This window comes from Ascidiella aspersa, chromosome 4 (assembly GCF_963924565.1).
Source record: "Ascidiella aspersa chromosome 4, kaAscAspe10.2, whole genome shotgun sequence".
In the NCBI taxonomy this organism is placed as follows: domain Eukaryota; kingdom Metazoa; phylum Chordata; class Ascidiacea; order Phlebobranchia; family Ascidiidae; genus Ascidiella; species Ascidiella aspersa.
Window position 1 is genome coordinate 27,971,683 of NC_139450.1, and position 144,179 is coordinate 28,115,861.

General features: G+C 36.3%; 6 protein-coding genes across 6 annotated transcripts; 2 read left to right on the plus strand and 4 right to left on the minus strand.

The window, feature by feature from the left end:
• Positions 1–4,523: 4,523 nt before the first annotated feature.
• Positions 4,524–34,901, minus strand: LOC146157296 (prominin-1-A-like). The gene is made up of 23 exons (XM_083387627.1): positions 34,734–34,901; positions 34,473–34,584; positions 34,161–34,234; positions 33,633–33,665; positions 32,404–32,612; positions 29,905–30,089; positions 29,174–29,263; positions 28,654–28,856; positions 26,133–26,271; positions 25,114–25,270; positions 22,841–22,987; positions 22,118–22,244; positions 16,552–16,646; positions 15,439–15,582; positions 14,184–14,271; positions 13,632–13,718; positions 12,875–13,015; positions 12,033–12,182; positions 9,630–9,719; positions 8,960–9,078; positions 7,795–7,842; positions 6,986–7,021; positions 4,524–5,911 (listed from the first exon to the last, which is right to left on the minus strand). The coding sequence occupies exons 1-23, from the start codon at positions 34,818–34,820 to the stop codon at positions 5,905–5,907; spliced, it is 2,568 nt and encodes an 855-aa protein (XP_083243753.1). The 5' UTR covers positions 34,821–34,901; the 3' UTR covers positions 4,524–5,904.
• Positions 34,902–45,040: 10,139 nt separating this feature from the next.
• On the plus strand, positions 45,041–63,048 carry LOC146157297 (prominin-1-A-like). The gene is made up of 22 exons (XM_083386800.1): positions 45,041–45,233; positions 46,775–46,895; positions 47,396–47,463; positions 50,759–50,967; positions 52,021–52,205; positions 52,601–52,690; positions 53,029–53,228; positions 53,592–53,736; positions 54,584–54,734; positions 54,976–55,128; positions 55,752–55,878; positions 56,038–56,105; positions 56,377–56,517; positions 56,861–56,933; positions 57,928–57,999; positions 58,597–58,713; positions 59,184–59,333; positions 60,309–60,398; positions 61,222–61,322; positions 61,978–62,010; positions 62,177–62,218; positions 62,642–63,048. Exons 1-22 carry the CDS (start codon positions 45,129–45,131, stop codon positions 62,676–62,678), a joined length of 2,478 nt encoding a protein of 825 aa, XP_083242926.1. The 5' UTR covers positions 45,041–45,128; the 3' UTR covers positions 62,679–63,048.
• A 3,062-nt stretch (positions 63,049–66,110) lies between these two features.
• LOC146157298 (uncharacterized) lies at positions 66,111–70,309 on the plus strand. Its single transcript, XM_083387760.1, has 3 exons — positions 66,111–67,214; positions 68,674–68,994; positions 69,577–70,309. The coding sequence occupies exons 1-3, from the start codon at positions 66,124–66,126 to the stop codon at positions 69,899–69,901; spliced, it is 1,737 nt and encodes a 578-aa protein (XP_083243886.1). The 5' UTR covers positions 66,111–66,123; the 3' UTR covers positions 69,902–70,309.
• A 1,149-nt stretch (positions 70,310–71,458) lies between these two features.
• On the minus strand, positions 71,459–84,163 carry LOC146157299 (acyl-CoA synthetase short-chain family member 3, mitochondrial-like). Its single transcript, XM_083386721.1, has 15 exons — positions 84,023–84,163; positions 83,587–83,720; positions 83,130–83,274; positions 82,513–82,596; positions 82,108–82,217; positions 81,585–81,714; positions 79,720–79,941; positions 78,651–78,746; positions 78,002–78,153; positions 77,230–77,429; positions 76,117–76,262; positions 75,211–75,333; positions 74,464–74,563; positions 74,050–74,231; positions 71,459–73,231 (listed from the first exon to the last, which is right to left on the minus strand). The coding sequence occupies exons 1-15, from the start codon at positions 84,125–84,127 to the stop codon at positions 73,160–73,162; spliced, it is 2,001 nt and encodes a 666-aa protein (XP_083242847.1). The 5' UTR covers positions 84,128–84,163; the 3' UTR covers positions 71,459–73,159.
• A 1,575-nt stretch (positions 84,164–85,738) lies between these two features.
• Positions 85,739–103,063, minus strand: LOC146157300 (uncharacterized). Its single transcript, XM_083388162.1, has 20 exons — positions 102,976–103,063; positions 101,541–101,695; positions 101,319–101,435; positions 100,254–100,448; positions 99,707–99,806; positions 98,998–99,098; positions 97,490–97,651; positions 97,006–97,155; positions 96,245–96,361; positions 94,871–94,924; positions 94,353–94,386; positions 93,302–93,432; positions 92,042–92,195; positions 91,217–91,277; positions 90,534–90,752; positions 89,625–89,788; positions 88,863–88,969; positions 86,826–86,904; positions 86,337–86,414; positions 85,739–85,821 (listed from the first exon to the last, which is right to left on the minus strand). The coding sequence occupies exons 1-20, from the start codon at positions 103,019–103,021 to the stop codon at positions 85,739–85,741; spliced, it is 2,307 nt and encodes a 768-aa protein (XP_083244288.1). The 5' UTR covers positions 103,022–103,063.
• A 1,269-nt stretch (positions 103,064–104,332) lies between these two features.
• On the minus strand, positions 104,333–113,113 carry LOC146157301 (leukocyte elastase inhibitor-like). Its single transcript, XM_083388163.1, has 9 exons — positions 113,039–113,113; positions 112,622–112,816; positions 109,384–109,580; positions 107,782–108,016; positions 107,117–107,320; positions 106,518–106,618; positions 105,401–105,563; positions 105,024–105,144; positions 104,333–104,526 (listed from the first exon to the last, which is right to left on the minus strand). The coding sequence occupies exons 1-9, from the start codon at positions 113,111–113,113 to the stop codon at positions 104,333–104,335; spliced, it is 1,485 nt and encodes a 494-aa protein (XP_083244289.1).
• Between the last annotated feature and the right edge of the window lie 31,066 nt (positions 113,114–144,179).

Sequence of the window (144,179 nt, forward strand, 5' to 3'; positions counted from 1 at the left end):
ATACTCGTGCCACCCACATCACACTGACTGCGAAATACGTCGCCCAATTGGAAATCGAAACCGGGCCGTCGTCGGTGCAGCCAGTTCTAGAATCTTCGGTTGCACGAACGTACGCGTAATAAGACTGAATCGAGAAGATATTGAGAAGGTACAGCAACAGCATCATCCATTTGAAAAGTTTTAACAGCGGGCTGATGTCCTGTATAATGGATATGTTTACATACAGGCAATGGAGCCTCGGCCAAAAAAGCAAATAATAACACGAATAGAAACATACCTAACAAATAATGCCAAAAATGGTGGCAGTCCTGCAGTAAGCGCGTAGTCCAATGCCATATCCAACGTTGAGAACAATTTGGTCAGAAACCAAACCAAAAAGGCCGAAAACAAGCTCAGAAAGGCTGACGAAGTAAATCGGCCTGTGGGTGACCTTCATCTCATCCGAAGAGTTCCCAGCCTTTTTCCATTTCCGCTGCGTATCCCGTAAACCACGAAGCTGCCGACGAGCCAAATTAGGCCGAGAATTTCAATAACGTTTAAGACCATCGCTGCTGTGATCAATTTTAGCGGATCCGGTCGAGAAAAATTACCGGATTCATTCCCTTTCAACATTTCAGGGAGTTTCCAAGTTTGAGAAATGAAATGCCGAACAAGCGTTATCGCATATAGTTATGATTTAACAAATAAGTTATTAAAGTTGCTAGTTTGCACCTATGCTAGAAGGTAAAGGGTAAAACAGTTATTGGTAAAATAGGACACAACAATAAGACCTATCCAAGAAATAATCTATAACAGACTAACAATAATCTATAATACCATAGTACTAAAACCAACGACTTATTAAAGCCGAATACACATCAGTAATATCCACGTCAGAATAAGATCTAAATCGTCTTAGTAAGACCTAAACCTGTCGGAATACGTCCTAAATTCATCGGAATAGGGCCTATGTGGTTAAAATGACACCAGATACTGCGTAGTTTGAAATTATGGCCAAATCGGGTCCGTCGATCTGGCATCAGTCTTTTTGGTGTCAACGTTTGGATGCCCTAGTTTGACCAGCTCCATCAGGGCGCCCAAATTTGGCACCGTTTTTTTCCCCCTGTTTGGGATTATTGGGGGTTCGAAATTGGGTTAGGGTTAAAATTACTAGGGAAGTTAGAGATGTACTTAGGAACTGGGTTAGGTAAAATGTTGGATAAGCCTGATTCTAATCATTTAGGTCTTATTCCGACGGATTTAGCCTAGGACTTAATCTAATAGCCTACGGTATTACGACTAGCAGTACGATATCGGTTTTTCCGAACTATGTTTTATTTCGAAGTTGATGTTGTTCTTATAGCTGTAGTCCGACAGAAGACTACGTTTTTTGTGCAAAATGATTAATTTTAGATGAAAGTAAACAAGTAGCTTCACTACGCATTTGTCGACCTAAATCGTATTTCAAAGTGTTTTATATTATCTATACAAAATTTATATTTTGTTTGCATTACCTGCCTTGTTTCAACTCGAAAACTTTTACCAAAACTGATTCTGTTGTTACCGGTTTAAGATGAAATATTTCCTTAAACATGTGTTTATTATACTTTATACTGCTGACCACTAAACCAACAGTATATACAAACCGCCAAAGCTTATACAGCCTACACTGTTAAAAATATTGGGTACTTCATTGAAAAAGTTGCTGTGATGCGAGTCCACAAAATGCAACGCTTACATATTAAGGTAGATAATAACAGGTGACTCTGCTGGGATTGTCTTTTCCTTCTTTAACCCAGTGTTTCTGAACCTTTTTTACTTGGTGGCTCACCTAGAGACCTTTTGAAACGAGGCGGCGCACTTTGCGAGCGAAGCGAGCGCGAAATTTTTGAGGTGTACCCAGTGGTGGGATTCAGCCGGTTCGCACCGGTTCTATAGAACCGTCTCACGAAATTTTATGAGATTAGCGAACCGGTTAGCATTATTGGTTACTGTAAATGGATTTTTGCATCTTATCTGAGACTGATACACCGATTTTTGATATCCATGTAGTTTACGTGTTTTTTTTTCAAAATGTGCAATTCTCAAGTTCGCACGAGTGTTAAATTTTTATAATTGTAATAATTTTCATTAACAGTTTGTCTGGAAATTGCATTGTTGCGTCATAAGTACAAGTCATGAGACGACTGCTGCTTTCTAGTGTGGCTGTTCGCAGTGAGCCAGTGATAGGATTCAGCCGGTTCAAACTTTTCGCTGTAACCAGGGGTCGCATCCTGCTATTGCAACTACTTTAATTATTTGCCGAAAAATATAACTTTTTGTAACAGAACCGGCTGAAAAATGTGACTTTTGTGATAGAACCGGCTGACAAAAATTTTGAATCCCACCACTGAGTGTACCTCTATTTCTCTTAAATTGCTTGCAATTTTTTATTATATAGGCTTTATAGTTGCATATCTTAAAACAGACTCTAGCCTTAGGACCAAAATAAGAACAACATCAACTTCGGAATAAAAGACAGGAATAAGGCGTACATACGAATAAAACCTAATAGTCGTACTAATGACGAAATCGGAATCAGGCCTAAATGGCCAAAATAAGGCCTATATTACTTTTTATCTAACCCAAAACACCATCCATAACTATCACTAACTCCCCGAATATTTTCAACCCTAACCCAATTCCTAGCACCACCAACTATCCGCCCATAACCCCAAACGGGGGCAAAACATCTGGGGGGAAACAGCGGCGCCCAAATGCCGACAGCAAACGGCCAATTCCAAACCGGTGTCCCCCAATCATTCCATACACTTTCCCTACTATCTTGGGCGTAGTTTTGTCTATTTAAGTCTTACTCCGATTAATTTTGGGCTTAATTTGACATGTTTACGTCTTATCTAGACTATATTAGATCTTTTTCTGTCGTGGTAATTACTGCGAATTTGGGTTATTATGTTGGTGGTCTTAGTACTGTGATATTAGGCTATAGATTATCTGATTTCGATGTTGCTTTGTAGGTCTTATTGTGTTTTTTTACTTAAAAGTACTGCGGAATCAATGAGCTAATCTTAAAACAAAAGTAAAAATAGATTTCTTATATATTAAACTACTTTTTCCATTTGAACGGTCTTTAATATCCAGTGTACGTCGAACTACAACTACAACCCTCACTACAGACATTATACTCTAAACATTTTTCGGTTTTTATTTATTTCCTACTGCACAGTAAACTAACAGAGCGAGCAGCAATTAAATGTGCAGCGTTATAAAAGAGGGAAGAACTATTCTATAAAGAAAAGTCGAAAAAGAACAAAACGAAGAGACGAACGAAATTCGTACCGGTCAGCAAATCGCTATACGAGCTGGGAGGTTGCTTGACTGGTCTGACAAAAAACTTATTTTGAAATTTACAGCAGTTTTAAACGTTACATTTATAACACTCAAGATCACTTGTGGATACAGTTAGCGAGCACATTCGAAAGGATATCTTTGGGTCGTATAATAAGTTTAAACATTAAATAAGTCAAAACCTCTGCAAACATATCTGGCTTAAACTCAGTGTTTTTTGGTAAAAATCGAACCGTTCAAAATGGCATTAAGACACACAACAAAAATCTTGCCATTAAATACACTTGGAAGCGATTGGTGTCAATTGGATTCAAACCGATTTGCAAATTATCAAACAAAAAAAGCGACGAAGTACAATGTGTTTTTACAATATAGCATAAACGCCTATTAGACGCCAAAACGCGCCAAGTTCACAATGGGGAACTTATATATAAATATATATTTTTTCAACAAGGACAAAAAGTCCAAAAAAATACGGTACGCGATTTACTTGCTTTGTTTTAATTCGTGAAGAGAAAAAACGTTTCGTTGTCCTTGTGGATTGGAACTATTGCACACTGACGACACGCGGCTTCAAGGTTTCACAAAAATCGATCAAACACGTCACCCAAATGACGTCATCATTATATGGTTTATTCCGCAAGTGTTCATGATTCGTATGTTCTACCCTACACACACAATATTGCTTTTCAATCTTGTAAGTTTCAGCGGTCGATCTACTATACAAAATATTATGTATAAAAACGTAAAGCTGTTATAAGCGATTCGCCTGAAACAAACAAAAAAGACTCGATATTCGGTACGTGAGACTAACATATAAAACTAAATCAGAGACGGTATAGCTTCGCAGTAGTAGACCATTTGGCGAAGGGCGATACCCTCTATATTTACTGGTGAATAATATTGCAGCATATAGCAACTGTAGAAAAAGACGAATCTTGAAAGGCAACAGAGATCCTGTCTTAAAAAACAAACAAAACAAAAAAACCGCGAAATCCACAAAAGTAGTTTGAAGAGTAATTTCTTTGGCGCTGTAGGGCAGTAGAAGGGTGGCATCCGCAGATTTCAGTAGTATTGTGACGGGTGTATTTTCGCCGATCTAAAAACGGAAATGTCGCATTCAGAAAAATCACAGTCTTAAATTGTCAGGCTTTAAATAACCAATTAGAGAGGGAAAACGCTTAATGATATATCAGTTTTTTTATTTTTACATTTTTAATTAAGTACCCAACGGAATCCTGTACCAATTGCGAGAACTTAAGGATATAACTTATATACACTTTGGTCGCAAAAATTGGATGACAAAATCAAGCAATCAGCCAAACAAGCGTGACATTGTTTTGATAAAATTCAACATTTTCAAAATAATAAGAATCAAGTTAAAAATACTGCTACATGATAAATCGAATGGTTACGAAAATCTCAAGCAAATGAACGGCGTGTTAGAGTGGTGCACGAATTAAACAAGCTCACGAAGCAACGTGTTTTGTTATCAGGAAATTCGTTATTGCGACAAACGTGAAAATGCATGCTGGTAAAAGTAGCGGGGTTAGCGAACCTGAACGCAAAACGCTTGGCACTGACGTGGGACTGTTTCAATATTTCAAATAAACAATAAATATATTCCGTTTAAATCAATTATTACAGTATTAAATGGGGTTAGGGACAAACTTTGAAACCCTTTCCGAATGAAGCAGTAAAAAGTAACTTTAACCAATGCTCGTTCATTGTTTTTTTTTCTTTTCATTTAAGAAATAGACCACATTTACTTGATGGAGCGGCCGTTAATCCTCCCCAACCCAAAGTGACAGTCGCATTAATATGGTCCCATTGGCACTCATTTTAAAATTCGCAAAATAATTTTAACGCAAGGTTCACCAAACTTTTAGTGAAGGGCCTGATCACTGAAAGCCCGACGATAAATAAAGTCATGTGCTAACTTTAACAACTTGATTATTATGGCCAATCGAAGGAAATATAAACTATAAATATATTGTTGCTATCAGACAATGTATCAAAGGTAAAATTGCAATCTCCTGTAGAAATTTCCAAGCGTAACCAGAAATCTATTTGCGTTTCCAATAATAAAAACCTATGGCTCTCAAAGAATTTTACCTGGCTGTTGGTTCCGAAAAACAACTCATATTTTTAGCATTAGGATATTAAAAAAAACTAGCTAAGAATTACTTTAACATACAAATCGGTACTTTAACAAACTACAACTAAAAACAAGGTGTCAAATAGTTAAATATTATCAATAAAATGTAAAGAATATGCTGCGGTTATATAATTCATCGGAGAATGTATTTAAAAGTGTAGCCCTGAGTGGCCTGTGGACTTCAGTTTGAGAGCCACTGGTCCTGCACGAAATATTTATCATAAAAATACAAAGCTATCTAATCACACAGAAAACGGCCACGGCTGTTCGCCGAATCTTACCTTTTGGGTGGCTTAAGGCTAGCAAGCAGCATGCAAGCAAAAAAACAAAGGTTAGTTTGTTAGAATGAAAACTAAGGTTATTTTGCAGCCTGTAACCTGTTGCTCGACGTTCCACCGTCGCGACCATTTTGTCACAATCTAGAGTCTTAGCAAATACACAACAATTGTTTACTTTACGTTATGCAGCACATTTTCACATGGTTAAGTTACTAAAGGCGGGGATGCATTGCTTAAAGCCAAGATAATAGAGTAAAGTTTAAACAAAATTTACAGTGAGCATTACAGTTTCCTATATAAACAGTTTGCTAAATATTTCGTGTACAGAATTTGAAATACATTTGATAGTCATTCTGAACCAAATTAATACAAAAAATAGGTAATATACATATATATAGCAAATTAAGACACTCAATTACAGCCATTCATCGATTTGACTATCACAAATTAATTTAAATCCCCTAAAAATAACCAAAATGGTGATGGCTACTTTTCAGAGACAATTGAAAAACATAAAATTGGAATTATAAAATGTTTTGTAATTGCGCTTTGGGCACGTCTACGATAAATGGCCCATGATTGCGGCCTCTGTAAAGATTTGTTAACCATGGCAAATTTGAATTAAGGCCATGGCGCCGGCGCACCTCCATGCCACATTTAGCAAGCAAAACGGCGTGTGATGAACTGTTCTTTTCCTTGTGAATTCACCTTACGCCAGAATTAACATTGCGCTTACGTAGAAGAGTAAGTTTCGAGCGAAAGACCGCTCGTTAAGGAGTTAAACATCTGTGCATACATGCCGGAGAAAGTCGTATAAGGTGTAAAGAGTGGCATATGGAAGTGATTTTTTGTGGGGTATTGCTTTGGTAACCACTGAGGAAATTCACATGGCCTTAAAGGTAAAATTAAATAAAAAATCCAAATTGTAGCGAAAAAATAGAATTTCATATTTCACCAAAAAAATAAATGAATGAACATATTTTGCTTCTTTTTCGCTATATTTACAAATATTTTTAAACGAACCTCTGAAAAGTTGGGCAAAAAAGCTTATCGGTCACTTGAAAAACCTTTAAAAATTCACTCCATATGTACAAGTGTTGGGCATGCAAAGTAAGAGAGAGAGAGAGAGAGAGGGGGAAGAAAAAACAAGAAAAAAGAGAAAGGGTAACAAACGCGCGTCATTGGACGGCACACGGTCACGTGACAAACACATTAATCTCACCGGAACTTAGAAGATGCGGACGTCGGTATTCCGTTACTGCGTTGCATGGAAAAAAATTATATAAAAAAATAGTAGAAAAAACTGTGACGACCGGTTCTCTCTCACGAGGACAACTTAAAACTCGATGGATAAAAAGATATACGTGTATATGATTAATTTGATATGAACAAAATACGCATGCTGATAAGTTTTGGTATGACAGTTGCCCTATCAAGCCATTTCCTTCTCACAAAAGTATCTAGAACTAATAATAAGTTTTTTTAATCTTTATAAAATGTATTTGTCTGACAATAGCGAAATTGTCCAAAAAAAACTAGAGACTATAGCAGAACGCAATACATTTTTTTTAACTTTGAACGGAAGTAACTCAACTTGAGTTTTTTTTTTCATTTGTATTAAGATTTTACGCTACCGAACTGACTACAAAGAAAAAAGCTACCACCAAAGCAATCTGTAGCGTTAAACGCCGTTCTACAGAGTTGGAAAAAATAAAACTTTTAAGGATTCATGCGTATTATAAGATTTGAGATTTTGTGACGAACTTTTCCAAATAAATACGAAAACATTAACTTAACTTATTTGTAAAATGGCGGTCGGCCGTTGTTTTTACTCACAAATAAAAGTAACATTACGAGATTCCTATTGAAAATAAAAGTAATTTGTTTTCACCTTAATTAGACCAACCTAAAACTGGAAAGAAAACGTTTCACAGGCGTAGAGGTTTCACGAAGACCTCAAAAACATAATCGTCTAAAAATCGCGCTTATTTCGACCGATTTTTTCGCGAAATCGTTTTTTTTTCTACTCACTTGTTACTGCGGTTGAACGTGTCCATCTCCATATTGTTCCAGTGTTCGCTGCGGCAAACAACGACCGGTTAGTGACATGCCGACAAGCAGGGGCGGGGTTATCGGTGCAAAGTGCAGAGTGTTTAACCCAACATGTGTAGGGGGTGTAATTGAACGTTTGAAATAAAAAAAAATTAAAATTTTTTGAATTTTTTTTTAAATGTTGGCAACCGAAAAGTGTGAAGTGTGGATTGCTTTAAAAAAATTTAGAGCCTTATTTGCAAGTTCTGTAATAACTAGGTTTAAGGATGGCTTTCGACTTGTTAAAAGCTCAAAATAATTCCTAGAAAAAATAGAGGGGGGAGGGGGGTCTTGTAAAAAATATATAATATATATTAAAAAAATATATATTTTTTTCATATTACATGAATGTTGTTGCATATTTACTTTAATGATGCAAACACTGTTGTAGATATTTTAAGCACCGCTTTTTTTTTTAAATAATTGAATATCTATAGCGGGAAAAGCAAAATGTAAACTTATACTAAACCAGATACTATAGCCTTTTAAAAAAGCAAGGAAACTACAAAAAAAGACGACGTTAAGGCGACAAAATCATATTTTAAAGGTGAAAGCGGTCGAAAAAATCAGAAATAAGGCTGAATGACTTGATCGGTTTTAAGGAAATGGAAACAAGCATGCATTGTATTGTATATAGAGATACAAGGTATAATAAAGGCAATCAAGTAACTTGCAAAAGCTTTAAATAAGTTAACTTTTTTTCATTTGTGTTCCTTTAATATAAGATAAACAAATAGGCTAATTGCACCACGTATACCTAAAATACAAAAAGCTTAACATGTAAGATTATGTATAGACTGTTGCTAACAGGCATAATAATATTAACAATTAAAAACAGCTCCATACACAGTTAAAATTACCATAGGAGCTGTTTTTTTTACTATGGAAATAATGGGAATTTAAAATTATAATACGATTTCCCTGTTTAAGTCGTTCTTACGAATTCCCCCGAAAAAACTTGATTAACCATAAACCTTAACCTAGAAATCTCTAATCAAAATCCAAAGGCGAAGTAGGTACGGCATGGCTGAAAACAGCTAAATATAGTGTCGCTAGATACTCAATACAGTATAATCTCTCGATAAAAATGATCATAGCGGCCTACTTGTAGTCATCGTCATCGTGTTCTCGCAACCTCCGATAGAACTTGGCCAGTTTCATTCCCACGATGGCGCCCGGAATCAGGAAAAAGCAGATCCACCCCAGCGAGAACCAAAGGGCGTTCTGCGTGCAAAAGAAATGGTGACTTTTAAAAGAAACACCTAAATTTCATATAGGCCCAGATATTTTAGTAACTGAAACGTGTATTCACTTTTTTGTCAAATTTTAGTCGGGATCCCTGGAATTGTTAGATTGCGTCTAAAGACCCCACAAACCAAATCTGAGCACGTTTGGTTAAGTATTGACCGTGCTACGTCAATTTGAAAATTCAGATTTCGGCTAAAATTTTCGAAAAAATAAATTATCCTCCCACTGAAAATTTTTTTTCTTCTTTTTTTGCATTGCTTTGCAATTGAATAGCTATAAATAAACCTGTTTTGCAGTAAAAAAGTGAGTAGTCATGCTACAAATGTCACATTTCAACAACATTTGTTAGGCTGTTTTGTACGAAAAAAAGCTTTTTAGCACGTTTTTTTGAACTTTAGATAAGTAATTGATATAATTGTGTGAAGAAATGCACTATTTTACTGATTTGATGTCATGTGTGCTGCATCTACTTTATTTTAAAATTTTAAGCCATTTTCGATGTTTTCAAGCGCTTCACGAAAACTTACCAAGACGTCCATTAGGTAGTCGCACATGAGGGAAACCACCTGAGTGTAGATAAGGTAGACGGGTCGACAAATAGCAAAGTGGTTGACGATCTGAAAAAAAAAACACGGGATAAAATGACTTCAAGCAAACCATATTACCGCGAGTAAATATTGTAGGGTGATTTGGACAGCCTTTAAAAGTATTGCGGGGATTTTTTTTATTTTGTTCAAGTGAAAGTTAAAAGTTCGAGCTAAATTTTTTAGACTGTAATGCTAAAAAATTGAAAATACGTTTAAGCTGGTGGATTGACAAACTAATACGGTACAAAACGGTAAAGTGCTAATAATTATGTTATACTGTACCCGAAAACGAGTATATCAGCTATTGAAGTCTTTCTGAAAAGATTTCTGAAAATTTTCTTTTTTTTTTTTCTTAGGATAAAAATTAATCGGTTGAGTTATTTTCTCCGACCAGAGTATCATTAGTGAATAAATTGGGATGATTATTTACATTTTACTACCTGATTTGAAGTTGTTAAAGTGCCTTTAATGTTGGACCTTAAGACATAAAATATCAACACAAGAAAGTGCTTCACTCTCAAACATCTTACATTAAATGCGCAAGGCAACCCGTAACCACGAGGCATGTAAATTGCCTGGCGAGCCAGAACCGGCCCGGCGGCCGCAGTTTGTCTAGGTCTGCCGTAAATGAAAAAGAAAGTAAATTTGTCAAACAGACGGAACCAAACACTCGAAACCGTTCCCTCGCCTTGGCTTTGCGACAGCGCTACCCATCTGTGTTTTATAGATTTGAGTGAGTTATTTCCAAACAAGCAAACACGGGGTCTGTTTTAGCGTCGGCACTTCGCGGCCCTTCATATTTTTTACGACACGTTAATAGTTAACCAGCATATTCGGGCGGAAAACAGCATTGGCCTGGCATATTGACGTGTGTACAAACCAATATATCACGGAAGAAAAGGCACAACAACTACATTTATTTTTTCAAAAAGTTTGTTTTCTTTGACATGAATTTCGTATAAGTGAATTGACCCTTAAAATTTTTGTTTTAAAAAGCACTGACCAGTGTTCCAGTGCTTTGACACGTCTTTAGTCGAAGTCAATTTTTTTCTTTGACATGAATTTAGTATAAGTCAATTGACCACTGCTATATTTTTTCAGAAGCACTGACCAGTGTTCCAATTCTTTGACATGTAATAAGTCGAAGTCATTTTTTGATAGGAATTCAGTTAATTTAGACTCAGGCCAAGTCGTTTCACACATATCTAGAAAGTCAAGTCTGTGAGTTGCCTTTATCACTGACGTTGGTCACGCTATAGCAACACACTTGTAACACTACAGGCTCTTTCTAGGTAAGTCACGCACGAGAAGAGACTAGCCTGATATCAGTTATTTACGTGGTTAAAAAGTGTAAGTTTGTCCTAACAGGCTAAAACAAAAAAACAAAGAAAGTATGACTGATTGACTGTCATTGTTTTTACAGAACGTATTTAGTATAACTGGTACTTTATCGGCACTGGCCTTACCTGACAAATAAAATATTTTTTCTATGAAAGTGGCTAGTGGTTAGTGGCTAGTGTCTACTGCGCGCGAAAACCGCAATACCGTAAAGGCATATATAACATTTTAACTTTTTACCGTTAATGGGCAACGGTTTTTAACGTTAATGGGCAACGGTTTATTCCAGCGTAGAAAAAAATATTCAAAGCTCGTTTAAATCCATTTTAGCAGACATTTTGCAACTGTGTCACTGTTTCTTAACAGAATGATGCGTACCTGGCCCACAAACCAGTAATTTAAGTGCTAAAAATAAAAAAATCACCAATGAGGCCAAATGTCACCACGCCAGCCCAGGAAAACGTTTGTACCACTAAAATCTATTTATTTTCCAGAAGTAATACCATATTTTTGCGACTGATAATACTGAACTTACCTGGTCTACAAGCCAGTAAATTAGGTTCTAAAACATTTAAAAAAATTTACCAATGAGGCTACATGTTACCACGCCAGCCAAGAAAACAGTTTGTGCCATTAAACTATTTTTTTTTTCAGCAATAATACCATATTTGTGCCACTAATAGAACTGGACATACGTTGCCCACAGACCAGAATTTAAGTCCTTAAAATAAAAATGAAATAACCAATGAGGCCAAATATCACCACACTAGCCCAGAAAACCGTTTGAGCCAGTAAAATCTATTTGTTTTAGCAGTAATGCAATATGTGTGTCACTAATAGAACTGGACTTACCCGGCGCACAATCCAGTAATTTTACAGCTAAAAAAATTAAAAAAATTCACCTATGAGGCCAAATGTCACCACGATTAAAATCAAGTTAACTATCAAAATTAATTGGTTTTAGCAGTAATGCCTTATTTGTGCCACTAATAGAACTGGACTTACCTGGTCCACGAGCCAATCTACGTAGCCGAGCACGTCATTGCTGATGTTGGTCGCGTAGGCAGAGAGCGCGCGCGATACCACTGCGGTTCCGTTGACCTTGAAGTAGTCGTCAAGGGCGATTATCTCCGTTTCTGTCTTGTCGATCGTGTCCTGCCAAGCGGAACGAGCCGTTAAAACGCGATTTCTATGGTGAAATAGCTGGGGAATCGTTTTGGAAAAGTGAGATTGTGAAACCGCAACCAACAAATCTATACCTTGCGGTAAATGCTTGAGAATAGTTCAAAACTATTCTTTGTTATCGACATACCGTAAAATGTACAAGATTATTTTTTATAGATACCTTCAAAACCCTGAAAACTTCTAATAATTTAAAAAAAAATTATAAAAATTATATCGTACTGGGAAAAAGACAATTCTTCAAACGCTAATCGTCTTTTTAATAAGATCAAAATATCGACAAAACTGCATATTCATATTTTATAAGTTCGAAAAAACAACGGTATGTGGATATTCAATATGTAGGTATGTAATTTTCTCATAACGTAATTTCTTCACGTTTTGTAACATTTGCGCTTTAAGTCTAGACACGATTTCTTGTCGGGTTTTCGACTTTTATAACTCTTTACATCTCATTTCGATGATTTATTGCAACCTTCAAAGCAGAAAGCATTGGTATCTCGCCGGTTGCAAACTCATTAAAAAAAATTTCTTCCCAAAAAATTAAAGTCCTTTCCTAAATAAATGGAATGGCCATTTCGTTTCGTAAAATCGAATAAAAATTATTTGAGAAAAAGTAAGTGTAATGCCGTCTCGTTTGGTCACCACGAAACGCAGGTTCTTACGTTGAGGCTGTTCGAGGTTTTCTCAAGGGCAGTAATGCTGTTCTGCATCGTAACTAAGTCGTCCTCCAGGGGCTCCACTTGCTCGGTTTGAATTAGCATCAAGTCGTACGAAGACTTGCGGAGATCATTGGCCATTGTAGTCTTAAAATAAAAGAAAACCGTCAGGCGTCATGTAGTTCTGACCTTACTAAGTCGAGTAACTCTTAGAATGGTTTAGAAAGTTGGGATTTGGAACTTCAAGATGAAATATGTGAAAGCTAAAGGACTGTATTTTTGTTTAGGCTGAATTGTTTTTGAACTGTGTGATCCACAGCTTGGACAAACACAAGAAAACAAACAAACACAAGAAAACAAAATTAGCTTTATTCGATGGAAAAATGCTGCGAGGTTTCGTATAATCATGCTCAAAGCTATTGTTACCTGTATATATGTTTTCACTTTTAACGTGCTAACATCTTAGATCTTAAAATTAGACATAAGTTAGTCAACGGAACGTTATTCAACCTTTACATCATCGCAAGATGTTTCTATTTTTGTAAAATAGTTTTAAACTTTTTTTCTTTTTACAAACTTTGGTTAATCGAGGCCAAAAATCTCTTTGTTAACAACAGCAGCGGTTAAAACAAACGCGGAGGTAAAATACACTTTAAGGCTTGTTTCTTATCTGGACAAAATATAGGATGTTTGCATTTGATATCCGCAGTTAAAACCTTGGTTACTACAATCTGGCGTATGGTCTCAAACAAGTAAAACTTACTGCATTAACACCTTCTAACTGTTTAGCAGTTGCGTTGAGTTCTTCAGCATACGCGGTCAGATTGACAGCTACGATTCCGGAATTAATCTGTTAAAAAAGTCAGAAATTGCTTGATTAACAGACACGATCAAGCTCAAATTAGTAATTTAAAAACTATGAGCTATAAGATCAAAGATACAAGTATTTGCCCCTTGTTTTATCAACAACGTTAAACCTCCTATTGTTTTTAAATATGTATAGCTGATTTAACTGGTAGGATGAACGGACAACAAGAGAAACAACATAAGCGTTCCAAATGCAATGGTAAATGCACCTTTTTAGATAATATTAAATTTTTAAGAAGTCGTGGTCGGAGAATACGCTAGATTTATTCAATGTAATTATCTATTTGAATCGAATATGGTGGCCAGACATTAGGACGGGCGTTTTTCTCCACATATTTAAATGTTCAACACTCAACGTACACATTTTGACTTATAGCACTATAGTTCCAGCTTAAGTCAGGGTAAACAATAAAGAAATAATAATAATAAATCATTGTAAAGCACTTACAGTTTCGTTAAAAGCAGTAAAATTGATTTGACCCAGTCCGGCCGATCTCAAGGATTGGAATATGCCTTTCACATCGTCCGTGTAAATGCTGAAAACGAACAAATAACCGCATAAACGTGAGGATAAATTATAAAAAAACATAATGGACACTTTAAGGTAGCCTTGCATACTACTGACCATCGTGAATTTTGAACTGTGGCTATCGAGTGTAACAAGCCCACAAACATTTGCTTTGAATTTGTTTGAACACAAGAGTTAGGGCTATTTTAAGTCAAAGCAGTTGCTTTAGCTTTTGGTGTGTAAACATAAAAACATTTGTTCTTTTTATATCAACCAGTCGTTATCTTACGACAGGGTTGCATAAATCAATGTAGCTGGCTTGCTTTGTAAGTTTTAACTGTCATAGTATATTGTGCAAGTTTAAAGCAGGGCTTTTTGGTTGGAAAGTACGACAAATACTAAATGACGTAATTAATTAAGTCATTAAGCAATGGCAATAAATTGAAATGTGCAAAAGCAATGTTTTTAATATTGTTTAGCCAAATTATAAGTTAATACGTTATTTACTAAAACACTATCCCACTAAGTTAGATATAATAGCTGCTGTGTGCAGTACAATTAATAACTACTATGTGCAGTACATAGGTGGAACTAACACTACAAATACAATACCGTGCCACAACCTATTCTAACAAGAAAATCGTAAAGCATTTTTTTGAATAAAAAAAATACATTAAGGTTTACAAAACTTGAAGTTATAAATACAACAAAAAATAGTTTAAAACTTGTCTTCATTTTGTTGCACATTCTAAACCCATTGTTACGCTGATAAATTAAAACCAATTCAAAGACTTAGTTTTCAATACGGAAATCGACCTAAAGAAACAACACGGATCTGTTCATAATATTTAGTACAAAAATAGTGGCCCGAATAAATGATAAAAGATTCATTCTTTTATTTGCATACAGTACGTTTCGGCAAGTGCTTATGCTTATAAAGCGTTCTGAAACGTCCGAGCGTCTATATAATGATTCGCGTTTATCTCAAGCTCATTTTACCGCCCTGAAGATGGCATAAGCACTTGCCGAAACGTATGCAAATAAAAGAATGCATATTTTATCATTTATTTGGGCCACTCTTTTTCTACTGAAGATTTAACGACTCTTCGGCAACCCTGCAACAGTATAGCTTAACGCCAAACCTAATTATCGAAAAAGACAGAAAAAACGCATTAAAAACATCTGTTCCACGTACGTTATGTTGATGGTCTGATTGAAATCGGCCACCAGGTCGTTGAGGGACGTGATCTGATCGGAAGCGTTCTGCGCCAGTTCGGTGATGTTGAAAAGATACTCGAGCTTGAGGGCTGTGTAGATCGACTTTTCTTCTTTGCAGTCGCTGCCCGCGTTAACAAGGTTTCGATAGGTGTTAGCTTTTGCTTTAGTTTGATGCGAGTGCGATAATTTTAAGAGTGTCCCCGGAAATTTTGATACTTTTGCTTTTACTGAGAACCTTTGCTTTTACTTTTTAAAAACAGCATTTCCATTTCTCTAATAATTTTTATGAAAATGTTTTAATTGTGATAAATATACAATTTTATGGTCCCACTTAAAGCCAAGCACACGGATGTTTATAATTGATTAAAAATCAATGTATTCTTCTTGTTTCTTCATTGAAGACATTTTTGTTTTGGGAACAAAGTTTAATTTAATTAAAGTTGCTAAGGCAAAGGGTGAACTATATTCACGGACAAGGTGATAAAAAAACAAGACAGAAAACTACTACACGGCAAAACAAATGAAAACGTTACAAAGCACTTATAAATTAAAACCACAGACTTTATAGTCTATAGCCTATGCGGATCTAACTTTTCTATACAAAAAACAATATATAAGAAGATAATGAGGCCAGAATTCTAATTTGACAAAAAATTTTAACGTGTTTGCTGTGTTTCATGTGCCAGCTTTAGGGATCATAACTGTTGCTTGCGTTACAGTTCGCAAATTTTAAGTCGCTTAAAAACAACGTTACGGTTCACAAACAACGCAAGCCGCGGGTAATCTTGAGTCTGAGATGTATTTATAACTAAAAAAGATTAAATGGAATGGCCAGTTTAAAAAGGATATCATATGGCAAAATTCTGTGGCCAGTATAAAAAGCTATCAAAACTAGATTCGCGGTAAAATTTTAATATTAAAATTTAGCCGTTTGTTTTTAACAATTAACAGGTTATTTTGGCAAGCACGTAAGTTTCGAAAGCACGCGAACACACTAGCTGGCACACGAAATTGCAAGCGTTCCGTGACAATTACGTCCAGATCTATGGAAAAAGCGCTTTACAGGCCTTTGGTAGAAGAAAATGCTTACGTGATGATACTGAGAATTGTCAGATTGGCGTCCTCGTTTTGCAAAAGGGTCTTGTCAATCGATGAGTTAAGACCCTCCATTACGCGGTCGGCAAACTACGTGAAAACCAACAAGACGAACGATGAGTTCTAGGACAAACTATTACAGCAAGACAAAACATTGACACGTTACACTAATACATTGACGATGAAAAAACAGGGCTACGGCAGACAGGGTGTGTATTAGACACCAAGATAGGGGGAAATAAACATGTTTTTGGGTTGTGGATCTGCCCAGGGAACATTGCAAGGTTTTGGAGGAAATTAAAAATCGTTGGGTTGCTCCAGAATCCACAATAGCGTTAAGCATCCTGGCAGTGGCACCATGGGAGACTTAAAGGTGGGCCAGGGTGCCCATTCATCATATACAGCATATGAATGAATTTGGCGATTCCAAATAGAATGGTGTCTATTTGTAGACGTATAGCTCATGCTTTCGCATAAGGTAATTGGAAGGCAATATTGGGAATGCCATTGACTTTTTTTACAGCAAGTTCGTTCTGATTCGGTGAACTTTTATAACTTTTAGTTTGATACCGAATCTACGTTGATGTCATGTAGTGGTTACATTAAAATCCTAAAAAAAGGTTGGTTAATTTGGCGTGTAGCCATGACCGCGTTCACGAACGTAAAATTTACAGAGCGCTGTTCGTACATGTAAAACAAGATCGACGACATTAAACCTACCTTACGTATAGACACACTTCCGTTAGTGACGTTTAATATGGACATTAGAATAGCATTACGACAGCAGCACAATAGATTTTTTTTCACTGTAAAGACGCCGCCAGTATTTTAACCATTGTAAAAACCGGCATCACTGTACAACAATGGACTTCCGTTCATAACCCTTGGTATGAAGCCGTCACACCAGTTACAACAAACACAAAAAACGTCGACCCACCATTTTTTTACAGACTGCCAAAGTCGCCCGGGAAAATATTTTGCTTCATACTGTTGGCAAACACCAAACAAGACGTTTAGGATAAATTGACTGAGCTCTGGCGAAGCCGGGAAACCAAGGCTTGTTGTGTTTTACAAACTAATAAAAAATACATTTTAATATTGCGCTTTTTGTTCCGAAACGAACGAATAGGTTCGCCAATAAATTTATATTGGAATTTATTTTATAAGCATATATCCGTTTTTGACTTGTTTTATGGCAATAGGGCACAAGACGTGCACCCACATGATTTCGATTTACGACATTTTCAAGTGCTTTTTATTTCGAGATTAACAAATGCGTTTTAACGAGCGTTGACTGCGAAAAAAATTTAGCTCAATAAACCAAGTATAAGTTAATATTTGGCGTACATCCCATTTTTTAACAAGTTTTATACGCACAAAGAGCCAATATGTTTGAATTTACGACGTTTTTAAGTCAAACAACGTAGTTTTAAAGAATTGGAGACTGCATAAAAGCTCTTTTAACAATTATAGAACAATTTGTCAGCGTACACTGTTTTGTTGAATTGTTAATTATATTTTTGCACTAAGCCACCAATAAGCATAGTCTTGATTTTATCTAAACTTTGGATGTCAGCTGGACCTTAAAGCTATTTGTAAGCATGCTATAAATTAGTGCTTCTTAACCCATGGGTCGCCACTTGATTAATTGGGTCGCCGTCTGCAGTAGTTTTATACTATTAGATTTGTTAAGATTAGTTCTGAGCATAACTTAACCAAAATTAGAGAAAATTTCGGAAGCCATACAAAGACATGGGTGGTGTAAATTAAATTCGAACTTGGAAAAAGTAATTTGTTTATGATCTGATCGCTTGTAAAAAGTCCAGTAAAGAAAATTGGGTCGCCATTGATGTTATACTTATTTGGGTCTCCGCAAAAAAGTTGAAAAGCACTGATAGAAATAAATTGTTCAGTAGCCTGGTATAGGTTATGCTCATTTATTGTCTCTAATTTAGATTTCGCATACCTTGGGCTGGTTCAGCGAAACACGTGTTCACAGTAAAATCACAAAAACAAACTTGCACCTGTGCGTCAAGCCAAAGGAACGTGAACAACACGGAGACACGACGGTTGCGAAGCATGCACGCACGACCTTTCACGTGCAAACCAAGAGACACTTGTACGACTTTTTCTTGGGCGTTTTGAGGAAAACGAAAAAGACGTGATAGGTAAAACTGCTCAGCGGTCACGACTAGAGATGTCCGATAAATAATTTTTGATCGGTGCACATGCCCGATGCCTACAGTTGTAGCAGAGGTACTTGTCCTATACTAGGGTGGCATCGGTAAAAATCAGATGCCGAGATAATTTTAGCATTTGTGAACAACTATGGGAGTTTTTACATTTAAAAGTTTTATTTTTTAAAATAGCATATTAATAATTATAACGTCCAATGTAAATATTGACCAGCGCAATAGCAAAACAATTTTGTAAACATTAAAAAATATTACGTTAGCAAGTTTAAATTTGTCAATCTTGCTTGTTTGACCACCCCAAAACGTAATTTGGTGCCGAATTGAATGTCCATAGTATTTTCCTAAAATATCAGGTAGGGGAATAATAAAATACGAACACTACGTTTTGGACCATGATTGTGAGCCTCAACAAACATCGAAGGGTATCGCAATGTGGGGCTTTGCAATAAAATAAGAATTATTGGACATTCCTAAGCCCCGACCACAGCAGCAGGGCTAAAAAAAGCCGACCTAGACACGACATTTCAGACCCTGCACATTAAGTACAGAACGACGAAAAAACGACAGCGACACGCATTTAACCCCTTACATTAGCACGTCGCTCATATCGAGCACGATGCCAGGTGAGCCGAATAGAGCGGTGCCCAGCACACTGCCGTAATGTCTCCAGAGAACGTCGTCTGTCAGCTGCAAGGGAGCGCGGGGCGAGCGATCAAAGAGATACAAGGAAAGGCGGGTTATTTTGGGCATTCGATTAAAGGCTTGTGGGGATGGCGTTAGTAAACTCTTAGGCGATGGATGCAGCGAGACCAACGAACTACTGTAGTGCCATAGATATTTTATACTATCAGCCTTGGTTGATAGCCGTTTTCGGCTTATTCAAATACTGAAAACAGTGGCACTGTTGACCAAATGTAATTAGTGTTCCCAAGATAAATGTCTAGCTCAACTTCTGATCAGTAATCAATCATACATTCGAATTAAAAGGACGATGCCTTTGCTGGCGAAATATATATATCTTCTAAGATCTTTTAATAGCGTCTAATCTAAGCTGCCAGGTTTGCTAGAGTATTCATACTGCAATTGTATTTACGTCAGAGCCAGAAGTACTTTGACCTGATAAAGCACGGTTGTGCGTAAGCTCGTCAACAGTTCAGTACAATTTGTCAACAGTGCCACATTTTTTCAGATTTTATCTACCAGGATTTGCGATAATTTGGTAAGAAAACTCGATAATTTGGTAGGTAATTTTGTCAAAAAATAATACCAATCTTACAACACATATTACGTTGCAACACGTTTCATAAACCAACAAGTGTATAATTTTATCGTGTTCATTTAAATGCAAATTTTAAACACTTTTGGTTTTGTAATTCATTATTTAAATTCAAATCGGCAATTTAAACTAAAAAATAATTGTCCAATAAGTTTATTTCAGAGGTAACAACACTGAAAAGGTTAGAACCACCGAAATTTTAGGTCTAAAATTATTTTTCTATTGTTTTAAAGTTGTGATCTGCAAAGAGAAGAATTTTCGGCTGAAATAATCTGATTCAAAATGATTTCTCGGAAATGATCGATGGCCTATTGGGCGATATCCCTTTTACGCAGTCGAATGGAAGTAATTTCGTCATGTTTACAAAAAATGAAAATTATTTTGAACCGTGAAGGCGAATTGAGGCGGTGAGGCCACACCCAGCTGAACTACTTCCGCTTTACAATGCAAACTAGCTCCAGCAGGGCTGTCGGAATTATTTAGTTGAAATTATCCTCTGCTTTAGATGTGACCCCGAAAATCAATGAAGTGTCAGTACACAATAGTTAAGCATATTAGACAAACGCTATAATTACAAATGACCATAACATTTGTTCTCGATGAAACCCAAAATTGACATTAACTGCAAATTTAAGGAAATGAATTCTAGGTCTTTGTATAGAACATGCTATACTAATTAATGTAGCTACCATACTCTATTTAGATAGCCTTGATTTTTTTTAGGAATATAGCCATAATACGTGCTGGGTTGCAAAACTTCCAATCGTTAAAACGCGGCGCCTCGCTTGAGTAATTAAAATACGAATATTCACCTTAAACTATATAAAGATAATAACAATGACTTTAAAGTGTACACAGGGCGACGGGCTTTAGGTAAGGTCACAGAATCAAGCAAACAAAGAAAGTATTTACACAAAACTCGATTCGGAAAACCGTTTCGGCCAAACAAGTCTGTGACAAGCAAGGAAATATTGAAGCAAGGTTGAATATTCACCAAGTTCCGCAAACCGGGTTAATCAGTGGCAAAGCACAGGTTACGTGGCAACGAGAACCTTTGGAATATGCGAATCAGCGTTTGGAGAAAAACACATTTTAATCTAAGAGCACTGTTTGGCATCGTAAAGTGTTCGACGTCAGCGCGTTTTATTTGCACTACGGTGTGACTGATTTTTTTGCGAGTAAAGTCATTAAACCGAGGGTAAATTTTGAAACCTGGAAATGAATAAGGTTTAAATGCGTCACGGCAGGTCTTTGTTGGTTGGAGGCGCGCCTCCTTGGTTAAAGGAATTCAAATAGGACGAAGCAATCGAAAATCCCATTTTAGATTCACCTGTTCAGCATAACGAAACTAGTTCCGTTTTTTTTTTTCAACACAGCTATTTCCAATATTTGCTTTTAACGTTGCCCGTCAATTTTCACAGCAATGGTTCTATGTATATCATAATATTCTAAAATGGTGGAGTGGGCTGTTCCTTATCTCATAGTATGTGGTTGATATGTACAGTTATAGGTTGCTGATATATAAAGTAAAAAAACTAAGCTAAAACAATAAATATAAATAATTGTAGATGTTGGGCAAATGAATAAAGGTATAGGACTACATAAACAATAAGGCCATAACACTTATTAGGATTGTTGGATAAATAGACAACACTTAAGGCTTTAGAACCAAATATTCAAATTATTAACAAATCAGTCAGGACATAGACGCAAGATTAAATATACAATAATACATGCTTATATACCAAGAATATAGGACATAAATTGAAGAGCACTGGACAAATTATTGCAAATAATGCAAATTAATGCTGTTGGACAAAACAATCGAAATGTAAGATTCCCTGTAAGTGTGTGGAACAATGAATTATGGTATGAGGGAAAACATATAATAATCACACAGGCCAAACTCTGGTCGTAATGGGGTATAAACAGCGACGCAACAGACCAAAAAATCGACAAAATTGGCCAAAATATCGACACAATGCGCCAAAAAAAAGACAAAATGGGACAAAAATCGACACGATCGGTCAAAAATCGACACAATGGGACAAAATGGGCCAAAAATAAAAAAAGATGAACTGTGTATTTACCGCGAGTCCGGCGTAGGGTGTTTCCAGGTTCTGGCAGAGATAGCGTTCGCCGTGGCCGCCCACCGTGAAAGTAAGCGTGACCAAGATCATGAGAATCCAGGCGAAGATAAAGGAAAAGCCAACGCCCCTGCGAAACAAAGGAAGAAGTGACGTTCTATATTTAAACGCTTCAGCTCGAAAGTCGACTTTTCCGCGTTTCCCGCAACAGGACGGGGTGACGAGGCTATTTGTTCCGTTTCTATTTCCCGCCGAGGACTATTTAGCGTTTGGGAAATTCGAAATTTGTTTATGCTTTATAAATATAAATTGTATGGCATATCAGAAATAACTGTTCACATCTATAAATATGTAGAGTTTCAGGAACGCAAAATTTCCGAGTCAGTTTTTGCTTATTAACGACAGAACTTCGCATCTTATTCTTTACATGGTGTGGGATGAATATTTTAGCTTAACATTTTTTTATCCGTTTCAACGACTTTTTACGCGTTTTACACATCTATTAGTTGTCATTTTAATAAAAGTCCTGTGATATAATTGAAATTAAAAAAAAAAAGATTAAAACTGTTAAAGATAAGCTATGTTTACATTAAACCTACATATAAGAAAACAACACCCAACCTAAACTTACTTCAATTTTTAGTTTTCTCAAAAAAAAAAACACGGCAAGAAATTGACGAACGCCGTTTCACGAACAAACAAAAGACAAACAAAGGTTATTCTTACGCCATAATGAGTATCCCTCCGCAGTTGGTGGTGCACCCCCTGGCCGAGGGTTCGTTGGTGAATCCCCCGCACCCCATAAGGGTACCCACAAGGTAGCAGAAGCACACGAGGGCAACGATTGAACCGAGAACGATACCAGCCGCGTACCTGGGTAAGATATATAAAACAAGACTTGTTAACATTTTTTTTTATAAAATAAATAACTCGTTTTTGCAAAGTTCTTAAAGGATACGGATGAAATTTAAAAATTAACTGATGAATTTGAATGGTGTAGTTCAAGCTTTCAGTAAACGCAAAATTTCGAGAAATTGTGGGCGTGATGAGAAATAACGTGCGCAACTTTATAGTGAAGCGCAGCCTTGATTGATTTCCTAGAATTTTTTGAAAATTTACAACGTTTATTAGAGTATGTTAGAGCAAAGACGGGGGAAAGGGCGCCATGAAAGGTATTGAGCTTGTATAGAACACACACAGTTAGGCCTGGGCACGTTTTCATGCTGTGCACACTTGCCTGTGTTTCGACATGTCTGCCTTGCTTGCAAATAATCCCTTAATTAAACATATTTGCCTAATCCCCCGAAGCCGGCAAGTGTATTGAAAAATCGTTTTTTAATTGCTTGACTACTATCCTTGTGTAAATACACTGTTTTGGGGGAAATATTCAACACTTATAAGAGCCTGACACCATCAGCCCAAGCAAAACGCCTTCAAATGATTCAGCCGCAATGCAATAAGCTCATTTAACTAGTTCTTAAGCAGCCAAAAAGCCACACTTATATACAAAATTTACGCCAGTGTTAAATGTAGTAAAAATTCGTTTTTTTTCTTTTTTATTACTTAGCAAATACCTCGCAAAATAATAACCAAACACAAACGCGAGCAAGATATAAATAACGCCTTCGCAGAATTTTGGGGTATACCAAGCGTAATTTAACATCGAAAATCAATAAAAATTAATGATTACAGAATTTCCATCAATTTAATGAAATAAAATATCAGTTTATCATGTTTTGTAAATTAAGGTTGTTTGTTCGGTATGTGCTATGTATGTGCTGTGTATGTGCTGTGTATGCGCTTTCGGCCGGCATTTTCTCACGTTTCTCATTATGTACACACTCGGTTCCCTATACGATTTTGCCCTATACGGTTCCCTATACGAGACAACATAAAGACATACACACGACGTACTTCGGTTCGTGACGCGTGGAAAGTCGAACCTTGGGTTTAAGTGACGTCAGTCCCGCTTGGTCGTGAGCGTTTTTCAAACGCGTACAGGGATCGAAAACTTTTTTCGCAGTAAAAAGCCGTCAGGGGCATTCATGATTGAGTTTTTTGTAAAATGCGAGCGCGCCAGAGAGACTGCTGGTTTAAGACTGTACGACAGTTGTTTTCAAACTTTATAAAATTGCGGCACACTTAGGAAATTGTAAAATATTCGCGGTACAATTTCTACAAAACTGCATTATCATGGCTAAAAAGGTCATTAACTGATGGTCAAAGTATTGTCGAAACGTCTTTACTCTTTATTAAGATAATGACGATGTACTCGACCTTTTTGACTATGAGATTCAATATTAAGCCATATTACACATCCGGAGCTGTATTTGAACATCAGATCACTGCTCTACGCACTATTTTTTTTACTAGACAAAAAGTTATTATACAGGGTTTACCAATGTATTGATTGAACTAGTTACTTCACAAAAGGCTTTAGGGCAAGAGAGGGAATTTTTATAAAAGTTATACAAAAGTTAACTTTCTGGCCCTTTAGGTTGCTCGTGTTACGCAGACTAAAAAAAATCTGATTAGAACAGAATTTTACAAAACTTTTATAAGAGTGTATTTTTTCGGCCGTTTAACATGCTCATTGCTTATGTTACGCAAACTAAAAAGCATCTTGGTTGGAAGCACATTTTTAACAAATTTAGGTCGTTTCAGCTGTGTATGTTAGGAAAACTAAAAAAAAATTATTTTGATTGAACATCTTTTTACTCTGGCGACCAATCAGGTACAGATATAATTATTAATAACATCATTTTAACACAATACACGTCTTTTAGTAATTTCACTAAAACTACTAAAGCCATAATACTCAATAATTCGACATTTAGCTCTTGACAACCGTTTTGACAATAGCTAATATACACTGATGATGGCATGAGGTAATGTGTTGTAAATAGCGAAATATGGATTTTTGTCGAAATGGCATTAGTCTTTTTATAACAATTACCGTGTTTTGGACATAACAAAAAAAAGTTGTTTATGAAGGTTACCTGTATACGTCGTAAGGCTGGTAAACGTCAAAAACGTTGAAGATGGTGTTTGACAGTTCTGTAATCTGAGTCTTGATTTGCGTTATCTGGTCCAGGGGTAGGCTGTTTATTGAATCTTCCAAAGTCTTGTTCACGTCTTGCAAGGCGTCCAACATTTCTGAGCAAAAAATTAAAAATTAACGTTTTGCATAATTTTGGGTAAAAATATAATCAATTTTGAAAAATTAAAAAAAAAATTGAACGTTTTTTTTTTAAATTAAACGTTTTTGCTTTGTTTTGGGTAAAAATGTAATGGATTCTGAAAAATTAAAATTCAAAATAAATTGTCCTCATCAACACCGCTGTACCTGTTCAGCACCTGAAGGTGCTAAATAATGCTCTAATTATATAAACTTGGACTGACAACAGTTGCGTCCCACCTTTTATAAGTGATGTTTGAATTACTTCTCAGTCACACTAGCTAAGGATGCGACAAATTGCAAAGCCAAAAAGGTCGGGTAGATCGACATTAGTTAATGTGACCTCTGAAGATGACACAAGCTCTTTTGATGTCGATCTACTCGCCTTTTTTGGCTTTGCAATTTATTATACATTACAGAACCGTGCATTGTGTACCCAAACCGGTCAAAAATGTTTATAAAATTGGATAGATCTCACAAAATTAACTAAATTTAACGAACAATAAAAAATCCACCTACCGTTAAAAACAATTAAAATGCACTAAATCTATAAAGAATTGAATATCACTGAATTCCCCGAAATATTTTATAGTGCCTGAACATTGGCAGCTTACCTTTCACAAAACAAGTAAATTACAGTACAGGTCTTCACCATACATAAAAAAGGTTGAGAACCACTGTACCATTCAATTATTTTCAGAATATAGTAATGTAAGACCAAGGAGTTCTCGGAAACTCGGACCCTAGCTTAAAAACCCTTGAGTGTGATGTTACTTTTGTCAGCAGGATAAAAGCAAAACCTTGAAAAACTGGCCAGGATCGTCAAGTATTTGAGCTTACGTTTGGTTTGCTCTGCTGTGTTGTTCGTTACCAAGCCGGGAATATCGTTTATCTGTTTTTCCGCCTCGTCGATCGCTCCTGTGATGTCATAGGTCAAACTTTCCTCAACATTTTGAATTTGGCTGGACAGATCTTCAAGCTGGTAAACAATACACAGAGTCAGTCCTGTGCACACCTGGTAGCCTTCGGAAGGGTCACCCAACATTTTAATAGAAAGTAAGATAGCTGTAAGGACTTGGAGATTGCGGGCCAGGTAACTTAAATATTAAAGGACGTGGGCAGGATGGAAAATTTTACACTAGCCTTGAAAACCTTTGCATTAGCTTTGAAACTTAATTATTATTATTATAACACGAAAGAAACATAAAAAAAAGTATCAAAATATGAACTTCATGAAATTTTCGTTCAGTTTAAAATTTCATTAAAATTTAGCCAAGTTTTGTTTTCGTCATACATTTTTCATTTAGAAGTATGATTTCATCGTTTTCGGATAATTTACATGAATTTTTCAGCGAAAAAAGTGTTGTTTTTACTGCAGTCAAAGAAAAAAAAAGTTCTCATATTATAACTTGCAAACGTAATGTATTCCGGCCCGTTAAATAAAAAATGCTTTAGGGCTGGAAAATTTAGTTGCTTTTAACTATTAATTTACTATTAAAACAAAACTACGTAGAAAACACTTTGTAAGTAAAGTATCAATATCCGCATTTTGGAATCATTGTGGAAATATACCGTGGGCCAAAGGAATTAAACTGGTTGACCGATCTGGCCATTAGGTAATAGTTTGGTGACACCTTGTTTAAAGTTATGTGCAGTTAAAAGCGTCACATCTTTTTGACTGTCATTTTACTTGCCAATGCCAACAAATTTGTTTTGAGCAAAATAAACCAAACAGGCACAATCATAGTTAAATTTTCTGTCAGCTAACAAATAAACAATCTCCCAAGAATGCAAAGCTGTAACATAAGGCAAAAAACATCAAGCAACTTTTAATAGCTTGATAATAGATTGCAAAGCCAAAAAGGTTGAGTAAATCGACAGCATCTTGATTAAGACGTTTCGATACGAGCTTGTATCATCTTCAGTTAATGTGACTTGAATTGCTTCTAAGTCACATTAACTGAAGATGATACAAGCTCGTTTTGAAACGTCGTAATCAAGATGAAGACAACCTAATCGACCTTTTTGGCTTTGCAATTTATTATCAAGCTACATTACATATCCGTGCATAGTTTACCCAACTTTTAATAGTGTTTAATAATAATCGGAACACCAGAAAGAGGCATGCACAAATTCAAGCAAAGTGTTAGATGCATTCATTGTCATAGTGAACATCTGGCGTCTCTTAGCAACCAACTGAAATCAGTTGTCCATTAGGCAAATAGGTCAAAATGCAACAAAATTCAACAGTATATTTTTACAAGCATATGCTTTGCACATATTTATTAATCTGGGAGCAGAAATCATTAAAGAAAATATTTGTTAAAATAAAGTGCAGCCCGCAGTTTTCAAGAGCAATCCAAAACCCATTCCATCAAACCTGTTGGGAAATTTCTGATGCTGTCTATATTTTGTGATGTAAAGAATAGATAGTCAGCTGTATACTTCAGGTATACATGCCATTATTATTCAAACAACCTTGTAAATCTCTACTGCAATATTTTGAAATATTAGAACAGTGTAACAAAACAAACATTCTAAATTAAGGTCAATGTGTTGTGTAATGTAAACTTAAAACAAAACAACCATCAGACTTGTTATTATTTAAAGCAATATTTTTTTCATGATGGTTTTTTAGTAAAAACATTGTGTTGATCATTATGCACACATGTCGTTTACACAACAAAAAATCTGTATAATCCACTACAAAACCAGCTACAATATTACTACAAAACCGCTACAATATAACTACAAAACAACTGCAAATATATAGTTTCAATTTGTTACATTTATTCATGGTAGGGGTTCTTAGACTTTTTCAAATTGAAATCTTAGATCGATAAGTTCATTCCATTTTACAAATGACCAACCATGATTTAGGGATTCGTGGACCCCCTAAACCAGTGTTTTTTAACCTTTTTTAGTTCGCGACCCACTTTTAATGCAAGTTTTATAGTGCAACCCACAATGAGATAAGACCAAACAAATGAACAATAAATTATTGAGGAAATAAGATTAACATTTACATAAAACCTGCATCTTTACTACAGGTGTGCATACTAAAATAGTTAATGCGACACAACACATCTAATTGTTAAGTATCTTTTACATTGATGCACAAATGTCACTTAATGATAATGCAATAATTTCCCGATCCAATAGAAAACTGTAACATTTAGAAATGCTTTGCGACCCACCTGAAATAGACCCACTGGTTGGGAAGCACTGCCCTAAACTATATTACATACACCCAAGAGGTTCACGGACCCCAGTTTAAGAAACCCTCACCTATAGTTATTACTAAAAGAGTGATTCAAAATATATATAGTCCATGAAAAAATTATCCTAAACTATTGCTTACCGCGCCAAAGTCCCCTCCGAGAGTCAACTTATTTGCATCATCACGGGTATCAGCACAACTACCTGTGCAAGCAGGATCGCTCAGAGTAGCTGTAATATTATCTCTCACTGTTTTCAAATCTTTTTCAATAGAACCAACGCTGGAATTTATAACTTTTGTGGCGTTGTCCACAGCTTCCAACTGTTGCAGTGTGCTGTCAGCCACTGTAAAATAACATATGTATTTGTAAGTGTTCAAAAACAGCACAGAACAGCACACAAGCATTTAAAGCAGTCAGTCTTAAACCAATTTTAACGGTCAAGGGTCGTCGTAAAATTGTTAGAGATGGCAGCAAAAATTTACTGCACAAAACAAGGAGAATTAGACAACCTGCTGTTTTTGATACAAAATTAGCAAATATTTTTAATTATTAACCAAGATTACAATTAGGCCTTCATGGACCCCCTAAAATTAGTCAACGAGCCTTCAAGGTCCATATACCCCAGTTTAGGTATCCCTAATCTAAAGGTTTATCACTTACAGCTTGACAGTTCTCTCAGCTGGACAAAAGAGGGTTCAGCTTGTGCCAGAAAGTCATCTCGAATTGGACCTCCAACCTTTTCACCGACATCTGGATAAAATGGACAAAAATGTTATAAACAACAATACGTATTACTAACAAAAGTGACTATGTCTTACATACACAGTGTCATTTATAATTGAAGTAACATTTTTAATGGTTGCCTAAATAAAAGCATACAAGTGTTTCAAATGGAAATATAAGGTTATGAACAAAGTAAAAGGGGCTAAAAGATCGGAGATGTTTGATTACAAAAAAATGTTGAAATAATGCAAGACAAAATCGATCCGTTTTTTTCATCCCAGATTTTTTATGTACAAACTAAAATATAATTTAAGGATTGTGGGTAGGGAAAAGCTTCTTATGTTGAACTGAATAAAATCCATACATTGTTTAGCTAATGCGGCACAACACTTCGCACTTTCAGTATAACATATTTGCCTTTGTTAAGATACAGTTTAAAATTGGAGATATTAAAGCCAGATTGTAATATAACTGATATTCTAAAATGAACAGCAAATTAAACTTGACAGTTTTCTGTGATATCATCCAACATGGCTGCAGCTGATTTTTCAGGAACTAACAATAAGGCAATTAAAAATAAAATAAATTTATCACTAAAAATTTGCATTTCACAGTGGTAAAGAAGGCTGGAAAACAGCCCTTCAACAAAACTGAAGAGTGCTGCTTACCGTTTATGTCCTTGGTAAGATTTCTCTCCAGTTTGCTATACTCGGAGATCACTTGGTCAAACTGCTGTGGCACGTTGTCCAGGTATTTTATGGCGTCGTTCAAAGATTGGTTTGACTTTTGCGGAATGATGTCGACCACTTGCGTCACCCACTCATTGGTCAGAAAAACAAAAATGCAAGGCACGCTGTAAAAAAATAAAGTTTATTTAATTAGAAGGGTTGATGTGTCAGCTGTAGGAGTTAAAAAATCAGTGAAAATAAAATTGCTTGTTGTAGTGATAGGACTAGTAAAATTTAAAGACAAGAAAATTAGTTATATATATGCCAATAAAATCATTTTTTTGGATAATAAACTACACTTCAGATTAAGCCATCATGTCAGATGAATTTTTTAGAATAAAAGTTGTATTTTGATGTAATTTAACATATAGATGAGAAAATGTATTAGATGGAAAAAGATTATACAATTCTCACAAAGGGTCTACATAAAACAGTAACAAAGAGAGATCTTGCTTGCTAACACAATGTTGTAGAAAAATTGCATTATAAGAAAACAACAGCAAGACAGCGCAGACTACAGTTTCCCAACCGACCAATTACACAAATTCTCAAGTGCCGAAAGGAAGTGTTGGGTTTCACGAAACTGCCAATTGATGCACAAATGCAACATAGTTTAACTGATGTAACAGTGCATGTATGCCGCTATCTGCCAATAACCAACACAACTACCATTGGGTCAAAACATTTTTTTTGTGAAAAATGTGCTACAGGCAGGGGTGGGTTAAGATCAGGGACTTGAATAAAGATTAAAAATAGCAACCCACTTCCTTTATTTTAGCTAGCTCGCCATGTGATGGATTACATTGAGTGCTTTCTGGTTTTTAAGCTACCTACTTTGTATAATTTGCAACTTTTTGAAAGTTGTTTAATCATAAAAATAAAAATCGGTTTCACCTTTTATAAAAAATTGCGTTTTTAGCAGATCAAATAATGAATATAAATTCAAGTGTAAAATACAACTAAGTTAAAGAACATATTTTTCAGAGATATATTATGCTTGATCATAAGCTGGAGAGACAGACAACTGTCACTACCTAGAGAAATAAATCAATGTGTGTTAAATAGGTTAATCCAGCACTATGATAGAGGGTTAAGATGTAAATCAGGGGCAGATGCACAATGACATATGGAATGCATCTAAGAACCACTTTACATCATGTAAGAAGGATTAGGGACAATGCATTGCCTTGCCAGGCCATACAACATAGCAATTGGTTTAGTGTATTGTACAGTGTGAGTTTTTCTGCCAAGATTCAAACGTATAGCGTCCAACCAAGCTTTTTCATAGTTTAATGCAACAGGCTACTATGAACTACATCATCAACTTCCTGTAAATAAGCCAACCAAATTCATTCAATGCAAAAATGTGTTATGTTGAAATACTGTTTGTAATAGTCAGTCGTTATGCTCTAATACCAAAAAGCTGTGGATTTTTTTCTTTAAAACAAAAATTTCTGACCAAAATGTTTAAGTAATTTAATTTATTGAAAAACTAACAGAAAACTATGATTTCCAAATAATTATGTTAAAGAAATAATAAAAATGAAAAAGGAAATTTTTAAACTTAAATGGAGATTGGTAGCAATAACCAACATAACAGAATATTTCTCCAGCAAATTCTGTCATAATAAAATTTGGCCCGAGATTAGTTGCCTTAACAAACATGTTTGCCCTGGCTCCTAAGCCATGTTTACACACTTGAATGGCCAAGCACAAAGGTACAAAATAAATTTGCTTGCGGCGAGACTTTCATTTCCAACAAAGCGTAAACCAACATTTTATTTCGGCGCCAATAAAATGGCCTGAACGAAAAGACTTAAGGGCTGAAGACATTGTCACGACATGGCTGTTTGTGTTACTAGGGCAGGAAAACTAGCTGCCAAACAAAGGCAATAGACCTCCTTGAATATAATTGGGCTGTTGCCGCAAATTGAGTTGTTAAATTTTTGTCACTATCTTTTCCGTACCCATTTTTACTTTTTAACAAAATTTACGGCAATAATAACTAGATGTACTGAAACCTCATATTTACCAAGAAAACTTTTTTGGGTGACAACATGCTAAAATGGAACAGCAAAAAAAGCTGAGAATTGTACTCATGAATAATGACAACAAACAAAGTATTAAACGCAATTTAAAATAAAGCAAACATTTTCACAGATTTTATTAAGTATACATAAGTATATACCAGACAAAGTAGGCCTTGTATTATCCATAGTTTTATCCGCAGTCACCATAATAGAGACGCATCCACATGGGTAATACTGTAATCAGCCCAGCTGAAGAGGTACTGACCGATTAGGGCATACTTATAAGTTATAATACATCGGTGCCTTTGGAAAGGGTATTACTGAAATCAGTTGGTCTAATCAGGATTGGAGTGTAAGTTCGGAAGCTTTCCAAATGTACCTGATATTTATAAAAATTTATGGCACTTACAAGATAAATATGGTGATGATGAGCTGTGTTCCGCAGAGGCAATGTCTCCACTTGCTACGCGCCCTTCTCTTGGTTTGTATCATTTCCCCGCCGCAGTTGTTGCAGCAAGTCCGGCAACAACACATGATGGCAGCAACGAGTGGAACAAAGAGAATAAAAAGCAGACCGGCGCAAAGACACACCATGTAGCCGACTTCGAAGGATGCAAGCTGAAAAGTTACACAATTTTTAGTTAGTGATAGTATACCTAGGCTGGTCGAAGAAATTGGAATGTCTAATTGTTGAATAGAATTAAATTTACATATCTAAGGCGATCCACATATGGATACAATATGGGCCGAAAACCAATAGGAGACAACAATATTGGCTAGAAACTAATAGGAGATAAGGATGTTAAAAGCATTCTGTTCATTTTAAACCTTATGCAAAACTATGTTGGTACTGTGATGCATGAAACTTACATATAATAATGAAACAAAAGTGCCTTAGGTATGTGTTCATCTAAAAAAGAAGCATTTAAAATGACAAACTTTTAGTTGAACCTGTCTTTCGCCCTTTAAACACCAACATTCAGTAATTGCATTTCAAATCTATTTAGATTAGTGGAGAAGAGACAAAATTTAAAGACAACAGGGCGTTTTTTCATGACAACCCAGAAATCATTGCTCTACATTTCCAGTCATCTACCAAGGGGATAAAGACAATTTTTTTAGTTTAACATTTAATAACAAAGAAAATACCGTAAGCATAAAAACAGGCTTACATTAGTTAGTGTTTTGGGCACTAAATGCAGTTTAATTGAAAAATATGAATAAGCAGTCCAGTTATACACAAAACACTATAACAGGAAAAGATAATGTTTATATCAGCACTAAAAATAGATTTTTTATTTTTCATTTTTCTTTTATTTTATGGTAATTTGTCCACGACTACTCACCACCAACATTGCTCATAAATACCATTATGATTTAGGTGGAGTCCATTTACAGACCTTGGATAGAATTTTAGGCTTAGCATAGCAATCAGTACAACATGTGACATTACCAAACAGCAGACTGACACCAACTTGCTAAAAAAGGTTATACAAATAAATAGCACTCCTAACACGACAGTGCTGGACTCACCACTGACAAATGGCAACTTTAAATGACATAAACATGACATGAATACTACAACACAGGTTGACAGACAACAACTGGGTGAACTAAATGGGCAGAAATACACAGTACCTTGTATCCGATATATAGTCGATTTGGAAGCTCCTGCTACATAGTGGGTTGTGAAATAATTGTTATTGTTGAAATAAAATAAGTTCTTAAAAGTCCTTCATTACAGAAACAGTATTGAAAAAGTGATTAGAATATAAAGCTGATTTTAAAATTTTGAAGAGCTGTAACACAAAAATTGCTTGAGGCATGTTGCCAATTATTGCATAAATCGCTAACCATACAACCTTATGCATAAAATGAAATTAAAGATTGGTACAATGCCTAACACATTTCATAGTCCAGAAAAAAACTAAGGCCAGCCATATGACAACTGTGTATGTACAATACATAAAATAGAAAGGAAGGTTATATGATTGAAAAACAATTTATTTGAAAGTAAATTTGTTGACCTGGTGCTGGAATTGGTGCAACTTGTGTTATTTTATCTGGGCGTGTGCTGATTGTAAGACACTCGCACGACTAGGAAATGCAAATTTTAATTCAATACCAACCCTGTTCTATATAAAATATTAGCAACATCAAACTTACTGTTTGCCATTGGTCTAGCAGATCTTGCAGAAAGTCACCACTGTTAATATTCACTGCTAATCCGTATATGAAATCTATTAAGAAAAAAAAAACAATAAAAATTTAAGGCAAACAATATACACCTGCTTATATGGAGTATTTTGGTGGAATTAACACATAAAAGCTGGCAATACTATAACTTTGGTTTAAGTGGGACTCATGTAACAATACAAAATATCTTATGGACGAAATCAACAAGCACAAAAATGTTACTTTCAAAAACAATATTTAAAAAAATAGTTTTTTTAATTTAAGATTGTAGTAATGTGCTACCTTCTATCACATAAAATGGTTGAAATACAACATCTACAAATCCCCTTGTCATAACAAACAAGTGACTTAATGAAACAACAGATATTTCCACATTGACGTCTTCATACTCTGCCTGCAAATAAACCAAATAGTTATTGCAAAACTTTAGATCTATACAACTTATCATCAAAGTGGGTCAAGACTAACTTGTGATATGCTTAGAAAAACATGCTAGCACTACTTTTTACAAAAGCAGTTCATATATATATTTATGAAATTTACCTGCGTCAGATTGGGGTATGTGTAGCATGTTGATTCATAGGCAAAACAGGACATAAGCGCGAGAAAAATAATAAATTTAAGACCCATGTTGCGTTTTAAAATATTTAAAAATAAATTATCACTGCACAAATCTGTAACAAAGCAAGAGCAATTGACAGATAAGGCTCTTTTAATTTTTAACATAAAAGTGGTAAGTAATCCAAATTTGTAAAATTGTGCATGTATAGTTGAACTACCACTGCACTTGTTTATCAATTCTAAACAAATCACTAAAGATAGACAAATTTTCCCTCTGTGCTAATATATATTTTATGTCATTGGCTTATAGATTTCTAGAAAAGAAAAAGGGGTTAAATTATGAAAAAAAAAACACAACACTGAAGAACTAAACAAAAAACACTGTCCCTGAAAGCACCTGAACTCAGCATTTTTACATCAACATGAATCCTTATGTTTCGTTTTAGAAACTACAGGACACAAAATGAAAAAAATCTGTGCTTAAACAATCAATAAAATATATACATTGTTCTTTAAGGTAATAGAAAGATTTAATTCAATTGTATCCTGCATATAAATCACTGATATCATAATTAAACCGACTCTGTAATGCTCTGATTAAAATCTATCTTTCCAATTTATTACTGCGATACTACGAAAAATATAGTTTAAAAGTTTACACTAAAATCCCCTATCAGAAATAGGCCTAAAGTTAAGGCCAAAGTAGCCAGTTATAAGCAAAGGCATTTCGTACAGAAGAGAACGGCTCTTCACGTTTCTTGAGTCTTCACCACTTCCATAGATTGAAGTTTCACGGAGAAATTAATCACTTCGACGCCAGCTACTCATGCGTAAAGTCATCAACAACTGAATATTGTTTCTATTTGAAGATTGCGCATTGACGTCACTTAAAGCGAATGACGTATTTGGCTAAGTTTCCGGACTATGAGGTGTATAACATGTGACCATGGGCAAGTAAGGTTAGAAGTTTTTCTTTAAAAAAAAAACTTATTTTATCATTAAATTAATATCGGTGAAACACCTTTGTTAACCTGAAAATAAAATTAAGCAATAGGTTGTTTATCTGAACTGCTGACAATTGTTCAAATAGTTTCCTTGCTAACCAAAAACAGAACTAACACATCGTTTTTTAAAGCACTGCATATGGTCTACCAGCAAGCTACTAGCAGCTTTTCGGAAAACCTATACGTAGAACTGAACTGGAATTAGGAACCAGACAATTGTCGCTGCTTATCTCCGTTCATTTACCAATAACAAGCCAGCAAATCGTGCTCCCATTCTTCAACAACTGGCATCATCTTGGGAAGCTTACGTTTTCGAGAAAAAGGCAGCTCGACCAACGAAACAACCACGGGTGTTTTCCGGAATTGCGAATTTGCATGGTGCTATATAGAGAAAGGCGATGTCAATAGAATTCAGTAATACCTGAGCTACTAAACGTTTACGCTATCTGGGCTATCCAGTAAGTGTACGTCACTGTCTCGCTTGGCGCTGATGTGTCTGAAACCTATAATGTCATGCCAAGTCAGGCGCACTCGCATAACCAATTATGACGTAACTGTTAAAATCACAGCAGCAGTCCAACCAATTCCGCGACCAAAAATTGAGTTTTCGCGCTTAGGCTAAGCTGGCTTTGAATAAAAAAAAAAATGCTGATCTGAGAATAAACCTACCAACTGAGCTGACTGTAACTTAAATAAGGGTTAAAAGTTACACTGTGAGACGTAAAAGTGTTCGATTCTGAATGTAGCCTAATTCATAACCATTCTTTTCTACAACTAATTCGTTAGGCTGTGCCCACCAGCGTGACATACAAAGCCTTAATCATCCAGGTAATTGTGCCGATTAGTCACACGTCTCGTAAGTGGCCAATTACCTTTCAATTCTGTCAACTGGGTTGAGAAAAACGCGTAACGTGGCAAATTGTACGGCTTAAAAAAGAAATCCCAGCGTGCTTGAAATCACAACCGAAGCGAAATAGTCAGGCCGCGAAAAAACATAACTGCCCCGCAGTTGGCTAGCACTGTATTTGCTTAGCCAGGGTCTGTTTAGCCTCTACTTACCAACCACGCATCTCTTAACTATGCGGGGTTTTTCAAGTCACAGGACCCACTTACGCACGTACATCATTCAGCCGTACACATACAGACAGTTGTCACAAACAAGCGACTTTTGAAACGCGTAGTTTGTAGCTAAAAATAGTCGAGTGTGCGAGCCACCACTAACGCATTAGGCCACCAAATGGCTTTTAATGGCGTGGCGTGCCTTAACGTTGCCTTTTCGGTAAATTGGTAAAGTTTGAAGACGACACCAGAAGTTACGCCGATCAGTGAAAAACAAAATATTATGTTATAAAATAACCGCGATTACTAATGCGTACGAGAGTAATTAAGGGCGGATTAACCGATTTAGGTGCCTCAAGCATTTACAAGATAAAACTATATATTCAAATCTGATAAAATAAAACTATAAAAGTTGTAAAAAAACAACAATTTTCAGTAAGATAAAATTTATTTTATATTTATATATATTTAATGATTAGTCCAGCACTGAGTGTAATGTTAAAAAAGTGTAAAAACGCACGATTTAATGTAAGATTATATAAAAACCTAAAGTAGACACGTTTTAAAAGCATAATTCATAGTTCCTAGCTTAATTGCGTTGTTAGGACACTATGCAGTGCAATTAATTATATTATTTACAAATTTCGTTAATCGTTTGGCTCGCTGAAAACTTTCCAACTTTTTAACCAGCGACTTATGCTAAAAAATGTTTTAAAGGACCGTTTAAGGGGTGAATAGCTTAGACCAGTGGTCGGCAACCCCCGGTCCGCGAGTAGCTCGTTACCGGTCCGTAGCAAGGGTTGCCAGATTGAAATTTTGATGTAAACCCAAACCGTACGTGAAATGCCAAAAAACTAAGAAATAAGTCAAAAACAATTAAATGTTGTTTTCTATTCAAAGCATATTAACTTTAGTTTAAACATACTCCATGGTTGATTGGTATGAGATAAAATTCGAAGCACTCGTGGGGCTCAAAACACACCAGTGTACTGTGGCCAAATGAGATGCATTGCAAATTTATTATTTTGTTGTTTAGGCAGGAAAGTTTTACAAACAAACGTATGTATTTTGAATTGTCCATTGAAAAAATGTTGTAATAAATTACCTTTACTGAACATTTGTTGTTTTTTAAAGCCGGTCCGCGGAACAAAATTATAGTTTTAAACCGGTCCACAGGCCTAAAAAGGTTGCTGACCCCTGGCTTAGACAATAAACAGAGGCCAATCGCCTTGTGATAGGAAAATGGCTTCTGGTTAACAGAGATTGATAAAAACTTGATTTGGTAAAATCACGTAAATCAATTTAAATATTACCGTACACTCGAACTGATTTATAACTTATGTTTGTCCCAACCAAATTTTAAAATGCTCGTTGAAAAATCACGGCCTACCTGAAAGAGCTTTTCGTGGCCATTGACCGCCGGATGAGGATGCTGATCAAGGAGGATCAAACCACACACGAGCCTAATAGCTGCATATTGACCAGCAATACCTTGCAACGTGTTTACCTGGACTCCAGCCATGAGACCAAAATAAGAACAACATCAACGTCGGAAAAAAACACACTTTTTTCGGAAATATACCAAAATAGCACTAATACCGAATGGTCGTAATGGAAAAAATTCGGATTAAGACCTAAACCCGTTGGAATAACACCTAAATGGTCAGAACCAGGCCTATACAACATTTTAGCTAGCCCAAAACCCCACCCCTATAAGTACATCACTAACTCTCCCAATAATTAAGTCACTTTCATCAACAAATACCAAGTTCAAGTCATTGCTAAATCAAGTCAAATAAACTTCAGAGCATTGCATCAAAATTAAATATACACTTATCAAATGTTGAACGTGTATTACATTCTGAAAGATGTTTCGCAAAGCCGACGCTAAAAATACTGTTTTAAGCAAATCATATCAAAATGACTACAGTCAAGCCATTTTCGTCATTTACCAAATTTTAAGTTCTAGTCCAAGTCATTAATCACCAAATCAAGTCGAAGTCAAGTCATTTCCAAAGCAAGTCAATTTTAAGTCCAGCCATATAGACATGCAAATTAAAAATAAAAAAGTCAAGTCATTTGCGCTAACGACTTAACTACAAGTTATATCCCTGAATGTCTTAAGTCAACTCAAGCCATTTCAAAACTTTGACTTAAGTGCGTCATTATAACACTGTCTTGTACGAATGAAATTGGAAGATAATGTTCCCATGACCCTAATTAACATATTTGCACAAACTTCGTAAAAGCAAAAGCCAGAAACGTTTTTCCTGGAATATCAATGGCAATAATCGCAATTTTAAGGTAACGTGGGTGCGACCAATTAGCAACAAGGTAACTTCCTCCTAAATGCAAGAACATCGATGTGATACACCTCTCTCACCCAAATAAACTTAGCGGCGAACCATGTTTTTTCGTGACGTCATTAATTACGTGTGCACGAAGTGGTGTATCCGAAATTGTTGCGCCGCGTACAAGTCGTTTAACTTTATAAAAGCGTTAAGCATTTTAACAAATAGTGTGCTGAGAGTTAAAAGTCAACGTTACTTGCAGTTGAGGAAAGATTTGACAATTGTTAGTCATTCTATAGTTAAGGAACTTTGCGATTACCTGAAAGTATTTTAATTTAGTTTGGACAATACCTGGGACAAGTATAGCCTATATTTTGTTTTTAAAACATTTGCGTAAATGTTACAATGGAGTATGCTTTTGTTGGTGCTGTATTCATCATTATAGGGCAGGGGTTGTTAACCAGGGGTACATGTACCCCTTGGTGGTACGAAGCACCAAAGCAGGGTGTACGACATGCAGTATGAAATTATGCGCTGTTTAGGCATATTTGTGTAGAATGCATATTTTACTAAAAGAAATAAAAAAGAGCAATTAGTAAATTGACTGATTGTTTGTGTGTTGTAAATATTGTTGAACTTACAAGACTGTATTTAATGCATGAATTCATCACGTAAGTATACCCTGAGTTCAATTCATATTATTACAATTTTATTTACTTCCGTCGGCCATTGTAAACAGGGGATACGAGAAAATTTCATGAAAGCTTAAAGGGCACCAGCGCAAAAAAGGTTAAGAAACACTTTACAGGGTGTAAGACGACTTAATGGGTCTTAGGCCAGAATTGCATCATGCACATGAATCATGCAGCACCAACAGAAACATTTGTCAATTTATTAGAGAAGGGTTCACTGAGCTACGGTCCACACCAGATGCGGCCCTCTGGTTAATTAATCTGGCCCATGGCGTATTTCCTTATTGTAAAGACGCAGTTCAGGTGTTGTAATGTTAAGGGATGCAATCTAGAACTAAATTTTTATAAAGTGATTGAGCTACAGTTTATTAAGAGCCATTACAGTTTTTATTGTATAGCGTTACAATTGTCCGGCCTTTTTAGGGAAAAAAGTTTGATGATCCCTGTATTACAGCAGTGCTTTCAAACCGAGGTCCATGGACCTACAGGGACCACAGGGGACATTTTCGGGGGTTCATGAACTTTGCGTGCACAAGATCAAATGCCAAAAAAACTAATAAATTCAAGCGTGACTTGGGTAGTTTGCAAAATGCGCCGAATTTAACGCTTAAAAAAACATAGGCTATAGGATTTGCACTGGGACCTCACTTGCTATTTATTGAAAACGATTTGACCTGAATCGAGCAAATGTGCAAATATTTGTTGTGTGCTTATAATACTTATCGCCTACATCAGGAAACATAGTTTTGCCGATTAAAATAAATGAAGCAGCTTTTTTCGCGGTTCCAGCAAATTGCAGGTTTGAATTCGTTTGAATATTTAACACGACTTTCACTGACAGCAAGAGCTTTTCTTAGGGATTTTGCTTAGTGGTATGTTATGACGTACCTTATGACGTCATTTTTGAACATTTTTGTGGCTCCCTTAAACAAAATGATAGTTTGCCCCCTCGTATAAATTGGTTTCGGTGGGGGTTACACTGCTTCAGTCGAACCATCACCATACAAACAAGGTTGGGGATCACTGTTTCAGAGTTTAATATCTCTATACTATTAAGTTTTATTTTTAGACGAGTTTTGTCTACATACTTCCTTCTAAAAGGAATGTACTTTCTCGATATACGAAGAATGAACATAAAAGTTTATTTAAAAACGACATAAGAAACATATATCTACTTGGCGGCTGAAAATGGTGGACCAATATCGTGGCTTGGCCAACGTTGTTTTAGCCTAAGGGTCGATAGAGTGATTATAAAGCGCCTGAAAAGATAATTATTTAGGAATTTACAGCTGACACAGAACCGCAATTTCGAAAATATAAATAATTTTCGAAATAATCGTTATTACAGCAGATGATACTTACAATTTACCGATAACTAATTTTTACCGCCGTGAAATATCATCACCATAATTCGTTGAGTAAGAGATATCTTATTTTGATAAGCGTTTAGTATGACATTTTTTCAAAGATTTTGTTCTACTAGAATATTATGGAAAGAACAATACGCTATTTGTGTAAATATTTTTTTAATAATTTTATTTTACTACCGTACATGAAGCCTTACAAAATCAAAAGCTCTTGATTGGTTTCATTTTTATTTTTGGAGGTACAATACCCGGCCGGACTCCAGTAAGACATAAATAAGATACAATCATCAATGAATAGGCATAGTTCGAAATAAGACCAAAATAGGATTAATTGTTCATATTCGGACTAAAAGTCTAAATTGTAATAACACCTTAACCTGTCGGAATAAGACCCTAACGGTTAGCATAAACTTCAAACAACATTTTACCTTCCCCCAATCCTAACCCTATGTCCAACTTCATAATGAACTCCACTAATAAATTTCAACTCTAACCCTAGCTCTGACCTTAAACGAGGACAAACATGCAGTCCGTACCAAAGAAGAGGCACCCAAAGACAGGTGCAAAACTGTGACACCAATTCGTTACCTATATAGGGGTTTTAATGTTATTTAGGCTATTTGGGTCTAATGTCGATGGGTCTAGGACAGTTTTTCGCAACTTTTTTTGGCTTGCGGCACCCTACAGAAATTATTAGTTGTTCACGACATCCTTGCTCGTATTTTTGCTGAGTGGTTAACTGTAACGTTACAATGCACAAAATTGAAACAGCACAATAGTTGTACAACAAGGTTAACAAAAACCTTTTTAATTTTTGGCAGTTTTATCGTACACAAAATATTGTATTAAGATGCTTATACAAATAGAGCAAAAATTGAAATCCTAAAGAATTTGAACTATGTCTCGGCAGCCTCGAGCGTTAAAATGGCACGGCCTAGAGTGCAGCGGCACCCCGGTTGTGAGACACTGGTCTGGGACTTATTCCGATTTCCGACAGATCTTTTATGTTCTGTTCCTATGAGTTTGTGTTTTCCGCCATCTTCATATTTCGTTTGATTATGTTGTTGGTCTTAATACTATATGGTGCTATACATAATTCCCCTTTAGAAGTTCTTTTTCATACAGAATAGGTCTTAATTTTTAGTGTTCTCCAATCTGGTATGAGTTTACTTTGCAGCCTCTCATGATTTGCATCGACTTGCGTATTAAAAACGCATTCTTCTATGGAGACAAAATAATAACGGATATCGTATAGGTGGAGGAAAAATACCCTTTATAAAACTAAAAGCCACTTTATTCTATGTTTATAGTGTTTATTCTTTCTAAAATATTAACCACAAAAAAAAAATTTCTATCTATTGATTCTTCGAGGTTTGTATAAAAAGCTTTATTATGCCACAGTGTTAAAACCGTCTTAAAAAAACCCGCAGAGGTTGATTTACCCTAAGCAAAAAGTATTGTCCTGTAAAAAATTCCAATTTTCTCACAGGAATCACTAATATTGATAATTTAGGTCACCTACCTGCATTGTCACAATTCGACACACGTAAGCGAATTTTAAAGATAAAATGGCTAAAATAGATCTTTGGATACCTTATCTTGAAATAGTCTAGCCAAAAATGCAAGTTGTAAAACAAAATTGCTATTAAATTTTGGGAATTTTTCAAAATCTACAAAATGCGAATTTATAGAGAAAATGCATGTTAAACAGGGATAAATTGAAAGTATTTATGCTTGATTTCCAATGCATATTTTCGCATAAGACTTATTTTCTGGCATCACGTTTTTACCATGACCCCTTAAACAAAATTACGGCACAAACCCTTTACTCAGGTCCCATTTCCTTTTTGGAGTCAAGTCAACAGGTTTTATAAACTATAAAAGCGTGGTGGCATTTATTTGTGAAGTTTTTCAATGTGATAAAAATATAGCCGAGTTACGGCTCTTTGCGTTTAACAAATAAGAAACGTAGCACTTTGATTGGTTAGCCACCACGCCAATAGTTTTTTTACAGTGTTAGATATCCAGAAAGCTTGTGTTTACTAAAAGCTGTTTTGTTTTTAAAACGCTAACTAGAACAAAATTAAATAAACGGCCGATAATAAAATATAGCAAATATAAAAGACAGCCAGGTTAGGATTAAGTCCAGCCCATCTAAAATTATATGATAGGAGTTTTCTAGAGTTTATTGCACATTTATAGTTTTATCTAAACAATTGAGGTTTTAATAATAAATTTCAAAGCCAAAAAGGTCGAGTAGATCGACAGCATCTTGATTAAGACGTTTCGATACGAACTTGCATCATCTTCAGTTAGTGTCGATCTACTCGACCTTTTTGGCTTTGAAATTTATTATTAAGCTACATTACAGATCCGTGTGTACCCAATTGAGGTTTTATTTTTTGATTATTGCTTACGAAGGTTAGACTGCGCCCACTAGAGGTGAAAAAAATGTAAGACGTGACTTTTTGTCGTCAACACAATAATGAAATAATTTGACATTGTTAAACCTCTAGGTCATTTTACAAAACTGTGTTTTAACCTGTAATATATATCACATATGGAAAGTACTTGTATATAACAATGTATTCGTTGCGTAATGACTTGACATACGAGCTATTTGTTGCTGTGCCTCACATGACACGCGAGTCATATCACATTTCCACCTACAAAAGGCCTTTTTATGACACCCGCCAGTACTATTCTATAACAAGCGGTTGACATGGTCCAGTGCCAACGCTACTGGTATTACGGAAGGTGTAGATAGAAAAACACATAGGTTCGAAGCTTATACGATCTAACCGCCGAACGCTTTTATACCAGATCCAGGGGCTTTTATTCTTTTGTGTATGAAACAATGCTGTTTTGGAATTCCGGGAGCTTTTTTTCCGTTGGCGGCAGACTCGCTGTGTTGTTCGCTGTTTAGCCGGCACAGCAAGGGTGAAAAGAGCGCGTTTTGCGAGATTAGGTTTAGGTAAATGTATAAAAGAGAAAAAACAAGTCGCGAAGTATAGCGAGCAACATGAAATAAGAAAGTTCACTTGTTTAGTTAGTTTTTTGGCTGATATTGTACAGCCGTTAAATTACGCGCAATGTGTCATCTACAAACTTCGACGCTAGTTTATCCTACCTAATTCTACTACGCTTTCGTCCGGGGTTTTATATTGCTAACGATATTTGAGTTAGGGTTAGACTCTAACCCTCTAACCGTTAGAGATAGCGCATGGGTGGGTCAAGTATTATTAGACGCTGGTCTAGAATCCCACCAAAACCCCCATTATTGTTATTCTTTGGGTTGGGGTGTGGGTTAACGTTTGGGTTCGGGTGGGTCAAGTAATATTATTAAATAATAAAATAAATATATTAATACTTGACACACCCTCACCCAAACTCTAACCGACAACATAACCTTAATACTGTGGTTTCATTTAATTGTTTCAACGATGTGTTAGGATTCTAGATCAGCGCCCAAACTTTATAAAATTAAAACAGGTGTGTTGTTGTGCGCCTGAACCTTTTAGAGCTGTGCTATCAGAGTCCTGAATAAATTACAAGCTTTGTAAACTGGTAAAATTGGTATGAAATTTCACCAAAATATTACTAACCCACAGATTTATTAATAAAGCCTGTCGGTGTTTTTTGTGTTTTTTTAAGCCTTTAAACATTTTGGAGAGGTTGTATGCCACAATTTGATAGATAGCTGATTCTACAAGAGGGCAAGAAACTATTTAACTGCGCAAATTTAGCATGTTTTGACGCTCATTTTTGCAAACTGGCACCTTAGAGGTAACGCTGCTTACCAGACTCGTATACTATTATAGGGCAACTGAATCCATATAGCTGAACAGAAAAGTATTTCTCAGTCGGTTTTCTAAACTTCTATCTGTTGTTTTCACGCAGTTAGGTAAAGTTTTTAACTGACGACACGCGAGAAACGTTTTTTCTCGTCTGTTTCTTCAAAACCATGAAAGAAGCAGCGGGGTTGTCGTTGGCCGCCCTCGTGGTGACCTGCCTTGTTGTAGGCGCGAACGGGCAAAGCACCAACTCAACCTACGGGACACTGCCTCAGGTAAATGCTTCAAACAAGTGATTTAGAGATTCGTAGATGTATTTCAAACATGTTTTTTCTGAGGTAAAATAAAAGCCAACAAAGCGTTCAAGTTTGTATGCCGCTCTTTGTGTGTTAAGAAGATTTATATTTTACGAGAAGAATTTGATTAATACGAACCACGAAGAATTAAGGATTGCACGCTTTATCACAAGATTAAACCAATTCTTTAAATAATCACATATTGACTGTGCCACAAAAATACACTTGCAGGGCGTGGAGTTGTATTTTTTAACGTCCGATTCCCGCAAATGTGCACATGAACAATTGTAGTGTAGTTTGTTTTCTGTAAGCGTAACGTTGTTTTTAAACTATTAAACAAAGCCATTGGTCTCTTGAAAAATGGACACCCCTTTACATCAGACTCAGAGCATTCCGATAGCTGCGTGCAAAACTATGGCTGAATTTAGGGAAGGTAACCTATATAGTGCTGGATTATATAGACTTTGGTGGCTTATGGGCTAAAGCTTGGCTTATCCCTAAGTCGGCACGAAAAATACAGTTGCTAAGGTAGATTTTCTGTCGGCCGGTACAAACGGTAAACTGGCATAACTTCGCTATAAAGTCGTTATTGTAAATGACTGAAAAAACGTTTTGTACTAAATAGAACCACAATGGAATTGATTAAAAAAATACGACATTTAGCATATAATATATTAATGACGCTGTACACTTTAGGACGTATTTATGTTGAAGCTTTACACACCAATGTTCGCCATTTCTATGATATGTTTGATTTAATTTGATTTAGGTTTTGTCTGGCCAACAAGGCTATGTAAGCCCAGTGACAATTCGGTTCAAATACAAATGTTGCTCATAATATGACGTAGCGGAAGTGGGTGGTAGTTTTGTGACGTCACAATTGCAAACGATGCGCGCTAATTATTCCCGTTCGAAAAATCAATCAAAATCCCGCCTGTGGTGTTGATTAGGCAACGCATTTTTGTCAAACGATCCAACATTTTCGAGCCAAGTTGCATCCCTTTTAGCAAAACACAAACAAACATCATTTAAAGAGTGCTTTTTAAGTGAGTAGAAATACCCGTTTTACCAAAAGCCAGTAAATGCTTTACTGTAATACAAATTTTTTGAATGGCTGTATAAAAAATGTCGGCCATTTTTTTTTCAAAATTGTCAGGTATGAAATTGCTGGTTAGTGCTAAGTATTTTTCAAAGGGGATTTAAGGAATGTAACGGCCTCTAAAATTGGTCTAGCGGCCTGTCAAACTATAGCCTACTTCTGCAACTATATTCAGGGGAGAGTTATTAAATAATGCTTCAATACAGTCTCCTAAAAATTGTGAGCGGTTACCAAACGCGCTGCAACAAAAACATTTCATCTGCTTTCTGTTAACGCACCATAAAAGGTGTAAGGTTTTTGAGCGTCGGGGACGCCAATGAATAATAGACACATTTAAATATATTTTCCACGTGTCATTGTGTACGGTCGGAAACCACCACAGTCCAAATAATAAACATCACCTATGATCCTTTTTGTACAGGCGACCTCCAATTCGTCGACTATCGCTTCGACAGTCGATACAAGCGGAATTCAGCAGCTCTTCGTCGCCACGACAGCATTCGTCAACGTTGTCCTGGTACCTTCTTTGGCCGATCTTCGAAGTACGTTGTACTTTTTTGACCATGCACAAGGGCAGACTTGGAAAACTAGATTTTTGTTCCGATTTTTTTAATTAGATTAGAAGTAAAATTAGAGCGGTTTACTTTTCCCTAGTTAGATTAGATCTGCGGTTCTCAACCAGTTGGCCATAAGAACATTTCAGGTGGGCCACAGACCAATTTAAAAAACATAGATTTAGTTTCATTTGTGTCACTATATTTATTTCTTTAGGAATAATGGATTGTTCTGCTGTGTTTTGTTCTAAACCTATTTTACAGTTTGTTTGTTTTTCGTAAAACTATTGGGCCACAGATTTTTTTTCAACGTAAATGGGCCACGAAAGAAAAAAGGTTGAGAACCACTGGATTAGAGGTATAATTCCTCAATCCGCGAAAACTAGAAGTTAAACTGAAATCTCAACTATCTGGCGTGGCAATTCATACAAAATATACCAATTTTATTTAAGGTTTATTCATTATATTCCGTTTTTTCTCTTTGACAGATCTGATAAACACCTACGTGGTCGGCACCGTAGTTAACACTTCACTTCTGACACAAAACTGGAATCAGGTGAGGTTGCTCGCTTTAATTTGATGCAAAACCATTATATATACTAAGGGTGTCCGGTATTATCGGACCGGAGCCGATACCCGGAGCCAAGTTGGAGTATGGGTACTGATCTGATAGTAATGTCGTACTGGTGCCGATCTGATACCAAATTAATAAAATAATTTCAGCCATGATTGCGATTATAAACAGCTTCTATTTTGAACAGTAAATTTATCAAAACAACAACTGATGATAGTTAAACGTCTTAACACTCAAGTAATATGGCCTATTAACCTGTGTAAATGTTACGCCTTATCTTGGTCACTGCTTTAACGGCCTGTCCCTGACCGGATATCGCACTCAAGTTGAACATAAGTATTTATTAGTATGAGAATGGCCGTGTGGCGCGAACGCCAACACTAAGCGCAATCTATAGCACAGCGGCTAGCGCGTACGCTAGCTCGCTAGCTCGCTTGCTTCTAAAAACATAGAGTGTACCACGCCACGCTCAAAACAAAACTGCCGGGGTTCTCTGGTCTCAGCCACTTCTGAAACTAAGGAATTGCCCTTTAGCAAAAAAACAAAGGCAGAAAACAATTAGTGGTAACAAGTGAAAAACGCAAAAGTAGAAAGGCAACAACACAAACCAAGTGAGGTGAAGTGAATTAAACAAAACAACAAAAGGTAAATAAAGCGAACGAAAAGATAATTTGGTGTTACATAAATACCTCTGAACATTTCAATTTCATTAATTTTGCTAGTAAGAGCATAGTAATGACGTCATTTGGTATCGGATCTCGATTCTTTTGTCCAAAATATCGGGTAACTGTATCGGAATAAAAAGTCGAGTATCGAACATCACCGATATATATATATCAAAAACAGCTATTCAAAAACAGCATAAAACATCAAAAACAGCATAAAACAGCATAAAACATCAAAAACAGCATAAAACATCAAAAACAGCATAAAACATCAAAAACAGCATAAAACAGCATAAAACATCAAAAACAGCATAAAACATCAAAAACAGCATAAAACATCAAAAACAGCATAAAACATCAAAAACAGCATAAAACAGCATAAAACATCAAAAACAAATCACTTATATATGCCGAGCAAGCAACGTTGGATACCAAATATGGCACAGGATATATTGCGGAGTTGGCACCTTTTTGTCTCTCAATGGCGCTCAGAATGGGAAAGCGGATCGTATAATAGATGTAAGCTCTCCTTGTCGCTTTCTGCGGTCGGGGTATAGATTTACTAGATCGCTATAAAACGTGGGCAGACAAAAAAAACCGCCGCCTGAATTTGAACGACACGTTTCGGTATTTTCTTTTCACCCGTTGTACATGTGATGCCAGTGAGCAAATTGATAAAAAATGGCGCCAACACCATTTTGTATTGCTCTTACGCGCAGTTTTTTGTTTAAGGAGTTGTAAGGCTCCAAAACAGTGTCTCAAAATTATCCAATGGTTTCCCAACATATAGCCTATAGTTCCGTAACTGGAACACAAAACTAGCAGGCATACCTCTTGTAAACGGGACGTTGCGGTCCATTATTTTTCTTATTGGTCAAAACCAAATCTCAAAAAAATGGTTGCATGTGTCAAAACAGAATCTTATTTAGCTTCATTTGTATTTAGGTTTGTTCAACGAGTCGAGTTTTGTTTAAAGGCTAACCAGTCCTGTTTGAAGCGTAAATCTTCTTTTGATAGAAACCAATGGTCCCGCAAACAAACCTTGTATATAGGTAAGCCACGTATTGCCGTCTTCTTAGGAACAACGCCCGAAAGGCCGCCAAATATTTTTCCGGTTGCCAAACGACAAAGTCGCGAAATACCAGGATGATTGCTCAACCGTAATCAAACCTTGCAACGTCTCTTTGTGAGCCGGCAATTCGAAACCGGTATAGTTCTTTCGTTTCGACAACAAGACAGCGTTTCTTTATAACTCGATATGCTGTTACCAAAAAGAAAGTTCTCGTCAGCGCGAGGGGTCGTGACATGGTGTTGTTGTTTCGGAAATCTCAGCAGTGGCCTCTCGCCAACAAGTATGTGTTTGTGCCAAAGTTCATCGGCGGAGGATTGCCTTTGTACGATACACTCGTCGTCGCATTTCGCTTGTAACGCGTAATTTAAGAACCATGGCGATAATTGAACGCTATAGATAAGCCCTTGGCTTGCGCTGATCACCTAAGAGGCATTTTTTGTCATGTTCCCGATAATGTATCCAGTTTGACTGATGCGAGTGCCCTATTTCATTTCCTTTCAGTTGAAAACAATTGTTTTAAAATAGACGGGTTCTTTTTCAGCTTAAGTAATCTCGAAATAGTCGGAACACGGTTGAAGCAAGTTTCATAAACAATAGAACTAGAGGGTAAGTTTAATTTTTGCGGCAAGAACTTGCTTGAGGTCACCTTCAGGTATCATACCTGTGTCGAAGAACGGGAAGCACAGAAGGTAAACAGGAAAACGGTATAAAGCCCTTGGAATTTTTACGGAACAGAAACCTGGGATTTCATTGGGTTGCCTTTTTGGCTTAACAACTTCTGCTTGGGCGAATGGCTAAATAAAAATTTCCTTGTTCAAGAGTCTTGCGGCGTAGCCGGTTTGTCGCCAAGTGCCAGCATGCAATTCAACCATGCAGCCCTCCAAAGATATCTTGAAACTAGAAAGTCAATAATGGTCCCCATCTTAGTTTCAAATTTATAACTTGCCAGCCTTGTTTTGTATGAAATTAATTGAAATATATTAAAGCAATGGTTCCAAACCTGAGGGTCGCAAGTGCATAAAACCCTATGTAACAACAATTTTTAACGCACTTCAACTAGGTGGTGACCCTGTTAGTTCGTTGGGAATGCGCCCTTTAACTGAAAAGCCACCTTTTATGTAGGTGTTATAAACAAAGTTCAAATCAAGTCATTTCTGAAATAACTTGAGTCCAAGTTAAGTCTTTAAACAAATAACAAGTCAAGTCCCACTTAAATCATTATTAAAGCAAGTCATCTTCAAGTCACTGATACCAAAATAAAACGATGAACTTAAAATTGATAAAATAAAATTTGCTAATTCGTCCGATTTGAAGCAATTACTTAACCAAAAATATTAATAAGAAAAATAACATGTAGCATTCTGATAGTTTTGCGTGCAACGATTGAGATAAATATCTCAATTTTATAACAAAACCACTTTTAATCGCCCAACTTAATCGCCCAACTTAATCGCCCAACCACTTTTAATGGACTAGTTGAGTTTGTCTGTAATCTTGCTGTTTTTTTGTGGAAATATCTTAAACAGACAATATTTTCAAGGTTGCAAGTCTTCTGGCCGGCTTGGCGGCATGCATTATCGCCGGTTTCCTCTTCATCGTGTTTGTTCCTCTGGTTGGTTCGATCATGTGCTGTTGCCGCTGTTGCTGCGACAACTGTGGCGGGAAGATGAAACAGTCCATGCAGAGAAGAAAGTCAAAGTGGCAGTACTGCTTCACGGCTTCCCTGCTCATCATAACAATTTTTATTTTGTAAGTTTTGCCCTTGTGTCCTTGAAAAAGTTTACAGACTTGCCCATAGCACGTTTTAGACACTCACATTGACATTTTTTCTACAGATTTAAGCTTAAAGTGTCAGACTGGGCGTAGTATTTCAGTACATCGTCATGTTTTAATTTTTTTTCTAGGTATTTACGTCTTGAGTTGTGTGTCTCTACAACATTGCTTCACAACGCTTTTCTAGTTTTCCGAAAATTGAAGGTTTTCCAACATTTTATCGAATCAGATTGTTAGCTTTTTTTAACAAAAAAACTGCATTTAGTTTTATGGGAATTTCCCTATTTTGCAGTGCGTAAAGTTTTGGGCTAAACGAAGTATACTAGACCAACGACATATGATGAGTTTCTGTCGTTGATCAGACTATAACAAATCCACAAATGAATGGTTTCAAAATAGAAATACTAACCAATGAAAGGTGGTACGATTAGCAAATGTTTTTATCTTGTAATATTTGGCGAGTATCAATATTTTTTGGTAATTTAGTTATTTTGGTTAATATTCATAAAATATAGACCGGTTTTACTGTGGGGGTGAATTATTTTTGTTAAAATGCTAAATTAATATGTTTAATTTGCCATTGAAATTATAGGATGAGGTAGGACGAGATTTTGTAGGTTGGCTAGCTCTTGGTCTGACTAAGTTAGGTTGCGAGTAATGTCTGAAAATTTCTAACCGATATAGTTTTTACTTCTGGGAACTTTACATGGTGACATGTTGAGGCACTTGCTTTCTTTAGATTAATAGCAAATACTACCAAAGTGAAAACACATTTCTATTGCTCTATTTTGGAATTGGCAATTTGACGGATTGTTCCCTTTACGGGTGTATTCATTGTTTTAAGTTAGGCTTGGGGTGGTGGTAACATTAGATTTAATTTCCTGAGTTTCGCAAATTTTTTATGATTTATTCGCCTATAGGTTATTTGCCCGAATCGCTCTTTTTACACTTGCACCCATTAGTGATTATATTATATGTCGATTTAAAATACCTTGGTGTCCGGGTGAATAGCCTCTTTCTTACTTGCAGTGCTCCAGCAGTCTTGGTTTTCTACACAAGCTCCCTCACTACTGACGTGGTGACAACGTTGCCAAACACAACGGTCTCGATTTTGGATTACGCTCAAACTTACTTGGACACCATCAACAGCCAGTTGGCCTACGTTGTCACACAATACGGCGTTTTTTCGGCCACCGTCACATCTGAACTGTCAAGTATGTGAATATATTCTGTAGGCTACGGTTGCCAAGTCTTTAAATCTTTTTCAAAAAAGTTTCTAATTGTTTTTGAAGTGATCGGCAAATTTGTAAAAAAAACAAGTTTTCCAAAAGTCTTTGAATTCTTTTTGTGTATCTGTAGTAAAACAATTTTTTTTTTTTTTTTTAACACTTTTTTATTGTGATGACCATGGCATATAATGATTGCATAGAACAATATCCAAAGGATTGAATTATAGGTATTTAAAATCATATAAATGTTCTTCAAAAGGTCCTAGAATTTATGTTTTAAAAATCTGGGTAAGCCTTTTCTGATAAAACAATGTCTTATCAGGTAAAATATAGTCTTGACTAACTTTTTTGCGGTTGTTCAAATAAAAACAACTTTTTAGATTTAAGAGCCTCCGTTGGCAACCCGATTCAGTCACAGATACGAAGTATTGCAACTCCAACAATTGATATAGTGACTACTCTTGAATCAAGTGAGTATAGAGTAGACAATTCTTTAGGTTTTTTTGAAACTATTATAAATTTAAATGTAAATTGTTTAAGTAAAAATTGCAATGGGTATTAATATTAGTTTTTGTTGTTGAGAAAGTTAGGGCTGTAATCAAACTTGTTTAATCTAAGTAACTAACTTATTAAAAACTTATTTCATTTTTTTTTTGGTCTTTTTGTGTTTAAATTAGGCTCGTAGTCAAGTCACTATTCATGTTGAAAGTAATTAAACAAATATTTGAAACGCCAACAAAATGCTACCTATTTCTTTATGGTCTTTTGTACTCATTTTACAGTAGTAATACATATTTTTTCTGAAAAGGCACTTCAAGCTATGTGGCTCAGCTGAACATCTACCAGACACAGAGAAATGCACTTGCATCAATTGCCACCGACATATCGACTTTCAAATCCGATTTTGCTATTGACTTTCCTAATGACGCTGCCTGCTCTGGAAGTGCCGCCTGTATAACTTTAAGAACTACTACAGTTCCAGCATTAACTTCGGCTGGAGTTGCTGGAGTAAGTAAATGTCTCATACAGCAATGTGAAACTATCGTTTAAAACCAACTGGCGTTTTTGCCAGGTCTTATATATATAGGAGAAATGCCAATTAAATAATTTTGCAGAGAAAAATGCATTATATGAGTTTTGTTGTTGATTATTATTTTGCTAAATAATAACCAATCATAATAAAAATGAGAGGGTGCCTAATTACATGCAGTTTATCTAACCTTCTAAGTAACTTTTTAATTAAGCAGTATACTTGTATTTAAAGTTAAAATATATCCAAACCCAATACAACAGTACCTTTTTTCAACATATGTTTAAAACCTCTGTTTCCTTCTTTAAATCGAGTTTTTGATACAATTATTAATTATGCAGTCTATTGATGCATTAACTGCATACAACGATGGTGCTGCCTGGGCAACTCCGCACGGTGTATTCTGCGCTGGATATGCATCAGCTTTTGATACACCTCTCAACATTATCATGAATAACTCCTTCACAAACAACGGAATTTCGAGTTGTAAGAAGCGTTTTAACAGCCTTAAACGGTCTTTAATATAATTTTTTCTTCTATCAAAGATTTTCTTTTGTTCCAACCTTTCGATGATCTATTCACGTTGTTGTTTAAAGAAGTGATTTAAAAATGACTCAAGTTCCAGTCATTTGTTAAATAAGTTAAGTCCAAGTCAAATCTTTTTAAATAAATAACAAGTCAATTCCCAGTCTAAGTCCTCAGTTGCCCAAGCCAAGTCGTAATTAGAGCAAGTCAACTTTAAGTGAAGTCCTTGTCATTAAAACAAAATGTTAAACTGTTACAATTGGTAAACTCGTCCGATTATAGGCAATATATCAAATAAAAAATAACAAAAACCTAATATATATCAAGCTAATTGTATTACCTAAAAAAATGTGATAATAGCTCAATTTTATGAAAAAATTTAAAAACCCTTCATTTCTACTCAATTCATTTGTCCAACAAACTTATTTGAAGTCATTTTATTTTCCTAAAGTCAAGTCAAGTTATTTGAAAACACTGATTTAAGTCAAGTCGTGTTTAAGCCGCAGGGCAAATCGACTTGCCATTTAGCGACAAAAAATATATATGCAGCCAAGCAACAACAAAAAACACATAGGAAAACGGCATAAAGATCTTCACCCCAATGAAGATTAACTAAATAGATGGCCGCAACGTGGCACATAAAAACAAAATCCTTTTGAACGGACAATGTTGCATTTGATACATGTCTGGCAGCTACAGTATAGTCTTAAACTTTCTGTTTACAACTTAAAATAATTGGCAATAAACAGGTTGTGGTTTCTCCAGTAAGAGATCCATGTGTTTTAAAAACAACTTTGTTTCTTTACAGCTGTTCAGTCAACTCTGGCCTCCTCACAAACTACAGTGGAACAGCAGACAACTGGCCAGACTGCATTCGTAGATTTGGGAACGTTTATAACGAATGCTAAGACCGACATCAGTGCTTTAATGACTTCGTTAAAGAGCTACGATTACTACAGGTGAACCAACAAATGGAACATTGCTACGCATTGTGTGGTTTTCAAAACCGGTTTAGAAACAAAGAGGAAATCGATTGTGTGGTTTAAAAAAATAAGTATGTTCCACTACCTGTGTTAGTAAGTGACTACTAAGGTTTTTACCTAAAATAGGTTGAGTTACATTCTACATATTGTATTAATTTTAGTGTTGTAACTTATTGTCATTTTTTAAAATCAAGTCAAAAAATAACTGAATTTACAGATGGGTTGCAGCGCTTGTGCTGAGTCTTTTCGTTTTGCTCATCTGCCTTTTTTATTTCTTGGGAATGGTGTTTGGTTTTTGCTGTGGAAGCAGAAAGAAGGTTCCAACAAAAAGGGGAACATTATCAAACATTGGCGGCTTGCTTCTCATGAGGTGACAAAACAATAAAAAAATATTGTTAAAAAATAAATCGTCTGTAAGGTGCAACACTTAAAATGTATTTATCAGAATTGTACAAATCATAAATTTTTAAAGACTACTGGTGTACAGTGATTTTATGGCCATTTTCATCAGAATGATGGAACAAAAATGCCGGCCTTTTTCCGGGCTGGAAAGTCAGGTAAAAATAACCCGAGTCCGACTCCGGTCAAATGTGTAATTTTCCTGAGTCCCTAGTGTTGCTTCCAACATACAGCCCGTTTTCAACGGACTACGTAAATAACATAAGATGGATATTTCGCAATCCAGTCATAGGGGTGTCATATAACTTATCGACGCACAATACATGGTTGGAAAATATTACACCATATGGTATTCCACCTTTGCATTCTACATTTCGAGGCCTTTGTAATTTGGTACTGCGCATATCGGACTCGGGACTCGGGTAGTCTTACGTAGTCGTCCAGAGTCTGACTCGTCCAACGTCTGACCCCAACAAAATTACCCGACTCTATCGATTCACTGTGGTCATCACATTCAGAGCTGATTTTTTGTTTTGCTATTGCGTAATGCTTTTTTTACCAGGCAGAATTAGATATAATCCACTTTCTTTCCAGTTCTGTTGGACTTATCTTCATTTTCTCCTGGATCCTTATGATTCTGGTTCTACTCTTGTTTGTGATTGGATCGCCGATAGACCGATACGTCTGCCAGGGTCTTGTCTCACCATATGACGGATTAAAGGTAGGAGCAGCAAATTAGTGTGCTGCGTAATGCTAAGGATATGAAAAAGAAGTCATTAAAATTACAATTGTAAATTTGGTTACCTCACAGTAACATATGCACTAAAAAATTCGTCATGTATTCATTAAACTTTCATTGAAATTTTTTCTGGATTTTTAGCTTGTGGACGATTTTGTCAATCTAAATCTTGGTTCGGGAATTAGCACAAACATAACCAGCTTGGTCACGTGAGTTTCTTATAGAAAAAAATACCAACTCAATTTTTTTTAAATAATAAATTCTTTACAGAAACTATAGGTTTTTACAAACAGCCTGTTTTTTAAATTTGTCGATATATTTATTGTTTTGTATGCAGTGTTGTGAAAATTGAAGGAAATTGCAAAGGATTTAGAAGAAAAATACAACCATAGTTTTTATGGTTGTTTATTAGTTGTAAATATATTTACCCACTATTTTAAAATTTGACTAGTCGTAGGCTATGTATGTATGTTTTATCAGAAACTGTGAAAACGACTCTTCAGCCATTAATGCGCTTGGTCTTGGCAATACCCTTAACCTGAATACAGTTAAAACTGATGTTGTGAACAGCTTTCAAACAACTAACATCGACGTCTCAGTTGACCTGACGTCTGTTTACAAGTATGTACTTTTTCACAAAACAGATTTTTCTCTGTGAGCCACTGGTTGCGCAACAATAGTAAATTTTATTATAATTATTATAACTTTTACACATCGTTTATTGCGCTTTAGTGACCAAAATTGAATGTACTATAATTGATCCGATATTGTAACTTAACAAGTTAACATACTGTTTTAAGAAAGTTACTACAATGTTATTGACAAGATGTTTTATCATTCTTTTAAATTATTTGTATTGTAAATGCTAACCTAAAAATATATAATAACTGGGAATCTATAATAAATAGACCGTCACCCTAAACCAATTGGCTACAAACTTGACCATAACATATATTTTTTTTAGATTAAACAATGCTCAACTGATAAGTGCTGTAAATGCGCTAGGTGTTAGCATTCTGGACGTCTTTCCGTCTAGTGTAAGTTATTTTAAATATATTTGTAGCCATGGTTCAAGTAAGGAAAAATCTAATATAAAAAAGAAATTTCACTTGTCTTTGTTGCTAACTAGTTTCGCAATAAATTGTGTATATTCAGTTCGTACTTTGCTTTTGCTTCAGAAAGTCACGTATCGTTAAGTTGAATAATTGAATAGTTTTGCTGGGTCGTTTTGCGGTGACAATTTGTAGGCCTATTTAGCCTATATATTGTTTTAAAATATGCTAGTTCTGTCTTTTATTTTTAGCATTTTTTTGACACTGCACTCAAACTGTCTATGGATTAATACGCGTATTTTGTTCTAAAAAATATTTCATAGCAGTTTGTCGTTTTTTTGAATTTCCTGGCAAAACTCAGATTTGCTTTGGAAAGTTTAAAGAGTTTTGCATGAACCGGAAAAATCAATTAGTAATTTACTCACCCGTCAAACGCCAAATAATTCCCTAAACATATTATTCGGCCTCTCAACTGTGGGCCCAAGATCCCCTTAGGGTCCATAGTACTATAATATAGTGACCAATCGTATAGGTCCACAGAATTGTCTTATAGTATGATACGTTTGTTGCTGAGTGTCAATACAGTTCATACTGTTATTGAAAACAATTGACGGTACGTTTCGCTCGTGGTCATTGGAACAAGAAGCAATTTTTGAATGAAAGTCCAGCAATATGGCCTTTACTCGTATCTGCTGGTGGCCCACAGAGTTATTTGAATGCGCATGATGGTATGTAAACCAGTTGAGAAGCCCGACCTAGACGCTACACATTTGTACAATAGAATTCGTTGTTCAAATACATGTGTTCGTTTTGTCAAAATTGTATATTTGGGTGAAAAAATGTTAACTTTTTAGGTCGAAATTTCAACCGTTTTAAGTTAAAAAAATAAATCTTAATTTCTTATAAAATAGATGTAGCAAATCGAATATGATCTAAATGCAAAAATCATATTTTACTGTCTAAATGTTCTTTCTTACAGTCGACTTCCGGTGTAACGGATGATTACACCCCTGCTCTCAATGAGTTTCAAACTGCAATCGACCAATCCACTGTAAGCATTAAATTGTGTCAAAAAATGTAAATAAAAGATTACTGTTAACCAGGGGTGTGTAACGTTTTCAACCAAGCAGTCAAATTTGTGTACTCGGATTATACCACGAGCTTAACGCATTTATCATCTAACAGATTCACCCTAACCGAAGTGGCTTTGAAAACAACATGACCATGTATGTCACAAAGTGAAAATATATATATTAAATTCCAGCCGCATAAAGTCCAGTGAGCGACAACATATCGAACCGAATTATTGTTCGTATTTTGGGTAGATTAAATTAAAACCTTGACAAATTACCTGTACGATTAACACGTTTTGAATTAAATTGGACATAAAAATAATAACTAAAAAGCATTCATGTCGAGAGGCATATTTTCGCTCTGCAAGCCGTAGGTTGCATACCCCTAGCAGTGCTAAAAATACCTATTGATTTACAGTTAAAAATAACTTTAAACATTTTATATAACATATAGGAAAGTGTTTAACCGACATTAAAGGGCAAATATTTTTGCTTTGAAATTTTGCTGGTGGACGGATAAAGGCAAAATTACTTGCTTCACCTTGTACCTATAATGCACTTTTGTCATTTCTTAGGGCACGGTAGCGACCACGCTAACCACTCGGCGAGATGAACTTCAAGCTCTGCAAACTAAATACACAGAATTTCAAGCAGCATTCGACTATTGCAAAACGAATGGAGCCCTGATTGAGGTACGTTTATGGCATTTTTCTACTGTGGAATCCCGCTTGTTGGCTACATTTTTTACATGACAAAAAGCGTAATATTAGGTTCAATGAGACTTAAAAATCCTCTTTGAACACGATTATTATAGGTTTGGTCTTTGAAGTGCGAGATAGTAAAATAAACTGATAAAATAATTGTAAATATTATTATTCGATATTTGTGTCTTCAAACAAAAGTTTTCTATGTAAAACCTAACAAAGTTCACTGTCATAGTTTCATGTTATCAACTTTTTGCGTTGTATCATAACCAGCATGGCTAAAAGATTAACACTCATACCACCCCACTATCGGACGAGTACCGATACTACCACTTCGCATCGGGTATCGGCTCCGATCCGATATTATCGCACATTCGTAATGCTAAAGCTTTCCCGAGATATCGCTGACAAACTAAAATACAAAAATGTTTAACGAAAAACGTCTATTTTATTCGCAGTCGAACCGGACTTCGGTTATTTCAACAGCGACGGCCGCTGACGAGCAAATCGTCACTAATCTGGACACGATTATTTCGACGCAAGTCGGTGTGTTGAGGACCACCCTACTGGGACACGTAACTACTTACATGGACTGGGTCATTTTGGAAGTAGGTTTAACACGCATTACGCCTCTTGTTCACATTTCTGAACATTAGTTTTACTTCGTTTGGAATGTGCAGTGTTGTAAAGCTTGGAATGGTATGTGCAGTGTTGTAAAGTTTGGAATGTGCAGTGTTGCAAAGCTTGAAATGGTATGTGCAGTGTTGTAAAGTTTGGAATGTGCAGTGTTGTAAAGCTTGGAATGGTATGTGCAGTGTTGTAAAGTTTGGAATGTGCAGTGTTGCAAAGCTTGAAATGGTATGTGCAGTGTTGTAAAGTTTGGAATGTGCAGTGTTGTAAAGCTTGGAATGGTATGTGCAGTGTTGTAAAGTTTGGAATGTGCAGTGTTGCAAAGCTTGGAATGGTATGTGCAGTGTTGTAAAGTTTGGAATGTGCAGTGTTGTAAAGCTTGGAATGGTATGTGCAGTGTTGTAAGGTTTGGAATGTGCAGTGTTGTAAACAACTTGGGTTGTATTATGTGTTTTCATTTAACATTTTGTTATACAGTTGAGCTACTTATGCTAAGTTTTGCTTGTAAAACGATTGGATTGCAACATAGGGTGTTGTTTTGTTATATCTTAGTTAAATTATTGCTCTTTGATCGGACATTTTTATCAGTTTTAGGGGTTTGTCTATTTAATATGATATGTGATTTGACTTGGAGACGACTTGTTCTCATTATGACTTAATTGGGAGTTGGGCAAGATATGACTTGGATTCGGACTTGACTTGTTATTTTAAAAATGCTTCAAAATGACTTGTTCACATCACTGGCAATAAGCATTATCGACATACCTTTTTGTCGGTGCGGTGAAAATGCTAAAACCTGCCTTAAAATTTTATATTGTGCTTTAATACTTTTGCCCGAGCATAAAGTTCGAAAGTAAATTACAACAACCTTTTGGTTTTGTTTGTTTTAGTTAAAAAAATAAACCTAATGGTAAAACTGATAAACCGATGCAGTCGTTCTCTTTTCCTTATAGACTGAAACCAACCTGGGTAAATGCTCTCTCATCTACCAAATGTATTCGGAGTTTGTGAGCTTGTTTTGCGGCAACCTTATCAATTTGATGGTAAGAAGTTCAGCATTCAAATCTCACAAGATTAACTTCTTTTTTCGATATGTTGTTTTTAGTCATTTTAATAAATACTGATGACTGAAAATAATAAAACCGTGCACACAATGATTGTTTAAATTTTGAACTTAACAAAAAGTGTTCTTGCCAAGATAAATGCGGCCTGCGAAGTTCTCTAAGGTGAAATGCGACTAAATTGGCTTTACAAATTATTTTAAATTTAATTTCACTTCTAAAAGTTTCTTAAACGATTTAGCAAAAAATCGGCTACCGTTGTGTAAAAAATTTGACAAGCCAGTTTTAGAGGTTACCTATAATAGTCCAATACAGTGATTCTCAACCTTTTATGGCTTACGGCACCCCTGAAAAAGAATAAATAGACTTTCGGCACCCGACTTGAATTTGCGTTAAGTATTTTACTGAAATGTCACTACAAATTTGGAACAACACAATTAACTTAAAACATGTAGGAAAATGTCATTTGATATAGTGGTCTCTAATCGTACACAAATAGTGGTAACAAGAAGCTTGCCAATTAAGCAAAATTCAGACTCTTATAAATTCTCAAATAACTATCGGCACCCTTGAGCATTAGAAATGGCACACCAGGGCGTCGCGGCACACCGGTTGAGAATCACTGATCTAATACCTATGTCACGTGAATAAAAAAATATTCTCGTAAGCCCGGTTTACGTTATTTTAACGCGTTCTTCCTATGAAATTGCCTTTTTGCTATCATATTTCCGCGGTATTTAAATCAATTTATTTGATCTCTTTTTCGGGTCGAAATAATACATTAGTCAAATTTACTTTATCACAGAATGCCTTCTGGTTTTGTCTTGGCTGGATTGTGGCTTTCCTCATTCCGAGTGCTATCTTGGCCATGAAACTGGCGAAGTTCTACCGACGAATGGACGAAACGTGAGATAACTTTTTATTGCGTTTACACCATTCGCTGTATTGCTTGGGGTATTTTCACGATAGTAAAAAAATAAGAACAGGACATCATTGCGAATTAATTTGCCGCAAAATGTAGAAAAAGCCTTTATCGCAGTTGTTGTCGTACTTTGGTAGTTTTTGGCATAATATAAAAAAATAGATTTACATTCTTGTGAAACTAACTACTAAACAAAGTTGCTTAACCCCTAAAACAGGGTAGTGCAATATATAAAGACCGTATTGAGATCAGTGTCTGTATTATTAATTAACGGGCGCATTTAAGTCTCATATGTTGGCCTGCAAGCCTGGTTCAAATACGAATAAGGTATTGAAAAAAAAAAACATTTTCGCAAGCAGTTAGAGTATGTTGACTTGTTGAGGCACACTGGCGTGTCGCACCACAGCGTTGGACATTCCCCGCATTAAAAGTTACATGTTCTTAATAATATCAGGGGAAGGATGTAATAACAAAAAACATTTGCAATTTCGTGGTGGTTTTATTTCATGGTGCTTTTATCACACTATGGTGAAATTTTGCTGTGGTGCATTTGGTTTGTTGTGTTGCCACATTTCCAGAGGTTGGCAGCTGATGATATGGCGCCACACTTTTTTTAATGTTTAATTCTTGTGATTGCAGGGACCACGTTGATCCACCTGAGATACTAATGGGGTGAGTAGAAAGTTTTTAAATTGTGTGACGCCAAACTCAACTTGCTATGGTTCTAAAATCAACATATTTGTTAAGTTTTTTTGTACACATTGGTAAGACACGCCTGCTATAAATAACAATGATCATGTTCTATGATCAGAATGTAAAATTTGTTTTTATTTTAAAGGACAATGCCTTCCAACGAAACACATGGCGTAAAGCTTATGGGGTGAGTAACGTAAGTAATCGAATTTCCAATATCTTTAGCGGCGACGGGGTTTAAAGGTTATCTCTGCAGTATTTTTCTTAAGCTTTTTAATTTAAAAACAAAGGTGCCCAAATTAATCAATGGTTAGCAGCAGTGGTGACTACCTAATCCGCTGATGGTCAAATTATCAAGTAGTTAAGGCAATATTTCCTTTCTGTCTAGTAGAAATCGCTTTATGATTTTCCCTTTACATTTTTGCTGGAAATCAATGGACTATATAGGCAAATGGTGACCACTACAGCCTGAAATTTCACCACTAGGCACACACTTAAACGTTTGTAAACAGTCTCTTTAGTCAATAAAAGTCGATGTGCTATAATAAAAAAAACTAACTCAATCTTTATTGAAAAAAGATAATCTGTTTTCATTAAAATATTTTTGTAGGATGCACTCAAACAAGGTGGCTCCGACAGACTATTGAACCGGGGAAGTATAAAGCAATGAAGTTTGAAGAGTGTCTTGCATCTGTTTATTTCAATTGCACTTGTGTTTCTGTAGTACTTTGATTGAACCTTTGTTGTTATTTTGGGTTATTTGTGCAAATTGATTTTTAAAAAGCCTTTCTGTCGTATTTCCAAATTTTAAATTAAGAAAAAACTTTTACATTAAAATAAAAAATGCCTTATTTTTGTAAAGACAGTGCATTGTTGTGTTCGGGTTTTTTTGCCTCCTTGAAACATAGGATTTCGCGTTTTTCCAGTTGTTTTTATTTAAAAAAAAAATATGAAATTTGCACGCTGTATTTTTATCACTGTGGCTAGTTTTGTAAATAAAAGCTTTTTAGTAGCAAAGTGTCGCTCAGTTTTTGAAAGCAATTAGATTTAAAGAATGCTGAATGCTTGTACTATTAGTGAGCAATATTTACAACTACAAAGACTTAACAATTTGTGATTTAGTCTGTTGCCAATGGCTTTGAATTAAACCATATTATTTCGCTGCAAAACCAGATTGTTTCTAGTTTCATTAACTGTGTGTATTGCCTACAAGCGGTTACAGATAGGCCTAGGCTGAGATAGACTTATTGGAATTTAGTTGTCTGACGGCTGTTTTCTCATAATGCCTCACGCTCAGCAGCTGTTTTACAGGAAGCAATCTAGGCATGATGGGCACTGGCGGAAAACTTTGCCTTCTGCTTCAAGTCACGTAGCGAGTTGGAAAGCGCGAATGTGCTGGCACGTTTTATATACTTTGCAGTGTTTTGCTCAGTAAAACCTAGTTTAGCGATTTTATTAATGAAAAGCAAGTTTGTTAGACTACAGAAAATGTTAGCTGAACGTGGTATAATATAGTTAAAAAGACAATTATTGTAATGGACAGCCATGCTGGATAGCATCAGCAAAAACAACAAGCACATTTCTAGACAACTTACAAAAGATGTTGGCGATGATGAGTAGCAATTTAATTATAAATATATATATTAGCAAGGGCAGATACAGGATTATTGTCAGGGGGCTGAAAATGCTTGACGTCACAAAGTTCACAAGTAACATTAATATGTGGCATACACGTACAGCATTAAAAAATGCACTTGTAGCCTATATTTTAAGTCGGCCATTTTAAAACGTGCAATGAGACGCATGGCGCTTTCGGGTTAAACTGCCGTCAAGCAAATGGGAACACTAGATTACTAGAAACATAACTTGTTTCTGCATTTAACCAACGTAGCCGAACTAAAAAAAAAACTCCAAAAAGTTGTTTTTATTTGTTGATAATAAGCCTTACTAAAACGAATATCTCTTTTCTAGTACTTTATAGCCTTGACTAACAGTTACGAATCGTATGAAGGCTAATCACTGTTGATATGAAACATCTTATTCGCATATAGGGGCGCGAGTTTGTCATTTTTTACAAACACAAGCAACGCGTGGACGGCAAAGGAAAGGCTACATAAAAAACACACCATTCCACTGAGGCGGTGGTTCCCAGCCGAGGTGCCGTTTCTAACGCATAAGGGTGCCTAGAGACATTTTAAAATATTTTTGTATTTGTGAGTTGTAAGATGCAGTTTTTTGTGTACAATTAAAACGCAACCAATCGCGAAGGTTTATTTTACCCTGTTCACAGTTGATGTGTGCTGTTTCAATTTGCTTATTGCGACGTTACAGTAAAGCACTTGGCGAAAATGCTAGTAAGGGTGCCGCGAAATATATATATATTTCTGTAGTGCGCTGCAATACAAAAAAGGTTGCGTCATTGAACTAAGGTGAAGCAAGGCATAGCGTAGATCAGGGTGGGCCAAAGTTGACAGCATCGCGGGCCACAATATTCAATGCATATTCTTTGCGGGCCACAAACATAAGGTTACAGGAGCGGATCAACGATTTTTGTTTCATCGGGGCATGAAATGTTAAAAAAATGACGTCACAAAGTATCGTCAAAGACTTAAAACTTCCAGAAACTGGCTGCTATAGTCCGACTTGTGCGCAAATTAAATGGAGTATTATTATTACTGGGAAAAATGGTGGACGCGAACCGCGAAAAATTTGCGTACCTATTTGACAAAACTTTTAATTTAGAAGACTGCTTTTTATAAGCTTGGAATGTTCGCGGAAACCATACGTATCTTAGTAAAGTTTAAAGAGCGATGTTGCATACTGCACAATCGCTAAATTACAAAGACGTTATCGTTTTGCGCAAAAATGTATTAACCAGATAAATTTGGGTAAAATTGCATCTTAGAAAGGGTCAGAGCGTTAGACTAAAGTCACATGAAAACCTCTAAAACAATATTTTTCAGCAGCGTGATATATTTTATCGCTTTTTTTTTTTCATTAATAGTAATTTATATAGGGTCGTACTTTTTTATTCAATGTTTATATCAAAAAGGCGAAAAACAAAACGAAGATATAACTTATAAGTTTGCAAAACATCCATTTTACAAAGTTACATATTGTACGACGCACTGCAGCTTTTCCTAAACCGGTCTAGCACATCCCCAAAATTAGGCGTTCTTGCCACCCCCTGGATCCGAATTTTGTAAGCGATAGGAAACTGGTTTATTTACTAAAATAACAGGTAAATGTAATCATACCCAAACGATTGCAGTATGCTTGCTGTTCATTGATCACTCATATTTCTTTGAACCCTCAAAGATATTACATATAATTCATTACAATAATTCAACAGTGGGTACTTCGCGGGCCATGAAAAATGATGTTGCAGGCCACATGTGGGCCTGGGTTTAGACCACCCTGGCGTAAATGTTTCTAGTATTTGTAGCAGTTTTGTTACAGTTAAAATTGTCCTAAATAATAAACGAACTGTACTGTTTGAACACTGAATTTTTAATAGCACTCTTCGTCGGTCGCAGCACTATGGGGGTAAAAAGTAAACGCGATGCTTTTACCGACCTGTGACTGAAAAGGCGCGGGTTGCAACCCTTTGGTCCCGTAAACGATTTACCAAACTATAGCCTATTGTGTGAAAGTACGGTGTACATTTACCAGTCCTATTACGCTTTTTTGATTAGCCGCTTTGGCTCCCTTACAAAACAATTTCGTGGCGGAATGTAGCCCCGACATAATCAGAACTACGCTCAAGAACTAATATCGTCACGCTCAAGAACTAATATCGTCACAAATCGCCTAAGTCATTTTTTGCTGATTTTCAAAGTTTTTGATTCAGCCACTCCTTATTACCATCCCCATTCATAGAAAAAGTGCTTAGGTCGTTTGTAGGTCGTTTTCCACTCGCTTGTGCAAAAAAATGACTTATTCTACGGATGTGGATGCTAACAAGGAGTGACTTGGGCAAAAACTCTGAAAATCGTAAAAAATGACTTAGGCAATTTGATTTTGAGCGTGACGATATGATCTTATTTGAATATACTTTTCGGAGCAGGAAACCCAAGGTAAACAAACATAGCAATGCAGCTCTGCGTACTGTTGCTGGCGTTATGCTGTTGTTACGGGGGCGTGTGCGCAAGCCAAACAACAAAGGTGCCGGACTTGGGCGATCTGGCCGACAAAGTGCGCATCCTGGACCAAGAAATCAGCGGCGAGGATCTGATTAACGATTTTAAGCTGCGAAACCTCAGCCTAGTGGCCCGCGGCGTAGCTAAGGACTGGCCCCTGTACAAGGCGCTGCGAGATCGCGACCAGTTCGACGCCCAGCTGAAAGACGTCAAGGTGCACGCCGCAATGGTGCACCACGACAATTACGGAGGCGGCGAGTCGAGTATTGGCGAGTTCGTGAGTGGCGCGCTTGCCGGCACAGCTTTCCAGCTAGAAATCGACGAAGACCTGGCGCTGGCCGAAATGATACCGCTGCCTTTCATGGTCAGCTCTTGCAAGAAGATGGAGCGTGATTTCGTGACAAGTGGTAAAGCCTTACTTTCAGGCACCAAGACCAAGATCTACAACGAAGGGCTGGGACGCTGCCTTACCTCGGATCTACTCATAGCTGTGATGTCAGGCAGGGCAAAGCTGTCCTTCTACGGCAAGAAGTCGGTCTTTGTGGTGCACTCCGGCGACTTGGTCTACATCCCAAGATCTCAGTGCTTTCGTTTCCGCAGCACCGGCGTATTCCTAGCCGTGCAGCTAAGCTGGACCAACAACGTCACCGATTCGGCCGAGTGCGCACGCAGGAGTGTCTATGACGTCACTAAGGACTTGCCTGTGGACCCGATCGAGGCCGAGCGAATGGCGCGCGACCACACCTGGCCCGACCTGGAGCTGAACACTGGACACAAAATGCCGCCAATCGGACTCGGCACCGCCCGACTGCTGGGTAAGAGCTATGAGGCGGTTAAAACGGCGCTGGAGATTGGCTATCGCTTGTTCGACACCGCGCAGATCTACTCGGGCGAGGACAAGTGGGAAAACTTTGAGATCTGCTCCGAGCAGGAAATTGGCAGAGCGCTGCTGGACAGCGGCGTTAAGAGGGAAGAGGTCTTTATTGTTACCAAGCTGGCCGACGACTTTGGGAACAAAGAGAATGCGCTGAAAACGCTGGACAGGTACTGGTTGTCAGTGTTGTAATAACTTGATTACTTGACTTAACTATTTGACTAATCTTAAGTGTTTATCGTACTGACTTAATTACTTGAATGTTCTCAAACTACCTACTTGAGTTACGTCGCTTTAGTAATGGGACATAACTTTACTGAAGTCTTTTGGACAAATTACTTGACGTAAATCATTGAGTCAAAAAACTTAAGTTGAAATAAAGTGATTTCATTCAACATTTTATTATAAAACTGAGCTATCAAGTTTTGCACGTACGGTTAGAATGCTACATAATGTTTTTTGGTTATTTTTTAGTTAAATTCTTGTTAAACAAATTGGAATGCTTGGGCAATTTTAATGGTTTAATATTGTTGTTTTATTTTTATGTACGGTATATTATTTACTTGGAGACTACTTGCTCTAACTTTACAGTCATTTACGGACTAAAATAGGGTGGATATACAACAATCTACCCATAGGGGTGCGCTATAACTCATTCACTCACAATAAGCGATTGGAAAAAATTGCACCACTGTTATCACAGCTATAAAATATGTAATTTGGATCCTTATCCATTTTTTTTTTTACTTTCATGAAAAAAATTCAAAGAATTTTCAAAGAAAATTTACAACCTTTCAATGATCTAAAATCGGGCCGCTCGCTGTTTTTTTAATATGATTCGAAACAACAACAGTAGGCTACCAATGTCATGATCGGTGCAATAAAAAATAAGTACAAAGTTGTTTTTTTAACCGCACTTACTTATTACATAACCTAGAAGATGCACATAAAAACAAACATAACGTCTATATTTCATATTACCGGTTTCCAATTTGGTACGTCGGACTCGGTACTCTGGTAGTCTTACTCGATTCCCTAACGTTAAACCGACTCCATTAAGTCCCGAGTTGAGTAGCCTGGCAATAAGAAGCTTCGATGCATTGTAATACTGTAGTTTTGCAAAGACTCAAGTAACTAAGTGCACTTAAGACACAGTATTTAAATAACTTAAATTGACTTGACATATGTTAGGCTGTTTTAATTTAATACGTTTAGTAATATTGGGTTATGTCAACCAATCTGGTTTTTGGGTTTCCTTTGCGAAATATAATTAATTTTTGATGGCAATCCTGTAAAAAATTACTTGCGTCACTAACGACTTGGGCGCTGGTCTACAAACCTACCACATTTTTTATCCGGGGGTTTATCTTGCTAACATTATTTGGGTTAGGGGGAGAGTTAGCGTTTGGGTGTGGGTTAGGTATTACTATATTTAATTATTTTATAATAATCCTTGACCCTTCAAAACCCAAACGTTAACCCGCTCCCTAACCCAAACAATGCTTGTTGTGGTAGCATTCTTAGCCAGCGCCATGACTTGGACTGGGACTGGAGTGATTGTACAAATAACTTGACTGGAACTTCATTATAAAACGACTTGTTTACAACACTGGCAATATCTTTATTTAGATCGCTACAACATCTCGGCACCGACTACGTGGACGTGGCTCTGGTGCACGAGTTTAGCGATGAAAACTGCCAGCCAGAAAACGACAAGGGAAAATGCGCCGGCAGCTCATGGCAAGGCTGGCGGGCCTTAGAGGAAATGAAGGCCAGCGGTAAGGCGAGAAGTATAGGGGTCAGCAACGTAAACAGGCAAGCCTTGGAACGGCTTCTCGATGTTGCCAAGCAACCGGTGTCGGTCGTGCAGAATTGGTTTGATCCGTTGCACCAGGATCGCGAAGTGAGAGAGCTCTGTCGACAGAAGGGAATAGCCTACATGGGTTACGGGTGAGTGTTTGAGACGGCCATTTTACCAATTGGGCATTTTTATTAGGGATGAACGATAATTCCGATGTAAGCCGATGCCAAATTGATATAGGAATTTTAGCCATCATTTGCAACCTAATCTAATGATATCTACCTTTAAAGTTAACTTAACGGAGAAAAGATTGAACTTTCCAACGCTAAACACATTTTGGCCTAATTGGCGAAAAAACTTTAAACGTTTCAATATTACCAATTTTGAAGGTATAAGCTTAGCTATAGCGTAATTTGGTAACGGATCAAAAGTTAAACTTGTATTTAAATAGTTATGATCCATAATACGGTATGCAGCACATAAGGGTCAATAGGGAAAATTGTTTATCCTTGTTACGAATAAAGGAAAACCATTCCAGTGTGTATTTAACATAATAAAGCCCGTTATGTGTTGCGAAGATTCTAAGTAATCAATTTTAAAAATCAGTTTACTTGCCCCCCAAAAAACATATTGACAGAATTAAAAAAAAATATTCACACCGAAAAAGTCATCGTTTTGCCTAAACGCCCGTTCGGCTCGCACTTGCATAAAAATGCTTTAAAATTTTGCAGAAACTTCGGCTTTGTGTGGACCGAGGAGTTGGGATTGGAGGAGAATCCGGTACTCAACGAACCGGCCATCGTGTCGGTGGCAACTGACTACGACCTGCCGCGGACATCGGTGATCCTTCGCTGGGCGATGCAGCGCGGCGTCGTGGTCATTCCGAGCGCCAAGGACCCGGTTAAGATGGCGAAGAACCTCAACTCGCGGAAGGAGTTTGTTCTCGAAGGTTCGGCCAAAGTGCTGGATCAACTTGACGGCTTGCATGGTGATCCGACTCAGCCAGGTTGGAAACGGCCGAGACAGAGTGAAAAAGATTTGAAGGACGAGCTTTAGCCGAGCAAAATTTTTTTAGGAAGCTTGCTGTTTTTTTTCGAACTGCTGCTGCTGATTGAATTCGTTAGGGGTAAGGGTAAAACTCGAAGGTGTTTTTGTTGGTAGAGATGTTTAACATTGCCACGTATATGTGTTTTTTATACGTCAGTAAACAACACGGGAAACCTACCCTTCGTGTAACTTTGGTTAAAAAATAACAACCGTTCTTGCAATATTTACCCTTTAAAATTCGAAATACAAGCATAGGCAACGATAAAAAAATGACATTTATTTCGATTCACATCCATTCCATTTAATTTTTGTCACGTGTTCATTAAAACTTAAGTTGTGGAGAGTACCAAAACTTAATACAAATAAGCGTTTTTATTACGATTGGTTTTCGTTGTACTATCCTTACTGCCATCAAACTTTTTGCTATGCAAGTATACGTTTGAACGCAATATGTTTTTTGTTTCATGCTTTCAGTTTGCAAAGAGCCATTGCGGATCTTAGAAGGAGGCGTAAATAAAGATAAATTTTACGGGCGATTGTACAATGTTTTGTGCCGTACAAAATACTCTCAAGGAATTTAGAACACCCTTTATCGTGTATGGAAGTCACAAATATTCACGCGTGTATGGTGCAGGTTTTAAGAAAACACATAGGCAAATTGAGAGACCATACCAGTTTTTTTTTCTGTGAATCTACGCTTTACAATCTGACAACATGCAGAACTAACTGTATAGTGAACGAGCCACTTTTTTGGTGACCTGCAAGTCGAGACATTTGCTGAACATCTCTATAATTATGTAGGCCTACGGCAGTAAAACGACATTAGTCAAATCGAGATATTTTCCCATAAATAGCTTTGTCAAGCCTGCAAAACAGTGACTTACGTGATTCTATGCCATAGATCAGGGGTCGGCAACCTACGGCCCGCCAGATAAAATCACCTGTTTTTCAAACTAGACACAGGGTCATGCTTTAAGGTTTTTCAACTTAATCTATATAATCGTTTCTCTGTATTACGTCTTTTGTAATAAACATTTACTAAAAGGCTATCTATTCTGTGCGTGCGCAATGCGTCACGTCTTGTAAGTTAATAGATTTGCCAATTTGGACCAAACAAACGCAATTTTTTTTTTAGAATAAAATAGGCTTTTATATTCCATTATATAAACATTTAGATCTGACCCTGATTTCAAGTGCTTAAAAGCCACGCGTTTTTATAACAAAACTGTAACTGGAAATTCATTACTGCCCGCCGAGACTTGGTTCGGCCCATGAAAAAGTTTGCTGACCCCTGCCATAGAACATACGCATGGCAAGATATAACATATTGACACATTGTAAGCGTCGCCGTAGACGTTAACCTTGCGTAGAACAGAGCCATGTTGCAATGTTAGAACATTAAAGTAACTATTTAAATTTATTTTAGGGGAAGAAAACTATTTACATTGATTTTAAGAAAACAGTGCGGAAAAAAAGAACCATTCAAATATGTTTCAATGTTAATCTGTCGGATTTTCCGCATGTTTATTTAGTTTACGCAATTAGCCGGCATGTTGTGCAAAAACAAAATTGGCTGTGGGTCGGTTTATTGCGTCCAAAATAGTGTTATGACACCAAAGCGAGAAAATTGAAAAAGGGACAAGCGGCGTATGCTAAGGAAGGGAATTATTTCATACTAAAAAGTGACAAAAAATGATGTTGGAAGTAAAGAAATGCAATTGCAAACAACCACTTCAATTACATTTGAAAATAGTTTGAATGTTTGCGTAGGGTCGGTCATGGTTGTTTCAAGTAAAGACAATAGCGATCTACGGAAATATCTGTAAAGCAATTAAATTGGTGTGCTGAGGTATACCACATGATTAAACTACGACCTGTACATTTCGTAAAGCGGTTACTAACGATCGCTTTGTAGTATAGGGTTAAAATATGACACAAACATGTTGGTAAAACTGTTGTAAGGTGACACTGAGTTTCAGTTACTTGCATATCTAACATAACGCACGCTGTACAGTGTGTAGTATACAACTGTAAAGCGAACTTCCACAAAAAAATAAACGCTGAAAAAAAAAACGATGACACCAGTTGTTTTAAAATGGCGTTAAATGCTGCATGAGTATGTTAATGGTTAAACTGATGTATTATGATTAAACCAGAAAAAAAAATTAGGTTTTGTAGTCATCTAAAATATTTAACAAGTGTTAACACCTAGACACAACATTTATTCGTTTATAAAGGGGCAAAAAGTTTTTATTTGGTCGTTTGTCAGTTTAGTCTCCATGGAGAATGATGAATAGTATCAAATTATATAGTTTTAAGACAAAAAAGTAAATACCAAAAAATTAAGACAAAACATAATATGATAAAGCGAAAGGTCGTGTCAATACTGCAAATAACGGTATTTCGCGCATAAAGGTAAGGTACATTAAATTAGAAAATATATGGCCTAAATAGATGAAATGTTAGAAATGACGTTATTAGTGGCCCCTGTGCAGTAAGAACAATTTAAACATAAAATAAAATGTGCTATATATTACTAAAATTGTACAAAACAATACGGGATTTTGCTGTAAAATCACATTTCGTTTCATTTATAGGGTAAACAAACTTCAACATAAAAAAAATCTTTTTTCATTGTTTGTGCATGTATTTCTATTTTCTTAAAATAACATCAGAATACTTCCTGGAAGGTTTACCAGAATCAGTCGGCCTAATCATGATTTTGTAGTATTATGTGTGCCGTTATTGTTGGTCAGCACGATTCCAAATGGGCTTGATCGCATAATATACACATTATGGGTCATAGGTATGTATGTTTCAGTTCTTAAAAAATATAAAGTTTTGGGGGCACATTTTCAGTACAAGTGAAATAAATTGGCGCATTGAAAAAAAAAGGTTAACCATATGTGATATAACGCATGCAGCGCCAATACATACAAGCTCTTTTTAAGAGCAATTCAGTTCGTTCCCAAGTCTCCTGTTATAACGAAAAGTTGTGGAAAACTTTACACAAAAATAAACCCTTTTTGAAAAAAACAAACACTAAGTTGTCATGTAGAGTGACTAAGAATTGCATACAAAGGATTGCCAATGTTAAACACATAATTGCATACAATTAAAACATTGATTAAAATATAATAAAATTATATAAAAATATTTAACACCTTTCATTGCTTTTTAATTGGCGGGAACACACATTGGATTCCACTTCAAATACAAAAGATCCACTCCGGGGTTCGGTTGTATCAAAGTACATTGCACATTGATTCACTTGTTGTAGGCAGCCATTGCAGTCTCAAGCTCAGTGTAAACAGTTGCGTCTTCAATGGTTGGTGAAATCTACAAAAAGGATTTCGTTTCGCTAATATATCAGTGTTGAAGGTTGTCGGATTTATTTTACATTGTAACAGCGTTTGTTTTCTTTGTATTCTAAGCGCGGCAATAAAACAACACGGAAAATTCAGAAAGGTGGTTACATTTTTATAGTTTATTGCGGTGTTTCTCGTCTTTTTTCGCGGAGACCCAAATACTTAGCGTAAGTATAAAAGCGAAGATTTGACGCCCCAATTTTCTTTAAAAACTGAAAAATTAAAAAAAATAGCAGTTACATTTCAAATTAAATTAACATAAGCCATGTCATCCAATTTCCTCCGTAATTTTCGCAAATGTTTTAAAAATCGTGCTCAGAACTAGTCCTAAAAAATCTATCCATATAAAACTCCTGTAGTCGGCGACCAAATAAATCATCTGACGAGCCCCACTTTTAGTCGTGACCCATGGGATGAGAAACACTAGTTCAATGTAAAGATAACATTGGATTTTTATTCGTTTTTTTTTATTCCTTTCTTGGTGTTGCTAGGGATTCTACCAACTAACACTAATTACACAAATAACTTGTTGCAGAATTAACCAGCTAAAAATATGATCGGTAAAAAATCGAATCGGTTTGATCAGATCGAGGCTCTTCAACTGGGCCCCCGCCAACTTTTGGCAAGTTAAGCTAAGATTTTAGTTCACAAGGGACTCCTTGACCGAAAACATTGCAAATGTACTTAACTTTCATTCAGAAAACATTCCGCGGGTCGTATATTTAGGGTCGATCAACTCACACTGCACTGCAGTCTCGTGAAACGAAATGTTTAAATCTACTACCTTACCTTGTATGGTTTTCCATTGCACAAGGCTTGCAGGCTGTTTCTTGGCGTTTTACCAGACCTAGTTTTGGGCAAGCGACTAACAAAGACTACGTCCTTAAAGGCAGCCACAGGCCCGATTTCCTGTCGGACCAGTTTCACAAGTTCGGAAAGCATTATTTTCGGATCTTTACATTCTGGAATGTCTGCAGAAAAAAAGGTATACCTCTATTTAACGAAAAATATATAAATTCCCAAATAAACGTAAGATACAATAAAATTGAGAAAATTTTCAACCACCTGAATTTTTTTTTTCAGAAAAAAAACATGTGAAACATAAACAGGTCTAGTGATCACAGAAAACAGTATTAACAATAAAAAAATAAGTATTACAAAAATCTCGATGAAACGATTAAAAGGCATACAAAACCCGCTTACTTGGCTTAAGAACTACAAATCCGAAAGCAACGGAGCCTTTTAACGCATCGTCTTTCGCAACGACAGCGCATTCGATCACACAGTCATGTTGGTTGATCACCTTAAGAATGAGCAAAACAGTGTTGTAATGACGCCAAAGTTAATGACTTCAATTAGGTGCACTTAAGTCACTGTTTTCTACGACCTGACTTAGGGTAAGTCTTTAGGGTAAAATGACTTCTTTACTATACTCTTTACTAAGTCATTTGGATCGAACACCAGATTTGGACTTTTACTTAAATGACTTGAGTTGAATTAAATTGCTTTAATTTAATACTATTCGGTAAAATGGAGATGGTTACAACAATATATTAAATGTAAAAAAATGTTAACATACTATCCGTGTCGTTTTTGGTGTGTGTTGCGAAATTGTTAAAAATAAAACAATTTTACCAATTTTCAAAATGTGAGATTTGTTGGATTTATACCAATGGGTTTATAGCAACTATTTCGGACTAGGACTTTCGACAATTTAGGCCTTATTGTGATGAGTTTAGATTGGAACCTATTCCGATGGGTTTAATACTTATTCAGATAGGTTTAGGTTTGATTTCAACGAGATTATCTTATTCTGTCGTGGATATGTTTGGTTTTATTATGTCGCTGTAGTTAATATTATGGAATTCAAGAGAAGATATTGTTGCTTTATAGGTATTAAGTGTTCATTTTAGTTAAGGTAATGAACAAGGTAAAAGCCGATGCACAAACCTCTTCGATGTGACCACACGACAATCTGTGTCCAGCAACGTTGATGACGTCATCAGTGCGTGACATCACAGAAATGTAACCTTCCTCGTCCATGACTCCCGCATCCATGGTGTCGTAGTAACCCTTAAGGTAATTTACAAATTCGTTTTAGTGATGCACATAAACATACTTACTATAGCCATAACTCCACAGGATAATTAAAATGTGGATGTATGGTATAGTAAGACATGCATGGCACAAGAAAAAGTATTTAGCATGACTTTGATTGGTGTTCAGGAGAGGTTGAGTCAGTAATTCTCAAAGGGAGCCACTTGGCTTCCTTAGGAAGAATTTTTTTAATTTTTGGGAGGAAATTTGTTGAAGTAATAACTAATAACTAAAAAACGTAGAATAGTTGTTTTACTGGGGAGAGATTTACAAGTGTTTGGGCTTGTAAGGGAGGAATATAAAAAAAACTTCGAGAACCACTGGGTTAAGTGTACTTTTAGTGAAAAAAGCATATTAAAAGTTTATTTTTGTAAATAATGCAAACACATGTGCTTGGGAAATATACTCTTACTCGATTGACTTTGGCAATCATTTTTAATGCACCACTTCTTAAAAAAAACATGATCTGGCAAAAGTAAGGTTGCAATCATTTAAAATATTATTCTCATATAAAAACAGATACACAGTGTTGTAATGACTTAAGTGCACTTAAGTCACGGTTTTAAAATACCTTGACTTGACTTAAGATAGACTTGTTATAATTATGACTTGACTTGTGATTTATTGAAAATACTTGACTTGGACGTTATTTTGCAAATAAGTAGACTTGGACTTAAGTTATTTTACGAATGACTTGACTGGGACTTAAGTCATTTTGAAAAGACGTTTTTACAACACTGCACAAAAGTGCACATATACCTTGTATTTGACGAAATAGGTATTTTTAAATCTCTCTTTGTCATTCCATAGGGTTTGGAAAGCCCCAGGCGGTAGGGGTAACTTAGCAACAAGGTTACCCAGCTTACCCCGGGGTAATTCATTTCCATCATCATCAACCACTCTCACTGCAAGAAACACAACAACACCAAATGTTTAGTCATCTGTCAGATGGAAATGGTTTATTAAGTGAACACAGGTTTACAAATATATGTCCTAAGAAATTAGGTTTTTTTTAAGTAGGGTATTGAGTGTACTTATTCAAAATTTGTACTATAATAAAGATAAACACAGTTACACAGGTATGCAAAATAACCACGGATGGTAGTATCATTGTATCGTCTTACTTTTTAAGAATTTTTAACTAATAGAATCACTACGACAACATTTTGGAAACAACATAACTAAGGCAGAAAAGAGGGCACTTCTTTCAAGTTAAGAAGTTTAGGCAGTTATAAAATTTGAACAAATTGTATCTGTTTATCATTTTCAAAATATACTAATAATACAGCATAGTTTTACTCAAGTACCAACGTTTCGGCCACCTATTCGGACCATCTTCTTCAGGGCAATATAATTGCAACTAAAGGTGAAAACATATTTATATATATGGTATAATGTTGCCCTGAATATGTGAATAATGGAAATCACCTTGAACCTTGCAAGATAAATGTCGACCTTAATTCCTGATCAGTAACAGCAATTTACTTTGTTTTATTTTAATGTTTCTGACTTCTCTTATACTGTTGCGTTTGTTTTTATTCAGATATACTGACGATGCCTTGATTGGCGAAATATATATATATATCTTTTAAGATCTGTTAATTGTGTCTGACCTGAATTGCTAGCTTTGATAGAGTATTTTGCTGTTTATATATGGTATATATATATATACAATATATATATGTATATATATATACAGGCAAAGAATGAAAGAAAGGCCGATAACCAGACGATAACCGGACAATGCTCTCGATCCTCGTGGTTTAAAACGCGGCTCATGTTTTTTTTTCTTTCATTGAAAAAAAAGTACATGATGCTGCTATATAAAAGACCAAACCAAACACTTAAAACAACTAGAAAAACAACACCTACTATCCCATCCTGGAACAGCCAACCCTGAGCTGCCCTCTGGTGGGTTGAGTCGGTTGCCGAGTCCGACACACGAAGAAGTTATTGCGCTTCCAGTCTCGCTCTGCCACCAGTGGTCGAACACCGGAACTTGGAAGGCTGTTTTGCACCAGTTGAATGTGTCGCTGTCGCAGTGTTCGCCCGCCACAAAGACGTTTTTTAAGCTGGGCAATAAAATGTATTGAGTGGGTAAGAAAGATATTTTGATAGTGTTTGCCATTGGACAAAGAAAACATGAACTTTGCCTTTCTGGATTACCATACATGTTTAGGAAATAAATTTAAAAACATTCTACAGAATATTAATAGTTTTTTTTAAGATGTTAAACTGGATTACTCTAAGTCGTTTTGAATACATTTCAAAAACAAAACAGTAATAAATACAATGGTCGATAAAATACCAAATATTTTAATTGTTTTACTTTGGCTATTTTTTATACACATAACGTAAGGTGCACATTAAATAAATTAAATGGCTAACAAAAAAGTTTTGTTGCAAAATATTTTGATTAATAATTATTCATGTTGCTGCATTGACGGTTTGAGTGAACTTCTTTAACATTAGAAAATACTTTGAAGCAAACAAAACATAATGGTGGATTGGTAGTAAAAATTTTTTTCTTCTGCTGAATCAATTACATGACAGTAGAATACTTCAGGTTCCATCAAAATGGACCAATTCAAACTGTAGGCTGTATTCCTAACCGCCACACTTTTAAAACAAGACTTTAATGCACCATGAAAGGTCGTATTTCTTTCTGTTTTCAGCAGTAGGGTCTTCTCTCTTGATCGACCGGATTGCAGTGGGTGCAGCAAAAAAGCAGGCGACGTTGTGTTCGCTGATTACTCTAAAGAAGGAAGAAGGGTCTGGAGTGCCCACTGGTTTTCCCTGGAAAAAAAGAAGAAGTGTTACGGCTTTGTTAAATAAGTTTTAACAGAAGATTATAGCTTGAAAGTGCTTCTTTGTGATTGTACAGTAGAAACAAGATTAACTGGTGAATTAAAGAGGCCCTTGTAATTGTAAAACACCCCCAAGTGTCACTATTTCTATCAAATAAATTGGCAGCAGATTTAAGACTAAAATCGTGAGTAATAACTTTACACAGACCTAATTGGTTTGAAGTAAGATATGTACTACACGGTCATCTTAAAAGAATACTACTCTATGTGCCATTCAGAGTTAAAAACTTCAAATGAAAATCTATTATTAGACAACTATTAGGCGCAGTTACCGCTTTTTTTTTAATTGAGTTATATTTCAAGATTTAATAGTTTTAAGACGATCCATCAAACAAATTGTTGTACATTACGCAAAATCTGCCATGATAGAGTCTTTTATTTACTAAACCATTAACATGTCAACAAATTGCGTTTTACGGGGTTTACCTCATATATAACAGAAGTGGCACCATAAATGAGTGGAGCGTGTGCTCCGTAGGAATGTCCAACAGCCCAGCCAAGATCAGCCGCGGCCCAGTAAACCTTAAGAAACAGACATTTAGAAATAGATCTAGGCCTGTTAGAAATAAGTATTTATTTAATTGGTGAGCTTGCACTGGTCATTATGCCCTCAGGGTTAATTTTGTTTTGTGTCGCTAACTTGCCATGTCCAAATTCAACAATGAGATATTTTACGTAGGGATATGTCAAAATTATGTCAAGCTTGGCAAACTACTTCAATGGAGTCTGATATTCTCCAAGCAAATTTCACAGGTCGCTAATATTGTTATAATTAACAGATACACAATGACAATCAAAACAGCTTTACTAGCTATCCTAATTGTACTTTAATATCACATAATTATCATGCATGTTATCAACCTTGATGAAGGTGACCCTATAATGTAAGACGTTGCAGTAAAAATACAATAGAAGAGCTGTTTTGTTTAATATTAAGCCTGGCAGCAACCGATGTTTTCTTACACAATATAAGTAACACTTGTCCTGATTTCAAATAAATTGTTCTGATAAAATTTTTAAACTTAAAAAAATAACTTAAAGAACTTATCTTACAAACAAGGTACATTCCCTTAGCAATTCAAGGGCGTTTTTTGTTTAATATTAATCACTAACATAATGTGACATATCTTAGATAACATCAATTGTGCTGCTGCATCTTATGACCAAAATAAAGCATTTAGCATAGTGTAACTGTCTTACAGAGCCTTTAGGCTAAAATATTTCATTAAAATAGGCAAAACATATCATTAAACTAAAAAAAAGTTACATATAATGAAAAAAATAGGTTGAGGGTTACATGGCTTTTGCAAATACTTGGTAACTAAGGAAAGCTTTCACTTATGCTGAACTAAAACTGTGCTATCTACAGGAATAAATTTTGCGCACTAATTACGTGGGTAACTTTGCCAATTTCGAGAGGGCATTATAATGTCTGTCAGAAATTCAGAGCATCTAAAACGCTCTGCTCACCCACGTGCGGCACCTATGTACATACCTCTCCAGGGTCAACATCATAAATGGCCTTCATACTCCAGTGTAGTCGCACCGAATGACCCCCTGTGGGCCTGACCACGGCCTTGGGTGTACCGGTGGTGCCGGAAGTGTACAACAGATACAAGGGGTGGTTGGCCTCGACCGGAACACAGTCGTGGGGTCGCTGTCGACCCAGGGCGTCATTCCAATCCATGTCAACATCTTTGCGCAAATTGGCTTTTTCCTATCAAATACAAAACAATGCAGAAATTATTGCGACTGTGGTAATGTACTACTTTACTAGAACAGCAGAAATCTTTAAAAAAAAAAAAATGTGACTATAGGCTATTTGAGTGTTTCTTAACCTTTTTTACTTGGGGCGCACTTAGAGACATATGCAAATAGGGCGGCCCACGTTGCGAGCGAAGCGAGCGCGAATTTTTTTAGGTGTACCGGTATTTCTCTTAAATTGCTGGCATTTTTTTTATTATATAGGTTTTATATAGTTTGCATATCTTTAAAGGGACAGCCTTTGAGACTAAAAACCTTATTTTGTTCATTTTGGACTTATTTCATGTTTAGGTCTTATTTTGACATTTTAGATCTTATTCTGTCGTGGTTATTACTTCGAGTATGGTGTTATTATGTCGGTGGTCTCAATAGGTCTACTATGGTAGCCTATTTATAGATTAATTACTGATTTAGATAGTGTTGCTTTGTAGGTCTTATTGCGTTTTCTACTTAAATGGCTTGTGGAATCAATGAGCTAAGCTTAATAGGAAAGTAAAAAATATATGTTTTATATAATAGTATAATAGGACCTACATTATTTATTCCTTCTGCGCCGCGGCGCACCGGTTAAGAAACGCTGGGCCATTTGCTTTAAAACGAATATTTTAATTTAGACATAGAGGGGAACGTCAAGCATTGAGCACAGATAAAAAAAATGTACATTGCTTGATATATTGGCCTTTATCAAGTTGTGGGTCGAGTTGACTAAAAAATTAAGGTTAAATACGTAAAAATTTCCCACAAAAAACTTACAATGTTTTTTGGCTTGTGAGGCTTTAAGTTACTGATGTGGTATACTTTGGTACAATGGCCATATTGCAAAGAAGGCTTAAATTGGGAGAAATACACAACATGGCATTAACTAAATTAGGCTGACTAACGTGAATTGGTATGTTTCAGAGTTTAGACAATGGCATGTATTTCGTTCATATTTTAAAGTCGGAATACATTCGAAACCAGCGCAATATATCTATATATATTAGGGCTAAGTTTGTTAAACTTTTGTTGGAGAGAGTGCCACAGTGCAGAGGACTTTTTAATCTGTAAATATGGCCAAATAATTCGTGGGAGATACGAAAAAGACAGAAAAGATTCGCGTGAAGCGCAAAATATCATTTTAGTCTTTAAAACAGGCTTAAAATAGAGTTTGGATCCGTCCCTAGAAATAGTGTTAACGATACAACCAAACATGTAGAAAGTCCCCCTTGTTTTCGCTTGGCTTATGTATTTTAAGAAAACTAAGCCGCAGACCGGATTAAATTGCCTGGCGGGCCGGATCCGGCCCGCGGGCGGTATGTTGCCCAGGTCTGATTTAGAGTGTTCGGCAAATACTAAAGAAGCCCTCAGCTCATAGGATTAAAATATAAGTATATCTTACATTAAAACAAACTGATTATTTAATTTTAAAGTTTTGCACTCAAATTGACATAAGTTACATGTAAAAAAAGTCAATGGTAATAAACACTTGTCTTTTTTACAAAGGCTTTTATGGTGAAATTTACAGAAAAGTCACTTTTTGTATTTTTTATAAAAGATTTAAGTACAATCCAAAAAAAGTATAGATATATTATTATTAGGGAATACAATATAGCTTACCATATTAGGTCTTTGAAAGACCACGGTTTTTGCAGGTTTGTAAGTTGCCAAGCCTATTGCCTCTTCCAATATTGGCTTGTAGTTTATGACACGGGAAGGTTCAATACCACAATTTGTCGAAAGAATTACCCTACAAAGCAAAATATCGGAATTAATATTGAGGTTTTAATTTTATTGATGTTCGAAAATCTAAAATCTTCGAAGTTATTCTTGTAAACAAGAGTCTTAAGTTTTAACAAAATCGATTATTTATAGTTGGTGCATTTTATTGCCAGTTATCACAACACTGGAACCTGCAGCAGAGCGACGCATAAATAATATTTTTTGGAGTTTGCTCAGGAAAACATTTTTTCAACTTAAAGCTAAAAATTATCAAGTTAAAAAAGACACTCAAAGCATATAAATAAAACAACCCAAAATGTATGTATATATGTAGCTCCTTTGGTTTTTCATGAGCATTTATGTTTACATTTTGATAACCCTGGTAACAATTTCATTTTTTTTTGTTATACTCGTTTCTCACTTGGGTTTGCAGTTGTCAATTCGCACAGACAACTCCTTTGCAGCAAAGCCACCAAAAATAACCACATGAATTGCACCTAGTCTCACAGCAGCAAGCATCGATATTACAGCCTGAAAATATACAACCAAAAGATTGGGTGTTGTACAAAACTGCATTTAGTGCTTTTTAATATTATCAGTATCCATAACAAACAAACCATACAACTGTAAAGATTTTAATCATAACAAAGTGTAATACAACGCAGCTACTACAAGTTAAAAAAGGTTAGTTCCACCAAATATTTACTGGATAATAGTACTTCACAGATTTAAGTTACAAATCATGTTAACTAGTTATATTTGCATACCAGAAAAAAATCATGCCTACTTACAACTGTATACAAATTCATGTGAAAAAGTGACTTGCCTGTGGAATCATAGGCATGTAAACCATGACGCGGTCTCCTTTCGTAACGCCTAGCTCTGATAAGGCACCAGCCATGTAAGACACCTAAAAAAATGTATAAACTTTTTGTTTTAACGGTCTCAAAGATTAACTAATTAGTCCAGATGGAGAGTTTAAAACAGTGGTCGGCAACGTCCGCAAGGATTTCGTTACCGGTCCGTATCAGGGTTGCCACTTGAAATTTTGATTAAGTCCAAACTGTCTGCAGGAAAAAGAAGTACAAAAACAATTAAATATATTTTATATTTAAAACACATTACCTTTCGTTTAAAAATACTGCCACCCTCAGGTTGTATTAAGTTCAATAATTCCTAGATGGGAACATATCGTTGCGGCCAAACAAACTTAAAGTTCACATTGCAAAAAGATGTAAAACATTTATTTTATGAACATTTATTTGTATTCAAGGCTGGTCCGCGACAAAAATTCAGTTTTAAACTGGTCCGAAGTGCAAAAAAGGTTGCCAACCACTGGTTTAAAACACTGTGTATGTATTACAAATATTTTTTTGCGGATTTTGGTCTAGTCCTATAGCATTACAAATATTTGTTAAAATATAGCTGCAATGACATCTATACCTGCTCTGTCAGTTCTTTGTATGTGATCTTTGTGATTGAGTTGGTGACAGGGCTGTCGTGTATGATGGCCACCTGGTCCCCTCTACCATTTTCAACATGACGATCAAGGCAATTATAACAATGACTCAATTCTCCACCTGGAAACCTAAAAATAAAAAAATAAAAATTTTATAAAATTACAAAAAATTTAGATAATCAGTATGTAAATTTATAAACTATACATCATGTTACTATTGGAAACTTAGAAATTATTGTTTATTATCTTTAGTAAATTGAATCACACAATTACAATTTAGTATATAATATGAATTTTTACACTTGTAGCAATATTTAATCAATAGTCAATTTACAGTTGTGCATTTTGGCTACATAGGTGTAATGAATGAAAACCAATAACTAAATTAGGCCTACAAAGATTAATTGCTTTTGAGATATGGTAGATGCAGGACAAATGTACCATTTAGTATAAGGCAGATTACTTGTGTCCAGCACTCTGTTCCACTTTTTATTCCACACTAATTGTTCAGCCGCTTCACCCCAATATGATTCAGGGTCGTTAATGCTGCGTGGGTGATGAACTTCATATGCAAGCTAAAAAATATTGCTATAATTTTATATATTAGCTACATATATACATTTTTGGCAAAAAAAATGGTTATTTTTAGCATTAAATATTGTATTTGACTCACCCATTAAGCTTCTTAGGCATTTTAGTCCACAGCATGAATATAAATATTTTATCAATATTTTTATAAGGTATTACAACTTTTCATCAATTTTAGCTCATTAGCAACCTAATTTCCAGAGATATTACACTATAAAAAACTCATCGTACCAGCACCGTCCACAGTCATTATCCTCAGTTTTGACTTTAAGTAACAACAATAACTTACTTGGCTTGTCAAATGTAACGACGAGATTGGCTGAAATTGCTTGTGCTTTACATTGTTTAATATTGCTAAACATTTTTTTGCTGTTCCAAGATTGAATAATTTCATTTCCGAATGGCTGCAGCTAAATTTAAGAGAGACTGATTAACGCTGTAAAACAAGCAAGGTGGTCAACTCTGGTGTATTTATATAAATCTATCCACTTTTATAATAGCTTATACTAACTACTAACTAAATCTAATGTGATAAGGCTATAAGATATGAATGTTTGTCAAAACGAACAGTTTTCTATTCAGTACCGGTATAACTAATTCTCAACAGACATATTTTAAAAAATCCGTTTTAGTAATAAAATAATGCCTGTCTGCAATGTACTATTAGTAGTACCCCAAACAAAACAAAAACTATGTGACATCGCTAATACTGGCAGACTGCATAATGCGTCAACACGTTTTTGACGAACGCTCTGACGTTTCACGTTTTTAGGTTGTTTACATTAAAACCAAAGGAAGCAAAGAAAAGTTCTTTGAAGCCTATATGCTTTTTTATATCTAAGCCAAGTAATGTAATGTCATCAAGCTGATTTCCAAAATTTAGTTAAACTTGCTGAAATTACTTCATTTATGCTTTACCAAAAGTTTTATTAGTTTACGTTTCTTAACGGCTGCAATCGTAGTTTTGCATTCTCAGCAAAATTCTGACACAGCGTGAATGATCAGCCAAGCATGACTTGGTTTATAACAGCTGATTGGTGTTCTTTTTTTTTTAATTTCCAAATTTCAACTATAGGAATAAAACTACATTTCTATTGCCTCGTCTAGTTAAATTGTATAATTTGCCGAATCTCTATGAACTCATTCTGCATATATTTTTCTAGACGCATGTCGTGAACCCAACGTAAAACAACTGACGCGTCTAGCGATAACGTAAAAGTTTTTTAATAAAGCTTTTAATTGCGGAAAGCAAAACGTGTCTTGTGTTAACCAACCCTTAGTCATGTTTTGATCAATGATTACGGCTTACGCATCATCAAGATGCAAGCAAGGCAGATAACTAGCCTGCAGCGAGGTTCGAACTTTTTTACAACATTCAGCCATACCGATCGGCTGATTCAGTTAAATCAGGGGTTCTTAAACTGGGGTCCATGGACCCCTTGGTGGTTCGTAAATTAGTTTTTTACTATGAAGGCCTAATTGAAATATTAGGCCTAGTGCATATGTAAAAATTATTCATTTTTAGAAAAGAAAAGCAGTTTAATGAAAAACAAAACGGTTTTGCACTGACTGTATTTAGATTCCATTTTACTTTCAAAATTTTTAAGATTGAAATGAACAGATTTATAAAGTGCATTTGTATTGTTATGTCAATTTATGACGTCATCTTTAGAAAATGTTTGACTATCGGGGTCCACGCGACGTCAACAATTTTTTAGGGGTCTGCGATAAAAAGTTGAAGAATCCCTGAGTTAAACTATTGAAGGCTCCCGGTGACTTTCCGTAAAAATATGTTGAGCTCTTGGCTTATTCATAAAAATTAACAAAAAAACAGCTTCTTTTTATAAAAAAATGACAAAAAACAATACAAGTAAGACAGACGCTTCTTTTTAAACTTTACGATATTTTATTTCAGTTAAAAGGCTGCAGTACAGACCGACGCTATGTAAAACACTATATATACGTTAAAGTAGAAAATAATGCTGGACGATGTAGGTCGCCCCCTCTAGGTTAACAGTTCGTCCAGTTCTGAATCGTCAAAGTCGGAAATTTCGTCATCCTTGGTAGCTTGGCCCATAGGACGGTTGCCTGAAATGCCGTTCAAAACAGTTGAACTGCCTTAATTGCGGTCCGTTAACAAATCAATGTTTATGTTAGACGTAGTAAGAATATCGAAGCTCATAAGTCGGTATAATTTTGGTATTAACATCGTTGAAAAATGGTTAAAGAGTTATACGAAACGGTCAAATACCTACTTCTGTATGGGCTTTGATGTTTTACTACGTAGTATGTCAACTTTAAAATTAAATGAAAAAAATTAGTCCTTTAATTAAAAACGACGTTTCTTCATAAAACCAGTGGCTTGCAAAATAAGTCTTCCTCAGGTCGTAATAATGCGATATTAGGGAAAAGGGAGAAGTTTACAGCCCTCAAACAATTGAGAAAGTTCACGATAAACTGTGTAAATATTAAATATAAGTTATAACCCAAAGAGTAAAGTTATTCAAAAGATATCAGCCATCCACTGTAAGAGCCTGGTCAAAGTTTAAATAAAATAGTAGGGTAGCGACACAAGTATGCAATATATGTTTAAAGAAACGAACCTGATCCCCAAACACTGGTGGAGGTTGACGCCCCACTTTGCCGAACGCCACCGGAAGTGGCCTTTGAGCCTCTTGGGACTAAAAAATATCGTAAGCTTTACTTGAAATGTTCAAAAGGGAAAGATGTCGTTGGAGTTAGATAAACAGCCGTCCTCTTTTAATTTACAGCATACGATTAAACATCAATTGGCTCAATTGGCTACCAACGCACATGTATAACGAATATGAAATTACTGCAATATCTTTGATGGTTGCAAAATATAAAGGTAATGTCTTCGTTGGGTTAAAAATACAACTGATGTGCTTATATATACAATACATAGGATAAATGAAGAAATAAATTGGATTGTTTGGTTTAGTGGTTCTTCAGCTATGGGTAATTAACTTAAAGGACAATTTTATTCGGGTAAGTTACTACAACAAAGCACATTTAACCCAGTGGTATATATTGAACTTAACAACGGCGCATCTTTAACCAAATAAGCTTACCTGGACTCGGTTTGTTTTCGTTATCCTCGAGGGAAGAAACTAGGAAAGAATCTTCTTCGTCGTCTGAAGCCACGAACTCCTACATTAAAAAAAATATTTTGCGTTAAATGGATCATTGTGCAACGTGCATCCTAACGACTATACATGCTCGGGAGTTTATATGTTCCTCCCACATCATTAAAGCCTAAAAGTTGGGTTTAGTTCTCCTGTAGTTTTTTCTTTGCTTTAGGCTTTGCAGTGTTTGCGAAAAAAAAAAAGGTGAGATACAGATAACTTTGATCAAAGTAGGTGAAAGTCACAACAAAAAAATTCGAACGTTAGCAAAACTAATAAAAATTGCCCTTCCCAGTTGTACAGCCTTGTGCGGCATAAAGGCCCAGTAGAGAATATAAAAAACCGAAACCAAATTCAAAATGATATTTGTCATCATGTTCCCACTTTTGTCTAAAAATTAATTTATACTAAAGGTGACCCAACGAAATCTATTTATAATTTTTGGCCTTAAGGCAAGAAACGACAAGTCTTTTGTTTCAAGCAGGGCTGCGGAGTCGGAGTCGGACTCGGGACTCGAGTAACCGCCACGTAAAACTATCCGAATCCCGAGTCAATCGTGCGCATGCGCAGTTCCGATTTTTTAAACTGATATTGCCGCCAACTGTAAATCGTAAAAGTGAAATAGCAAGGTGGAATTTCAACAATGCACGGTGAGTCAATAAACTATATGACACCCTTATTGCTGAAAATCCACCTTAATTGAGTTATGTAAATTGGTAAAATACATCGGGGTTCGACAAAATCGCACATTTAATCAGAATTGGACCCGGGTCGGAAATCGGGTTGTTTGTGTACCAACTCCGCAGCCCTGGTTTCAAGTAAGTAAACTAATGTGTATTTTGTCCGTGTCGAAATCCGTTATTGAGTATTTTGTCCGGAAGTGTGATTACAAGTAAGGCGACGTAGGTAGAACAGAATGCTTTTCTGCAGGTTTTGCCGTTTTTATATTTTTGTTATGTGAAATAGTCGGTTCGATTTTTGAAATACAACGTTTGAGTATTTTGAAATTATGATGGGAACACACAATTAGAACTACAAGGTAACAATCTCCAAAGCAGAATAATGTATAATACCATAGTATTAAGACCAACGACATAATTAAGTGAAATACGCAGTAATATCCACGACAGAATAAGATCTAATTCGTCCTAATAAGACCTAAACTTGTCCTAAATTTATCGTAAATAGGCCTTTATGGTAAAAATAACAACTGGAACTGTAGTGAGGTGTATGGGACATCGACGGCCGCTGGTCTGGCATCGGCGGTTTTGGTGTCGACGTTTGGTCGCCCTAGTTTGACCGGCGACGTTATGGCGCTGCTGTTTTGGCACCGGATTGTTTGCCCTTGTTTGGGGTAAGTGGGGGATAATGGTAGGGGCAAGAAATTGGGTTACGGTTAAGATTATTAGACGAGTTAATGATGTACTTGGGGGTGGGGTTAGGTAAATGTGTATAGGCCTGATTCTGGCCACAGATCTTTTTCCGAGGGATTTAGGAATTATTCCGATTTATAAGTTATTACGACTATAAGGTATTAGTACTATTTTGGTCTTATACCGAACTATGTTTTATTCCGATGTCGGCGTTGTTCTTATTTCAGTCTTATCGCTGGAGTCAATTTTGATTTTATTTATTGTTTGTTTTTTTTGACCAAATTTATACATTTGCATATTGATCAAGGCCGAGATCTCCTGGTTTTGGCGCACACACACACATCTCCAGTTACAATACGTATTCCCTAGGGCCGTGTTTGTTAGTCACAATAAACGGAGATGGTACAACATACATCAACTCTACATAACGTGGGTAGTTAAAACTGGATTTTTTCCACTCTAATCTTAAAAACAATTGAGTTGAGCTAAAATCAGATTCCAAGGATTCTCAAATATCTCTCGGCATCCTTTTGGGCCTTAGAAATGGCGCACCAGGGCGCCGCGGCAACCCGGTTGAGAACCACTACTCTAGGGCCCAGGCCGAACCTACCTCGACTTGAGTGGCTTTCCTGGTTGTGACGTCAACAGCGCCCGCTGGAGGGCGCTTTCTGCTGGAGAACTGCTGCTCGAGTTTTGCCCCGAGGTCCTTCACACGACCTGTAAAGTAAACATGGATTAGTTTTGATTGATTGGAAAAAATGGCAAACACTTCAAACTGTTAAAATTAACGTAGTGTTTACACTTTTTTTTAGTCTTCCTTCATTTTTAGTTGTGATTTGACGTATTTTACTCCTGATTGCAGGATTTGGCGAACGAGGTTCCCGAAGCATAAAACGTACTTTGAAGTTGAATGCCCAATTTTCTTACAATAAAAAACGAATAAGAAAATTCAGAAAATATTCAGCTACGCTTGGTTTATTTTTCAACGAAAGATTGATCCCCTCCAACCATTATGCCATCAATAAAAGTTCGAACATTTTAATAAGTTCTAACACCTTGCTTATCACTCTAATTACGATTAGAGACCGACCGATATTACTTTTTCGGAGTGATATCGATAAGCGATTTTTAACTATTTGCCAACCGACACCGATATCAATACAGTTTTTTATAATCCTATAAAGCTGTAATTGAGTATTTAAAAAACATTGGTTTAAACTCAAAGCATCCAATGATTAACTGCAATACGTTATGTACATACATTACTATACCAATAACCTACTTATTATTATGCTCGTTACCCTAATTAAGTCTATTAACTCGATATTCATCACAACGGAGAAAAAATAAAATCGCTTAACGCAGATTTGACCTTGAGGTTTCGCGTCAAGGTCATCCAGCGCCAGAATGTCGTCAATGTCGTCATCCCAGTCGTCGTGGTCTCCGGTCCCCGCCCTCTCGCCACCAGTGGGCGGCGTTGTCTTGGGGCTGACGTCATCATCTTCGGTGTCCTCCTCGCTGTCCCAAGGTGACCTTCTGCGAGGGGAATTCCCAAATGACGAGGTTGTTAACGTTAAGTGGGTAAAAGGTGGATTTGGTTTATTGATATAAGCGGCGAAATTGGTAAAGTACAGAGTGGGCCAAAAGTATGCTCGCAGTTATAAAAAGTGGGGGTTCGGGTCTAAAAGTAAATTTATTGTTTTGGGGTTCTTCTCATTCACCTTGTTTTTTACAACACCCCCCAAAAGGAAATCCATCGGTGTCAGGTCAGGTGAGCGTGGTGGCCATTCAATGCTATCTCTTTTTCCAAGCCAACGCTGTGGAATAACTGTAAGCCTACTTTTGGCCCACCTTGTTAATGACTATGAAATAACCCGGGTCAAATCAAGCGATGAAAGCTCAGAACACAAAAAATCTAATTAATAAATTGGTGGCAAGAACTGAACTGGAGTTGATCAGAAATCACTATAAATCACCCTGATTTTGTTCATTGTCAGTAGAGCATTGTAGAATAGGACCCAAGCCATTTTAACCTTTTTTTCATATTGCGTATTTTACTACCAAATCATCATTTTTTTTAAGTCCAAAAAATATACGTTTAATTCGTACTTTTCTTGGGGGAAGGACGTCAAACTATTTCTAACTTTAAATCGTCCATTTTTTGTGAAACCGAAAAAAAAATAATACTAATTACAAGTCGCTAACTATTTTTGGGAACCCGAAAAAACAAAGTTTCAAGTTCTCCTATTTTCGTAAAGCTTAAAAACAATATTCAACTTACAAATCGTCGAGGTCTTCTTGCTGCCGTTGCCTGGGCGACGCCACCGGCTTTTTCGCGTGTGACGTCACAGGGGTGCGTTGTTGCGTCACAGAGGACGGGCGATGACGTCTCTCCGAAGCGGCCTTTCTCGACTTGGCGGTCGGACCAGGGGCGCTTCTCGCGTTGGGGGAACTACCCGGCGCCGCGGTGCGTACTTGAGCGTGCATAGAGTGACTAAGTCTGTGGCATAGGGACAACAATGTCTTAGTAATGATTTATGTTTTTTTTTTAATTCTGATTTTCATGATATTTAATTTAGAGTCGTTCGTTAGTCCTTTTTTTCCAATGTCACAAATTTAGGAACAAGTCACAGTAACTCCTAGAGAGGTTAAGTCTTGTTAACACTGTGCACGGATCTGTAACGTAGCTTGATAATGAATTGCAAAGCCAGAAAAGTCGAGTAGATCGACATCATCTTGAATAATAAGTTTCGATACACGGTTGTATCACCATTGTATCGAAACGTCTTAATCCAGATGATGTCGACCTACTCAAATTTTCGGCTTTGCAATTCATTATCAAGTTAAACCTTGTTGTTTTAATAAAATACATAGAATATGCGTGTTAACCCCCACGACTTTAGCGATAAATATTTACTATAGTTTCCAAGCGTACTTACAGCACTTTACTCACACAGTTATTACCGTTGTTTGGGCAACATAGCTGCAGCAGGTCTCTTCTTTTTCGGTCCTTGATGGAATTCTTCTAAAGGGGACAATTCAACATAGAAATTTAGTTAGTTAGAGTCGAGTTCTAGCTAGACTAGAATTTGTGGAGTTCCCTAAAAATGCGTAGCTAAACGGCAGTTTTAAATAGTATCGGTACCCTAGTGATGTATTGCGTATGAAAATGGCACTGATTGATTGTTACTAAACCATACTGTAGGCACAAACGAGTTTATCTGTCTACTGTGGTCTTGGATGTGCAACAAATCATTCAGCAACTATGTATCAATGTGTTTAAAGCAGCGGCTCCGAACTTCCCTAAAAATTGGTGGACCATTGCAATGATTTCGATATTTCGCGGCCAAAATTCAAGGGCCAATTGACCCACGTTTCTTGTAGTATACTAGTAAAGTCACAATTCTTTCTAATGTAACAACTTGTTAAGTAATGCGAAAATTAGCTGTTTGCAGGTGGTACAGCATAGTATATGCTTTATGATATCACAAGACACATCATAAAACACGCTATATTAATATCGAATAATAAAGCATAACTAACCCCACCTCCACCCCCCAAAAAAAAAATAATAAAGATGACAGATAACGTTTAAAACTTAGTCTAATGTTTAAAAACATTCGGTAAAGCCTAATGTTGAAAAGCTTAAAGACTAATTATCATTGTGGACCCTCTGAAACTGATGTACGGACCCCAGTTGGTCCACAGACCCTCAGTTTGGCAACCGCTGGTTGACTTAATATTAACAACATATATCGTCCTGTCGTGAGCTGTCCACTTGCGTCACACCTGAAAATCGTTTCTTGGCGGCCTGTTCGACCTTTCTGCGTTGTTCCTCGCGTAGTTTGTAGAGGTTGGGGACTTCCTTGGCCGTCTGTTTCCTCTGCGCCTTTAGTACGAGCAACTTTTTGGTCAGCATCGACGTGGAAATGCCTTGCTTGTTCTGCGTAGAAATAACTATTTGAGTGTTGTAGTGACTAAAGTCAATGACTTGGCTAAAGTGCACTTAAGTCACCGTTTTCAAATGACTTGACTTGACTTTAGTCATTTTGCCAAAAATGACTTGACTTGATTAAAGTCTTTCGGACATATGGCTTAGCTTGACTCAAGTCTTTTAGTCAAATAAATTGGGTTGAAATAAAAGTTGTTTGATTATAAAATTGAGCTATTTATCCAACTTTTGCATAAAACAAATTGCTTGCTATAGGTTGCGTGTTTTTATTTTTTAGGTCAGGTATTGTTCATGATCGTACGATTTAAAAAAAATTCCAATAGTTTCACATTTTTTATGACAAGGACTTGACTTCAAGTTTGACGTTCTAATTATGACTTGACTGGGACTTGACTTGTTATTTATATAAAAGACTTGACTTGGACTTAAGGTATTTTACAAATGACTTGACTATGACTTAAGTAATTTTAAAATGACTTGTTTACAGCACTGCAACTATAAGTGAGTGCTTTTTACGACTTTAGATTTTTTTTTTTAATAACTAAAAGAGAAAGTAAAAAGTAAAATAAGGGGTGAATGGATAGTGGTAGTATTCTTCCCATTGGCTTAAAAGTAGGCCGGGAATAGCTGAAATTTCAGTAATATTCAGACCCAGTACTCGGACAATCAATCTCCGTTTGAGGAGCCGGTGCCGCCACTGGTGGTAGGGCCAGAGTTGAACTGGCATTTAAGAAGGATAACATTTCTACCATTTTTTTGTAATGGTGGCAGTGTAAAGTGTTATTGTAAATGGTAAGTAAAATTTTAGTAGTAACTGCCCACCAAAAAAACCCGAGGGAAAATGTCAGGAAACTACCCGCAGTGGTCAGTAAACACAATCAGGCGAGTATACTACTAAAGAATGGTGAGGCAAAAAAGAAAGATAAAAATGGATTTAAATAATTTAACTTGTTTTTTTGCGCGTTATGAAGGTATTAATGTGAAATTTTCAGCTTAAATAGAGATATCGTTTTTTTTAACGTCTTGTATTATTTGTTTAACGTCAAAACCCGTAGAAAAGTTTTACAGGCCAAGAAAAAAAAACAATGTCAACTCACAGGATCGACGCCGCAATTTCTTAGTTTGTCTGTCAGCAACTCCTCCACCACACTCCGCAATCTCTTTTTTTCTGTTTGCACCATCTCGTTCCTCTCATCCGGCGAAGGGCCGGCGTAGCCTCCGTCCATTTCTGTGGAGAAATATAATAATGAAAAAAATACGGGGAAAAATATGCAAAGTGCTCGAACTCGAAGCAAGCTTTTATTACAATGACAAACTGAATGTGTAAAAAAAAGGAAGCTATTTCCTCGCCCTTACTCGTAAATGACGACAATGGCTTCAAATGGGAGTAAATTTAGACTTTCCGCCTTAGTCAAAGTCAGTCATTTATAAGTTGTATTCTTTAACAGTAAAATATATTTCGCTAAAATGTGGCATCATTGGTCTCTTATTCAAATAGATTTCACATTTTGACGAAATATATTTCTCTGTTAAAGATTAGAACTTGTGAATGACTGACTTTGACTAAGACGGAAAGTCTAAAGTATATTAGCAAGCTTTCATTATTCTTTATTTTCTAACTTTTTTTTAACTAAATTAAAAGCGTTTTTAGTGGTACAAGAAATTGTTGCACGTTACCAGGAACTAAAAATGGAACTGGCGCATAGGGCTCTCCAATAATAACGGATCACAGCCAATTTCCCAAGCCAAGTGGTAGTATCGTTACCGATCTGATACTAGAATGGGGTCGTTTCGATACGATACTAGAATGGGATAGTTTCGATACGATACTAGAATGGGATCGTTTCAATACGATACTAGAATGGGATCGTTTCGATACGATACTAGAATGGGATCGTTTCAATACGATACTAGAATGGGATCGTTTCAATACGATACTAGAATGGGATAAAAAAAATCACCGGGGTTTGATATCGCATAACACTTAGTTTTAGACAACCAAGCTGGTGTATTGAATTGCAGGCCAGCATTTTCACTCAATAATTGCGTTATACTAAAATGTATCAGTGGAGCTCTAAGGACTAATGAATGACAATTGCATAGCACATATTAATGGAACCTTTGGCCATTGTAAGTTGTTTAACTCACCGTATTCCATTAGATCCGGTCTTGGTTTTGGTTTCTGCCAACAAGGATAATTGGTTTACGAAGGAAACAGGTAGAATAGACTAAAAGTAGCTAAAAAAAGACAGAAATTCTAATTTAAGGATAGAAATGCTTTTAGTTTAAAGTAACGCACTTGTGCGGTTACACGTTTAGTTAACCTATCACCTTATAAACTAAAAAGAAAAGACAGACGATAAAGCGAAGGCAAACGAATTTTCGCTTTAGGTCCAGGGTATGATTTAAGGGGGCCACCATGTCTTACCCCCCACTTAAACGCATATTTGGATCCGCCCCTGACAAGATCCATACAGTATTGTGAGGCTTAAACAGGCCATGCCTCAAACCCACAAAACTATGGACCTGCTCCTAACAAACAAGGTCAATCAGTGTTTAACAGTATTGCGAGGTTTAAACGTTGTATGTTATTTAATAGATGTTATACGCTATTCGTCTGTAAAGTCAGAGTGACATCGGTAGGTTACTGATATCTGCCAACCCACCTGCGTTTTGGCGGCCAACTTTTTAGCTTTGTCCTGGGTCTGACTGCGTCTCATCTGAAACAAAACGCAAAAAGGAATTCATTAATTTTTTTACGCACCGCGAAATCAAGTAAAAAATGAAAAACAAAACAACGTAGAAAAATGAGTAAGGCTAAATCCCCACCGGTTAGACAAAAACGCTTTAAAGCAGACTGATCGAGACTAATGAGATGGTACGCTGTTTTTTTTTTTGGTTGCCGCGTCTCCACCGACCATACTTGACGCAAATACTACGCACAGCAGATAGACACGACTAAACGCGTTTTTAGCGAGATAGCGCGTGCACTACTTTTTTACCGTGTCTGAAGATGCTTTATGTTTAAAAACATGAGTTTTTTACGTTTTTTTATACGTTTTATAGTAGTAGGAATGTTACTTTAAAAGGTTAAGCAGGTATTTTTTTAAATTCTAATAAAAATATATTCATGGAACGGTCGAAAAGCCTTTTAATTCGTATCTTTCCTTTCTATGTTTGATTTTTCTAACTTGACTAGTTCAAAAAACAATGTTGAAGACATCCTTGCGTAATTTTGAAACTTGTCTTCATGTTTTAATAAAGTGCAAAAAAGTATATGGAAAGCACCCTCTTTACATTTTATTTGCCGCCATGATCACAAATGAAATTATATAGCCTAGCTTTGGCCAGTTCAAGTTTCGCGCGCTTTGTCGGTGGGGATTGGACAGAGTAGCTTTCAGGCACGACGCGACAAGTCAACAGTCAGACACGTTTCGTCGCGTCGTGTCTGAAGTCCGGTTGGGATTCAGCCTTACAGTGGGGACTTTCTAAAATTTTGGTGGTTTCACATGAGTTATATTACAAAGTAGGATAGTTATAATGCTTCTCTTTTCAACTAAAGCAAAAGGCAAATTGGAATAAAGGTGCACGCGTCGACAGCATATAGTACAGGGTTTCTTAAACTGGGGTCCATGGACCCCTTGGGGGACTGTGTATTAGTTCTAGGGGGTCCATGAAGGCCTAATTGAAAAATTGGTGTAAATAATTAATTAATTTTTTTTTTAAATAAAACAGTTTAATTCAAAATAAAACAGTTTTGCACCGACTGTATTTAGACTTCATTTTACTTTCATATTTTTGAAAGGAAATCAACAGATTTATGAAGTTTATTTGTATTGTGACGTCAATTTATGACGTTATCACTGACAATTTCTTGCCTACCGTGGTCCACCTGAAGCCAAAACAAAATTTAAGGGGTCCGCGGTAAACAAAAGTTTAATAACCCCTGATAGTGTTCTATTCTACATTTATTCTATATGTCCCAGGATGTTGAAAGTTTAGTTGCCTTGCTCAACTTGGTAAAAGGACTCGCGTCTTACCTGATCCTTAATCTCGTCGAACTGCATCTTCTGACTCCGCATCAAACGTTCCTTTTCCTCTTTGGTCAGTCGCTGATCTTGCTTGAGTCGCTGCATGGCTGCAGTGAGAGTCGAGATCTGTACAAGTCGAAAATAAAACTTTGCATGTTAAACTATAAATGTCAACAATTAACCGCAGGGTAGGTTTATCGTATGAATGTCAAGTTAATTAAAAATATTTAAAAAAATGAGTTGAAATTATCAAATAAAATAAAACGATCGATGAGAAATTTATATTTTGTTTTAATTTTACATATTCATTTATGAGGGAAGACTATTGAAAAGAGCACAAAATTACCCTTCGTTCAACGACAATCCCTTACAAAAATTAGTACTTTACATTCATTAAATAGACCAGTGCAAATTAATAGGCCTCTAAAATGGGTTGTTTTTCCTTGTTAAATGATTCTACCATATATGTTTTTATCACACTGTCAGTGGACACCTGTGGCGAACTACGCCCGAGGGCGATGATAAAATTTTAAATTACCAAAATTATAGTTTTCCTTACGCTTACTATTTATGTAAATACTATATTTTTTAACTTCTGTCCGGTAAAAATTTTTCAACCAAGTAAAAGCAATTCGTTTTGCCTTACGCGCCACTATTCCAGCTGCAAATTTGTGCGCTTGAGAATCGACTAGTATGCCGCGCGCTTTTGTTTCCTGGTTTGCGGCCCTTGTACTATTTTAAGATGTGCAGATCGACCCTATAGACTTCACCTGGTCGTTCTTGTGGGCTGTGAGCTTCTCGAGATGCTGGACTCGATCCTCGTAATCCCTCAGCTTCTGTTTTTCCTCCTGCACGTCATCCACCAGATCACCGAGGTTGGACGACTTTTCCTGCATCGTGTGCTGGAGGTCGCCGATCGTCTGCATGAAAAGGAAGAGTCAAGAGGAGTTTTGGTTAGTGGTATTTGGACGGTTCAATGCGTATGTGTATGAATAGGAATATATGTAGGTTGATTACTTAAGCTTAACAAAGAAACAAAAAACGATTTGACAGTGTTGTAAATAAGTCATTTTTGAAATGACTTAAGTCTCAGTCGACGTCCTATGCAAGACGCCTTCGGGATAATGGCATATCTTGCAAGACAGAATTCTTATGTGTATATCATAGGAAACTTATCAACAATTTACGGCTGTAGAATTTGAACACCCAATACAATACCAAATATAATTGGCATGTTACAATTAAGGCGCAAACCTTCTGATAAGTCTTCTCCTTGTCTTTCAGCTTGGAAATGTCTCCCATGAAGCTTGTGCGAAGCGTTTCAAACTCTTCTTTCCACTTGGCTTCCTCCGCAGCTTTCCATTCATCCATGTCGCGACGCGATTGTTCCGCCCATCGCTTCTTATCCTCCTCGGCCTAAAAATTTAATTTATCATTAATCGTAGTTGACCCTTTACAGCAGTACTCAGCAAACTGAGGGCCGCGGCCCAAATGCGGGCCGCTGAGCCATTTTTTGTGGGTCGCGAGTTACTTTTGAATAGTTGTGTTATCATGTAGTTGTGGGCCGCGTGATAGTTGTACAACATTCATTGCACTTTAATTTAAAAGTTGGTGTGGCATAGAATTTTTAAATTGGCTCAGCTTGAAAAGGCGCACGCCGTACGAACTATATTTTTTGCCAACTTTAACTATATGTAAACGAAAAGTTTTTCGCGCTTCGCGCGTATTATCTTCGTTTTATAGTATGTTTATATTATGATATAGCAGTGTTTTGGGCATTGAAGCGCCGTGTAATATTTCAACTTAAAATCAAATATCCTGAATCCGTCACTGTTTTCGTAGTGGTTTTGCGTAGTTGGCCTTCAATAGGCCAGGTTTGCCGACCACTGCTTTACAGCATGGGTATTTAATCGGTGAGCCATGGCCCACTGTTGGGCTACAGGAGCGTTTTGAGGTGGGACACACAGCATTTGGAAATTTGGAAAGTTGGTGAAAATTTTAGTTTTAATCGTTTAATTCTTTAGTTCGTTTTACAGCACATTCTAAAGCTTTGCATTAACATTTGAGTTATATGTAGGTTATTATAATTTTTTTCATTTTGAAGTTATTTTTGATTTCTCACACATTCAGTTTTGTAACCAATTTAAGCAGAACTTTTAGAAGTGAGCTACGGAATATTTTCAAAACAAAAGTGGGCCACGCTCAAAAAAAGGGTAAAACCTCTGCTTTACAGCAGTGCTTCTCATTTGTCTCACTTGTAGCAACCTTATTTTCTGACCAACAAACAATTTCTGAGAATTTTCGTTTCATTCTACAGAATGGCCGCAAAATAATTTACCCAAAGAAAAACACGATTTAGCTTTAACGCAAAACTTTTACACTTTTATCACTTACAGGTGCTTGGGGTATGCAGAAATTTGGCGAAATATATAGATACGCCAAATCAAATATTCAGTTTGAATTGATGATCCACTTGTAAAAGCTTTGCGTGACACTGATTTACGCGAAAAATATATGTAGATAACACTCACAATGCAAAACATTTACATAACTAGGATATTTTTCAAAAGCTTCCAAACACTACATAACTCTATTTCAAAAAAACGATCCAACGTCAAAGAAAAAACACAAATGACACACGTAAATGATTCCTAGGATCAACACAGTGCTATATATTTAACTTTATATAAAAAATTCTCACAATCTGATCTCTGCAGATTATAATTATGTACCATACAGCTAAAAATCAAGCACGAAGTTACCTCTTTGAGTTTTTTGTTAAAGTTTTCCCGTTCATCAGCTAAGTCTCCTTCAAGCTGTTTCAGGTGATTTCCCAACTTTGACTGTTCTCTTTGGGAATGTGCTTAAAAACAAAAGCATATGTTAAGAGATAACAGTTTGAATCGAAAACACTGTATAGAACAAACCAGGTAAATATTTCAAAACTTAAGTGTTAAACATGATCCATTAATAGTTTAACGAATATTGTTGGTCAGAACGACTTCTGAAGCTCTAGATACCACAGTTGTACATAGACAAATATAAAAGTTATAGTACATTTAGATCAGGGGTCACAAAACTATGGTTAAGGTTAATCTTTCTGTCTTGTCGAATATAGAGAAGTAAATTTTGATATAAAACTCAAACTCAAATTATATAAAGCTTAATAAGTACTTTGGTATTAATTTTATATGTTTTGTCAGTTTAATGATTTGTGTGTGTCACATAAAGTTCAATGTCTGATTGCGGACCATTATAGAAAAAGTTGGGTGATACTTGATTTATATAATCCTTACAAAGCCAAGCAGTGCAAGGTACAGTGGGTTACTGTTTATAAGTGAGTAATACCCCTCAGTCTATAACGATTCTGACACGAATAGAACCCTGCATTGCTGATCAATATTAACAATATTTATATGTTGCTATTGAACAGTAAGCTTGGAAAATTTAGTGTGAAAATTAACCACATACCAATTACATCACCAATGTAGTGCACAGATTCTGGGTGTCTTCTCTGCATGTGTCCTTGCAGAAAACTGGCGTTCATGAATGCCTTTTCACAATGGGGACACTGCAAAACAAATTTAAGATAGTTTGGCTATTTATACCATACCATTTCAATTTTCAAAAATTGTATTTTATAAAAATAATTGAATATGCTGCTGCTGTTGCTGCTAGACATTGTTTCAATTGTAAAATTGTTCTTCCAGCAAAATTTATTGAAGGAGCAACGTTCAACCACCTATTTGGGCAGTCTTCTTCAGGGCAATATAATTGCAACTATAGGCGAAAACAAATACATATATACTAGACAAACAATAAAAGAAAAACAACAATTTGCGATTATATTGCCCTGAAGAAGTTTGCCCGAATAGGCAATTAAACAGTTGGTACTTTAACAAATTTTGTCGGAAGAACATTTTTTGAAAATAATTGTTTGATAGCATTTACATAATAGGAATTTTTACTGCAGATTATTAAAAAATGCCCTTTTTATTTTTAATATAAATGAAAATACCTGATAATAGCTGGAGGCTCCAGACTCAATGACCATCTGCTGCTGCTGGATCATTTTTCTCCGTCTCTTGTTTTCCACTTTTAGTTTCTCAATAGTTTCACCAGATTCTTCCATCTTATGCTGTAGCTCCTCATACTCTTTTGCTGCATTTTCCAGTTTGCCCTCCAAATCGCTGACAACAGATTGCAGATATTCCTGGATAACAACCAATGCGTTATATGTGTTGAACGGTCTCCAGCCATAAGAGCGACATTAAAACACGAAAAAGTTTTAAAAAAAAACACATTTTTGATTATAAACACACTAGGACTAAGTACACTGAAAGCCATTGCAGATTCACCGAATCTGTCGATCATTGATGCAAGCAGGGCAGACTAGAAAAACAACTAGCCTGCAGTGAGGTGAGGTTCGAACTCACGACCTCCAGTCAAGCCGGGACCATCGCTCTACCAGCTAAATCAGAATAAGACCTAAACCAGTTGAAATAAGACGAAAATTACCTAACCGCAAAACACACCCATAACTTCCTAACTAACTCCCATAATAATTTTAATCCTAACCTAATGTTTAACCCAACCAATTACCCATCCCTTAACTTAAACAGGGTCAAACAATCCGGTCCATATCTGGGGCGCCTATCCAACCACACAGTTATGGTTGGAAATTTTCACCATATGGTCTCCACGTTTACAATTTATGTATATGTCTTTACCGGTTTCAAATTTAGTACTACGATTAGCACAACGGACTTAAATAGGACTTTTTGCAAAGTCTTACTGGGGAAGGAGACCAAAGTTGTACTCAAGCGTAATAAATCAACTTTGCAGCCCTTCATTAGGCCTTTGTGCCACGAGTTGGATCACCATGATATAGATCATTAACCTTAAAACTTAGTCTAAATTTTTAATTATGCTTGCTTTATTGTATAAACAATATTACTCTATATTATAAGTGGCATCTATTGCTATGGAGTTGATAACAATAGATGCCAATTACATCTAAACGGATAATGTATAATGTCTCAGAAAAAACAGAAAACTAAAGAAAACAGGTGGAAAAAACTACCTGAGAGTGAAGCAAATACTCAATTGTGTATTGAGACAGCTTGAAAAGCTTGGAGAAAAGTGGATCCAGGTCTGACACCGCATCGATGTTGCAAAAAGTAACAACAGAGATGTTTTCCTGCAACAGGAAGCAATAAACAATTAAATTACTTCCGATTAACTCTTTGAGTCACATCTAGCGAAAATATCTAGTTTAACACAAATACTGCAAAGACATTAATACCTGCAAAGTGACAAAGTCTAATTCCCTTGCTACACGATCAACATCGATTGAACTAAGCTTTCTCCAATCGATTTCTCCGTAACGTTTCCGAAAGTGAAAGGCTGGAACTGGGTCTTGCAGATTTCCTGTTTCCAGCTCAAAGCTGTGATCCATTCCTACAAAATTAGGTAAACAAGTTTTAGCATGCTGTAAGTCTAGGGTTGTCACACAATTTTGTTAAAAATGACATTCAAAGACTTTTTGAAGAAAATTGGAGGTTTTTTAAGATTGGATCTCTCAAGATTTTTTGAATATAATTAAAAGAAGCAGTATAAATGTGACGGTCAACACAATTGAAGAAAAAAAAACATTTTTTTTTTTTTTAATTTTTAATACAGAAATCAATTCAAAGACATCCAAGGACTTTTAAGGATTGGGAGACTTTGTGGCAACCCTGTCTTTGCACAAATATATATATATATGTAACATTTCTTGCACAGTAAAACAATTATATCAGTGGAAAATATCAGTACCTAACTATTTAGGAATACTTATAAACTCCTAACTTAATTAGGTTGGAGGTAAGGAATATCAATTAGGAATATAGGCAAGGAAAATTAATTAGGAATACTTATAATCCACAAACTTCATGTTCAAGAGAAATACGACACATTTTGGGATTTATTGTCTGACAATTGCACACTCAGCTGTGGCCACAGTCTCATATTTCATGAAAAATCCCGGCAAAATCTGCTCAGGCGTGAATACTTGGACCAGCAAACTCAAGCCAAGCTCATCAATTTAAATGGTAATTTATTTGCACCAGCGAAAATCTTAGAAGTAACATTATTACAGAAGAGCAAACTTTAGCTTCTTAGATATTCACCCTTTCGTTTTCAATCTTGGTTTGGTGATAGTACAAAGAACCCAGTCGACATCTCATGTCACTTACACGCAGTGTGTAAAAAACAAATTATAAAGTGTGCAGATGTGCAATCAAGCTTTTTTGCATACCTAATTCTTGATTTTTTTTCTGCCACTACTCAACTTTTGTGAGCAATTTACTAATTGAGGTGTAGACACAAATTTCTATAAAAAATAATCAGGGGTGCAACCGCAACAGAATGCAGATTAGCAAAGAACAAAATAAAACCATAGTACTGCAAACAAAATAAAAATTAAACTTCAAATAGCTTTATAATGTTTATTCTGGCAAGTGCAACCATTCTAGAATAAAAAGTTTTGACTGCAAAGTCTTTTTGAGAAATTCATAAAGAATGAAATTTAATACTTTTAATTTTATTTCCGGTTTATACAATAGTTCTGGTGGCACTCCATTATTTTAAATCTCCTAAATATCCGTATCATTTTTTTCTGTAGATCAATCAGTTTCTTTAAACAAAATTTAAGGCATAATTTTAAACAAAATTTAACCCAAAAAACTACAACTAATTACCTGGATTGTAGCGATGAGAAGTGCTGTAAATTGTTTTGCCTGGCATTTCAGGTAGCCAGGACCAAATCAGCGGAATAATACGTATTTGTTTTCTACATTTGTGACAGAGTGACAAATAAAAAATAATGATTATTTTTAACTTTAACAAAAATGATGAGCAATTGAAGAAATCGTTGAAGAAATTTAAAACAAGCAGTGAAGTTTATCTCAAGATTACTGATGTCCGAAAAATGTTTAAAAAAGTTTCGGTTAACAACCTAGGCTACTTCTCGTTTTCGTGCTAACAGGTTTGTTGCTAATTTTTGTCAACAACTACAAATAAATTTTAAAAATGCGGGGAATTCCCTGGCTTGTGTGGAAACTGTTTGACCTTACGCATGAGCGATCATACGAAACATGAACGGTACAAAATTTAATTAATGTTAAATGGTGGTATATTTCATTTTAATGCATAATATAATGGAGACCTTTATGTGACTACCTAAATCAGTGGATCAATTATGCAAGCAAGCCAGGCTAAAAAATCTATCCTTCGCTAAGGGTCTAACACACAGCCTCGTCAAGGCCGGGACCGTAACTCTACCCACCAGATTATCCTATGCATAGCATTTTTGTTTTTTCTAAAACTGGCCAACGCAATACAGATTGAATTGTATTTTAGATATATGCTTTACACTGCCAATTCAATTAACTTATATCATTTAAAACGATAGTAGACTATATATAAAATTCATAATAGCAGTAGGTTTAGTCGTAACATTCAATTTTTTTATTGACAACAAATATATACATTGTACAAATCAAATATAAATAAAAATGGATAAATAAAACAAAGCAATAAATAAATAAATGTGTTAGTGTAAAATTATTTGGTATTAACAAGTTTAATCATGTAATTAGGCTAAAAGAGAGTCAAAAAAATAGTAAAACGTTTTGAATAAAAATTGCTAAAGCCTGTAAGCAATGCTTGCTTACTAAGCATATCAAAATACTTTATATTTTGGCAAAAAACTGTCAATGGTAACATAGTTAATGGCACATTGAAGCATAAAAGTAATCAAGAACAACTTCACAGCATTTAGTGACACCAGTGTAACTGTTGTCCTATAATAAAAAAGGTCTAATAGTAAGATCTTCAACAAAAATCGCAAAAAAACTGTTGGCTTTGTTTTAAATGCAAGCAGAGTCTGAGTAGACTGCCGTGCCGATTTATATAACAGTCTAAATGTAAAACGTTTTACGCAATCGGTCGTTTTGTTGTCCATCTTCGCCACAGCTAGTCAACAAAAACCAGGCTGGCATGAGCTGGGTGACAGCATCAACTGTCATCTCTTTCACTTTTTGTACAGTAGACTTTTTATCTCGGATCGTCTACGCGTCCCATGAAAAGCATCGCCCCCGTGTAGTGGTCTTCGACAAAGAAGATAAACGGACGATTGACGTCAAAGTTCTGTTCTTTGGGCGGCATGGAACGCAGAATTCCGATGGCCGATGATACAGCCATGGCGGTCATACCCGTTTCAGTGAAGGTAACCGATGCCTTCTGGATAACTGAAAAGGAAAAGGTTTGCGTCAAAATCCACGACACTCTTTTACCATTGAGTTTGCCGCCAACTTCGCTTGTAAACACAGAATTACGGAATCTGATAATTCTTTCATAAAAATTGGAGGACAAGTCATTTGTAAAATAGCCTAATTTCAAGTCACATTGCCATATTGGCGAAAAATAGCAAGTCAGATCCCATCTAAGTCATTGTCGTAGCAAGTCAAGTCCAAGTCAAGTCAGTTTCATAAAACGCCATGTTAAATTAAACCTGTGCGGATCGTTGTGAAATTAGCAAAGAATTAAAAAACCTAACATATAACGAATGAACTGTTTTCAAGCAGATATTGAGGTAAAACTAATCAAGTTTTACTAAAACTTATGTAATTAAGTCATCTCCAAGTCAAGTCATTTTTACAAAAATACCTAAGTCAAATCAAGTCATTTGAAAACTTTACTTAAGTGCATTTAAGTCAAGGTTATTACAAAACTGAGGTTTGCTCACCTTTTGATAAAGCGATATTGATGTTGCTGGTCAACTTTGAAAAATTAGCGGAACCTTTGAGAAAGGTGGTGTCGATACCTTGTTTCTCCAGGGCTTCAATTATGTCAACTTGATATTCCATCTGCACAAGAAAGGTAGTAAGTTTTATTACCACACGGAAAACAATCCAGCTTTGCTATACTATTAACTTATAGTTGTCTTTGACATCATTATGTTAAAAGCTTTACAAGTTGTTTTAATTTTTCGCAAAACGCTGATTTTAAACCTCATTTTACATTAAAAGAACAAAATAGATTTTGTCCAACGACTTCCGTGTCTATAGGCACAACAGACACTTTAACGTTGGCGCAAAACACAATGTAACCGTAACTGCTTACCGAAAATTTCGGCAGACTGAGATTCACTTTTCCCAGTCTGGTCTGACTGCGCCATTCGTCGACCTTTTTGGCAAAGTCCTGCTGGATTTGCTGCAGAGAGATTTGCTCGTTGGCCATCATAATGACCATATTCTTGTACTTCATACGATTACCAGGGTCAACTCTGTAGGCAAAAATAATTGTTTTAACATTTATGGTAATTAACTTTTTGCAATTTGTGAATGGCCGTAACCAGGTGTTATCATGTTGTTAGCTTTCTCGCTTTTAGTTTGCTTACCTATGTTATTTACTGATGCCCATAAGTTTGCCCAAACGTAACAATCGCCTTGCTTACGTTATGTCATTGTTACGTCTACTGTTATGTTGGAGAGCAGTAACTTTGCCTAGTTTAGAAGTGACAGTGTTTTGTAACGAAAGGTTTATTTTGTTCTGTAAACGTGAAAGTTAAAATGTGTTCCAGGGAGTAATAGCCTAGATACTTTAATGTTAAAATCTTAGGACGCCGTTTAAACTGCTTGGCTTGACCTTACCGGTAAGAACTTGTTTAATGATTTGTTAGTAAAGTTATGATGTGAAACTGTGGCTTACCGGTGCCCACTTTTATCGTAGCTAAGTAAAGCAATTATAATATCTGTGTAAGAGCATTGGCGTAATTTCGAATGATATTTATTTGAAAATAAGAATTGATTGTCGTGTAACGCTGCAACAGTGCGCCGCTTCGGCTTATGGTTTACTACAGCCTTCTTTCATTGCAGCGTTTTTTGCAACTGATTATTGGTACGAAACCCAACGTATTTTATGCTTGGACAGATCATAACTGATGTGTATTTGTGTTACTTGCTACAGATGTTGAATTCTCGTTGATGCCTTCTCGTTTTCCCACTATAGAAAACCGCATTTAAGGAGAAGGTGTAATGTGATTAGGGCCGCGATGTATTCTCTCTTTGCCATATAAAGTAAACCTAATTAATCTAATATCTGTGTTCTTTTTAAACCAAATGTCACATAGACACAGTTAAAATACTAGGTAAAACGTTTCAAGAATAGGTTTTGAACCACTTCCTTAAACAGATTTTCTTCTAAATAATTAAGAAACAAGCTTCGAAAATCAACTTACTTGAAGGGAACCTCCAAAATATCCGGGGTCTTGTCTTTGTTGTCCAGCGCGCCGCATGAAACGTGGTGACGATAAGCGCCTTCCTGTTTCATCATTGGAACCTGGCATTTAAAAGCAGTGTTACAGTTAACAGCAATAAAAGAGGCTAAAGCGTTTCACAGTTTGACCTAATTGTATGCAGTACATCGATTAAACAGTACAGTTGGCAACTATCTTTAAGTCTACGGGTAATTGTAGCTTCGAGTCTACGGTAATAAATCACGCCAATCCTATAATGGCAAAGAACGACAAACATCACTTTGAGAAACGTATATAGACACTATTATAGATTAAAGTTAGTTGATGAACCAAGGGGATAAATTAGTTGGCTAATGTTAGAGTGTGTTTTACTTCTGAAAAAAGATTCTCTTTTCTTCAATATTGTTTGCTTTTTACTTTAAGCACTATAAACAATAAAACTTAAAATGTAAAAACCCGAGTAAATGCAGGCTCAGACATTTCTCATGGCAGCTGATCGACAAGCAGAAACCTGTTGCCAATGGTCTTGGATTCCATAAAGGATAGATTCCATAAATTCAAACACTCCACTTATCTTTTACCTGAACAACTGTTTTGTCGGCCAAGTTAAAGTCCCCGGTTGTCGTGCGTTCAGCGGCAAAGCCGTTGTGCCACTGTCCGTTGAAGTACAGCGCGTTGATGAGCACCATCTTGGTGAACCTTGTGATGTCCTCCTCGCTGAGAAAGGTCTTGGCCAGGCCTCGCGTCTGGTTCGCTATCCAGCTGTTAATCTTGTGACGAACTTGCTGTTGAAAAAACGGATATTTTTAGACTTTGTGCACATAAAAAGAAATTTGATTGATTAATATTAAATAATGTAAGTTTTTTTTTTTCTGTGGCCGAGTCGCAAAGTTTGTAAAAAACAACAAAAATCTTTGTAATACAACTAATTTACAACCTTTAACATTGGTTTTATCAGGCGTAATTCAATTATAAAACTCCATGTGCCAATTTTCAAAACGACCCTATTGTTAGTTCCACTATCCCAAATAAGCAGGTTGGACAAGGCTGGGACTACCTCCAGTTTGGATCGTCCTTGTTTACGCCAGTTGTTAGACGTTGGGCGCTTTTTATTACGCCCTTTTCTTGTTTTATGTTTCAGCTGGCCTATATCGCCCCATGTGAAATACAACTGTAAGACGCCTCGTGTAGCGCTCAGGCATCCGACAGGCCCGATATTTTTGGCCTAACACCCTAAAAAAATTACCTGGTGCCTTTTTGCAAAGTCGCTCCGGTTGATGAAGGTTGAGTGGTCGTAGAGCGCTGCCCAGACGAAGCTCGGCTTGATCTGAATCGATTGGTCGAGAAAAAGGCGAGTGGCCAGCGAAAAATCGGCCGTGTCTCTCTTGTCGGCCGACAGTAGACTCTTGCGCAATCGCCGGAACTGGGCGTCGACGGAATCGTTGGCGCCGTCAAAAAGAGGCAGCTTGTTTAACTCCAACCTGGAATACACGTTGTATGAACTGAAAATCAGTTTATTACGCTTGGTGGATGTTTTATGAGCTTTGTTCTTGCACTAACCGGTTTGACCAATTCACACATGGAATACACAGTTGCGAAAACTTAAAACCTATACTGGAAGTTATTACGTTTGGTTGCGGTTATGTTCGATACTTGACATTTCGTTGGGATACCGATACCCGATATTTCGGACAAAAAGTATCGCGATCCGCTACCGAATGACCTCATTATTATGACAAAACGAGCAAAATTTTGTCCAGTTTATTAGGCCCAAATTTGCCTTGTGTGAAGAAGTTGAGTTACTACTAGTTGTTAACCTACTATGTTTTAAAGAATTTACCTTTTAAACTCGAACCCATTGTGTTGGATCGCAAGCCAAGGCTGAAATTCGATATTAATTTTGAGTCGGATTGGCACCGATACTACCACTTGTATATTACATGATTATGCAGATAAACCAATGTATTGATAAAATAGCAAAATGAACATATTGTTTGCAGAACAGCGCATGCAAATCAAATCATTACAATGTTTAACGCCGTGCATTACCCTGGGAATAAGTTTGTTATGCAATGTATAACCTCTGCGGGTATCTTTACATTTGTAATTGCTTAATGCGATTTAGTGTGATTATCCGACGGCATTCTAATTGTTCTTACTGGACGATACACCGTTGATATCAGCAGATTAGAACTAACACTTTTCACCCACAGTTTCATTTGAATGACGTAACTGTTTAACGTTAGATAGTAACCGTGTAACCATTTTAGCAGAGATGACGTATTCAAAGTTCCGTTTCTTAAACGAGGCGAAAGTCGTAAATACGCGTTAGCGCAATTAAAACGACCCAAGCAGTACTTTGTAAATACTTGAGCCACTATAACCGACACCTAGATAATTGCTGAACTTTAGACGTCATTTAATAGCAATAGTTATTACACTATAACAAAAACATCTTTTGCTGTCGCCGCTACCAACTTGATCTAACTCGCTCTTTGTATTAACAGATGAAGGTTAACGGGCGTTCTGTCGTGTAAGATATGGGGCACATATATAAGAGTGATAAAAATCTGTCCAAAATGAAACTCGGTTTAGGCAACACCTTGATTTTAGCTATAACCCTTAGCAACAGGAAATAGTTACGTAAAAGCTTGGGACTCGACGAAATCGCACAATTGACCGGAGTCGGGTCTCGGGACACGTAAGTCGGACTGGGGTTCAATTAATTTTTGTCCGGGGTCGGAATCGAGTTATCTTTAACCGTCCGCTGACCTTATGTTACAAACGCATTCGTACCCCTGCTGGTTACGCAACGACAACCGACACATTCATCCTATTGTTCCCTTACCTTGTTTGTCCTCCGGATGCAAGTCTGACGACCGCCAGCAGGTTGAAAAGTCCGAGAGGAGAAAAGAAGACGTTGCGATTGGCCGTCGTCCCGTTGCTAAGGTCCTGGAGAATGCGACTTGAAAAGAACTTGGTGCCGTTTAGAAGGGGTTCGATGAAGGCGTTTCTAGGTCGGTCCCACTCGAACATTACAGGCTCCTGGACAAAGAAAGATTTGCGTTTGGAATTCGGGTCAAAAGATGCTCTCTCTTTCTCCCTTTTCTCTTTCTATCTTTCTCCCTTTCTCTCACTGTCTTTGTCTCTTTTTTTCTCTCTCACCCGACTCGATTTCTGTTTTTTAAATTAGAGTCGGCCAATTAGGTAAGGGTTCGCGTTTGGAGTCCCAGTCGAAAGAACATATTTCTTTATTAGGAGCCGGTCATTTTTTGGCTGCGTGCTCATTCTTTGCAATTTAAAAACCTATTTAGAGTAAATATTTTTTTGTTTCTCATCGTTAGACTTAACTTTAACCGAATATACCAATTCAGTCGTTTTGTGATAGGAAAAACTGTTACATTGTGCTTTTACAGCTAAACAGGTCGATTATTTTGTGATGTTTTAGAAGTTTTATGTATGTTTAAGAAGTTTTAGACAAAAGGGCGCTGCGCTGTTAAACCGCTGTCCGTTGCCGTTTGAGAGGCTAAGACTGATTAGGTATTGACGTTTTTCATTTTGTGGTTTTAAGATAATCTGAAGCTCCGGCGCAGTTTCCAAGTTGTACAGGCACGCAGAAATAAAGTTTATTAAAAAAACACTATTTAGTTCCCTCAATTGGCCATGAAGGGCCTCAAAAAATACATTCTTTGGTCTTTGAGAATTGTGCTTTGTCATAACAATCGTATAAGGTATGAGCGTTGCAAAGCCAGACGATTGCCCTACATTCCAAATTCAAATTTTCAGTTTGTACGTTTTCGGCGGCCGTTTGTTACCCGTCATCTGAGTTGACGTAATGTTCCGATGAAGCGATTTGCACGGTATGTTGAAGCGGCAAATTAAAGCCAAACCCGAATTGAAGCTCGACATAACTCTGTGTATACGCTGTGTCGACGGCGGCGGTCCGGAATTTGACCGGCCGACAATAGACCTCATAGGACGACTAACCCACATGCACTTAACTGTTTTCAAGTGTTGTTGCTACTGCGAGGCTGTAACGCTTTCGCCGCCCGCGTGCCTTAATTAAGCATCTCGTTTTCCAAGTGTACCAGTTTTTCGGCCACGTGCTAAAGAAAGCAATGCCTCGTGGCATCGGAACAAGTGACGCAGGTAGAGGTCGCGAAATTATTACCTCATGGTCGTGTAATCGCATTGTAATTGGCGCGCGCGGCAAACTACCTACTAGCAGCGAGCGGCAAAAATTCGCAGTCGACTAGAATGCTTGCCTGAGACGCAACATCACTCGGTCTTAAGGAGGCACAAAAAGGGCGGTTCCTGGATTAAACTGGACGCTACACTTAAAACTCGAGGCTGCCCATTGATTTCAAGCGCTTACTCTTAAGCTGTGATGTAGCGACGCCCTTTGGCCGGCCTAAGTGGGCCTTGCGACATTCAATTAGCTCGGCGCAACTGCGGTAATTGCTGTACATTGCTGTCGCCCAGCCGCCAGATCCGATGCGGAAGTTTCAAGGATCAACGGTCTTCCGGGCTTTCTAGATGTTTTCCGACTAACGCCCGCGAATTAGTGCCACGCTTTGGTTTTGAAATTGCCCCCCAATTGTGGTTTGATTTTCGAGCGTCAAGCTGTCAACAGAAAGTTCGATCGCCGCTTGCTAAATCTAAGGCGACAAAATACCACGAAATGGAGGTCCACGACCCACGTGTTGACAGCAAAAACTTCAAACGATTTGCTCACGTATATACTACCTTTTTACATGTTCGATATAGGCTGCTAACGCTGAATTGAATTGTTTATAATTTTAAGGATTGGAAATTGTAGCGTCAAGTATAAAGCACACGCATTTCTACTTCTTCAAATATTCTAAATTGTTTTAGGGAGTTTTTTTGGGGCTCGCCAATTTATCCATTTTTGTTTAAAGTTTAAAATAGAAATCTGTATTAAGTATGAAGCATATATGTAAATCTTCTTCGAATACGAAAGTTTACAGTGTTTGTTTAAAGTGGGATTTAATTTTTTTCGCGAAGAATCTTTTCAAATTGCAATTGAATAAATTTTAACATATTATTCTGTAATTTTGAGCTGCCTTTTCACTGAGCTTCTACTTTAAAGGCATGATAATTTACATAAATATAAAAAAAACATTGGGTTGACTATCGTTGAAATTTTCCACTTCAAAACAAAAATACGCTCGTAAGAGTTATGTCCAAATCCATAGATGCAGAAGGAATCGGTTAAAACAAATGTAATCTTTTTAGAAATTAAGTGTCAAACACTCACCATATACGTCGGAAAAGCCCTCAAATTTCCGACCAATTGAAGTAGGAAAACCACGATGAGCTGTGCGTTGAACTGCATGTTGCTTCTTTGGCAATGTTTAAAACAAACAAATTCGTATTTTAATTTAATTTCGAACGGTTTTGATCTGGAAAAAGGAGTTAAAACGTAAGTGAATGACTAAAAGCGTTTTACACGTATGTGGGTTCCGCTCTTGAAGTTTATGTACAACGCAATTATCGACTATACCAACACGCTGCTTCATAGCCAACTATATGTATGAAGAAATGGTTTTAAAGGAAAAAAAAAAAAAGCATGTTTTATTCGAATTTTCAGCATTTTCGCTATGATCAAAATATTAAACCTTTCAATTTGATTTAAACCCTTAGTCGACTGTGATAACGTTGCCGCATACTCTTGTTCTGGAAAATAAATACAGGCACCAAAGCCTATTTGAAATCCTGGTTTATATCATTTAAATATTTTATGTATAAATGGGTCTTTTAACGCCATCATTTTGATAAACCCACAGCTGACCATTGCAATGTTCCCGTTTCCAGGGTTTTAAAACTTTAACTTGATGATTTTAATTTTACGTGAAAGTCCGAATAACCGGTTAAACATTTTAAATCACATTTTGTCGAATTACAGCACTTTTTTCAATAAACGGCCAGCCTATCATTCCTAATTTCAAAAAATACATACAGTCGCGCAAGTTCCCATAAACTATATAAAAAGCCCTTTAATCGCCTGAACAAGTTATTTTGCCTTTTAACGCCAGCGAAAATACTACATGCCTTCTTCGAAGCACCAGACCCTTTTGCTTCAGCTGCATTTTAACCTTCTCACGTCTCGGCTCTTGACTTTGATTGTGACGTTTGGCAGCCTCGTGCTCGAATATATAAGCGCATGGCTGCGGCGCCGAGAAAAAAGAGGCCGAGCGTCCGTCACCCACAATGAGCAAAACGACAAAGCACGCGCCAAGGCCATAGTACAGCAAAGATTCCTGCGCAGAAAAAGTCGCACGGTCTCCTATGGCAATTTAAAACGACATCGGGAATCACCGATTTGAGCTTGTTTTCGGCTAAGACCGCCCGTTTTTTTCGACCGCCCGCTCTTGAACAAGAAGTGCGCATGATTTGGACGTTTTTCCTCTTTGTTTCGGCAGCAATACGTCTCGCTTTTGACGTTGAGTTTACGCCGCTGTTCAGATTCGAATCTCTCCGACCTGATTCTTGTCACACGACCCGGGTATCGGCTCATCTAAGATGCTACTTGTGTCGATCGAATGAAATGTTGCCATTTTAACGTCGGCTGACACGTGGAGATAAACATTACATTAAACAATACGCAATACACGAATTGCAATATTTTAGGCTAATTTTTTAGATCGCTGTTTAGGATGAACTACTTCACTTTCTGCTACTCGTTATTTTGGTTCTTCTTTAGTGTAAATAAAGTTGATATTTATTACATCGTTTTTAATTATTATGTTGCAACCTGGAATCAAACAACACATATTCAACATCAGAACCACCTTATCTACTTTAAAAATTAAAGTCTTAAGTATGAATTCCGCATTTTGTTATAACACGTTTAACAATAGCAAATCACAAAACTTGTCAACATCACCCCGATATGATTGTCAAGTTTCGAGTAATTTATCATAATATTAATTTCTCTGTACTCTATACCAGACCTTGGTAAACTACGGGCCGCGAGCCGGATCTGGTCCGCCAAGCAATTTTATTCGTCCGGCGGTTCGTTTTCCACAAACGTTTTAAGCAAATATAAACCTTATATTTTATTTTTACAGTATTTCATTTATTACACTTGTAAGGCATCATGAGTTGACCTATTTCTACTCTTTCCAGCTAATTAAAACGGGAATATTTGTAGCATTTTTTGTAAACGGAATCAAACTTTATAATGCGTGTTTTTGATCTCCTTTTTTTGGCCAGGTCCTTTAAGACATTTTGTGTTTCTTATGCGGCCCTGTCAAAAATAATTGTCTATCGTTGCTCTACAAGGTAATGCTTAAAACGCTATTAACGCCTTATGAAATATATATTACGCCACTCCGCAGACAAGCCACGACCTTGTCTATTCAGCATAAACTCTCGTTTTCTACGAACTTGTTTACCCGGAATGTACAATTAAAAGGCCATTCAGACTTAAATCTCTGCACGTAGTTTCAATGCATCAACACGTGTTATCCAATGCATCGAATTAGAGGTATTGTATCTATTTAAAACGCGGATTCCACGACCTTGTGATTGAAGCATACCTTTAAATGTTAAAACATATGTTGCTGTAGACCAAAGGTTTTAAATTGATGTAAACCGCCTCGCCATTTACCTATAATGTAAAATGGCTCCTTATTCCGGGTTCAAGATTTTTTCTGCTGACGATTATTTTTGTCTCGTCGCGCCTACATTTATTTACCTTCGGGTTTTTAATTGTTGTCTTTGTTTTACGTAGGCCATTTATGTGATGCATACAGGTTTCTGATTTAGGATTATCCGCTTGCCCACGCCTTTTAGACTATTTACGTTTCCAACTAAGGAAAAAAAACGGATAATCTTTCGTCCGTAAGAAAGTTGTTTATCTTAGAGTTGAAAAATAAGGTTCCGGCTAACGAACAAAAGCGTTGAGTGTCTTTCGCAACTGAAGCGCAATAGTTCCCAAAATACCAAAATAAACTTATATTTTGACAAAAAATCTGCAAATTATAGGTGACTCTAACCTTTACGATTGGTTTCTCCTCAGACAATCGTCCTTTACAGGTCAAAGCATGAATTTAATTCTTTAAAAAATAGAAAAAAAAAGCAGATTGAAAGAGATAACAAATTAATATAATTGTTATGATTTTGGACCTGGCGAAATACCGTTGTCCACAATTTCACCCTTAAAAAAACAACTGTTCCATTAACAGTGCTTTCAAGTTAATTCGGTTTAACTTTGTGGGCCGGGTAGATTCGCGCACAACCGATGGAACAGCAAAAAACGAACCGCCCGTCGTATAAAAAAAGACTGAAAGACGGCAGAAATAACGGAATTTTCGCAAATAATAAACAATGAGTTGGTGCTCAGACGCAACGTACATTGGGCCACTTAAGGCCGAAAAGGTCGACCGAAAATTCCGCTGAAAACGTGACGCCCGCCTGGCAGAATGGGCAGATGACCTTCATACCAGCCGAACAGCGGCCATTTTGCCCTTTGGCCAAAAAGTGTTTTTTTGGTGTTTTTGTTGTCCGATTCGCACAAACAAACTGGCCACCTACGTATGAATTTCTTCACATAACACGGCGTGAAATTTAGTATAGCGTTGGTGGCGAACGGTCAGCCACGCAGTTACATAATACTAAGGTAAAGTCAGCAAAAGTTCGTTTTAAAAACTAGAAACAAGAGATTTTGTTTGCAAAACTGGTTGGTGATCTTGCAATTGTATAACGATTAAGGCTGGTAAGGTATTTAGTTTTCATGCTGATAACTATGGTTATGGATGAGTTTTGTAACCGGCACTTGTACGATCAAGTTTACTTAAATCGTCTGGTGTAAATGGCGGCAAAGAATGATAAAAATTCGCTGCTAATTTTTGTTGAAAATATTTAATGAAAGTATTTTTAATGCGATTATTTTTTTCATAATTTCTTGACTAAACTCAAAAAATAAAATCTTGTTTTCAACACATGCGAACTGGCGTTAATGTTGCTTTCATATTAGGAGTTTAACACAATTGATTTATTCAATATTCAGTTAACAAAAGGATCGAAGATACCGAGAAGGTTTTTCATGTTTATTAGCGAAAACTATCATTCTATCTAAAAAAAATACTTTTTTGTGCACTAGTACACCATTTTGATATAATTGTTTTTATGGTTGTCGAAAAACGTGGAACTGCTAGTTTCAATTGTAGTTTACGCATCAGGTGTTGCGACAAAATGACAGATTAAAAGCAACAAAAAAGAACAGTTTGAGGATTTTATTTTTGCCAGACGGGTGCGTCATGTAAAAGTTGATAGTTCTGCCATAACGTATTGCAGCGGTTTTCCATTTGGTCGTTCGCTTTAAGTTTTTCTGAAATATCTCGCGAATATAGCCTATATGCTCCGACCGACGATCTGCGTATTTTGATGTTTTTTTCGAGTTTTTTTTTTCTTTTTTTTTTTGTTCGAACATTGAGATTGGAAACGATTGATGACCGATTTGGAAATTGATAACCTTATGGATTTGGATGTTGATTTGTTACCTTGCTTCACAACAAAAGTCATTTTTAACATTTGTTTGTTTTGTGCAATTAAAAAAACAGTTAGGTTGACCGAATAACTTGGCGGTTCAAAAATATTTACTTTGAGTTCAAAAATTAACCATAGTTTACATTCTTTTTTTACACGGTGGAGAGCACGGCTTTGGAGTTTTCGTTTTTATTTGAATAAGATTCATAAATATAACAGGTTTAGATTGTGTATTTAAGATGTCAATTTGTGCAGGTTTTATGTGCTTTTACGGACGGATGAACTCATTTGATATTTTACAATGATTGATAATTACCTGCAGGTACTATAAGACAGGTATGTTAAAAGCCTTTAACAAATTTCATTAATCCTTTTTTGTACACTTGTTTTTTTCTTCTATTACCTACTTTACCAATGCTCCGAATTTAGCTGACGACTGTTTAATCCCTGTTTGCTATCAAACGGTTCTTGTGCGAATTTTACCGTGTAATTTCGAGAAAAAAATCTTGCTGAGCGAGCTATTTAAATCGCGCGTGTCATTTTCCGAAAATTTATTGCAATTTGGCGCAATTACTCTGTCACCGGTTGGCCTGGGTTGAGTGAATAATTCGCAGTATTGCTCTTTTTCGCAGCCAGCCCACGCAATTAACGACGACCTGTTTTTCTGTGTTTTTCGCCAGGAAAACGGCCAGGTGCTAAAATAAAAGAACGATCCTCATAATCCGATTAAATTTTTCCCGATAGTTGCCTGCAATTCTTTGTTTTGCCATTGTAGATATAAAAAATGACTTCCTATCACTTCTATTTCAAACGTTTTAAGCTGCTTTTGTTGCATTTCGTTGTTAAAGCAAGTTTTGGTGCGGTTAGAAAATCACTTTTTTAAATTCTACTTAAGCGAATTGATATGCAACGTCGGCAATTGAGAGTTATTATTCATAAAACGAATTAAAAAGATATATTTTTGTGTTTCCGCCTTTTATGAAGGAGAAAAGGGTATTGAAAAAAATAAAGTTAAAAAAACTCTTCTAATATGTTAGTAAAACAAAATATGTATAATATGGGTTTAAACACACAAGATTTCGCCAATACTTTGACATTCCTAATTTGTTTCTAGAGTGGTTATTAAATTATAATGAACAAAAATGCTTTCTCAAAAAGTATATTCAGACAAACATAACTAAATGTCACTTTGCGTTGTTATTAATATACGCGAAACTAACAGTGTTTACAACGTAAATGAAAAATGTGTTGCAGTGAAACGTGCTTGAATTTCTTGAAACGCAAAAACGCATTAGCGTAAATATTGCTAGCACCCATTTAAGATTATTTATTTAAAATGGCCGTATAGCGCGTGCTAGGACTACATGTCGGCAAAAAGTATTTATATGGATTAATTAACAATCTTCGGCGCCAGAAGGTCGAATCGACAAAAATGTAATCTATTTGTGCTCTTCTTCAGAAATGTTCACGAAATTGCCGAACATTTGTGTTTCTCAACGATGCTGAGTGGACATTTATGAACCACAATATTATACAAAGTTCGAACCTTTGGTTTTAAATCCGCCTAAAATCGTATTTGATTTATTGCCAGCATCAAACTTTGACGTGTGTTATAAACCCCAACTTTCCGATGACTTTCTAGATAAAGAGGTTACACAACTAAATCGCATTCATGTTATCCTGTGTTGTGTCGACAAACAAACGAACAGCCTCTAAAATGTTTAATGGAACACAAATTGCTTTTTCTTATGTCGGACGGTGCTGCGAGGAAATTTGCGGAATTTGCTTTTATGTGATTATGTGACCAACATTTATTAATTATTTTATGGAATATTAAAGGCTTAAAAAATAACATAGCAACGAAAAGTTTATTTTTTCTGACTCAAAATATTATGGCGCATTGTGAGCAGACTTGAACAATTAGATAATTCTAGATTTCCAATTCAATGAATTTGAGCAAAGTGCAGCTATTTCTAATTCTAATTTGTCAATTGGTTGTGTGCTCTAATTCTAGTTCTTATCCAACTTGGATTTTACCAAAAATACTACTTCGTCTAATAGTGGCACTTTTAGTCTCTCAGTCGAAACTTGTAAGTGATATTTACAGTGCTATGTGAATTAGCACACAATATTTACCATTCACATTATTATGAGCATAAATTGCGATTTAAACTAAATTCGTTGTGAATAATTAAACATAATTTTCGTTCAGATACTTGTTTGAAATTCGGTTTTCAAGAATTTGAGAATTGTAACTTTAATCTAATTAGAAATACTGAAATACTCTAATTTTGATATATAATTGTCCGAGTCTAATCGTTAGGTTCCAAGACTTTAGTCGCAAGTTTTGAAAATTTAGTCGCATATCTGGAAATACCGTATACTTTTCCTAATATTAGGAATGTCAAATTGTCTTTTTTAATACTTCAATAAATATTTTTAGGCGCGATTGTATGCCCTGCTTGCCGACAATAAATCATTTCAGGAATTTTATTTCAAGTGGTAAAAACTCCAAACTCTATGAGCTATTTAATTTTCTTCGAATAAAAAAAGGTAAATACTCGGCCAAATCTTAGTTTTTGTGAAGGGCTTGTTGTATACTTCATTTGAAAAAAATGTTTTAATTTTCAGTGCGGCCTTCTTTCATAATAACCTCGAAGGTGCGACGACAGATGTAACACAAACATGGGCAAGTCCAGATTTTCGTTTCGACACATTGTAGTGATAAGCTTCGGTGATGTATAGAAGAAAAGTCACCAAGACTTATACTGGAGTCAAAACAACCTTTGTTTTACACCACGTGGTAGCTCTATAGTCACGTTTAACGTGTGTTACCCAACCCTACCCATTCGTCATGGTAGTATGAGCTTGTAGGGTCTTCTGTGCTACTCTTATCGTTTTTTGTGTTTTTTTTCGTTTTTAAGGACAGATTATTTTACTTTGGGTGTACAAAAAGCGCTATGTGCTGTACAACGTATATGGTGGCGCCTATATAGGTCGTCACACGTTTAAGCCTAAACAAAACTGTGATTTTAATCTTTGACCTTTGAGAAGCTTATTAATTATTATCAGCAAACTGGTGCGCCTTTATCTCCGCTTGATGTATACAAAGGACTGGGCTTGGGCACGCCGAGCCAGCGAAAACTAATTTAACCGAAGACGAAAGATTTAATATCACTTCGCTTCCTTATTTTTGCCACAGTGCTGTTTTGAACCGTATAGGGCGCGTGCATTTTTTAATAAAAATAATTCGATACAATCAGCGATCAGAAAGCAATGATAATTCGCCCAGTAAAACTACGTCGCCGTTTTTCATTATTTTGCATTACACGGCTTTTCCTCCGAGAAGGGTTCTGGCGTCAGAAAAAAGATGAAGCTATGACCGCACTGAGAAAAGGGCAAATCCTAACGCAAGGCGCACGCTTTGATTCCTGTATAGCTGAGGTAATGCTTTAATTCAAAACAAATACGAATATACCGGGCGATGTTTTAAAGAGCTCGCCGGCGAGATTATGCGTTACGAATCGACTGTCAATCAGCCGTTATCCGCGATCAAATTCGTGAAAAAACACGTGCGCCTGTTTATCTTTGCTGCTAATTGCATTTTTAAGAAATCGGCGGCAGCCAATTCGGCGAAAGGCTCCGTCTTGTAATGATCTCCTGCCTCTGTACATCTTACCTAAAGCCTATGTACTTCCATTTAACGGGAAGTCGGCGAAATCGGAATCAATATATAGGCCACGCTTCCAGGAAAAATGCAAAACCGACGGCAAAGCGCCCTTTCTCGTCAAAATAATATTTGTGTAAAAGTCAAAAGACTGCAAGAGCACGGAAATCGATTTGAAAAAACGCCGTACTAAACCTATTAACTGCAGTGAAGGCTGCCATATGGGGAAATAGCTTTCGGTTATTAGGTGCGTTAAGTATCGGCCACGGCACCTGTTCAGAGCCCATTATCACACAGTACCGATGCGTATTTATATCTCGGCCCGACACAGCCGTTTTTATGTACCACAGGGCGGCCTAATTCCCCTGGTTAGTGGGGGTGACTGGTCGCCATAAATTGCCCGCCGCCTGTTATCGAAGAAAACAAACGCCCGTGTTTAAATCCGTAGTGGTATTTTGACTCTCTTGTCGGATTTGACCGAAACGAGCGTTTTGCCGGATTTGTGACTTTCAGGGGGTTGGTGTTTTACTCTGTAAGGCGAATGTCGGGTTTAAAGGGCTGGCATTGCAATAACCCGTTTGAGATTTTAACCCAGTCATTACTTTACCTTGCTGTTCTATTTTTGCGAACCACTCTTGTGCTAGATCCTTTCTCATGGTCGTGGATTTTAAGCCGGTAAAGGCATTTTTTCTGTTATCTAACTTCATTTCGATTTTTGTTAAGACTGTTATAAACCGACAACCATTTCGCTTCCCAAAAAATAAGTTTGCGGTTTAGTAGCCAAGTTATAGGTTACAGGCAGAAATATTTGATTTGCAATTGGATCAGCTATTTTATATGCACAGAATCCTTCAAAGCAAACACATTTTTTTACCTTGAACGTGTTCTATGAGCTAGGAATGTTTAAGGTGTGTATGGAAAGTTTATTAAATTTAATCATTTTACTGTTTACTTCATTTATTTCGATTTTCAGATTTTAATCTGTTTTTATTGAAAAAAGTCAAAAAATGTGGTCTATCTTTATTTTCGAACATTAGCTGATGTCTACGATAACTTTTTATGTTACAAAAAATACTCCGACAAAACTGTCTTTTTTTAATGGATGGTTATTTGGTAATGAAACGTAAGGCAAATTAAGATACTAAATTATGCCTAAAAAAATTGTTTTTTGTTTCATGAAAAAACTACTAGGATTTAAGTCAGGGGTCACTAAATTCCGGGCCGCGCGCTAGATGCCCGTCAATTTAATTAATTTAACACTTGATATATTTGTGGCCTACCTTGCTAATGTTATAAATATACATTATATATACTAAAAAGCACAGTTTATTAAGTTACAGAAAAACAGGATAACCTAGTGACTGAATCACTATGATTAAGATTTTATTAGGGCTAAATCTTAATCATTAAATAAAAGGCATATTTGCTTAATGAATTGAAGTACAGTTAAATGTTGCCGAATGCTATTGAAAACTAAATTTTGATCGAAACGACAATTTATTCAGGCTCACTGTACAGTTGTTATTGCATGTTGTAAACAAGTCATTTTAAATAACTTAAGTCCCAGCCAAGCCATTTGTAAAACAACTTAAGACCAAGTCAAGTGTTTTTGAATAAATAACAAGTCAAGTCCCAGTCCAAATCATCAGTTGCGCAAGTCAAGTCCTAGTCAAGTCATAATTAGAGCAAGTCAACTTCAATGTCCTTGTTAAAAAATAAAATTTTAAACTATTAAAATTTTTTAATTTGTATGATTATGAGCTATAACTGAACTAAAAAATAAGAAAAAAACGCAACATATATAGCAAGCAATTTGTTTTTATGCTAAAATTTGAATAAATAGCTCAATTTTATAAAAAAATACTTGAAAAAAACGCTTCATTTTAACCCAAGTCATTTGTCCAAATGACTTAAGTCAAGTCAATTCGTTTGAAAACAGTGACTTAAGTGCACTTAAGTCAAGTCATTGACTTAAGTCGTTACAACACTGTTGCATAGTGATTTATATTTCCTTCGAATAACAATAATTAAGTTAATAAAGTTCGACAAAAATATTTTCATCCGGCCTGCGATCGTAAATTCTTACAATTATCCGGCCCATGATGGTCAGACCTCACAGTTAATCGGCCTTCCATGAAGAAAATTTAGTTACCCCTGATTTAAGTGGTAAACGTTCAGGAAGCAGAAACCACACAGAAGACTTTGTCGGAATTCGACGATGTTAATTTTACAAATCTTCGGTGCAGACGAGAAATCTCGCCGACGGCTTGTTATATTCCAGGAAACCAAAATGGAGACTTAACGGGAATTATGTTTTAAAATTAAATACTCGCCTCAGACGAGTAAGGAGTGCGAAGCAACTGCTCGTCCTATACACAGTTAACGAATACGACTTTTATCGAAATTTTAGAAAAGTAACATATAAAAAGTTCGATTTTCTTTTCGGCATACAAACAATTTTAACAAAAATTTCCTTTAAAATCCGTTTAGATTGGTCAAACAAATTCCGACAATTTCAAAATTGTGGTTGTTTCTCGGTCGCAATTTTCACATTTGCTTAATTCGGCCAGTTTACAGCTCATAGCGATACTTGTATCCAAAAATACTCGTTCCGTTCGGATACCAAAAAAGTGTAATCTAAAAAAATGTAAATACTACCAAAAATGTAATCTACGTATTCGTGTACTTTTTGCATTAATACTATGCAGTGTTGTAATGACTTTTAGTCAAGGACTTTTAAATCACTGTTTTCAAATGACTTGACAGTATTTTGGGCAAAATGACTTGACTTGACTCATGTCTTTTGGAAATGTGGCCCGACTTGATTAAGTATTTTGGATTAATGACTTGACTGGGACTTAAGTTATTTCAAAATGACTTGTGTACAACACTGAAAAGGTTTTTAACGAAAAAAAACGCCCAATGCGTGTTCATTTACGGGCAACACAAACACAAAAACGCATTCGAAAGGCGCAAACTTTACGCTATACCTTGAACAATATGGCGAATCGAAAGCGAATGCGCCAACGGGAAAAATACGAAAGCCCGCTCATAGATGGACGTGTTAATTACAAGGCTTGCCAGACCGCCGCGTTACGATGCTATACGTCGCTACTGGGCGGACTGGATTAGTTTTCGTGTGAAAACAGGCCAAGTCGTAGCAGCCCTCGTCATTTAGCACTGGTCTTTCGGGCCTTAATTTGCCTTCTAAGCTTTTAAATGCCCTGTAAACAAAATTGTTTCGTCTCGTTTGGGCGTGCGTTTCTTTTTATTTTATTTTTTTAATTCGACGGTTCGTACGGGTTAAGCCGCTCAGCCAATCGAAGTGACGGGATTTTTCGCTGTTTTTAAACGTTTCGAAGCTAAATCCGAGCTGGAATTTTTCTCCTGTCTGAGTCTCGATGTTTTTTTTTTTTTGCTGCGCTGTTCATTTTTTTCCTAGGCCGCTGTTCTTGATGTAAAAAATCCCAATTATATATGCAATTACAATATAGTTTTTTTTCTCGCAAAAACTTTAGCTTGTCAATCACTGAAGCCGATTGAGATAAACTCAATTATAAGCTGGTTGTCGTTTTTAGTTCAATATAAGCTTTGAACACCAGTTTGACCATCACTACTAATTTCATATTGTCATCAATATAGAGTATGAAGGTTTTAATTTTATCCGAAATAACAGAATTTTTGGTTTTAGAAAACATTCGCTTTCAGAAGACGAAAGCGGTTAAAAAAATTGGTAAAGTTGTAAATAAGTTTTTTTTTTTTTTGTACCCGAATTAATTATTTTTATTACCATTTTACCATTATTTTTGATATACGCATAAGCAAAAACAATTTTTCTGAAAAGTAAACGTTTAGCAATATAAGAAAATAAAGTTTCCTTATTGATCTGAACTTTATACAAGCATATATAAATAGAGTACAGAAAACGTTTTACAGTAGCACCTTGTTGCAAATTAAGGCTGCCTAATGTTTTGACCTTTTAAATGTATACCTCCACAAACCGCCGAACAGGAATTAAGTAATTTCGGTTGTCAAAATAGTCGAAATTAGCTACTCGATTTGCATTTTAGAATGCGCCAACGCCTTAATTAGACGCATATCTGCTGAAACGTTGTTATAGTTATCCGGACGAGTTTTATTTTTATCGACGTGGAGTGTTAGTATTTAATACTAATTGGAGTGTCGATTGTTTTGTTTACTTCGAATTTGAACACAGAATACACACTTACTTACAATTTTAGTTGCATACCAGCACGACAAGCAAGTTTTTCTACCTAAATTACCTGAGAAAAGTCAAACATGTCGATATGAAAGGAAACAAAAATGCTATACGTGAATTTAATGTCTACTTGGTACCAGTGTTGTGAATAAGACATTTAGAAATGACGTAATTCCCAGTCGAGTCATTTGAAAAATAACTGAAGTCCAAGTAAAAATTGTTTTGAATAAATAACAAGTCAGGTCTCAGCCCAAGTCAAGTCATTACTAGGGCAAGTCAACTTCAAGTCATTAAAATTAAAGTGAAACGTATAAAAACGTTATAAAAATGAGTTAAGTCGTCCGAGTGATATAAGCTAATTTCTAAAAAAAAAAAAAATCTAAAACAAATAAAAAAATAAAAAATAACAAAACCGCAACATAAAGCAAGCGAATCGTTTTTCGGCGTAAATTAACATAAACAACCAAATTTTATTAAAACATATTTAATAAAAACACTTAATTTTGAATTAAGTTATTTGACACAAAGACTAAAGTCCCAGTCAAGTCCAGACTTGGACAACTAGATAATTCTTGTTTTCTAATTCATTGAATTAGAGCAAAATGCGGCTAATTCTAATTCTAATCTAATTTGTGAATTGCTTGTGTGCTCTAATTTTAGTTCTAATCTAATTCGGATTTTACCAAAAATCCTACTTTGTCCAACGACATTTTTAGTCTCTTAGTGAAAACAAAGAATTTGAATTCAAACTCTTTGGTTGAAACGTAATTTTCACAACCTAAAATTCACATGCTATGCTTAAATGCTTAAAAATTAGCGCACACATAATTGACGTGCACATTCCTAAAATACTTCTCGATTTACTGAAATTGATTGTGAATAATAAAATGTAATTTTAGTTCAAATTCTAGTTCAAATTCGTTTTTTTAAGAATTCGGTAATTCTAATTTCTAATCTAATTTGAGAAAACTCAAAATGATCTAATTCTAATTCTAATCTAATTTGGAAAAAACTGAAATGCTCTAATTTTAATTGTCATCTAATTTAAAAAAGCTAAAATAAATCTAGTTGTCCGAGTCTGGTCAAGTCACTTGTCCAAAATACTGAAGTCACGTTGAGTAATTTGGTCAAAAGAATCAAGCCAAGTCAAGCCATTTGGAAAACAGGAAAACATGTGTTTTCTACGTTTGTTGACTATTAGCGCAAAGTCTTTTTGAGTGCCATTGCATGTTTTTATATCATCTATTTCATTACAATTTTGCCAACTTATGGATAAACGACAAAAGTCATCCACCGTTGGAATGTGTGTCGTCACTTGCGCGTGACATTTTGATTTGCGCTCGACATCACAGCCTTACAACTGTTGAGCAAATGCCCTCACAACAAATAAAATCGGCTCGATAAAAACTAATGTGTCGACTGTCGAGCACGAGCAATTTGTTTTGTGCTTAATGCTAAAAGCTTCCTGAATTTATAGTTTAGCGCCAATTTAACCAATTAAACTCAATTTTTTTCGCGCTTCGCGTGACTGAAAACAATCTTCACTATTTTAAGTTGTCTCAGTGATATTTAATTGAAAACACCGAATTGCTTTTCGTATAGGGAGGCGCAACGCGCAAGGCATAGGAAAATTACCAAGGGGGGCGCGGCTGAAAAAAGGTTTTTAAGAACCACTGCTCTATAGCGTGTTTTAAGAGAATGTCAAGTGTGCCGCGAATCGTTTTGTCATTTTGAGGAATACAGGGAACATGCGAGAATTGAAACCCACTATCCAATATAAAACTGGTAATATCAAAGCATTTACCTTATATACTTGTATTGCGGGAGATTGTCAAGTTACTAAGTTGTTGTTTTGTAACAAGTGTGCCGAAAATTTAACTTTTGTTGTTTAGTCTGCTATAAAAAGTGGTTTGTTATAATGTCACACAAAAAAACAAATAAACGAAACACATTAACGGTGAGCAATGTACAACAAAATTCTTGATTTGTTGCCATTCATACGTACACAGCCTAAGTTTCATAAAAGCAATGTTGCCCCGTTAACAAAGGCATTTATTTCTTCTTGTGATACATTAACATGTGTAGCGTTTTTTCTTTTTAGAGAATGCAGTTGGAAGTGTCACGTTCAGAGTAATTCTTATTCGGTTCGATAGTAATTAACCATCAATTAGCTGTTAAGTTTCATATAGCTGAGGACAGTGACATCCCGTTAACAAAGGCATTTATTTCTCTTTGAGATATATCTAACACGTGTAGCGTTTTTACTGTTTATCTTTAAGAGAATGCCGTTGGAACTGTCATGTTCAAAGTGAATCTTATTCAGTTCGATAATATTAATTAACTAACTAATAACTAGCTGTTAAGTCTCATAAAACCAAAGACAGTGACATCCCGTTAACAAAGGCATTTTCTCACTTTTTAAAACCGCTTCGCGCGACGCTAGAGTCTTTAAATCACGTCGCTTTTGCGAATCCTGGAATGCGCTGCGACGCCAAAAATCGGGCGACATCAAAAAAATATTCCATATATAACGTCACCGGCGAATGACGCATGTGGCCTCCTCGAGGATAGCGGCAATCAAAGCAAGGACGATCGGTCTAAGTGTCCGCTTCATTCCCATGCACGCATTTAAGCCTAATCCTCAGCAGGCGCCCGCTAACAATCCATTTCAAACCTTGCGGTCGAAATGCCTCCACAGCAAGCCGCTTATTCGACGCGTCGCCTGTGAGTTTTCTTTTTACGCCGGTAAGGGGCCAATTAAGGACTTAAGCCGGGATTGCGGAATTCCAGGCCGGTTGTTTCCAGTGCGAGAGAGCCCACCATTATTGTTTCCGCACTGAGCTCGCGGCCCGCAGCTTCAAGCACATCTGGAGGATTGTGGACCGGGCGCGTCCAACGCTTTCCCGGAATTGTTTTTCGGTCGCGAGCGCTATTTTGCCGCTCGAAATTTTTAAGACAGCCTATTAATGGCTTTTCTGCTTCTCACACGACAACGTTGACTGTTATCAGTCCTTGTTAATGACCTATAATGTCAATGACTGAAATACTTAAGTTATTGTTTTCTTTTCAAATGACCTGACTTGATTGGAAGTCTTTCGGGAAAAATGACTTAGTTTGACTTAAGTTGTTTTGAAATCTACTGGTACTTTTTTTTGCAACACTATTGCAAAGTATTCTTATGATATGAAACTAAGACGGGTCTATTTAGTTACACAATCAAACAATGATGTTAAATATACAGACGTCGTTGTCTTCTGGAATGGTGTACATACAATTTCATCCGAGATAGCTCAAACTTTTCTTTAGGAAAATACTCGCTACCTTCAATCAACGGAAACATATTAAAATACACACTCATTAGGCAAGTTATGGCTGTTAAAAAAATATTTCAAAAAAATAATTTGAATGGATATTTTAACATAAGAAAAAAAAATTTCAACTTTTTCTATGTAAATAAAAAGTTTTATCGCGCTAACTTCCAAATAAACGCATTTTTGTTCAAGCTTTGTACGATTAGACAATATTCAGCTTTCGCACTAACTAGTGTTCTTAAGTTTGATTTGTTTTATGACGTTTACGCCATCCCCTTCCCCCTCAATAAAACGTCTCCCTAAAAAAAGTAAGTCCCCCTAAAACAAGAAATTAAGTTTGATTTCCCCCCGAACCTGTTTAGTTAATAGAAAACACCAATCGTCGCGTACGTTTCTTCTAAGCGGAGCCAAAACCGGAATGGTGTCGCGAATCGGGAATTTCTACAAACTGTTTTCGCCCAGAGAGAGAGAGAACACAACACACATCTGCGCTGGCGACTTGCCACTTGTAATTATTCTTCGACGCTTGATAGATGGAACCGCAAGCGACCAGGAAAAAACGCCCTTTTCTGAGAAATGACTCTCGACGGCTTCACTTCCGACAATTGTTTTCCCAGTTGCTCTACTTTTATTTCGAGGTTTTTCCCATGTTAACACGGGTTTAACCGCGCCAATGCCATGTTATGGCTTGTAAGTGGCTATATATGCAGTGTTTAGTTTGTTTTGTTGATGAACATGAAAGTAAAACTTGAATCTGCGTGATCAACTTTATCTGATTGTTTTGTTATTTTCGCTTAAATGTTTTGCATTAAACTGTACGAAAAATTACAAGGCAAATTGTAGCAACAAAAAAAAACAAGAATCCTTGTAGTAATGCTTCAAAAGCAGTGGTGAAAGTAGAATAATTTTCGTATAGGAACGATAAAAAAATTTTCCACCGGTACGCATAAAATTTTCTCAGATGACGTCACAAAGTTACCTCATAACAGGATGTCTTAGTAACCTTAGGAAACCTGAGGTTACCGTTTCGAAACATATCTTAGTTCAAATACATTCAAGGAGATAGGATGGCCTGATAAAAAAGTTTTTATAGGATCGACGTTCTGGTACCATTTTTTTTTACAAAACACTCTAGAAAACAAAGTTATTTGAGCCCACGTGCAAAAACCTTCGCAAAATGTGCTCCGTCGACCGCACCCATATGTCGACAAAACCAGAATAGCAGTTAAGCTGCGCAAGAGCCGTTATCAGAGTCGGAAATTTCACCGCCTCGCTAATGAGAGATTCTCGCTGGCCGCGACATTTTAATTCGCGCCGCAATGAGTTTTGTTCGACCCAAAAAAACAAAATAGCTTTTCGGATTAAATTTAGAGCTGTTTATTTGGGAGAATGTATCAATTTTTAGGACCATGAAATACATAAGTAAAAATTTAACACCTAATACAAACCAAATTACATAAGATTTTTGTTATACATGGCGTACCGGTTTGCAATTTTTTAATTTCGCAAAGAATTTCTTCTTTTAAATATATATATATATATATAACAAATATTTTGAATGTTCAATAAAACACAGAAAAATCGTTATTTATTTGCTTACTCTAAACATATTTTTTCTGTTTTATTTAGTTTTTAATAAAAGTTTAAATACTTATCGAATTAGGAGCAATAATTTTTTCCTTTACATTATTGCGTCTTTGGTATATTCCGTAAATAAAACAAAATTTACCTTCAACTATATATCGAACATATTTTCTCGGTTGAAGGAACGTTGCCCATTAAAGATTCCCCGGTCAGTCACGTTAAGGTTTTAACACAAGCAGTTGGTCTATAGCAATTAAAGCATTAATGAACGCCTTGGAAACTCAATTTTGGTGAATTTAATTTTAAGAAGGTGATATGCCAATCAAAACGCCATTAAGATCTTCATGTAATGGCTATGCTTTGTTTTTTGAAAAACTAATTCGGACCTTTCAAGGGCGCGGTTCTACTTTAGAGCTCCCTGAAAACGTCTCATTACACTTGTGGCTTATCGCTAAATGGAGAGTCTATCCCCTGAAAATGGGCGGAATCTGACATATGAGCTAAGAACGCCCCGCCATTATTCTGTCACTTGTGTTGCCGACTGGTGAAATGCGTATAATTTTGGCCGCATGCCTGACCGCTCGTTATGTATTAGGGCGTATTAATTCGTTCAGCATTAGCTATATACATATACCCACGCAATTTTAAGGTATCCGGTTTAACTGCCCTTCTGAATAGCTTTTAAAGAGGCGTCGGCTACCAAGTGCAATACTAGCATAGTTATTAGGCCATACCTTCTTACGGTGAAATTTGATTTTTTAATGTAGGCATGGAAAATTGACTATTTATGTTTGAGAAAAATCGATTTCTTTTTTTAATCAAAAGACAAGAAAATATGCGCATTTTACTTGTATGCAATACGGAAGCATTTCTGGGTTGTTAGTTTAGGATGTTTTTTTAGCATTGCAAAATTCCTTAAACCAAAAACATGTGTAACGGTCATTTAGTTTAACATGTCTGCATTTGTTAAATTACATTCGGCAGTCTTCATAAAAACCCGTAAAACGGATTTCCATTTTAGCTTTATGTCGTTGATAACTAAGGTTAAGCTGGGGCCGCAGTACCGTTTTGTGTATTTGTTTTTCGCTGTGAATCAACACAAGTTTCTGTGAAATCACGCAAAGCCCAATTAGCCAGGAGGAGGATAGTTTATTTGCACGCAATTCGAGCAACGAGTGACTTTTTCAACAGGATAAAGAGCGGCTTAGTAAAAACGTTGAGGTCACCATTATATGTTAGTCGGAAGTTCTCAGAAGCACTGTCTAAACATAGTAGTTTTCTCAAAAGGCCGTCTGTACACTTGTAAATCGAGAAATATTTGCTTTATATTGGTTGAACATATTACGCCTTTACAGCAGTGTTTCTGGAAAATTTTGACTAGAAGAAGTTATTTTTTCCTTTTTCGCCATTCTCATATTGTCTACTCTAAAGTGCAAGGGACATATTCAGCAGTTTTGGATTTAAATTGGATATGGGCTTATTAAAGCCTAATATTTTTGTAGAACGGAGTGTTCCACTTATCATATCCCTGCCTTTCAGTCGTAGTAAATATGGTATTTATATATTTGTAAGCCCCATATCTGTTGTTACAATCATGATAATAAACTTATACTACATAATAAATATACAGGTAGCCTATATTTTTTCGTGGTAATTCTAATTAACCTTTGTGGTGGTACCTGTATTTAATCCCAACAGCTATACCTGTTGTTACTATACATTCGAGGTAGATAACCAATGTATAAACGTATAATTAACAATGCATGAAATGTATCGCTGATTAGCGGCTCATAAACTGTTCCCCCATAAGAAAGGTTTAGTTTAGAAGCCCCACCGTAGTTGGACGCCTATACAAAGTGGACGTGACAAACGGTTTACGGCTTTTGTTCGTTTAATATGCCAGTACAAAATTTTGACCCTCAGTTACCTCTTTGAACTTGATGGGCGTGGCATTTTGACAAGGTCCTACCACATCCGCTGCTATGATTAGAAAAAAAATGTATAATAGGCGTAGCATTTAAACTTTATTCGAATAAAATGTACAGGATAAGGCCGATATTGGCAAATTGCATAACCTTTTTTTATTTTTAAAATGTTTTAAAAGTGCACATTATTGTTTCAAATATGAAGCACCGATGAATAATTTGTCCGATAAAAAAGCACCGATAAATCATTTTTCCTATCACTTCACAGAATTTTAAATGTAGCAAAAACAACTTGGACCACTTATATATTCTGGAGCACAAATTTTTTTTTTGAAATCCTAAAAAAAATTTTTTTATTTTTGCCTCTAATTATTTCATTCGGTTTTAAAAGTCAAAAGACTTTAGCTTTAGTTATAAATGTCGGTCTAATCCGATAAACGCCATCCTGGGTGTTAATTACAAATAAATTCTTGTTTTCCAGCCTTCAAACTTCAAATATGCGGCGTATTTTCATTCTTGCAGCTGTTTGCGGTAAAACAACATCACGATCGCGGTGTAAGCGATGTTATTCCGAATTAGAGCGTGGCACGTTGCATATCCGCCACTCTAATTTGCAAATAAATAGAAAACAAGCTTTTCTCAAATTTCCTTAAATTAGATCAAGGATAGGTTATACGTGTTTTTACGGTGCTATAATCTCGCTAATGCGATTACTACACTTGTTGGTCACGAACCGTTTATCATTATGGTCAAACGTTGCTGCCTTGAAAAACTGGTATTACATGTGCGAATATATGTATTATTGAAAATAGATTTTCTTCTTTTTTCTGTAAGGAGAAACAAAAGTCCCAAGCAGTTTAGTTTTCTCCCAGCGGTTCACTTATCGCCACTATATGATTTAAAACGCTTTCCTGGCACTGCGGTTTCGACAAACACCTGGCAAATCACGTTTGTTAAAGCAGATTATACCGGCACAAAGTTCAAATTGTGTTATTCCTTATTAGGCCTAAATGCAATATTTGTTACAGCGGTTTGGGGTGAACAACGCAGCCTTTTCCTTGTGTCAGTGGCTCCCTATATCCATCGGCCTCAGAGCGCAAGCAGACACGTGTCAGCACAAGAAACTTTTAATTTTTTCCAATGTATGACACCAACACTTGACTATCTTAACTCTATTCAGGGGCGCCCGCAGAAAATTTTCCAGGGGGGGCAATCAGGGGCGTAACCAGAAAAAAAAGCAGGGTCATGAATTTTCAACTTAGCGAATTCCCCTATTTTTCGTCTGACGTTAATGAATAATGACGTCATAAAACAGTGACAGTGTGACGTCATAGAATGGTTATTGCAAGACGTCATAAAAAAAATAATCAGAAACAGCCAAATACGTCCAGCAAAAGCGACCATGTGCGTCGTTAACAATCCTGTCAGGCGCCAGCTGCGAAACCACAGTGTGCAATCGTTAACTTCAGGTAAAAAAATAAACCAAAATCGTGAAATATGTGTGATTAATTGAGGTAGAATCATACATAATTCGACTATAGGCAGCGCAGTTTTCAAGTTCCATGAACAGAACTAGCGCTACATTACAAGCACGCCTTTCACCACCTGCAATACTAAACGAAGAACGTTTTTCTCGGGTGTTATCATGCCACGTTTAGCGCAACGTCTGCGCCGATCTATGTGCCAAGTCACCTAAATTACAAGCTGTGGTCGAGGGAAAAAAAGTTGTGTCCATTGCACACCTAGCACGTGGTCGTAGAGTATGCTTAAAGAGCATAATTTTGCGTTAATCATCATTACATAAAAGTGAAGACTTTGAAACGCGCACGACAGTCACCATTATACCTCCTTTTAAAAATCTGCTTCATTTAAACAAATGTCTACTTTAGACCAACATCGGATATTAGCGCAGAGACCGACCAGCGAGGAACATCAACATACTGCGCCTAACTTGACGGTTTTTAGCAAGCAAAAAGAAAGAAGGTTTGACTTAGCTTTGTCAGTTGTCAAATACACCCTTGCTAATTAGTCAACCTAAACAAATAACTAAAGAGAAAGGGTTAACGGTCGACAAAACAAAAGACGAAAAACGGCGTTTTGCGCTCGATTTTGGTTTCGCATTAGATTAAGACGCGTGACAGAATTACTTAAAAAGCACGCCGCTTCTAGCAGTTTGTTAAACGATGACAAAACGAACAAAAAACGATAATATCACTTATAAAAAGAAAAAGAGGGGGTAATAACTACAGCCCCCCTGGATACGCCACTGGGGGCGATGGATAATGTATAATATTTTAAATCTTCAAGTGATACATATTACACTTGCAACTAATTCTAATAATCGCATTTTTAAATTCCAGGGGGGCGGTGACCCCCCCCCCCCCTTCTTGCCCCTCCGTACGGGCGCCCATGACTCTATTTACAAAGTTTTTCAGTTTACGCCACTTAAACGCTGAAATTTGACGCGATTGGCCTAAAGACATTTGTTTGAGGTGTAACTTTAAAGACACGTTTATACAATTTATTAACATTCCTAACATAAAACATAATAAAATAATAAAAATAAATGCTCTTTCTATAACTGTTGGTGGCCGCCGTTAATTTGTTTTCTATTTCTATAACTGTTGGTGGCCGCCGTTAAAAAAAAATTTTTTTTTTAGACCTTTACCGAGCGGTAAAATGGTTTGAGACTAAGAGGGTACAAATTATGCGGCCAAGACGAAAACATCTTACCAATCGTTTTCTCGGTCATATAGGTTTCACGAATGCCGCTGTGGGCGACTAGATCAGCGTGTCATGCAAATCGTGCAGAGCTGGCAAATTTGCAGCAACTTAATGGCCACCGTCGCAAGCGGTGTGCCGTAATAAACCAGGTGGCGTCAGAAAACCGCCAAGAAAAAACGTCGTTTCAGCATGACGCGTGCGGCAGAAACTGGAGAAAACATCGTGTTTGTGACACACGCCCTGACAGCGCGCAATTAGGCCGACCGAAAGCCGCTCCAAAGCCTGGCTATTTGCTCGTCTGGCCGCGGACCTAAGTCATGTTTCCTTGCCCCACCCGGCCCGCCTAATAACCGCCCGCGCTCCGTTTAAGAAGCTAAGTTTTCCGCTGGGCGCGCGCTTAACCGGCTACAGGGGATACTTTGCGGCTGGTCGCTGGCCCAATATCATAGGAGAAGTTGGCAGGCGCTTGCTGGTGCTAGAATTAGCCACCCTTAAGCCTGGTTCGCGCGTGCGAAGTCCCTTGTTTTTTAGGACCAAATTTGAGCCGAAAAAAGGTCCGGAACCCGCCATTAGCGTTGGGCGCTCGTCTGTCTAGATGCCCCCAAACCGCATATACTATATCCAGCACTACCCAACGGATGGTTTACCACTTTAAAGGCAGGCGACCCAAATCTGAGGAAACACATGCCGTCTGTAAAAAACAAGCTTGATAATGATAATAATTATGGATGAGCGCTTTTTCAATTGGGTCATGTAACTAGCCCTACAGGGGAAAACAGATTCAAGGCATATTTAAAAAGTTGGGTATGAATGAACAAAGTGCTTTTCGGGCTCAACCGGTCCACTTACCTCTAGACCAGGGCTAATTAACAATTTCAGCAAAGGTCCAAAAACTAAAAATTGGGTTGAATATTTTAAAATATGGCGAATGCAACTTGTCTGGAGAGCACATTGACATTTATTGTTTCCCAATTCTGTTTCTTTTCTAATTTTTCGAAAATGACCTTATCACCCCGCGTGAATGGTTATGCCTAATTCCTTCGTCTACAAATTGGATATTTGTTGAGGTCCATTTGTTTGGTCTGGCGTTTTTGTTCCACATTTGAGAAAATTTAGGGAGCAATACAACAATTACATGGCTCGAATTTATTAAAAAAAAATTCGAAACTTATGTAAGCTGAAAAGCTCTTTTGTTTTGTTGGTTTACAAAAAGCTTAGTGGCGACTATTGGGCCGCTGTAATATTGATGTTTGTATTTCAGTCACCGAGAAAAAGAGGTTTGAAAGCACTGATCTATATAAAGTGGCAAATGAGTAAAATAAGGCGCGGCCTAAAATAATTGAAAATAGCAAGATTGAAAATAGCAAGATTGAAAAAGGTAAACAATACAGCGATTTAATAAAAAAAAGGTGGCTTTCACTGTGGTTTATTTGTTTAAATCCTTTAGGTTTATAAGAAGAAACTAATATTTTGTCGCCAGTATGATAAATTTATTAGTTACGTAATTTTCCAACAAAAGTATAACTTTTCACTGTTTCCATGAATCCTACCTAAGAAACCCTTTGGAACCGACTGAGTATAGGGCTGTTGAACCTGATACTTAAATAAGCAGTCTGCGTACCGGCTTAACGCCCAGATAACAGGCGCTATCGAATCATTATTCGATGAAATCTATCAAACCAAGACCCGCGGAAAATTTAAGGTTTTGCGGTTCCCGGTCTAAGGTTCAAATCACGAAAGGAAAAAAAGCGACAATAACAGAATGCAGCTGACTTTTGCGCCACGTATTTCGATGTTTTTTTTCATGTATAACTAAAGTGTAAGTAATTTATGTATAACTGAAGGGTAGGTCGAGTTACTTGGAAAATTAAGTCTGGATATTGGTTCTACGCTTTGATACTTGTTGTTCCAATTGATAGGCTATAAATGGCTGTAAAGGTTTTAAAAACGGAGCTTGCGTTGTAATATAGACTCGTAGACTATTAAAAGAACATTATGAATCCACCATTAACCTCCAGGTTATAATTCTCTGTTATCGGCAAATTAGTTGGAAATTGCGCACAGCCTTAAAAACCCAGGTTCTTGAACTGTAGCTCACGCGATGTATAGGTCAAGGCCGTTATCAGATGGCTGAGTACACGCAGGGCTCGAAAAAATGCGGCTGCCACAAAAAATGAGTGATTCTCTTTGATGCGACGCCATGACAAACAACAAATTTAGAAGTTTAAAGGTTTCTAAGAAAAAATCGCTTCTAAATTCTTCTTTTTGTTGCACCACAAATGCCTTGAACGGTAAAACATCTCCCCAAGCGTATTTACATCGATAAATCACAAAGCTAGCACGAATTAGCAGTGTTGTAATGACTTAAGTCATTGACTTGACTTAAGTGCACTTAAGTCGCCGTTTTCAAATGACTTGACTTGACTTGAGTCATTTTGTCAATCAAGTTAGGAGTAAATTAAGTGTTTATCAATAAAATTTGGAGTTTTTCACATTAAACACTTTTATTGCTGTATCTTGCGTTTGTGTTATTTTTTAGTTAGACTGTCGCTTATTATCGGACGAGCCAATTTTAATAGTTTAACAGTTTACTTTTATGTCAATGATATGACTTGAAATTGACTTGCTCTCATAACGACTTGACTTGGGCTTGACTTGTTATTTTTGCAAAATACTTGACTTGGATTTAAGTTATGTTTCAAATGGCTTGACTTGTACTTTATTTCTAAATGCCTTGTTTACAACACTGAAAATCAGCAAACAGTTTAATCTCTGCTTTGTTCAGCGGGCAACGATATTCGCAATCATTTCGATCCCGACTTTCAGCAGTCGGGTTTTCTCAGAATAGAATAGCGGCCGCCCGATCGATGCTATATCTCAAGCTCGCGTGCCGCCTACTCTAACCACTGTGAAGCCCAATACCCATAAGTCGCTCGCGTTTACGCATCACGCCGCACGCGACCTACCTCTGTGACGCGACACGCGACACAGGCCGCCTTATTTGTCGCAAAACCTGCGGCTATAGTAGCGTGACAAGTAAAGGTTCCAGAGGCTAAAAATGTTCCAGATTCGACTTGGAGCGGCGGAATTGTCGCGTGAGAGTGTCGAAAACAGCGTTCTTAGCGACACGCGACGATCTCGTTGGTATCCCGAAATCGGTGTCTATTACAAACGTATTATGTCGCGCGGTGCACTTGGGTTTGTCACTTTAAAAAAAGATTTTGCTTCTATGGGAAAATGGCTCCGAATCGCGGCCGATCGCTTTTGCTGGCACTTCCAAGGTCGCTTGCTTGTGGCTGAAGTTTAACTCTGAAGCAACATGCGCTAAGAAAGTTTTAGAGGTGATTATATATGTTAAGTGTTTCATATATCTTTGAATATTTACTTGGGATTGTCTGATATTTATCAGAACCATTTTACGACGCTAAGTGGTAGTATCAATACTCGTCCAAAATTATGGAAGATAAAATTGGTACCGATTCGATACCAAGTTAATTTGGGTATTTCGTTCATTATTTCTACCTTGAAATAATTCTTTTTTGATAACATTAAAAGAACGATTAATGCCATCCAACTTCTAACGCTAAAGGAAATGTTTTTTAATAACCTGACAATTAGATTTTTTAAATACTACCATTTGGTATCGGATTAGGTGGTTTGTTGTCTGATAGAACATTTATATATATATATATATATATATATATATATATATATATATCGGTAGCGGAATCAAATACGAAATATTTGACATCCTCGTCGTATTCTAAAAACACAGTAGGACCTATCCAAATATGCCTCTCTGTATGGTGTTACTTGTAGATTTGCTGTATGCTGACACAGATAACAACATTCATCGACTATAACTTCTAATCGTAGTGCCATCTTGCCAGATGACAAGTATGCCACTTACATTGCAATTTATCTCAAACCTAACAAAATACATAAACAAAAGGCTGTACTAAACAATGTGAAGATACAAACAACGCCAATCAGAATAAGGATATGTATGAAAAAGAGGCAACAACTTTTTCAATAATTGAAAAGTGGACTGCTTTTGTGGAGCATTGGAGAAAAGCAATGTTTCTGATTTCGCCGTTTGACGCTTAACAGCGAGGCATGCATTTAATCACTGGTCAAAAAAATGAGTTATGAAAGATTTGCATTGTTTCTTTTCAGTCGAATTTGGCCGTTTAGTTGGACAATAACGTTCGTCAGATGCGGTAACATGATCATGAAACTACATAGCCGATTTTATTATTAACGCCTGTCAAACAAATAGAGCACCAAAGCTGTGAATCGAAATGATTACGGAGACCTGACAACAATTAACATTTTGCAGTTGCAAAACAGAACATGCGTGTATTTAAAAGTCACGTCCTAAAATGTAGACCAAAATTTAATAGAAGGAGAAAAAAACTAAAATGCACATAATATAAACTATTTTCAGCATTTGTATTGCAGCGGAATTTATGTGACTTTTTTTTGTCATTAAACGTAATTTGTGTGACTTTTCACGTTTCGGGTTTGGTGACAATCTTCCAGTTGCACCCAAATAAAACACTTCACTTAAAGGCTTTAGACCTAGTTAGTTGACCCGAAAACAATGTGTTCAACCCTTAGAGAACCAAGTGATGAACATACCTTTTCTTTTTCGACGTTTTTATCTTTTTAAAAAAATAAGTTTTGTAAAAAATTCTAGTTCTCCCTAAATGGCGTCCCTTTGCTATGCAATATATATTAATTTTGACATTTTTAATGATAAAAATGCGTTTGTACTAGAAAACATCGAAATGTAACCCTACTGTTTGATTGAGGAAAAAAAAAAAGTAAGGAACAAACATCCATTTATTAAATAGTAAAAAGAACGGCAAACAACTGTTCCGGTTATCCTTATTCTTATTTTATTAGCATACAGATATAGATAGGTTACAATAGAACAGGGTTTCTCAAATCAAGGTTTGATTTTTTTTCGCCGAGTGCAGCATTATTTACAAGGTTAGATTTAGTGCAATCAATTCTGAGTAAACAATTCTTACATACTTCAGACATTAGCGGAAACAATACGACGGCATGATTCTTATTTAATAGATTCGAAATTATTTATTCTTATGTATTTATATTTTGTTTGCTTGTAAAAAGTTAGGTAAAGAGAATTGGGCCCGTGTTATGTTTTTGTTATAATATTTGAGGGGCGCCTTGAAAAAGGTTTAGATGCACTGCAATGAAATTTATAAATCAAACCAATTTTTTTTAGATTAAATGCTTTTCCTATTGGTTTTGTTCTTCCAGCATATTCCTCAGAAGTGCATCGTTGATATCTGAAATTCAAACAGTTGTATGGTATTATACTTAAATGAATTTAGCTGACCGAGTTTTACAAAATTTAGAAAACATATTGGTTAAATGTTACAGGTTTGATTTTTTTAATAGGTATTAGTACAAAATAAAACAGAGACTTCTATAGTCATACATTCCGGAGTGTTCTTAGCCGTTGGGTTTTTATCCCAAAAATACTGCATCTGTTTTAAAAGGCGATAAGGTAAAAACAATCTCCCTTATTTATCACGAAAGTTGTATAGTGGAAGACCAAAAGTATTTGATGTCTTCATGATTTATGCTTTAGTTTTAAAATAAATAAATGTCTGTTGTTACAACCAATGCAGACTTAAAACAATTTAAAACCTTTCTTGTACATCTTTGTTTTTTAGTAAATTCAGTGATTTATTTGCACGTTAGCAAGCAAAGTAACACACCTTTCTTTTCAGCAACTAAAAGCAAAAAATCACACACCTTGTTGAGTGAGGAACATTTCTTTACCAAAAGACAAAGTACTTTAACACGTAACAAACTTAACTTTTAACCTATTTAACAGTAAAAGAAACAATCATATCTTGGTCTTACCGGCTTTGGCCATAGTGATGAAAATTTCTCTCTCAGATTCATCCTCTGCGTTGTCCCCATGTCGTCTTCTTGCTTCGGCTTGGCTACAAAGTGTGAAAGTGTTGAGTTTGCTTGCTTAAACTCAAAACCTGCATACGATTGTTCTCTGCATACGATTGAGTACCCGCGTTTAGTTTAGTATATACGGCGTATATGCGAATATTATACGCTTCTCTTTATATTATTCGCGAACGGAAAGTATTTACATGCTGAGTATACATATACCGATTAGGGATATTCGATAATATTTAAACGAAACCGTTATCCGATGCCGGGTGGCAGTATCGGTACTCATCCAATACCAGGGTGGTATCGTTGACGATCCAATACCAAATTAATCGGAACATTTAACCTTAATTTGCGATCTAACCCAACGATTCCATCTTGAATGTTAAATGTATCATTAATAGAAGAACTTAACTTCTTTTACGCCAAAGCAAATTTTGATCTAATAACCGGGAAAAAAAGTTCATTTTGTTTTATTTATTTTGTTAGTTTGCGCATCATAATGACGTCATTTGGTATCGGATCTGATCGCGATACTTATATTGTTAGAAATTTCGGTATCGGAATAAAATGCCAATTAAGTATCGGACAGCCATAATACCAATGTTAAAACGGTTTTCTGCAAGTTCCCAAAATGCATGCTTTTTAGTTTTATGAATGTGATTTCGTTATTCTAACGACCAACACCTTTGTAAGTTGTTTATTCAAGTGATTGCAACAATCAATATATTAGACAAGTTTTACCCGTGCTCAAAACGCGTAGAAACAGAAAATCTAAATTTTTTTAAGGATTTGGTTTTTATGTTTAAATGAAGTTGCTATAGGTAGCCTAAACATTTGTGTGTTGTTGCAATAATCCAACTTAAAAATTGACAACTCAGGGTTGCCGCAAATTTAGTAAAAAACGATTAAAATTGTTTTCTGCTTTAGTTAACATACTTGATCTTGTGAACCAGTCCAGTCAACTCTCTAGCAGGGAGCCACGAATCCTCTTGATGGCATTAGCTTCACTCAGTGTAATTTTTACTCGGAAGCTGAGTTCACTAGCCGAAAGCTGGAATGCTGACAATAATATGCATAGAACCGCTACCAAGGCCACCAGTTTCATACCGAAGGAGTAAATGCACTTTTTAGCAGTTTAAATAAAATCTAAATAAAATTACAAGCTTGAAGTAGAAAAACTGCAACACTTTTAAGGGGTGCAAATTTTACGTGCTACATTTGGTTTATAATTGCAACAAACCAAGTATACTTTTTATAATACATAACTTATTTGCAGCTAGTGAGACGAACCAAATGAAACTACACTTTCTAAATGTTTATTTATATTTATTCAGCCAACAAAATGAATTTGTATTTTCTTACTTCCGATTTGTCCCATTTTATCGAACGCATGTCGCATCAAGACAAAGCATTTTTCGTTGGATTTCAAACCTTAAAAAAACTTCTTTACGGGTTAAGAACTGATTTGACCCTTAATTGAAACGATCTCTTGAATAGGGGTTATTCGTTGTGTGTTCGGTTTGAGTAAACGTTGCAAAATGTATTGAGTATTGTTCAAACGCTTCCTGTATTTCATTAAGGTAGTTTATCGCTAGGACAAAGGGCTGATGTGAACCCAGAGTCATTACCCTTGAATGCCCTGAGTCTGTTGAAAAAGTAATTTTTTCAACTGTTCAACCCTACTGTTGTATTATGTGTTTCGTGCATGAAAAACGAACTAAAGTCGAATGCTCAAATAAAAATTACAATACGAACCGCTATACACTATAAAGAGATGCATTGTGTTCTAGCACAAACCTAGGTCATTGAAGAATTCCTACTATAACGTTACGATACCATCGTAATTTTTCCACAAAATTAAACGGACTCTTACCATAAGACCGAAATGGGAACAACATCAGCATCTGAATCAACACAGTTTGGAATAAAACCAAAATAGGACCAATATCTAATAGTCGCAATAACGTCTAAATCGGAATAACTCCCTAATGCGTAGATAAGACTTAAATGACCAGAATCAGGCCTATATAACATTTTACCTAACTCCAAATCCCACCACTATGTACATCACTAACTGCCTAAATAATTTTAACAATTAATCAATTTCTAACCCGTATCACTAACCAGGAATAACCCTAAACAGGGGTCAGCAATCTGGTGCCGAAACAGCTTCACCCTAAATGCGCCGGTCAAACTACACAAGTGGTTGTCAACCTTTTATGCTTCGTGGCCCACTTTAAAGGGCTCATAACCCTCGTGCCCCCCGCTTATACAAAATATCTAGCATTGTATTTAGACTCAGTGTTTTCACTCACAGAATATTGGCCTAAAGTTGACCTTAAGTAACCCCGAAGCGAACTGGAATGCTTGCTTTGCAACTTAACTCCGTTTAGAAATTTTTTTTACCCGGCATTTCACATTAGTTGCTCGCTGAACAGCATTAGACCGACAATGATAAGGCGAAGGTTTCCTCCGCCAGTATTTGGCCGCCCCCTAAACCGCCAACGTCTCATATATTACCGCATTTGAAACAGCATAGTGACCTAAATGTTTTCGCCATAACTTTTCGTGATAAAACGAATAAATGATATCAGTAGGAATAATAAATGGCAGAAGTTTTGTAACACCTTGATTTAGCTAGGGATGTATATGCCCGCGTGGCCCTCAGGGGGGGAATTGTACCCCAAAACTTTGTGAGAAACGCGAAACAATTTACATAAAGTTTAGCAAAAAAACTACTTTTCGGGGAGCATGACGGTTTTTTTTACCCCAGAATCCGCCCCTGTGTGTATAGAAGATGTTAATATTTCGCTTTTCCCTGATGACACTAGATAGTTAATATGTTTGGCTGAAGTAAACTGAAAATATTTTAAATAATTATGGATTTGTGTCAAACAAAGGTCAAACCGGTTCATAACCCAGCAGGTCAGTTTCCGTCAAAAGAATTGCCAACCAAATAATATAATTTAGTTGCCGCTGAAAATTAAAACAATAGGACATATCCGAAGCAGTAAAACAAACTTTTATGATCCAGAAAACATATAAATAAAACACCAGAAGTTTTTTTTCATTTAAATTCGCTTTAGGACATCAAAGTAAGTAGCCGGGAATTAAACAATTAATTGCCCTTTTTAATATACTTTCGTAATTATTTGAGACCGTCTGAATTGGTGTTACTTAAAATTGCATAATTTATTTTAAACACCTCACTTTTTTTTATACTTTATTGTATAACAGTAATAAAGCAGATTTTTTATCGACATGAAGCAAGTGATCTTTGTAGCGGTTTTGTGCGTCTTCTCGTCAGCGTTTCAGGAAGCATTCAGCTTTACAATTTACCTTAATGCTGCCGACGCGCATGCCATTCAGCAGATTGGTGTGGCTGGATGTAGACCCCGCAATCCAACGATCATTAAGCTGATAAACAAGATCGTGTAAGTGAGCGTTACAGAAACCATTTATATCAATTTCGCCAACTTTATTTTATTAATATGATACGTATGACTCCATTTGGTGGTACATATGTTTAGCTTAGAATATCTTAGACTGTATAAGCAAACATATATATGAACAACTTAAAAAGTAGACATGGTCGTGACAAAAACAAAAACACGTCAATAAAATTTCGAACATTTGTTGAACATTTTTGGGGCTTGTTTTGAACATTTGACGTAGGGCCTATAGCAGGTATTGCTGTAAGATAGGGCCGAATTCGGGATTTGGATTGGCTGTATGTCCACCTACTTTATTTGATAAGTGTAATACAAGGCTGTATAATGTAGTCAAAATTGGACTCAAGACTTGACGAAGTATATTTGGCTAAAGTCGGACTCAGGACTCGCGTAAAGACTATTAAGTCCACTTATGGACCTAAGTCATTACAACACTGTTACATAGCAAACGTTCGGCCATGAGAAACCCTTGCTTAATTTAATTTTTATTTAGGAATGCACAAGCCTCTGCCGCAGCAAATGCCTTAGCCCCACTGCGACCACGTTGTCGAACTTGTGGACGATCAGGTGACAACAATGATAACGAACCTAAGACAGACGATCCAATCAATCTCGCCCAAGCTGGTATGACGTGATGTTTTTTGTTTTGTTTTTATTTTTGTTTTTTCAGTAAAAAGAAAACTGTATGAATTTCGCCATTTACATCAAGTCGATTATTATAATATTGCGTTTGCTGAACAAATCAAGGCCTTTTTTGAAAATATATATATGGATTTTGTTTAGCCTAATACGTCGTTTTAATTTGTTTTGCCTTTTGTTGAAAAAACATCTACTATAAAAGAAAAACATATACTTTTGTATTTTTGTTATGTTAATATATTTAGGCGTCTATACTGAAATATGTTAAATATCCAGCGTTTAAACTAAACTAAAACATTGCATTGATGAAGAAGTCAGATAGAAGTACGATACTTTAATTTAACACTGCAAGGGACTTAAAATATCGAATGTGTACAATCGAATGTTGTATGATTATGTTTCGCCAAGTAAATTTTAGTAATGAACCAAAACTATACATGGATGGGTCTGTTTTAAGCTGATGGATCATCCACATTAATTACGATTCTTTATATTTCAGATAACAACGATGCATTTCTAAGGATGATGCTGGACGAACTGAATGAATAAATAAATCTGAAAATGTCTAGTGAGAACCGTAGTAACCAAGCATTATCCATATTCTAATAAAATCGGAATAAGCAGTATTGAAACAGCTGTTTGCCGTTATTTTGACGATTTA

What these genes read in the sequence shown, in the direction of transcription:
- LOC146157296 (XM_083387627.1), bottom strand. Translation starts at nt 34,820, where the DNA reads ATGGGTCTTAAATTTATTATTTTTCTCGCGCTTATGTCCTGTTTTGCC. An exon ending in ACAATTCTCAGTATCATCAC is followed by an intron (nt 15,583 to 16,551) that starts GTAAGCATTTTC and finishes TAACGCGGGCAG; the next exon opens with CGACTGCAAAGAAGAAAAGT. An exon ending in CACGATGACGATGACTACAA is followed by an intron (nt 7,843 to 8,959) that starts GTAGGCCGCTAT and finishes TGTTTGCCGCAG; the next exon opens with CGAACACTGGAACAATATGG.
- LOC146157297 (XM_083386800.1), top strand. Translation starts at nt 45,129, where the DNA reads ATGAAAGAAGCAGCGGGGTTGTCGTTGGCCGCCCTCGTGGTGACCTGC. An exon ending in AAGAGCTACGATTACTACAG is followed by an intron (nt 54,735 to 54,975) that starts GTGAACCAACAA and finishes CTGAATTTACAG; the next exon opens with ATGGGTTGCAGCGCTTGTGC. An exon ending in CATGGCGTAAAGCTTATGGG is followed by an intron (nt 62,219 to 62,641) that starts GTGAGTAACGTA and finishes ATATTTTTGTAG; the next exon opens with GATGCACTCAAACAAGGTGG.
- LOC146157298 (XM_083387760.1), top strand. Translation starts at nt 66,124, where the DNA reads ATGCAGCTCTGCGTACTGTTGCTGGCGTTATGCTGTTGTTACGGGGGC. An exon ending in GCGCTGAAAACGCTGGACAG is followed by an intron (nt 67,215 to 68,673) that starts GTACTGGTTGTC and finishes ATCTTTATTTAG; the next exon opens with ATCGCTACAACATCTCGGCA. An exon ending in ATAGCCTACATGGGTTACGG is followed by an intron (nt 68,995 to 69,576) that starts GTGAGTGTTTGA and finishes AAAATTTTGCAG; the next exon opens with AAACTTCGGCTTTGTGTGGA.
- LOC146157299 (XM_083386721.1), bottom strand. Translation starts at nt 84,127, where the DNA reads ATGAAATTATTCAATCTTGGAACAGCAAAAAAATGTTTAGCAATATTA. An exon ending in CGTGTGGTCACATCGAAGAG is followed by an intron (nt 74,564 to 75,210) that starts GTTTGTGCATCG and finishes CTCATTCTTAAG; the next exon opens with GTGATCAACCAACATGACTG. An exon ending in ATTTGTAGTTCTTAAGCCAA is followed by an intron (nt 74,232 to 74,463) that starts GTAAGCGGGTTT and finishes TTTTTTCTGCAG; the next exon opens with ACATTCCAGAATGTAAAGAT.
- LOC146157300 (XM_083388162.1), bottom strand. Translation starts at nt 103,021, where the DNA reads ATGCCAGGCAAAACAATTTACAGCACTTCTCATCGCTACAATCCAG. An exon ending in TTCTCATCGCTACAATCCAG is followed by an intron (nt 101,696 to 102,975) that starts GTAATTAGTTGT and finishes CTAATTTTGTAG; the next exon opens with GAATGGATCACAGCTTTGAG. An exon ending in TTAACAAAAAACTCAAAGAG is followed by an intron (nt 97,652 to 98,997) that starts GTAACTTCGTGC and finishes TTAAATTTTTAG; the next exon opens with GCCGAGGAGGATAAGAAGCG.
- LOC146157301 (XM_083388163.1), bottom strand. Translation starts at nt 113,113, where the DNA reads ATGGCAACATTTCATTCGATCGACACAAGTAGCATCTTAGATGAGCCG. An exon ending in ACTTTGCAAAAAGGCACCAG is followed by an intron (nt 107,321 to 107,781) that starts GTAATTTTTTTA and finishes TTTTTTCAACAG; the next exon opens with CAAGTTCGTCACAAGATTAA. An exon ending in CCGACAAAACAGTTGTTCAG is followed by an intron (nt 106,619 to 107,116) that starts GTAAAAGATAAG and finishes TTTAAATGCCAG; the next exon opens with GTTCCAATGATGAAACAGGA.